The sequence below is a fragment of the Theropithecus gelada genome, chromosome 14 (assembly GCF_003255815.1).
Source record: "Theropithecus gelada isolate Dixy chromosome 14, Tgel_1.0, whole genome shotgun sequence".
NCBI classification, from domain to species: Eukaryota; Metazoa; Chordata; class Mammalia; order Primates; family Cercopithecidae; genus Theropithecus; species Theropithecus gelada.
In genome coordinates this window covers 81627473-81771651 of record NC_037682.1, presented here as the reverse complement: position 1 = coordinate 81771651, position 144179 = coordinate 81627473, and the positions used below count along the sequence as shown (strand labels likewise).

Below are 144179 nucleotides of genomic sequence, written 5' to 3'. Positions count from 1 at the left end.
AGGGCAGGGTGGGGGGAGACACAAAAACAAACAAAAAGAAAACCCAATAACATTATAGGAAAATTTAAAAATAACCTATCAGCACAAAAGTAATTACAAAAATTAGAGATGTCTAATCTTGGAAATAGGAGTCCGTAATGAACTCCAGTCCGGCCAATTTAGCTTCAAAACCCATCTTTTAAAGACCAGCTGTCCTAACTGTCCAAAAAAAAAAAAAAAAAAAAAACCCCAAAAAAACAAACAAACAAAAAAAGGGTTGCAAGATAGGAATAAGCAATCTTTTTTTCTTCTTCTTGGTGGCTCATTTAACGTGCACTTCATCAATAATTTATTAAGTAGGATGGGTAATAGTTTTTCTTGGTGCAGAGGAAAAAGGACATAAGGTTTTATGGATTCTGACAATTGACAAATAAGCCTGAAGTACAATGGATTTTTCTGTGATAAAGCAGGGAAGTATCAGTAAGATTCAATAATAGATGGATGAATGGGTTTACGTTCTGTCTAAGCCAATACCACAGCAGAATTATATGAATGTAAGGAGAAAAACAATCAGTGTTTAGTATTAGAAGATGCCTCTATTTCTCCATGAGGACAGACAACATAATTTAGAAAGACTGAAAATCGACGACAAGAATAACGTTTAGTAACTTCATACACACACATACACACACACACATATATGTGTGTATACATATGTGTATATGTATATGTTTATGTATACACACACACACACACATGCACACATAAGACCAGAATGGCTCATAAGAGGGTTTTTTTTGTTTTGTTTTGTTTTGAGGTGGAATCTAGCTCTGTCGCCCAGACTGGAGTGCAGTGGTGTGATCTTGGCTCACTGCAAGCTCCGCCTCCCGGGTTCTTGCCATTCTCCTACCTCAGCCTCCCCAGTAGCTGGGACTACAGGCACCCACCACCACGCCCGGCTAATTTTTTGTATTTTTAGTAGAGATGGGGTTTCACTATGTTAAATAGGATGGTCTCGATCTCCTGACCTCGTGATCCGCCCGCCTCGGCCTCCCAAAGTGCTGGGATTACAGACATGAGCCACCGCACCCGGCCAAGAGGGGGTATCTTAAAAAGGAAATGCTACACAAGCCAGACATGGAGTTGCTCCAGGTGAGAAAGGAGATTTAGGGTGTAAGGGTGCTGAACATTCACGTGCATGGAAATTATTTCTCTCAGATGAAATCCACATTCCCTCCAACTTTCATTATTTGTTTCCAAAAACATACTTCTATAACTGTGGCTGCTTTATTGTTTCCCCTCAAAAAATTCTCTAGAAATCGTGCAGCTTACTTATACTTTATCCATGAACAAATGAATTTTGCGAATTGATGAAGGTACAAGGCCAAAGGAAATCTGGCCATTTAAATGAATAAAAATTTATTTAGGTTTTTTAAAATCTATAAAATAATATTTAGGTTAATATTTTGGTCATAGAAATATGAGGAAAGCTTGAGATTCTAACTAACTACCTCCCTCCCTCCTCTATTTTCTCTTTAACTTTTATCACTAGATTTGTATCCCAGTCATCTTTGAGTCAGATATATTTAAGAATGAGAACTTGGAAATTGGTGGACAACTCATTCATGTTTATAACAGAGCACATTGACTTCTCAGATCTCCTTCCACCCCACTCACTCTGAGAAGATCCTTAGAAATGAGACTTCTTCAGAGGTTTCCCCTCTGTCAATCTGCTCAATTGGGAGTCTCTATTGTAAAGAAAATAGACAATGACTTCTTAAGTATGAGGAAACTGAGGAAAGACTATTTTTCAAAATTGTCTCAAGTTCTTAGACAGGACTTAGTGAAAGAGGTGTCCTGTGAAGACCACTAAGCCTCCTGTTTTTGCCTTCACTGGCTTTTGGAGACATAGTGCGCAGTTGAGTCTGTCCCTGATTCCAGCAGACGTGCTTTCAGAGTTTTCACAAGAGCTACTGAAATGAGCTCATACATTATTAAAATATTAACTCAATTTTTTATGAATCTATTTTTTCCCTTCCTCTGATGTAGAAATGTTTCCAGTATTCAGTAATTTTATTTGACATGGTTTAAAAGAAAAGTTGCAAAAAAAAAAAAAAAAAAGCAAAAGTAAAATTCTACTAATCTATTCCAGGTTAAATTTTTAGTTCTAAAAATCCTATGCATATGTGAAGGTGCTAAGTTTTTTAAGTGTAACAGAGGCAATTACTTTAGTGAATGTAGAAATAGTGGGTGCAGGAATAGAAAAGTAGAGAAGGAGTCTAGATGAAAGAGACCCTATAAGTGTGAGGACAATGTGGTCCCAAGGGCAGCTCTATAAACCAATTTCACAGTCTCTACTTTGGCAAACAAACAACATAAACAACTAGCCTTGAAAAAAATCCCATTGTTCCTCATGGGGAGCATTGCAGTGGAGTCTGGTAAAAACTGTATACTAAAATTTTATTGCTGAATATCCTCAAGACATATGAGAGTCAGGGTCTTTAAAAATTACTGGTTATTATAAGTAAAGAATAGACTCAATTCTGACTGAGAATTTTCATTTGATTTGAAAATGTAGGAGTCAGAAATAAGAACTAATCTGGGAAAAACAAAGTGATGATATTGTAGTTTTCAAATTGTGGAATGAAATAAGATTTAAGCATCTTAAATACATAATACCAGTGATTTTTTTGTAACTGGATAAATGTTAACTGCAAATTTTTCCTTGTAAAAGTGAGGCAGTATAGCTGCAAGTGCCCTAGGCTGTGAACTCAGAGCTCAGAGCAGGGCCGATTTCTAGACTTATTAAAAAGCTCAACTGCTTTCTATGTAAGGGGCGGGCCATTAGCAGTATGCTCATAATCTAGTATTTTTTTGTGAAATATGGACAACCTTTTTACTTTAATTATTGAATTTATTTTCAGAAATTAGTACATCATTTTGACCATGCAAACTCTTTATAACTGCATACATCCTTGTAATCATATTGGCAAGATGGAGAATGAATCAGTATGAAACTTAAATAGATCCAGGCTCACAATTGATGCCTTATATAATAGGCAAACAGAATGACAAAGTAAGGGAAAAATGAATAAATGGTGCAATATTTAGAGTTCAGGTAAATTATTCAATGTTACATATAAAATTGTATATTTATTCAGTGTATTGAATTTTCAACTGCTAAGGGTAGATTTTTGGGGGTGTCTGTTGTACTGGTGTGCTATTCTTTATATTACTTTTTACAATGGCCTATATTATTTGTATGATATAAAATTTGAATAAATATTAAAATTGTTTTTAAAAAACTAAAATAAAAACTAAGCAAGGAAGCAAAACATTTTAACTTATAGTATGAAGAGCAAATGTTAAATCAGAAAATTCAGGGTAGCCCGGTGTGAATTCAGAGAATCAGACAGACTAGAAGGTTAAGGAAATTATTTGTAAATAATACTTCTAAAATGTTCATATATATATATATATTCACTTCAAAAAATAACATAAGTGGACTTTCTTTTGTTTTCTAGGGAAGAACTTGAATAAATGGCAAATCCTCACATCCTTGGTAAATGATGTTGTTATTTGGAACTAAGAAATGTTTTTCTGGAAATTATTATTTAGAACTAACAAATGTTTTCAGCCATCTCTGATAGGTGAAGGGACTTAATGGCAGATAATTTATAGGGCATTTGGTTATGAAAATTGAACTCAAAGATATTAGTCTTATATTTGATTTTTATTATTTGAATTTTTAGAAAATGGTTAATGTCTGTGGTTAGAGATTTGTTTGTTCTGCAAATGTATTAGTAATCCTCTATTAAATAATTTAAACAGAATTGTCATTGGTCTCTTGATCTCATATTGCTCAGTTATATAATATCTTGAGAAGAAATACACTTTATACACTTTTCTGGGGAGATAAGATCCCATTATTCATGTATGTATATGTATGCATGTATCTTTTTTCTTTTTGCAATGAATGTTACTCTGTATCCTGACAAAGCTAATAGCCATATCCTCCTACTTGGAGATTTGCGAAGTGTGAATGTTGGACGTTATCCTCAAGATCTGCCACGTACAACTCCAAGATCTAAGTGTTTTCTTCAATGAGAATTCAGATGTTCTCAGTGTCTCACTTTTGGCAGACATTACCTGGAGATGAGAGACTCTTGAAATTGGGCTTTTGGTGTCTGTAATTATGACTAGAAAGGGAAGAATAGGAATAATGAGATAAATGATGTGGAGATATTCTCTTCTTAGATTGTTAAAGAGAACTTTCACTACAATCTATTTACCACTTCTTCACTTTTATTTCAATATGTGCCACAGTCTTTCAGTCAGAAGAATTTCTAGTTAATGGAAATGGAACTGTGAACTTTGTTAATATTGTTCAGTTCCCTTTTATATAGCACTCCTTCTCTTTGTCAGGCCTATCTTTTACTGCGGTCATTTCTGACAAGAAACAAATCAGGAAATTGTCCATCTACGGAGTAACAGAAGTACCTGAAAGAGCCCTCCTAGTGTGTGTATCTTCTCACATAAGATGCATGGCTTATATCTGATTAAGTTCCTTCCAGTTTAATGAAAGCACATTTACTATAATACTATTGGACATTTTTGGACATACTTATACTTTCATTTTATTTTATTGAAACAGAGTCTTGCTCTGTTGGAGGCTGGAGTGCAGTTGCACAATCTCGGCTTACTGGAACCTCTGCCTTCTGTATTCAAGTGATTTTCAGGCCTCAGCCTCCCCAGTAGCTGGGATTACAGGTGAGCATCACCATGTCTGACTAATTGCTTTTCGTACTTTTAGTAGAGACAGGATTTCAACATGTTGGCCAGGCTGGTCTCAAACTCCTGTCCTCGAGTGATCTGCCTACCTAGGCCTCCCAAAGTGTTGGGATTACAAGTGTGAGCCACTGTACCTGGCCTATTTATACTTTTCAAAATGTGCTTGTATATAGTACTTATTCATTTTATGAAAATCATCACTCATGATGCATATCGTATTGCTGTTCTATGTGAAAAAGTGCTTATTAATCATTAGATTAAGGCAAATTAAAATCACAAGATGAACCACTAATCATCCATAAGTGTGACCAGAATTTACCGAGAGATTTATTACCATGTGTTGACAAAGATGCTGAACGAATGAAATTTCAGTCATACAAGGGGGAATGTAAAGTTATACAACCACTCTGAAAACATTTAGGGAAATCTACATAAAGTATTCCTTATGACCACTCCTAAATATACATCCAACATATATACATTGTCTTTTTTTGTACAAATGGGGTCCCACTATGTTACCCAAGCTGGTCTCAAATCCCTGGGCTCAAGCAATCTGCCTGCCTTGACCTCTCAAAGTACTGGAATTACAGGCTACATTCATATTTTAATTAAAATATGTGTACAACAGTACAACATTCTTCATACCATTGCTGTTCATAGTATACTAAAATTTAAGTTAAAAAGTTTATCTCCAGTAGAATGCCTAAATAAATTGTGATATATTCATGCAAATAAATTTTATGAAGCAAAGAAAAAGAATGAACTCTCACTACTTGCAACAAAATTAAAGAATATCAAACATCACTTTAAGAAACGAATCTGGACAAAACTTATTCTTAAAGAATATTTAATATTGAAGAATATTAACAACAGACAAGTTCTATTCTATCTAATGATTTTTCTTCTTTTTCCCCACTTTTTTCTTTACCTCTTTTCAATGTATCTAAACATTATGTCATACACAAAGACCTGGAACTTCCCTGTCTCTTCTTCCCTATCTCCGCACTGTAACAGAAGTCTAAACCACTGCAGGAAGATCGAGAAACATAGCTTCCCTTAAGGTACTGGTAAAAATTTGTCCCAGCTCGTAGATGGGAACAAGGAACTAAAAGATGGGAAATAGCATAAATATGTGTTAGATTAAGACCTAGAACCGAAGGCGGAGCAAGATCACTGAGAAATCCCATTCGCAAGTCGCAGAGATACAGTATCTGCCTGTAACAGAGACTTAATCAGAACTGTTTCGTGTATTTGTGTGTATATTTGTGTAGTTATTTAACCTGATCATAGAAAATACAATTTTTAAATAATATAGAATGTTCTGTAAACCAAATAACCATAACCATAAATTAAAGGAAAATATTAGTAAATTCCACAGTGTTAAAATACACATAAGATCTATATTGATTATGATCTTAAGGTCTTTTATACAATAGATATATGTGTGTGTTTATGTGTGTGTGTGTGTATATATATGCATATAAATATTCCATATATATTAATGGCTTCTTTATCTATTTGATACTAAAATTCCTATATAAATGTTTTCTATATTGAGTGTGTTTTTACCTAAGGTTTCTAGCATCTGTTTTAACTTTTAACTTTACAACTTTGGTTCCTATACATTTGGTATATAGCTATTTATAATTTATAATTTTTTATTGCAAATTTTGATAGCATTAAATTGTCATATTGAAAGTTGTTGGTTTAAATTCTACTTACTTTCTTATTAGATTCTCAGATCCTTCTTTCTTAATGTCTCCATCTTTCTAGCATAATTTTTTCCTTCTCTTTACTTGCAGTCTTTCTGAATTATTTTGCTTTAGGTGTCTTTTTTTGTATATAGGACATAGCTGGGAATTTTATTTGAGCTTATAAAAGTATTTTTTATCTTTTAATAGGTGAGTTAAGACCTTTCACATTTATTTTATAAATGGTGCATGAATTGAACATGTCTAATATAACTAATAAGTACAAAAAAGATACTCAACATCATAGTCACTGAGAATATTTTAATTAAAATCACAATTACATGCCACTATAAGGTCAATACAACAGCTATAATAAAAAAACACAGACAATAATATTCGTTGTTAAGGTTATGAAAAAAAATGGGAATTTTAATGCATTCCAGGTAAGCATGTAAAATAACACAGCCACTTTGAAAAATAGTTTGCTTTCTTAAAAAATAAATAAATAAACATAAATGTACCAGAAAATCCAGGAATCCCTTTCCTCAGTATCTACCTAAAAGAAATAAAAATATGTTTATACAAAGACTTAAACTCATATATACATGATAGCATTATTTATGATAGCTAAAAAGGTAAAACAATCCAAATCTTGATCAACTCTTCAATGAATATCAGAATGTGAACTATTTGTACGTTGAAAAGCTAATCAGAAAAATAATAAATAATGAAATACTGATTTATAGTACAATATGGATAAATATTGGAAATATTATGCCAAATTTAAAAACATACTAAAAACTACATACTGTACAATTCATAGATATGGAACATTCAGAGGCAGAACGTTAGAAAGAGGTAATTGATTTCTTCAAACTAGGGTAGAAGGTGAAATTAATTGTAAACTAGCACAAGGCACCCTTTTGGAGTAAAGATAATATTCAAAAACTAAATTATGGTGACAGTTGCGGAACACAATAAATATACTAAAATTTATTGAATGTTACACATGGGAGAATGTTACATGGGAGAATTTTATGGTATACAGATTATATCTCAATGAAGTTGTTGAAAGTACTGAGGAATATAAAAGTTATAAAATTGCCAAAGTACTTTTCAAAAAAGAATAAAATGAGAAGATTTACATTATCTGTATCCAAATGTGCTATACGTATGTAGGGATCAAGAAGGTATATCGGTGTATGGTGAGATAAATAAATATCTACAACAATAAAACAGAATTAGAGTCTAGAGTAGATAACACATATATGATCAATTGATTTTTGACAAAGGTGCTAAGATCATTCAAAAGATTCAAAGATAATCTTTTCCACAAATAGTATTTAAATTTTTGGAATTCAGGTGCAAAAAATATGAACTTCAAACCCACATTACACTGTACATAAAAATTAACTCAAAATGGATCACTGACCTAAATGTAAGCTGAAATTATGAAACTTCTAGAAGTAGTCTTATAAAAAATTTAGTAACCTTGCATTAGACAAATATTTCTTACATGTGGCATCAAAAAAAGAAACATTAAAAATGACAAACTGGATTTATTAAAATTAAAAATGTTGTTCTTCCAAGGAGACAATCAAATTAAGATATAAGCCATAGACTGGCAGAAATTATATTTGCAAAACATATATGTGATAAAGGATTTGTATCAAAAAGAACTCTTACAACTCAGCAAGTAGACAAACTATCCAATGAAATCGTTGTACAACCTAAAAGACTTGAGCAGATGATTCACTAAAGAAGATACTTGGATGGAAACTAATGATAGTAAAAGATGCTCAAGACCAGGTGTGGTGGCTCATGTCTATAATTGTGGCACTTTGGGGGGCCAAGACAGGAGGATAACTTAGGGCCAGGGGTTCCAGACCAGCCTGGGCAACATGGAAAGACCACATCTCTGCAGACAATTTTAAAAATTAGCTGGACATAGTGATGTGTGCCTGTAGTCCCAGCTACTTGGAAGGCTGAGGTGGTAGGATACCTTGAACCCAGGAGTTTGAGGTGAGCTATGATGTTGCCACTGCACTCCAGCCTGGTTGACAGAGGGAGATCCTCTCTCAAAAAAAAAAAAAAAAAAAGATGCTCAACATCATTAATCACTAGTAATATATATGCAAATTAACCCACAATGAGCTATTACTACACACAAAAAAATAAAAAGGCCTATATAATAAAGGTTGAAAATACTAAGCGTCAGTGAGAATGTAGAGGAATTAGAACTCTTAGGAAGATGCTGGTGGAAATGGAAAATGGTATAGTCACTTTTAAAAGAAGTATTTTGACAAGTTCTTAAATGATTAAAAAATCCATTAAATAATTCAGTACTTTCACTCCAAGTAGCTACCCACAATAAATGAAAGATATGTGGGCTGATTTGCATAGAAATATAAATGATAGTTGCTAAAACTGGGAGCAATTCAGATGCACATCATCTGGTGTTTGGATAAATAAAATGTGGTGTATTCAAGGTATGAAAAGCCACTCAGCTGAAAAAGAACAGAAGATGGCCAAATAGATGCAACCAGAAAGCTCCATTCCCACTGAGAGAGACCAAAATATTGAGTAAACCGTATAGCTTACAGACACTATAAAGCAACTATACAATCAACTCTACAAAACAACCAGAAGACAAGATCAAACTCTCACATATCAAAACAAATCCTAAATGTAAATGATCTAAACTCCACAATTAAAAGGCACAGAGTGGCAAGCTGAATAAAAAGACAAGACCCAAGTGTATTTGTCTTGAGAGATCCGTCTCACATAAAATAACACCCACAGGCTCAAAGTAAAGGATGGAGAAAGATCTACCATGCAAATAAAAACAACAACAACAACAACAACAACAACAACAACAACAAAATGCGGGAGCATCTGTTCTTACATAAGATAAAAAAGACTTTAAACCAAAAACAATTAAGAAGATCATTACAAAATGATAAAGGTTCAGTTGAACAAGAAGGCTTAAGCACCATAGTACCACATCTATGTATCCTTTATGTAATGATATTTCTCAACCTGTTCTGTCTTGCTAATTATGGCTATATTGTAGTATATTTTTGTTGGTTCTATAGCTTTTGATTTTAATAACTTTTTACACATTTATTCATTTAATTATTTACCTATTTCTTGAATATCTCTCATATCATCAGACTGTTTCTTATTTCCTGTAATGAATGAGAAGAACTATCATTGACTTTCCCTTCTTGTAATTTACAAACTTGAAAAAAAGACCCAAATTCTATTAGGAGTTTTACAAAGGAAATGTATGAGCTGTTCTTGATATCTGAGACCTCATCTAGTTCAGAAAGCTGGGAACTGGTGAAGGGAAAGGGTTTATCCAGATGAAGGAAGGGAATAGAGAATTTTAGGCTGACACTGAGTTTTAAATAAGGGCTATCTGGAAGGCAACTTGTCTGTGCTTTAATTTGACTCAGTTAGCTGGGTTTTCATGCTCATGTATTCTTTCACCTCCAGTAAGCTTTGATAACAAGTTAAAAGAGCATGCATCCTATACAATATAATAAAAGAAATTACATCTATTCAAATAAAATAGAAATGACAAATGTATATACTGTACATTATTAACACTTTAAAAAATGATACAATAAATATATATCCCTGAGGTAAAATTAAGTAAAAGGTAATGACATATGCCTGATTTTCCCCATTAAGAAAGTAACCAGAATAGGAGCTTCCTCTGCTATTAGAATTACCAAGGCCTTGGTCAGGTTTGTGACCTGTCCTTGATTATTTAGATCCATGGCAAATGAAAGGTCTCAAAGGAAAATAGAAGATGCGAGAGAGGAAACTACAAATGAGGGAACTTTGGGCAACATTAACAAAGCTCACTATCCCACATTCATAATCTAGGAATACCCCTAGCCAGCCTTGGGGCCTTGGAATATAGTGAGGTAACAGTGGGGAAGTAGATAAGAGGCTGAAATGGTCATCCACTTTAAGACACAGGAGTAGAAAGATACCCTCAGAGTCAAGTCGCATGTCATTCCTCTTTGTCCAGGCTTCTCTGCAAAGTCCTATAACCCAATTACAAGAGTCTTTCACATCCACCTCCCAGTAATGTTTGCCAGAGGTGAGGATCTGAGCTCCCCATGAAGAAGTATACTGTGTACTTGTTGGAGTGCAGGACATGTCTGTATCATCAAGGCTGCATTGCAAATGCCTCAGGTCTTCGAAGAGAAGCTTGTGATTACTGCATATCTTATGATCCATGGTGATATACACTGTAGCAAAATAAAACAGTGAGTGCAAAAAAACAGTTTAAAAGTTTGGAGGTACAGGTGCAGAGGCAGTCCGGCAAATACTTAACAACCAATCCCTGAAAACAAACAAACAAAAGCAACTGGTTTGTTTTGTTTATTAGGAATATTTCCATCTCACTAAGGCCAGTTTCAAGCTACCAACAATTTAAAAATCAATCAAAAAATTCAAAACATTTAACAATTAGCTCTCATGAGTCAGTACTAACTGGCTCTGGCACACCGCTCTATCACAAGTGGCATATAGAGTATATCAGATGAATTATCGAGACAGTTCAGCAACAGCTTCTTGTCCATTTGCGGGGCAAATGAATCTTTAATCAAGCAACTAAGATGAAAGAAAATTTAGAGAAAACATAAAGACGTAAGATGTCAAGCTCTGATTTAATTTTTACTAGACCACTAAAAATTTGCCAGCTTATTCATAAGATGCCAAGAAAACATCAAAATGGCCCTTTATTTAAGCCTCCTTATTAACCAATTTTCACAAAATAAAATAAACATACTAAAAATAATAAACATATTAATTATACTTAAGATATGATATTATTATCGTTAGTTCTAAACCATGACCACTTTGCCTAAGATGGGAATGCTTCACATTTGATCTTAGCCAAAAGGCCAAGAAGTAATGAGGGCTTCACAACTTAAGCAAGCTAAAGTGAAATAAACTAAAAATCTATATGTGCCTTTTTAAAAAGGTAGTTTCTCTCCCAGAATTTCTGGTTTGGACATCATTAAATCAGAATTCTCTTCATCTCATCCCATGGCTGCCTCTCTTCTGTCTGCCAGACTCCCCCTCCATTTCCATTTGTTTGTGTAGCCCTCTACACAGTGAAGGGATTTTCCTTCAGACTGCTTTGTGGTTGTACCTATTGTTTACAAACTTGTTTTTATGCTTTTGATAATCCTGTGGTTTTTCAAATGTATTCCTTAAAACTTCAATCTTTAGGTAAATATTTGAATAACAACATTAAGATGTTTCTAAGAATCGGATCATGTAAATATAACCAGAGTTGAAATGCTTTGAAAGAATATGCAGTTTTATATGCTACACTGAAAAATTAATGCTTATTTATAGCATTCCTCCAGGCCTTTTATTTTTTTTTACTCACTTAAAATAATCATGTTATGCACTGTATTTCTTATTTGTTTATTTATTCCAGACTTCAGTTAGCTTTTCCTGAAAGTTTATTAACAGTTTTAAAGTTGGTTAAAAATGTTTCCATATTTGCCTGCTTGTTCACTGAAAATAACAATAGAGACAGAGAAGTGAATATAGACTGAAGTGAATATAGGTCACCCATATAAAAATACTTCTGTTGGAAACGTTAGTGCAGTTCACACTCTTACCTCTGAAGAAGTTAAGCCTTTCTGACATCCCAGTGATGGTCCATGCACTGAGCTGTGGGTTCACAGGCTGAGGCATGGCCAGCCTCAGAAACTCATTCCTGCAAAGGAAAATACCTACTTTTTACTACCAGTCCCAAAGGAATCATTAGCAATCCATAATAAGATGTTTGATCAGAATCCTCACAATTAGGTTGAAGAGTGTGACTTGAACTCAAGAACTAAGACATATTGCAATTGTAACTGTATTTTATGATGTGCTCTGCTGCTTTTAATATCTCTATGCCAGTAGAATATGTGATCTCAGTCATAATTATATCAGTTCTCACCTTTGCAGCTTCCCGAGGTGAGCCATGCAGAAATCCTCATTTAATTTCTGAAATCTGATAGGTGTCAAATTTTTGGAACATGCCACCGGCTACATATGGAGCCTCAGCTCTATACTACATTCCTTCTTGGTGATGTTCCCTTTCTCCTATTTTCACCATTTTTCCATCTGCTACCTCTCTGAGATTATTTGCCTTTCCCATTGACAACCTGGAATAACCTTCAAATAATTAGGATGTAGAAAATTAGAGGCTGGAAAAATAGTTGTCTTATTGAAACTTCTACATTAGGTCTGGCTATTAAAACTGCTCCCATCCTTCACTTTCATCTGAAGTAGTCAATATATAAAGCCTGGATGACCTTTGAAAAGAAAGGAATAAATACAGACAGAAATTCCTCACTAAAAGTATGGGTTGATCCAAGCAGAAACAGCCTGATTATTGTCACAATTACCAGGACTTGGATAAAGGGGTAAACTTACCTTTTCATTATATCTCCCAAATCCTATAAAGAGAGAGAAGATGGCTTAGTTTGCAGCACAATAGGGTTCTCTACTCCAGTGCAATCTGAGGATATGAACTGAATTGGAAAACTTAATGTCTTCCACTTTCCTTCTTTGGATAAAGGCATTTTTCATTTTCTTTTTTTTTATAAATATGAAACCCAGTCTGATATCTACATTTTATAGTCTATAAAATTATACTCTTGATGAAACATAGTCAGATGGACTGAGGTTGAACAAAGGGGAAGGGGAAGGGAAGACATGCTGCTATACAAACATCTGCAACAAGATTGATAGAGGTTTCCACAAAGTTCTTATAAGGATGTGTGGGGCCCAAATCTAGGACTTCAAAACTAAAAGAGTAAATAAATGTCATAAATCTCACACTTTCACTTATTGACACATCCTTATACAAAATTGAATCATGTATTCACGAGCTGCTCTGTTGCAACTACTAAGAATCAGTGGGTGTAGTAAGATAATTTTAGAAGAGAATTTTCTTGAATTTGTTACTAGAACCTTTCCAAATAGTTTTCCTTCTCCTCTATGGGACAAGAAAGAGTGAGACTGGGTCTACAGAGGAGCGAAACCTGCCACCATAAGGTCAGGAGAGGCAGAATCTGAATATTTAGAACCAGAAAAGTAATACAGATCAAAAAGCATATAGACTCTAGCAGATACGATTCCCAAGCAGGGTGGTGTTCAGCACCCTGATCTCCTTCAGTTTTTACCTGAGGCAGGTTCACATCTGCTTTACAGCTCATTTCCTTCAGTTTCTCAAACATTCCTCTCAGGAGTACACTCATCTTAGCCATTCTAGTTTGACTTATCTTGAGTTGCTCAAAAACTATCCTGCCTTCTCTTGCCAGGCCCTCTAAGTGCTTTTGCTCTTCTTCACGGAGGTATTGACACACCTTAGGATATTCAGCGCTGATCATCATGCTCCGCAAATGTATAAAAACCTGTAGTGACATTGGGTTGATTAAATCATGGGTCTAAGTGGTTTTATTCTTTCCTTATCAGCTATTCTGCTTTGTTTCATGTTTTGTGCTATTCTACTAAATCTAATTTAATGCCTTTCCTCTTCAAATACAGCATAAATCTTCCTTTCTTCCTCCTTCCCTTCCTCCCTTCCATTTCCCTGCATTGCTCTACCTACTTTCCCTCAAACCCCCATATTTTCATTTTAAAAATAAAGATAAATTAAGATCACATTGATATTATCTTATATAATGTTCTAACCTCTTCATCACTGTATCTAAATTGTGTTCTATTTTTCTCAATACTCCTACTCATAACAATTTACTTCGTTAGGAAAATAGAGAACATAAGACATTGCTGCATCTTTCTAAATTACCTCCATTTCCAAAACACTCGGTGTTTTTACCAGTGGTTGGCTATGCTTGCCTATTACCTAAGACTGCTCACCTCTAGCCACCCCTTCTCTAGACTACTCTCTTACAGTGTTCATTCTTTCCCTCTGCTTGCCTCTGTCTTCCTGTCTCTGTCCCGGTTGTTTGCCTATTCTCTCTTTCTGGCTCCATTTCTCTGTCTCATTCTTTCTCTGGCCTGTCTTTGATTTTCTCTGTCTCTGTCTTTCTGTCACTGTGTCTTTATTTCCCCCCTTTCTCTTTCACTCAATTATACTATTATTATTATTATTGAGACAAGGTTTCAGTCTGTCACCCAGGCTGGAGTATGGTGGTGCAGTCATGGCTCACTGCAGCCTTGAATTCCTGGGCTCAGGAGATCCTCCCACTTCAGCCTCTTGAGTAGCTGCGACTTCAGACACATGCCGCCATGCCAGGCTACTCAATTACTTTTTGTTTTTTAATTTTCATTTTATTTATTTGTTTGTTTGTTTGTTTATTTATTTGCAGACAGAGCCTTGCTCTGTCACCCAGGCTGGAGTGCAGTGGCATGATCTCAACTCACTGCATCCTCTGCCTCCCGGATTCAAGTGATTCTCCTGCCTCAGCGTCCCGAGTAGCTGGAACTACAGGTGCGCACCACCACGCCCAGCTAAGTTTTGTATTTTTAGTAGAGACAGGGTTTCACCATGTTGGCCAGGATGGTCTCAATCTCTTGACCTCGTGATCTGCCCACCTCGGCCTCCCAAAGTCCTGGGATTACAGGCATGAACCACCACGCCTGACCTCAATTAATTTTTCACAATTCCACACCACCTTTAAATGTGTTTAAACATGCAAATTTTGCAAATTACTTTGGAAAAAAAATTAAAATATTCTTGTCTCAATTATCTCATCTAGCTTCTCTTGCTAAAACATTTCTATCCCTATCAAAGCTAAATTTATTGATCAAATGTGATCAAACTTTCTGTGCTCGTGTGTGTGATTAATGACCCCTTTACCTCTATTCCCTACTCTTTCCTGGACCAAACATTACAACTTACCAAGAACTTCTTTTTTCTAAATTCAAGTATGATGCTTTAGTCCTAGAATTCCTCACCTTCATTCTGTATTTGACACTATTTTCTACTTATTCTTTTTAACCAAACCTTGTTTTTCCTGCCACAGAAAAATACATTCTTACAAAGCCACTGATTTGTTTCTTCTGTACCTTCTTATCCCTGAAAATGGGTTCTTCTTGGCCAACATAGATTCTACAAACCTGGATGCTTTGTACCCGTTCTCTGTTTTATTTTTCCCTGAAGCACTTCATGAACATTATTTATTATAAAGTCTACATTTTAATTTGTAGATTGAATTCCCCCACTAGATTATAGTCTCCTAGGGTAAGTAATCTATTTCTTCTTTTGTCCACATCTGTATCATTTTGTTGGGCTAGAGCAGTGAGCAACACATGATAGGCCCTCATGAGAATGCAGGACTCCTCAGAAAATCCATCTGAAATGATCAACATGATTTTGTTGTTCCCCTTTGGCATTCTCACAGTATCATGTATCAATTATTATTATTCTCTACTAGTCCCTGCTTATATGACCCCTTCGGAAGTGCTTGAGATCTTTGATAATAAAAATGTTGTTTAATTTACTTATTCAGTTTTAGGTACTTAATTAATATTTGTGAATGGATTATATAATCCTAAATTCTTAGCTAAGCATTCACATTCTAGACCTGGCCATAATTACATTTATAGCCATATCTCTCATCACTGCCTGACTCTTTTTCATGAACTAATCAAGAGGAGTTACTCAAATGTCCAAATAATTTTACCACTTTTCTAACTTTCAGCTTTCTTATTCCTAAAATCCTTCCAACATTATCATCGGTAAATTTCTGAATTTTACTGAAACATTAACATCAGATTGATTTTCACCTAGAAGCTTTTTTTTTTTTTTTTTTTAGCATTTCATGTCTGCTAAACTGCTGTAGAACCACATTTTTACCTTCATGCTAGTGATCTTACATGCCGTTTTTAGCACATTTCTTATCGCTGCTGATGTATTATTGGTAGATACTGCTTTATTCAGAAAAATCAGGATATTTTTAGTTATATATTGGATTCAACATGAAATCTCACTCTAAAGGTTAAGTTGTATGGTAGAGAAACACATGTAGGTCCTTTTTTTGATCATCCTATTCAAGGGATATATGGTTAACTCACCCACAAGTCACATTTTCTATTCCAAACTGGTTCTGAGAGAAATGAGCTTACTGCTTACTTTCCATGTTCTGATTATGTTGGTCTCTCTGTTTAGATTTCTTTGATTTTTCTGCTTTTTTTTCCAGATGGACTTCATTTGAATCAGGAGTTTCTTCTGAAAAACAAAACTATAAATCTGAGCACTAGAAAAGAAAATATAGCATATCTCAGATACTTTCAAAAGAGGTATAGACATGGGACAAATAAAGAGTGCAGAATGCAGACATGCAGGGGCTTTTCTTGAGGGCACTGATTGTCAAGTCTGAGAGGCCAATGAAATCAAAGGTAGAATTCCCAAATTTGGAAAACAATACCCATTATCTTAGAAGTCTGGCACTGAAACTGATACAACCTCGTCAATTTTCAGAAGTAATTATTATTTTATATTTAATTTTAAAATGCTAGCCCTCAACTTCTCTACAGTACTGTTGGAGCATACTGACCAATATTTATTAGAATTTTCTATAATAGATTCATTGCAATCATGACTGTGTTAGCCAATGACTATCATCGAAACTAGTGATTAATATAGAGCTCCTTACACTGAAATACCAGAACCCTAATGCTCATCAACTTTATCATCATTCTCCCTCAGCTCAAGAAAATTTAAATTTCAGGCGAGCAGGGATGTTTGGTTTCTTCACTGCTTTATCTTAGTGTCTAGAACAGTGTCTAATTTATGCTCATCAGCAATTCTGTTTATTGCATAAAATTATTATTATTAATAATAATGATAAGCATATCTTTCCTTATTACCCGTAGGATTCAGGGTTCTTCACATTTCAAAGTGCAATCAGTAGCATTTACTTACCCTATAGTATTCATCAGCCTCCTTTATCATATAGTGTTTGTGAGTGGCATGCCTTGGGGATTGAGAGCAGAGAAAACACAGCAGGCTCCTGTCAATTTCACAGATGAGGTTCTTGATTTCCTGGTGTCTCCCACAGATCAGCATGGCAGAGCTTGATAACTGGCGGGAGACTGATTCTCTTGTAGGAATAGCTTGTTTCTCAGCAAAAATAATGCGTTTGAAGTACATTTGCTGTGATATTTCCCTGCACACAGGGCAGCAATTAGGAGTCAGTGCATCTTCCCACAAGAGGCAGAGACAGGGATTACAAAATCTGTGCCCACAGCAAATGGTGACAGGGTCTGTCAAATAGTCTGTGCAGATCGAGCAGGTGAGCTCACTGGTAGAACACTGCGTGATAGCAGAAGCCATGTTTCTGAGGAAATAAAAGGAAAGTGTCATTCTTTCCCCCAAGGCATACGAAATGAGCTTAAGACCTTTTCTTACTAATTTGTGTATGCAGTGTAGCAGGACAGGCCATGTTTTCTGAATGACTAAAATAGGATGGAGAGGCACAAACAGTGCAACAGATTGATCACATGCCCTCTTTCTTGACAACCTTGGCCTATAGCACAATTTTCCAGTTCCCTAATAGAAATCCAATATTTTTCCTGTCTGTTATCTCTTCTACAAAAACATAAAAATCACAGATCCTGGGCTCATCTGTAGCCACAGGCAGTGGGTCATTATTTTGTCCAACGCTATCAAGATTTCCCCCTTTTTTTCCTCTCTCTCTGGTTGGTCATCATAAAACATGTACTCCAATTCTGGCCAAGAGAACAAGAAAGTAGACTTCGTAGGAGAATTCTGTAAAAGGTATTCTTGCTACAGAAGAGACACATGGAAGAAACAATTGCTTTTACTGTCTCTGGACATTACTTGGATGCAATATTTGCTTGTGTAACCATTTTGTGGACTCACAGTAAACTAATCTAAGACAAAAGTCAATACTCTAAGGAAAACAGAAAGGCGGAAAGAACCTGCATCTTTAATAATACAATAGAACACTAATTACATAATTCTGGAGAGGCCAGCTAATGCAATAGAAGGAATGGTGGATAATCATCCTTTTACAGATGCCATAAAAATAACAGAATCAGGCAAGAATCATTAGTGGATAATAAAATAACTAAATCACAGATTTTGTGAAAGAGCCTATTTACATATCATCAAAGTTCTACCCCACATGCCAGCTCTATCCACAGTGTTACTGAGGCATAATAGATAAGTGAAAGTGTATAATTTAATGTATACAAACAGAGGTAGATGACTAAGGACACAAAACACATCTGTAGTATTTTTGCCAAAAACATTTTACCAGCATGTAACTGTGGGAGGAAATTAGATAAATGCATTTGAAAAACACTATGCAGAAAATATGGCTGGCCTATTAAAATAATTTTAATTTCTAAGGAGAAAATGTTTGGAAACAGCTATATAGCAAAGATAACTAAAAGAAATATAAAAATTAACTATGATGCAATTATAATATCATTGAATTGTACCTGGTTTGAAAAAAGTAACAGCCAATTAGGACATTATGAGGATATCCAGGGATATCATAAAACCTAATAGGGTCTTATGGTTGCAGCTCAGAAATGGAGAAGGATGAAAATACTATTGCTGCCTCCCTGCAAGAAAAAAAGTGCAAGGGAAACTAAAGATTAATGAGGTTTAGTTAGTTTGTTTGTTTTGTAAACCATTAGAGAACAGAGGTAACAAGACGACTTAATCAGTTCTGGATAGAGACAGGTACAGCACTGAGAAAAACAGGACCCATGCATATGTTTATCTGGGGCAGATTCTACCAAAAGGCCATGAAAACAGAAGATAAACCAAATGGTTTAAATTTACTGCTAAAACCCAAAGCTGGGCTAGAGTGAGTGTGCAAAGACCCTTAGGGTCACAGACATAGAAGAATCCTCACCCAAGGGGCAGGCCTTTCCAACAGAAATGCCAAGAGGCTCTCACAGGGAAAACCAGGAAGAATCAAGAGAAATTTTCCCTTCTTGTGGTACTGACTGGGAGAGAAAAATGGCAGCAAACACATGAAATCAACCTAAATATCCATCAATGATAGACTGGATCAAGAAAACATGGTACGTATACACCGTGGAGTACTATGCAGCCATGAAAAGGAACGAGACAATGTCCTTCACAGGGACATGGGTGAAGTTGAAAGTCATTATCCTCAGCAAACTGCGGGATACAGAAAACCAAACACCACATGTTCTCACTTGTAAGTGGAAGCTGAGTGATGAAAGCACATGAACACATGGTGGGGGACCACACACACTGAGGTCTGTCAAGGGTAGGGGGTGGAAGGAGGAAGAGCATCAGGAAGAATAGCTAATAAATGCTGGGCTTAATGACTAGGTGATGGTAATCTGTGCAGCAAACCACCATGGCACATGTATACCTATGTAACAAACCTGCACATCCTGCATATGTACTCCTGAACTTAAATGTTGAATAAGAAAAACTACATTTTAAAACATCTTTTAATTCCTAGAAGCTTTGCTCACCATGCATTTTCCCCAAGCACTATATTAAAAGTGAAAGTGATTTCATACCAGATCTCTTTCTTTCAGTCTCTGCCTCTCTCAATACACATAAAAGCCCGCCTTGCAGTGAATTTGATGATATTTTGTTTAATTTTCTTAATGTTTCTCCCACTGAAACACAACATTTAAAATAATTTATACCAATTATGTTAATGAATATTAACATAATAGTGACAAAGACTAGTTATGTATCATGGATTAAAATAATTTAATGTAATTTTTTATGCTATTTTTCATTTTGAAAGTTTTTTACAAGTAGCAAAAGTATATGTGCACAGTTGAACTGGGAGAATAAAAGTAAACAGGTATCGGTACAATATCTAGAGGCTCTTGAATTAGCAATAACAAAACTTTTTAACATAAAAAGTCCAGAACGTGTTAAGGCACTCAGGAGGGGTGGTTCCAGGTGCAGAGAATGGTTCTCATTCCAGTTCTATTCCTTTAAAAGCTTTCTGGATAACCACTGCCACCATCAAGGTGACCACAAATGAGGCTTTTCAACATTAATATCCTTGTTGAATTCAGCTTCAATTTATTCTGAAACATAGGGAAGAGATGAGACTGGACCTTTGGTTAAAGGCTTTATTAAAGCCTCCTTGAAAACTACGGAGAAAGAAAAGCAAATAGTAACCAGAAGCCAGGTAGCCTAGTTCATGCAGCTCACTTTTCTCACCTTCCAGTTGTTGCTTCTCCTCAAGGAACCTCCGTTGTCTTATCCTGCCTGCCCCACCACTCAGAACTGATGCTTTGTAGCTGCCCGCACTGTCCAGATCCAGGAAGAGGAGGAGATGGAAGAGGGCTAAAGTCTTCATTACCAGCTGTGCTTTGTTTCCTCTCTGAGAAGGGATCCTTCTTAGATTAACAGCCAGGCTGATGAGTTAGCCTAGTTGGTGCATCAGTATCACCTGAAAAGCTTCTGAGGCCACAGATTGCTGGGGCTTACACATGGGTGTTCTTCATTTAGTAGGTCTGGGCTGGGGCCAGAGAGTTCGAGTATTAGGCAACTTGTAAGAGGTTGCTGCTGGTCCCTGAACCATACTTCGAGAATCTCTGATTTAGCCCAATATTTATAAAAGATGATATGTTTAGGTCGTACAAGGATGGACAATTTTTAAAAATCTATTTGGAAAGCACAAAAATAGAAGTCCAGGATGTAAACTTGCCACTGTAGCTTCTTGTGGTTTGTGGTGGGTGAAAAGAATGGTAGGAAATGCATCCGCTTTTGCCCATACAACCACAGCACTGTGGGAAGGCTACAGCGCAGGACTCTTGCTTCTCAGGGTCTAGGAGCTCAAGGAACAAGATATAGACCCAATGTCCAGGGTCCCAGGCAGCCCTAGTTTTCTACAGTTCCCTTCCTTACCCCAACCTTACAACTAGTACATGATCAGGAAATGTGCCCTTACTACAGGGGTTCACAATGTGTGACTGTGAATACTTTTAGGGTGCATGAAGAATTGCCCTTTGAAATTTTATTATCACGTGAGTATACAGGAGATTTTCCCAGGGGCTACATGACATGTAATATCACAAAAGATTGAATGGAGAAGCAGATGTGAGAATCCAGATGACTTCTATTAAGCCAGACATTAAAGGGATTTGTAAACATGTAATCAAAGCCACTCTTCTCTTTTATTTGATGTTTATGGTTTTGGAAAGTATACTTTTTTTTTACAGAAATATTATGTTACCAATTATGGTTTTATAATTGTTACTTTAAATTATTAATAAATAGATATTTATTGTTTACAGCTTTAATTTCTAATATGGCATATCTTGACATTAAAAAACTCACATCAACAAAACCTTGTGGAGACTCTCAATTATTTTATCAGCTTAACTGAGGTATAATTTCTGTACCATAAAATTTAGTTAATGTATACAGTTTAATGACGTTAATAAATTGCTATTAAATTCATTTTATGCACGATCACCATATCCACTTTTAGAACACTTTTGATCTTCCAAAAACATCTCTTCTCCCCTTTTATAGTCAATCTCTACTCACATCCCTGTCTTCAAGGCACCACTGCTCTGCTTCTTGTCTGTAAGATTTTTGTTTTTGTTGTTGTTATTTTTGTCATTGCTTTCTAAAGAAGAGTCTCGCTATGTTGCCCATGCTGGTGTGCAGTGGCACTATCACAGCTCACTGTAGCCTCAACCTCCTGGGTTCAAGCAATCTTCCCTCCTCATCTTTCTGCATAGCTTGTACTTCAAGCAAACACTACCACATCCAGCTAGTTTTTAATTTTTTGTAGAGACAGGGACTCACTCTGTATCCCAAGCTGGTCTCACACTCTTGGGCTTAAGTGATCCTCCTGCCTTGGCCTGCCAAACTGCTGGGATTACAGGTGTGAGGCACCCCACCTGACCTGTCTATAGGGTTTCGACTTTTAATAAATATTATGCATGTAATCATTCAATATATAATCCTTGGTGTCATTTAATATATTTTAGAGATTCATCATGATTTTCTGTATATATGATTTGTTCTTTTTTTAATTTTTATTTTTTATAATTCCAACTTTTATTTAAGATTCAAGGAGTAAATGTGCAGGTTCTTTACGTGGGTATATTGCATGATGCTGAGATTTGGGGTACGAATGATTCCACCACACAGATAGTGATCAATTTATGTATGTCTGAATCAGTGCCTGTAATTTTAAATAAACTCTTATAAATGTCTGTGGATTATATTATTTAAAATGAGCAGCCCTTAAAAATCTACTTTTACTAAAAACAGTTCATGAAATAGCCCCTTTGATAAAATATTTCTAAATTAACCCTTAAATTTTCTTACCTTTCCTTCTACAACCAACTCTACAGCCTTACATCATGTCTACTCCATTTGATTGTTTAAGTCACCATCCACTTCAACATTGTTACGTACAATACCCTATCTCTAACCTCCTTTTAATCACTCTCTTTTCAATAATACTGTTGGTTACTTATTTCTTCTTGATTTCATTTTATTCTTATAACTTCATATTCTGAAAACACTCATTTTTATTAGATTCTCAGACAAAATTTACATTCATCTGACTTCCCTCCTACCTCAGAGAACAGCCTTTAGCAGACTTTTTGGAAGCCTCCTTCTTCTCTGTTTCATATCCAACTATTAGACTGTCCAAGTGCTCAGTTTTGCTACCTTTCCCTTCTTGATTATGCTCAAAATTAGTGTCATATAGTCTGGTGCTTTAATTAATACCTGATAACATTACCCAAAGTTATACTTCACTGATGTATTCATATATTCAATATTTACTCACTAAATGTGAGTGCAAGGCATTGTTCTAGATTCTAAACTGTTCAATAAAAATTACAGGGGTCCTTGTTTTGGACTAAACTCCTGTGCTAGGCCCCAACAGAGCAGCCTAAAAACCAGAATGAAGTTTCCCATAGTGAAGTTCTACATCATCAAACCAAAACTAAATTTTGGTTGTTGGGTTGATTTCTGACTGTCCTATTAATATAAATCAGAAGATAGAGATGATGAGAAGTAAATTCCCAAACAGGGTAGTTTCAGTCAGCATGGTATTGAGGTTCTCTCTGTTTTAATGTTTACTAAAAAGGTAACCTGAAGTATTCCGATATTAACCAATCAGTTATTTTTCTATACTCTTTCTCCCTGTCCCTGCCTTACAAGCAACATAACTTTGAAGTGACCAGCCTGTTTTCTGTTCATTGTTTCTGCTTTCTTCAGCTCTGTATATAAAACCAAGCTCTTCTTAGCTCACAAGAACACTTACTCTATTTTATGAAATAAAGTGTTGCCAACTTCTGGAATCACAGATAAAGCCAATTAGTATCTTTAAGTTAATGGTTATCATTTTGGTTTTTTAACAGAACCAAACAAATGTAATACATATTATGGAGTAGTAAACTATTATTTGGGCTCCAGATTCTTATATGCACTGGGATAGGTAATGGGCATTTCAAAAATCAGAACTCCCAACTTCCCTGACAAAACCTGCTTACCTTTTTCTAAATGTCAAAAAACCTAGGAACCATCTGGATTTCTCTTGTAGTTTTACTTTCCATTTCAGGAAATTATCTTGCTAAAGGAGCATGTTCTAACCTAATGCAAGGAAGCTAAGAACCTTGATAAAAGGTTAGAGGAACTGCTAACTAGAATAACCAGTTTAGAGAAGGACATAAATGACCTGATGGAGCTGAATACACAGCATGAGAACTTTGTGAAGCATACGGAAGTATCAATAGCTGAATCAGTCAAGCATATCAGAGACTGAAGATCAACATAATGAAATAAAGTGTGAAGATAAGATTAGAGAAAAAAGAATAAAAGGAAATGAACAAAGCCTCCAATAAATATGAGACTATGTGAAAAGACCAAACCTATGTTTGATTGGTGTACCTGAAAGTAATGGGGAGAATATAACCAATTTGGAAAACACACTTCAGGATATTATTCAGGAGAACTTCCCCCACCTAGCAAGACAGGCCAACATTCAAATTCAGGAAATACAGAGAATACCACAAAGATATTCCTCGAGAAGAGCAGACCCAAGACACATAATCATCAGATACACCAAGGTTGAAATGAAGGAAAAAATGTTAAGGGCAGCAGAGAGAAAGATCGGGTTACCCACAAAGGAAGCCCATCAGACTAACAGTGGATCTCTCTGCAGAAACCCTGCAAGCCAGAAGAGAGTGGGGGCCAATATTCAACATTCTTAAAGAAAAGAATTTTCAACCCAGAATTTCATATCCAGCCAAACTAAGCTTCATAAGTGAAGGAGAAATAAAATCCCATACAGACAAGCAAATGCTGAGGGATTTTTTGACCACCAGGTCTGCCTTTCAAAGAGTTCCTGAAGGAAGCACTAAATATGGAAAGGAAAAACCAGTGTCAGCCACTACAAAACATGCCAACTTGTAAAGACCATCAACAATATGAAGAAACTGCATCAACTAATGGGCAAAATAACTAGCTAGCATCATAATGACAGGATCAAATTTACATGTAACAATATTAACTTTAAATGTAAATGGCCTAAATACCTCCATTAAAAGACACAGACTGGCAAACTGGATAAAGAGTCAAGACCCATTGGTGTGCTGTATTCAGGAAACCCATCTCAGGTGCAAAGACACATATAGGCTCCAAATAAAGGGATGGAGAAAGATTTACCAAGCAAATGGAAAGCAAAAAATAGCAAGGGTTGCAATCTTAGTCTCTGATGAAACAGAGTTTAAGCTAACAAGATCAAAAAAGACAAAGAAGGGCATTATATAATGGTAAAGGGATCGATGCAACACGAAAAGCTAACTACCCTAAATATATATACACCCCATATAGGAGAACCCAGATTCATAAAGCAAGTTCTTAGAGACCTAAAAAGAGACTTAGACTCCTCCACAAAAATAATCGAAGACTGTAACACCCCACTGTCAATATTAGACAGATTAATGAGACAGAAAATTAACAAGGATATTCAGGACTTGAACTCTGTTCTGGACCAAGTGGACCTAAAAGACATCTACAGAACTCTCCACCCCAAATCAACAGAATATACATTCTTCTCAGTACTACATCACACTTATTCCAAATTGACCACATAATTGGAAGTAAAACACTCCTCAGCAAATGCAGAAGAATGGAAATCATGACAAACTGTGTCTCAGACCACAGTGCAATCAAATTAGAACTCAGGATTAAGAAACTCACTCAAAACTGCACAACTACATGGAAACTGAAAGACTTGCTCCTGAATGACTACTGGGTAAATAACAAAATTAAGACAGAAATAAATAAGTTCTTTGAAACCAGGGAGAAAAAAGGCACAAAGTACCAGAATCTCTGGGACACAGCTAAAGCAGTGTTTAGAGGGAAATTTATAGCACTAATTGGCCATATGAGAAAGTGGAAAAGATCCAAAATTGATCAATACCCTAACATCACAATTAAAAGACCTAGAGAAGCAAGAGCAAACAAATTCAAAAGCTAGCAGAAGACAAAATAACTAAGATCAGAGCAGAACTAAAGGAGATCGAGACATGAAAAACGCTTCAGAAAAATCAATGAATCCAAGAGCTGTTTTTTGAAAAGATTAACAAAGTAGATAGACTGCTAGCCAGACTAATAAAGAGGAAAAGAGAGAAGAATCAAATAGACACAATAAAAAATGATAAAGGGGATATCACCACTGATCCCACAGAAATACAAACTACCATCAGAGAATACTGTAAACACCTCTACGCAAATAAACTAGAAAATCTAGAAGAAATTTATAAATTCCTGGACACATACACCCTCCCAAGACTAAATCAGGAAGAAGTGGAATCCCTGAATAGACCCATAAAAAGTTCTGAAATTGAGGCAGTAGTTAATAGCCTACCAACCAAAAAAAAAAAAAAAGCCCAGGACCAGATAGATTCACGTCTGAATTCTACCAGAGGTACAAAGAGGAGTTGTTACCATTCCTTCTAAAACTATTCCAAACAATAGAAAAAGGGGGACTCTTCCCTAACTCATTTTATGAGGTCAACATCATCCTGATACCAAAACCTGGCAGACACACACACACACACACACACACAAAAAGAAAATTTCAGGCCAAACATGAACGTGAACATCAGTGTGAAAATCCTCAATAAAATACTGGCAAACCAAATCCAGCAGCACATTAAAAGGCTTATCCACCATGATCAAGTTGGTTTCATCCCTGGGATCCAAGTCTGGTTCAATACACACAAATCAATAAACATAATACATCACATATACAGAACCAATGACAAAAATTACATGATTATCTCAATAGATGCAGAAAAGGCTTTTGATAAAATTCAACACTTCTTCATGCTAAAAACACCCAATAAACTAGGTATTGATGGAAGATATCTCAAAATAATAAGAGCTATTTATGACAAACCCGCAGACAATATCTTACTGAATGGGCAAAACTTGAAGCATTCCCTTTGAAAACTGGCACAAGGATGCCCTCTCTCATTCCTCTAATTCATCATAGTATTAGAAATTCTGGCCAGGGCAATCAGACAAAAGAAAGAAATAAAAGGACATTCAAATAGGAAAACAGGAAGTAAAATTGTCCCTGTTTGCAGATGAAGTGATTATACAGTTAGAAAACCCCATCGTCTCAGCCCAAAATCTCCTTAAGCTGATAAGCAACTTCAGCAAAGTCTCAGGATACAAAATCAATGTGCAAAAATCACTAACATTCCTATACACCAAAAATAGACAAACAGAGAGCCAAATCATGAGTAAACTCCCATTCACAATTGCTACAAAGAGAAAAAAATACCTGGGAATGCAACTTACAAGGGATGTGAAGGAACTCTTCGAGGAAAACTACAAACCACTGCTCAAGGAAATAAGAGAGGACACAAACAAATGGAAAAACATCCCATGTTCATCGATAGGAAGACTCAATATTGTGAAAAAGGTCATACTGCCCAAAGTAATGTATAGATTCAATGCTATCTCCATCAAGCTACCATTGACTTTCTTAATAACAGAAAGCTTTAATAATTTGCCCATAGCCATACTGTAAGTAAGTGGGAGAACTAGGGTTGGACCCCAGGCAGTCTGTCTCTAAAAACTCTATTCCTGGTCAGGCGAGGTGACTCCCACCTGTAATCCCAGCACTTTGGGACGTGGACGCAGTTGGATCACCTGAGATCAGGAGTTCGAGATCAGCCTGGCCAATCTAGTGAAAACCTGTCTCTATTAAAAATACAAAAAAATTATCTGGGCATGGCTGTGGGTGCCTATAATTCCAGTTACTCAGGAGGCTGAGGGAGAAGAATCACTTGAACCCAGGAGGCAGAGGTTGCAGTGAGCCTAGATCGCGCCAATGCACTCCAGCCTAGGTGACAGAGAGACCCTGTCTCAAAACAAAAACAAAAACAAAAACAATTGTGTTCCTATCATTGCAATACCTCTTATGAATGACAGTGACATTAAATATGTTGCCAAAGTATGTTCCTAAGCCACCGAATTACATATAATAATTTGGGGGGATGCTTATTGCATGCTTGCAGAATCGATTGAAAGTTGACAAAGCTTTCAAGTATTATGTAGGTTTCGGTCCATTTTTTAGAATAGTTTTATTCACCTTATCCTACATCTACAATATTGTCCAACTCTCTAACAATGACATGACAAAAAGCCTGTTAGCATGCTCAGCCAAACCCTGTAACTAAGGCATTGTGGAAATCTTAGTCTGCAGTGTAGCTTTTATTTTCAAAGCACAGAATGTCTCAGAAAGTCTCATATGCACGCTACTCTGATTACTCACAGAATGAGTGCCATCTATGGACTCTCCATACTGATAGAGATTGAAGCCAAAATAAAAAACGAGACTCAGTCTCTGAGGAGCTTATGGTCTAGTAAGGAATATAAGGGAAGGGGCAGTCACTCTGGAAGTATTCCTAGAAGAGATGACATGTAAGCTGAGACCTGAAGGACGAGGGTAGTCTTATCTTTTCTGGGGATAAAGTCTACACGGCAACTGTTGTCATAAGAAAATATTTTGGGACCTGGCATGGTGACTCCTGCCTGTAATCCCACCACTTTGGGAGGCCAAGGAAGGTTGATACTTTGAGCCAGGGAGTTCTTGACCAGCCTGGGATACTTGGCAAAACCCCATCTCTACAAAAAAATACAAAAATTAGCCAGGCATGGTGGTGTACACCTGTAATCTCAGCTATTTGGGAGTCTGAGGCTGAAGGATCGCCTGAGCTGAGGAAGAAGAGGTTACACCGAGCTGGGATTGTGCCATTGACTCCAGCCTGGGTGACAGAGTGAGACCCTGTATTAAAAATAAACAAACAACAACAACAAAAAACCAAAAAACAAAGTTCTTATCTTTTGCTGGGTTGATGCCCTTCTAATCCATCTAGGCCAGAATGCTTTCTGAAATGCAAATATGCCCGTATCCCTATCCTGCTTAACCTTATTATGGGCTTTTGATAAACTACAGGAAAGTAGTTACACTCCTCTGAATGTCTTCTAAGCCTTATGTGTTGTATTTGGTGCCCAATGTATGGATTGTTCTTCCCACAAATCCCTTGGATTCTAGTAACACTGAGTAGTTGTATTTCTTTAACATGCCACAATCTTCCGTACTTGTTTTTTATCTTGAATAACATGATTACTTTGCCAGTGGGAATATAAATAAATAAAATCACTTTGAAACAGCTTGGCATTGTAAAATTGAAGATGCACAAACTTTACAACACAGACATTCAACCTATCGGTAGATACTGTCAGGAAAGAGAATCTCTTGAATATTTGCATTAGGATACATGCTCACAGAAGCAAAACACATAAAACATTCCAAATATATACCAGCAGAAAATGAATAAATACATTTTATTATTCACCAGTTATCCAAATTTGGGTTACCCACTCCAAACTCACTCTTGATTGTCTTCATAAATAGATCTGGGCCCATTAAATAGTTGTTCTTTGTCATGTGTTATGATGTTAAACTTCGTGAGTAGAAGGCATTGGAGAGACGTTCCAAGAAGGTGGTTTCCAATCTGCTTTCTGTGTGCACCCCTGGCAAACTCTGGCAACGTAAATGACATCTCCAGCGTCTGACATGGAGGGCATACAGGGCGACACCAGTGCCCAGATTCTGTGGCTGCTGCTCTGGCGCCCACTTCCTGAAGTTCATGGTGGCCAGGAGAACCCAGCGGCCAAGAGCTTCTCCTGAAACTGCCCTTTGCCAAATTTGTAGTAAAGCCCCTCTGGCTTGACATTTCTTCATAAACAGCTTTACACAGTGGCCCAGAAGACACTTCTGGGGAGTTCTGAAGTATCAATTTGAAGCAGGTTCAAGGCAACACCGCAGCAACTTCTTAACATTGAGTGACGCCACAGTGTGAGGGGACTCTTCATTGGCTGCTCCAAATTCACCATGGAGATAACAGCAATTCCTTATATCTACTCATCACATATTCTTGAGACCTCTCTTTACATATTACTAGACAATATTTCATTGCTCCAATGCTGTAACAATTAATAATTCTTTACATTAACTTTCCCTATTCACATTACTGTATGTTTTCTCATCTTGATGGACCCTGAATCTTACTCTCATGTGAATGAATGTTCTATATCAGCAAAATACTGCAAACTACAGCCACAGTGATAATATATTTGAACCCTTAAAAGCCAGTGAAAAAAATCAAGTACCTGAGAAATATACATGGTATGACTGTCTTTATAAAAAGTTCAAAAATACATAATGCCAAAACATGTAAAGCATACAGCCATGTGTGATACAATTATAAATAATAACAGAGGAAAGATAAACATAAAATTCAAGAAAATGGAAAAGCATAACTGTCATTAGTACATGGGGCATCCTAAGACATTGGAAATGTTATTTTCTTCATATGGCTGTTAGGTTCACAAATGTTCATTTAATTACTATACATATGTGTTATACTATAGCCTTTTATATAAATTTTAAAAAATAATTATTTCTTATACTATAGAGTGATTACATTTACTAAAAGTGTAATTTGATCCATTTCCCAACTAGTGTGCTGAGATAGTGATCCTCTCAGCCTTGGGTGACCAGGCAGGCCGTGAGGCCTCTGGCTTGGAAAAGTCTTGTGCATATTCCCCAGTGTGCTCTATGACATACTGATGTTTTCTTATGTGTGAAGTGACATGAATAGATTAGACTTGATTCCCTGATAATGCCAGATGAGAGTTTTACTGTATTATGCCATTCTCCTTAGATTTAATACTGAGTTAAATTTTTCCACTTCAGAATAACCTCTTATAATTATGAAATTCAATTTTTAATTTTTAATCCATAGGGACAAGATAAAAGAAACAATATAAACACATACATATATAAACACCCACATAACTATATATAATATTCAACTTTATTTCAAATATACCAATTTTAAAATTTATCAATATACCCATTCTGATTCTTTCTGAATGACATACCACACAAATTCAATATGGATTCTCTAAAGAATCCTCTTAGGCCACTTCTCTCAAAGTCTCTGCAGCTGCTTGCACTGTGAAGGCTGCAATAGAAATTTGTCTCTTCACTTCTCCCCAGGCCTGGGAAGGGTCCACTTTGCTTTCAATATCAAACAGAGCATCATAAATTCCTGGGAATGACTCCCCTGCATACTTGTTGTGGCTGCTTGGAGCATAGATGACATGCCTGTTGATAAAATTGTTTGCTGTTTATCAGGTGCCCAAATGACATACAAGAGAAACACAAGAGCACTCTGCAATTCCTGGATTGCATATTCCTATAACAATTTGAACAAGCCACTTGTCAACTGAACTTCCAAGTTCAATCATCTCTGAAGACTATTATGTGAAATCTATAGTAATTAATTATATTTTTATTTCAAACAAATAAAGTGGTTCAGTGCTACAAAAGTAACAATGATGATAGAAACCACAGCAATCATGCTTGGTATTGGTATTTAATGTTTACTTACAATTTTTCTAATGTTTAGAAATAAACTCTACACAGTTGATATTAGTATTTCACAGAGGAGGAAACTGAGGTCTGGGAGATCAAGTAACTAAATGATTTGTCTTAAAACACATGACAAGTGCTGATTTTTTAATATATCATGCTACCTCCTACATTATAGCACAATTGTGATCATTACAGTCTTGTTTGTGATCAGCCAACCCTATATTGTGTTTGTCATTTTTTAAAAATCCACACTATCATGTTAGAATACTTAACATAGAGTTTGAAGAATCATCAAAAACAATTTTGTAATGTTCCACATGACCAAGGCAGAAAATGTTTTATAGAATGGGCTAAGACCGTTCATGTAATAGCCCATAGAAGAGAAGGACAAACTCCAAAGTAAAGAGGTAGATGAGGCCAGAAGCAGTAGCTCATGTCTGTAATCCCATATATTAGGGAGGCCGAGGTGGGAGGATTGCTTGAGGCCAGGAGTTCTAGACAAGCCTGTGCAACATAGGGACACCCTGTCTTTACAAACCAAAGTACACATATTAGCTGGACATGGTGGCATGTGTCTGTTGTCCTAGCTTCCTGGGAAGCTGCTGTGGGAAGATTGCTTGAGCCCAAAAGTCTGAGGCTGCGGTGAGCTACAACTGCACAACTGAACTCTAGCCTGGGAGACAGAGTGAGACCCTGTCTCTTAGGGAAAAAAAAGGGAGCGGGGGATGGATAAAAATATACTGCCATTGGTGATCCAGTCAACCTGTTTAAAGATGCTCTTACTACCAAACCAGAACCTTTTATAATCCCTAGAAAGAAAGTTAGGGCCATTTCTGGCTGTCCAATGATCTATCTCATTCTGCAATATTTAGAAAATCAACCTGGGGACAGTCAATGTTTGGCAGGAAAAAATTCAACTGTCAGGATTTAGGAGGAAATAAAATTTCTAAATATCAACATTAGGGAAAAGAATAAATAAATATAAACTTATTGTATATATTATATATAGAGAGATGTTTGGGTTGTGTGTATACATAAGCAAAAATGTATTTAAAATAGGAAAGGAACTAAAATTATACACACAAGAATATAACCATGATTTTATATTTTTCTGATAAAATTGCGGAGATTTTTATTTTCTGCCGTGGCTTTCTGAATCTTCTATATTTTCTAAAATAAACATATATTCTGTTATAATCAGAACAAAGATACTCAAAATAAAGATATGCAAAAATCATATTACATTATATGAAGAAACAATACCACTATAACTTCCTACATATATTTTGAAATTTTCCATTTGCTTGCAAGAAATCAACTACAATATTTTTCCACAATGAAAAAAATAAAAATAATTACTAGAAACAGTGATATTATAGAAAGGAGTCATATTTTCTTTTCTTACCTATAAAAAGGTCTGTTTGGTAACCCTAATGGATCAATAAATGCTCTTTCCAGAAACATGAGTTGATCATTCATCATTCTTAATAATATTGGGCTGAGAAAGAAAATGAATATAATTATAACTTCATGAAAATATATTTCTATGCAGAAAATAAAAATTTCAGAACAAAACTGAATTTAGTTATCTCCAGGAATTGCTTCTAGGACCACCCCCTACACCAAAATTTGTGCATACTCAAGTCCTGCAAGGAAGACACATGTATATGAAAAGTGGGCCCTCCTCCTCTGTGGAATTAACAGGGTGAGAATGAACAAACTATCAGACAAATTAAATTGATCTCTTGGTAGAATGATCCAGATTTAAGTCTAAAAGTTACTTAAAATTGTATCATTTCAAGTGATTTTCAGAATGGTTTAAGTACAGCATTCTTGGAGTCTGATATGACTTTCTGGATTAACTTGTTCTGCCTCAATGAGGAAATGTAGCTGTGTATGTGGAATCTGAAGCCACATCTGATCTCCCTTGGGTTAGTTGCCCCCAGTAGAACTCTTACCACATGCTTAATCCCTCTTTGACATCTTAGTCTTCATATTGTTAAGACAATGAGATAGGCAATTATATAAAATAGAAAATGTTTATGGAGCACATGGCTAGTAGTCCAAACGGAATGTAACAGTTGTTTTTTAAGTTTCTATAATTATCTTACTTTATGTTTTTCCTTAGTTTCTCATTAGCTACATCTGAGGTTCTCAGATTCAAGCTTGCAGAGTAAGCATCATTTGGTGATAAAAGTTCTAATATATCAAAGCTAGAAGAAAGATGATTGTTGAGATTTTTTTCCATATAAATGAATTTACTTACTTAAAATACTTTTGTTCTAGATTCATGTCCATCCTACTTTTAGATATTTAACAAAATCATTTTCTGTATGCAATGCTAATATTTTCAAATGTAAGTTTGAAAATAAAAGATTTAATTTGGCAAAATACAAAGTTTTCCATATTTAAAAATAACAAGAATAGTCAGCCCTCCATATATGTGGGTTTTAATCCATCAATACTGTATTTTATTTTGTTTCCTTAAGAGATGGAGTCTTGTTCTGTTGCCCAGGCTGGAGTGCAGTGGCTTGATCATAGCTCACTATAGTCTCAAACTCCTGGGCTCAAGCAATCCCCCTGCCTCAGCTTCCTGAGTACCTGGGATTACAGTGAATAATACTGAATTTTCCATCTGCGTTTGCTTGCTAATATGAAATCTATGGATAGAGAGGGCTCACTGTATTAATGGAAAAAAGAATTCATGTATAAGTGGACCTGTGCAGTTCAAATCACTGTTGTTCAAATGTAAATTGCAAATTTTAACATTCTGTAATATGCAAATTAAGAAAAATAAAATACATAGCTATCACATTTTTAAAATCCTATAAAATACTATACTGCTCAGGCTTATAAAAGCACAGAAACAGCTGCATGTGCCAATGGAAAAAATAATAGTGATTTTTATTTACATTGGTATAACAAGGCAAGATTTTCTTCACCTTAGGTATCCTAGTAATCTACTCACTGAAGTAATATCAATATTAAAATAAGATGACCTGCTAATGTTTAGTAAGATGCCTGGCAAATTAGAATTATTTACCAAGTGATAATTAACAATATTCCTTTCATTTTTAAAGCTAAACCTATTATGAACACAAGAGATGATGATTACTTCAGTCTTTTAACAATATTTGGATACCTCCTATGTATCAAACACTCCCTGCTTTTACAGAACTTACATTCCAAAATGAGTATTGAGGTTGTTATTGTAGCAAGAATGATTCAATATAATTGAAAGCTTATCAGCAAGCCCTGAATACATCAACAATGAGTTACTGAATTTAATATACCAATTCTTTCACAATTTAATTAACTAATGAGAAAAAAATCATTACAATAAGAAAGCATAAATCATCTTATTCATTAATTTATCTTTTGCTTTTTATAATTTTGTTTTACTAACAGTTAGCATTTAGTGATCATTTCCTATGTGCCAATTACTGTTCTGAATGTCTATACAAAATGTGATTTTTAATTTTCAGAGCGATTCTGCAAGGTGGGCAGGGTAATAGCCCCATTTTGTAGATGAGATAACAAAGGATCATGAGTTAAATAACTTGCCTAAATTCACACTAGAAAGTTTTAGAGTGAAATAGGAGGTCGGTATTGTTCTTTCAACTGCACCTTGCTGACAAAAGGAAAACAGGAACAACTTAAATCCCCATAATTTGGATTTGAGCTATTTTTAATATTTATGTATTTAGCATCATGAATTCAGATTCTGTGATAGTATAAAGGTAAATTAAACACAGAGTACCTATTAGCAGCTCCCATAAACAGTTGAGACAATCGAATGAAGGATAATTTCAATAAGATGCTATGGGTTTCGGAATCAAATTCACAAAGCATTACTACAAGTACAAAAACTCATGTGGCTACACACATGTAAATGCACACATGTGCGTGCGCACACACACACACACACTTCTCTTTCTCTGTATCCTGTGTCAACATCTTATATTCTTTGATGGGGCAAGAAGTAATACAAGAAAAGCAGGATGAAGACATGTCTCTTCCTTAGATTTCAAAGTTTTGGTTGAGAAATTCAACATTCAGTTTAATTTACTTAGTTAGAATTTACTATTATTATGTGCAATGCACTGTGCAGGTGTTTCAGAGTTTGTAAATATATAGGGAACAGAATGGATCTTTACTATCATTTAGAGAAAATAAAACAACTGTAGAAATACTAAAGGAAGGGGAAGCTGAGTGTGCTAAACAATAAGTGTCCTAAACAAACCAGAATTCAAACCATAAGGCATTTTGCCAGAGGGAGAAAATATTTTTTCTTTTAAATACAAAAAGAAAACCAATTTTATAGAATACATGGTGTTTGGGATCTCCTTAAAATGTATTTCTCATTGTTGACTTTTTTACCCACATATAAAAATTATAAAGAATTGAAAATAATAGGAAAACAATTCTTCCAATATTCCTTGAGGATAACACAATTATTAAAATAATTCATTAATTCCCTTTAAGTTTTTCCTATATTTGTTAAATAAAAATTAATCAAACTCTATTTACAATTTTATAAACTTTTTGCTTACTTCATATTTTATTCTAAGTATCTTCTATTATATTGTATTTCTAATAATCCATTTTAAGGATTATAAAATGTTCACATTGGTGAATATCAATTTTTTTAGTAATTTCTCTTCTCTTAGGCATTGGGTTATTTTGAATTACTTGCTATTATAATTTTATACTTCAAATCTTTCTCCGGGCATCTTTCTTTTCCAAAACAGAGACTTTTTCCTAAGAAATAATTCAAGAAATGGAATACCTATGTCAAAGCACAGGACTCTGTGACAGTTCTTGAACGCATTACCAGTATGTATCTATCTTTTTCAAAAAAGCTAAAATAATTCATAATGCTATCAGAAAAGCATGGAGACCATATGCTTCAGTATACCAGCAGTGGGCACAACCAAGGTTTAAATTGTTATTACTGTGTTATAAAAATAATGTCACATTACTTTCATTTGTATTTCTGAATTATGCATTAGTGAACTGCAATATTTTGCTATGTTTCTTTACAGGTGTATCTTGACAACATTTTTATAATTATTTGTCTTGTTTCTTACTGATATTTTCAGTTTGTTCTTTTGGACTATTTAAATTAATTTTCAAAAAATATTTTTATAATGTATATATTACTCTCCATTTGTGCTAGAAAATAAGTTTTCAACTTTCTTAACTTTTCTTTTGAATATTAATTTTCATATTCTGAACCATTTTAATGGTCTCAAATATGATTGCATCATTTCCCCACTGCTTCTAAACTTGGCATCTGTCTTTCAAGAAATTTTCATTTTTACTAAAAAATTCTTTACAGCTGTTGTTTATGTGAGCACACAATGTGAAGTGTGATTCTGAATTTAATTTTATAGCAGGTACTAACATAGTTTTTACAATGTTATGATTGACTAATCTTTCCCAATTGATTTTTGCTGTATCGTTTATTACTAATACTTCCTTATATATCACTGAGCCTATTTCTACATCATCTACTCTGATCTTTTTATATGTCCTTACATCAGCTCCTAGGGATTTGATACTTACATCATGATACTATATTTAATACACATATCTGTGCCCTCAAAATTCTATTTTAAAAAAATTACCTTAGTATTCTCACCAAGTATTTTTCCTTCCATCTTAAAATTTTGTTCAAATTGTGTTGTACTTGTGTAATCTTACACAGAATTAATCCTAAATGTTTAACATTTCCAAAATTAATGACTTCACAATATTTGCTATTCTGGATAAATAGAATTTTGCCGGATGGAAGTGGAAATAAGGAGCTCTATGTGGAGGTAATGAAATAAAAAAAAGAGGCAGAAAGAAATCACGCTTTGAAAATTAAATAGTCTGGCTGAGTTATGATGTACAGATACTGAAAAAACAAGAAATAAAACTGGAAACAGCTGGGGTCACACAGTGAAGGCCCTTCATTGTTAAGCAGAGTATATTGTAACTGATCAAATGGCAGGAGGGAGGGACCGACATTTCGCAGCAGCACAATTGCCACTCCAAATGTCGAAAGCAAGTCTTTTGAGATAGGGCAGCCCTACATAGGATGTGCTAGAGTGGAAAGACAGAAAGCAGCAGGAAATGGCACTTGTCTACCTATGTAACAAGCTGCACGTTCTGCACATGTATCCCAGAACTTAAAGTAAAACAAATTTAAAAAGAAGAAAACAGCAAGAAATTCCCAAAGCTAGTTCAGCAACAGCGATGTTACTTTCCTTTTAAATATATATATGTGTGTGTAGATATAGACACAGATATAGATAGATATAGATATAGAACGTACTTGCTTTTGTCAAAGTCCTGGAGTCTCTCACTGAACTTGGAAGCAATTTCTGTAAAATTCTTTACTGCAGAAAAAAGTGAATCTGAAATAGAAATTGGGATCATCAAATGCTTAAAGAACGTAATTTCTAATGGCATTGGTCCAAAGTTCAAGAAAAGGAACAATATAGAAGCCATCATCTTTTGTGTTTTACAAGGTATTTATATTTTTATATTATAAGATATGAGCATCCATAAAATGAAAAATACGTTTATAGACATAAACAGAATACTGGATCACTTGAAACAGCAATCAATTATAAATGACCTAAGATAGCCCATTATATTTTGGAGATTAATAGAACCATACAGATGAGGAATTTGAAAAAGGAAGGGTAACATACCAAATGATACACTGTATGTCTTCATTTCCTGTGGATGTTTCATAGAAATATTGTAGATTTTGTCAGCATACTTTCTTAAAACTATAGCATAATCTCGACAATCAAAAGGGAGCACTACGGAATTGGCTAGTTCAAACACCATCCCTCCTCGAACCTGGGCCACAGTGAGGTGATATTTAAACATTGGATCATAAAACTTTTCCACCAACTCAAATGTTTCATAGACACTGTGATACAGTGGATAGCTGCTGAATTTGTTTGTTTCCTACGGAAAAAATAACAAAACATATCACTTATAGGATAGCTTACAATAAAATGATTAGCACCAATATTTACTATTAGTATTAGTAAGATTGGTCAGTGATGGATCAAGGAAAGTACTTAAGCATCTCAATAAGTTACTTCCTAAACAGCTAATATTATGATACGTAAACACACTCCAAGTTTGTACCAACTAAAATATGTGTATATGATATAACAAATATTATTTTAAAAATATTTCAAAGGGACCAAACAGGTTTGTCTCTAAGAATGCAGAAGATTGCATTCTTAGATTCATGTTTTAAGAATCTGAAAAAACAAGACAAGACAATCTTGCATTTGGGTAAAAATAAGACAGAATTGTTAAAGGCAAGTAAATAAGTATTACACAATATTATATAGGAGAAGACACTAAATTGTTTAATCACTAAAATTCCTTGGATAAATGATTGTCTGACAAACAGTGTGCTGAAGGCTGGAGAGTCTGAGTGGTGAGGGGTGCAGTAGTGGATCTAAAGTCTCACTAAGGAGAGAGAAGGGAGGCCCAGACAGGTGTCAGGAAAACCAAAAGTATAAGTAGAAGGAAGGACTTTTCAAACTGTGAATTGCTAGTTTATCACTTTTGACCATTAAGATGCTTATTTTTTATTATTAACATAAAAGGACATTTTATGTACTGATGTGTTGAAGAGACTGGGATTCTGGAATTTCCCTGCCAGGGTTTGAATCTAGGCTTCAGGACTTACTACCAAAAACTTTAGGTGGTCATTTGATTTTATTTGTTGTAATTTTTTTCATAGTAAAATGTAGACAATATTAATATTTATCCTCACTATCAGCTCCCATATAACTCTGCCTAACTTCCTACCTCACAGACAGGAGATTGAAGATTTTCCATCTGGGAAGAATAGCCTGTGAGGAAACACTTACAGAAACTTAATGTCAACTCTAAATCGCCAAATGTCTTTTCTGTATTTGGAATTGAGCTAAATCTCTTATTATTGCAATATTCTTATTGGAACAGTTTTGAATGAACTCTTCCTTACCATTTTTATAAGTGTGAGAATGATTTTTCTTTATAGCATAAAATTTAAAAATGAAGATGTATCAGGATTAAAATATTACTTATAAACATGGATGTATCATAAAAGCTGACAAAGGTTTCATCTGATGAACAGAAATCAGAGATGGTATGAATATGAAATGGAAATAAGAAACAACTGTTTTTAATTATAAACCAGTGTTCTTATAAAACTACTTGACATTTTATAAACTATGTACCCATTTTACTTTGAAGAAAATGAAAACCATATGTGTGTATGTGTGTGTGTGTGTATATATATATATATATATATATATAAAATCTACAACAGAAGAAAAGGAATCATGACTTTTACACGTTCAAAGTGTATTATACTGATATGGTTTGGCTCTGTGTCCCTACCCAAATCTCACCTTGAATTATGATAATCCCCACGTGTCATGGGAGAGACCTGGTGGGAGGTAACTGAATCATGCGGGACACGTTTTCCTGCCCTGCTCTCCTGACAGTGAATAAGTCTCATGCGATCTAATGGTTTTATAAAGGGAAGTTCCCCTGCACCTGCTCTCTTGTGTGCTGCCATGTAACATGTAACTTTGCTCCTCATTCGCCTTCAGCCAAGATTGTGAGGCCTCCCCAGCCATATGAAACTGTGAGTCAATTAAACATATTTCCCTTGTAAATGACCCAGTCTTGGGTATGTCTTTATTAGGAGCAGGAGAACAGACTAATATATATAGTCTGTTCTTTATTAAACAAATTTTTCATTTGTTTAATGATGTTGTTTGTTTAATAATTAGAGATATAGTAAGAGATGGAAATTCAAATACAGTGATTAATTTTGAATGATAATGGGGAGATACTGATTAATTTTGAATAAGGAGGAGGGTGAAATCAAAGACAATTCCTACATTTTCAACTTAAATGACTGAGTGAATGCAGTGCCACCAAATGAAACAGAAAATATGTTTAAGGGAGTAAATGGAAGTTCACATTTGCAGACATGAGTACTGATACCAACTGACACTTGAATTTAGGGTAGGAATACCAGATACAGGAGTTACCCTATGTAGTAGCGATACTGTCAACCATTGAGACTTCTCTCTGCTTTCAACTAACGTTTGAGTCACTTTTTGGAGTCAGAATTATTTGTTTAGTTAAAATATATTCATAAATAATCTTGAATAATTTAGATTCACTTACCCAATTTTTAGTATACCGTGCTCTGCCTGAGGCAATTCCAAGTCGTTGGAAGAACACCTCAAAATCATTTCCAGATCCCAATTTGCTTATCCTTTTAGAGATAAAACACCAGAATTATTTCAAAGTAATTTGTTCATTAAGTACAGATTACATGTTCATTAAACTAAACTCCATTCTATTATAAATGTAATTTTAAACATACAGATTTAGACATGCAGCAAAAACATGAAAAGAATGTTAATTTTCATCAAAAAATATCTCCTTCTATGAGACTATTTTGTGTAGGAATGACTATTTTATGTCACATTTTGTTAAAGGTTTCTGAAGCTGGAAAATGTTTTCCTTAAGATTATTTCATTCCATTTATCATCTTTATCTGTTGTACATAATAGAGTGAAAAGCAAATACTTTTCAGATAATTTGGACATAAATTTTGTCCTTTATAATATAAATGATTTGTGCTGTTGACATCGATAAACTCAGAGTACTGAGATATTTATTCTTCTTCCCTTGCTTATGAAGATACAACCAATGTTGAAGTGATGCTTGCATTTTTATTACAGTAAGAAAAATATTTGTTAACTATACGATATTCAGAAAAAGAATAATTACAAGGTGATGAGGTGACAGAAAAAAATGAGAATTACTTTTCACCATTATCTCTATCAGGGGTTGAGCATCCCTTATCCAAAAATCCAAAATCTGTATCAAAATACCTCATGCACCCCAAAAATAAATACACCTACTACATACTCACAAAAATTAAAGATAAGAAAATTTTTTAAAATGCTGCAAAATCCAAAAGTTTTTAAGCACCTACATGACACTGAAAGGAAATGCTAACTGAAGCATTTCAGATTACGAATTTTCAGATTAGGGATGTTCAACCAGTAGGTATAATGCAAATATTCCAAAATCTTTAAAAAAATCCAAAGTCCAAAATACTTCTCATCCCACACATTTCATATAAAAAATGACCAAACTATATAATCTGTTGAAATGTTCCATATGTATATATTACATATTCTAAAGAGAAATCACGTTTTGATGTCCTGCACATTTAACTACAAAACACACAGTAATATTTTATTCGTGAACCAAAGGAATGCTTTTCCTTTATCAGATTTTAGACCATTTTTAAAGTTAATTTTTTCACTTAATAATTGAAAGAAAATACGCTTTCATTTTCAAAACAATCCCACACTGAATTCAGTGGAAATTTCATTCATTTGTTTACCTGGGCATGCCACTTATCTCGGGGGAAGGACTTTTTTTAGTCCAACTTTCATAAAGAGATTTGCCTTCAAAGCCTTCATCAGGGCTTTCCAGCTACACAAATTAAAAGAAAAAAGGGAATACTTATAAATCAGATATTTTAAAAACTAGATGTCCATTAACCAGAAGTGAATAAGCCAGAATTCAGCAAAAACAAGGGATGCTATCCATACATTAGCAGTCATCAAGAATTGTAAGTTTCTGAGAAATGGGAAAATACTCATGTTATTATATATAGGTGAACTATATTATAAAAATAAATGTATGAAGTGCATAACATAAACATGCTACACCAAAGTCATACCAAGCCACTGTCTTTAGACGAATGGCATAGTGTATGATCTTTTTGTCTATTTCTTTGAATCAAAAGATACTACAATCAAAACAATTTATCCTCTCACAACAAAGAAAATAAAAAGAAGCAAGCTGGTTAAGGGAAAGTATTCAATTTAATATTGTTTCCTGCCAGTAGAGTTGCCAAAGTTATTCAACAATATATAATAAACTGCAATGTCTGTTCTTGTACCAGTGCCATAGTGTTTTGGTTACTGTAGCCTCATAGTATAGTTTGATTGAGTTTATTGAGATAATCATGTGGTTTTTGTTTCTAGTTCTGCCTATGTGATTAATCACATTTATTGATTTGCATATGTTGAATCAACCTTGCATCCCTGGGATGAAACCTACTTGATTGTGGTGGATAAGCTTTTTAATGTGCTGCTGGATTCAGTTTGCCAGTATTTTGTTGAGGATTTTTGCATCAGTGTTCATCAAAGATATTGGCCTCAATTTTTTTTGTTGTTTTTGTATGTGCCAAGTTTTGGTTTTGGGATGATGCTGGTCTCATAGAATTAGTTAGGGAGGAGTCTCTCCTCCTAATTATTTTGAAATAGTTTCAATAGAAATAGTACCAGCCGTTCTTTGTACCTCTGGTAGAATTCAGCTGTGAATCCATTTGGTCCTCGGCTTTTTTTGGTTGGAAGGCTATTTATTACTGCCTCAGTTTCAGAACTCACGATTGGTTTGTTGAGGGATTCAATTTCTTTCTGGTTCAGCCTTGGGAAGGTGTATGTGTCCAGAAATTTATCCCTTTTTTTCTTTTTCTTCTTCTTTTTTTTGTTTTTGAGACGGAGTCTTGCACTGTCGCCTGGGCTATAGTGCAATGGCGCCATCTTGGCTCATTGAAACCTCTGCCTCCCGGGTTCACCCAAGTCTCCTGCCTCAGCCTCCCTACCAGCTGGGATTACAGGTACCTACCACCACACTCAGCTAATTTCTATTTCTTCTAGATTTTTTAGTTTATGTGCATAGAGGTGTTTATAACATTCTCTGATGTTTGTATTTCTGTGGGGTCAGTGGGAATATTCCCCCTTATCATTTCTGAGTGTGTTTATTTGAATCTTATCTCTTTTCTTCTTTATTAGTCTAGCTATCACTCTATTTTATTAATTTTTTCTCAAAAAATCAGCTCCTGGATTCATTAATATTTTGAAGGGTTTTTCATGTCTTTACTACCTTCAGTTCAGCTGTGATCTTGGTTATTTCTTGTCTTCTGCTAGCTTTGGGGTTTGTTTGCTTTTGTTCTCTAGTACACTTAGTTTTGATATTAGGTTGTTAACTTGAGATCTTTCTAACTTTTTTTTTTTTTTTTTGAGACGGAGTCTTGCTCTGTTGCCCAGGCTGGAGTGCAGTGGCATGATCTTAGCTCACTGCAACCTCCACCTCCCAGGTTCAAATGATTCTCCTGCCTTAGCCTCCCGAGTAGCTGGGACTACAGGCACGTGCCACCACACCACATTTGGCTAGTTTTTTGTATTTTTAGTAGAGAGGAGGTTTCACCATGTTAGTCGGGATGATCTTGATCTCCTGACCTTGTGATCCGCCCTCCTCGGTCTCCCAAAGTGCTGGGATTACAGGCATGAGCCACCGCGCCTGACCAGATACTTCTAACTTTTAATGTGGTCATCTAGTGCTATACATTTCCCTTTTAATTCTGCCTTAGCTGTGTCCCAGAAATTCTGGTATGTCATATCTTTGTTCTCATTAGTTTCAAAGAACTTCTTGATTCCTGCTTTTATCTCATTATATACCCACAAGTCATTCAGGAGCAGGTTATCCAATTTCCATAGAATTGCATAGTTTTGAATGAATTTCTTACTCTTGATTTTGAATTTGCATGGCGGTACAAGAGATGTTTTTAATTTCCATTCTTTTGCTTTTGCTGAGGAGTGTTTTACTTCCAATTATGTGATCAATTTTAGAGTAAGTGCCATGGGCTGATGAGAAGAATGTATATTCTGTTGTTTCTGGGTGGAGAACTTTGTAGATATCTATCAGGTCCATTTGATCAAGTACTCAGTTCTGGTCCTGAATATCTTTGTTAATTTTATGTCTTGAAAATTAATTACTATTTTCAGTAGGCCATTAATGTCTACCACTATTATCGTGTGGGAGTCTAAGTTTCTTTGAAGGTCTCTAAGAACTTGCCTTATGAATCTAGGTGCTCCTGTGTTATGTGCATATATATTTAGGACAGTTAGCTCTTCTTGTTGAATTGAAGCCTTTACCATTATGTAATGCCCTTCTTTGTCCTTTTTCATCTTTGTTGGTTTAAAGTCTGTTTTGTCGGAAACTAAAATTGCAACCCCTGCATTTTTCTGTTTTCTATTTGCTTGGTAGATTTTCCTTCATCTATTTATTTTGATCTATGTGTGTCATTGCATGTGAGATGGGTCTCTTGAAGACAGGATACCAATAGGTCCTGGTTCTTTATCCAGCTTGCCACTCTGTGCCTTTTAACTGGTGTATTTAGCCCATTTACATATAAGATTAGCATTGATATGTTTGGATTCGAACCTGTCATCATGATGTTAGCTGGTTATTTTGCAGACTTATGTGATTGCTTTATAGTCTCACTGGTCTGTGTACTTCGGTGTGTTTTTGTTGTGACTGGCAACAGTCTTTCCTTTCCATATTTAGTGCTTCTGTCAAGAACTCCTGTAAGACAGGTCTGGTGGTAACAAATCCCCTCAGCATTTGCTTTTCTTAAAAGAATCTTATTTCTCCTCTACTTATAAAGCTTAATGTGGTCGGATATGAATTTTTGGATTGGAATTTCTTTTTTCTAAGAATGTTGAACATTGGCCCCCAATCTCTTCTGGCTTGTAGGGTTTCAGCTGAGAGGTCCACTGTTAGTCTGATGGGCTTCCCTTTGTAGGTGACCTGACCTTTCCCTCCGGCTGCCTTTAACATTTTTTCTTTCATTTTGTCCTTGGAGAATCTGATGATTGTGTGTCTTGGGGATGATCTTCTCAAGGAGTATCTTACTGACGTTCTCTGCATTTCCTGAATTTGAGTGTTGGCCTGTCTAGCTATGTTGGGAAAGTTCTCATGGATTATGTCCTGAAATATGTTTTCCAAGCTGGTTCCATTCTTCCCATCTCTTTCATTTACACCAATCAGTCACAGATTCGGTCTCTTTACATAATCATACATTCCTTGGAAGTTTTGTTCATTGCTTTTTCTCTATTCTTGCCTGCCTGTATTATTTCAGAAAAACAGTCTTCAAGCTCTAAGATTCTTTCCTTCACTTGGTCTACACTGCTATTAATACTTGTGATTGCATTGTGAAGTTGCTGTAGTGTGTTTTTCAGCTCTATTCTTTTCTATACTGGCTTTTTTTTTACTGTCAGTTCCTGCAATATTTTAACATGAATTTTAACTTCCTCGAATTGGGTTATAACACACTCCTTTAGCTCAGTAAACTTTGTTCCTATCCATATTCTGAATTCTATTTCTGTCATTTCAGGCACCTCAACCTGGTTCTGAACCCTTGCTGGAGAAGTGATGCAGTCATTTGTAGGAAAGAGGGCACTCTGGCCTTTTGAGTTTTCAGTGTTCTTGGACTGATGATCCTTTCTCATCTCTGTGGGCTCATCTGCCTTCAATCTTTGAGGCTGGTGACCTTTGGATGGAGCTTTTTCTTTTCTTTTCTCTTTTAAACAGTCTAGCCACTTTTCTGCAGGGCTGCTGTGTTGTGCTGGGGGTTTGACTCCAATCCCTAGTTGCCTTAGATTTTACAGTACCTGAAGAATCATCAGTGAAGGCTGTGAAACAGCAAAGAATGCAGCCTGCTTCTTACTCTGGGACCTCCATCCCAGGGAGTCATAGACATGTTGCTGGCCTGAACAGACCTGTAGGAGGCTGCTGGAGACCCCATTGGGAGGTCTTACCCAGACAGGAGGAAAAGGATCAGGGACCCAGTTAAAAAAGTAGTCTAGCCACGTTTTTGTAGAGCAACTATGCTGTGGTGGGGGTCCACTTCAGCCCTTGGTTGTCTTGGACACTCTGAAGTCTGAAACCTGGAATGGCTAAGTCACCCAAATAGCAAAGATGGTGGTCTGCTCCTCCTGGGAGCTCCATCCCAGGCTGTCCTAAAACCTCTCTCAGCCAGAGAACACCAGCAGCGGTAGCCAGAAACCCTGGTTGGGAGGCTCCACCCGTTGATGAGGAATGCAGTTGGGGACCTGCTTTATAAAGCAGTCTGGCCACATTTTTGTGGGGCCTCTGTGCTGTGCTGGGGTACTGCTTCCACCCCTAGTCATCTTGGGCTCTCCAAACCCTAATAGTTGGAATGGTTAAGCCACCCAAACAGCAAAGATGGCAGCCCACCCCTCTATCCCTACTCCCCGCTCCCCCTACCACCCAAGAGCTCTTTCCCAGGTAGACACAACACTGCTACCAGTGGCTGGCTGGAAATCCAAGCCCATGGGTCTTATGTTGTGAGATGCTGTAGAAGTGGGGCCTGCAGACCACTGTGGCTCAGGCCCCTGAATTCAGCCTCTTTTTTATGGGTATGTATGAGTGTCTAACCTCCTGCTTTGCTGGAGTTGCAGCTACTTTTGCCATGAAGCCTGGAAAGCTGGAGTATCTAAAGCTCCTGTGTCTCCATGCATGCCTGAGTGGCTGTTCTGCTAAGACTCCATGCAGCTGTGTGTCAGACTGAAGGCCCTGGTCGGGTGGGTTCACAAGGGTATCTGCTGACCTAAGGGCTGCAAAGATCCATGGAAAAAGCATGGTTTCTTGGGGTTGCACATTCACTCATCATTTTCCTGGATGGGGGAGGTTCCCTTGACTCTGTGTCATTTCCAGGTGGGCTGTTGTCCTGCCTTGCTTTTCTCCATTCTCCTTTGGTTGGGTTGTTTCCTTGATTAGTCCCAGTGAGAGTACCTGTTCGTTTCAGTAGAAGGTGCTGTATTTACTTGCCCCTTCCCTTTCTCTTTGTGAGAGCCACACACCATAGCTGCTTCTAGTCAGTCATCTTGGTCACTCCTCCATTCCATTCTTTTGAAACCAAAGCTTAATGGCATTTAAATTTTATTTATAATGTCTATCTGAAAAAAATGTAATTGTGGTCTCATCTAGCCTCTGTTCCTGGAAGCCAGCACCTGGTATTCTTATGATTATTCTTTCTCAATCAATTAGAACATTTAATGATTCCTGTGTCCTGAATTAATTGGTATCACTATACTGAAGAGTATGAACAAGTTTTTAAATTAAGGAGTTGAGCCATAGGACCAAGTCTTGGTTCGGCTACTGTACAAGTTATGTGTGACTTTGGTGGCCAGTGTTCTTTGAGCTCAGTTTCACTGTTTTAAGAATGGAGATGGTAGACATGATGCTACTCATGGGCTACCTCACAGTGGTGTGGTGAGAAATGAAGCAATCTGTATAAACAGTTTACTAGATGTGATGGTCTGTGGAGATGGGATGTCATATTTGTTATATGAAAAGAAGACAAGAAGTTATAAAACAACACCAATGTTTAACAGAATAATACCTCAAGAAAACATCACTCGTAGAACTTATATACCTCTTTTGTTAGGTTGTATACCAAGCTGTACATCAGTGGTGTACAATCAACTCTCAGAGTGTAGTTTCCTGAAAAATAAGAAAAGAATAGATTTTAAAATTTAATTTCTTTCTGTTATTATTTTCTTCAAAGACCACTGCTAACTTCCTAGCAAGAATGTTGTTTTAAAACCCGATTTCAACTATAACTCTCCAATGGCTTCCCATCTAACTCTGTAAATTCCATCATCCTCACCAAAGCCCACAGTGCCATACATGAAACCCCAGGTCACCTCTCGAAATCTGCATTTTACATTCTGCCCAAGAATACTCCCTCAGCATCTTTGCACACACTGTCCTTTCAGCCTGGAACAGTATTCTGCATTATATCTGCATGACTTACTCCTCCTCTGGTCTAATGTCATGTTTTTCTGAGAGATTTCCCCTATCACCCTACCTAAAATAGCACTCTCTTACCCCCTAATTTTAGCCACTCTCTCTTTTAACCTTGGCTCATGCTTCTCCATATTACTCATCTATTTAACATAAAACATATTAAGTACTTGTCTTTTTTTTATTGGCCCTCCAACTAGACGATAAGTCCCCTGGGAGAAGGTACACTCTTTTGTTTGCTGCCATACTCCAGTGCTTAGAACAATCCTAGAATTTAGCATTTGTCCAATCAATATTTGTTGGGACAATGAATTTGTGAACCAGGTGCTCTTCTTAGAGTTTCAGTCCCCATTCCTCAGGAGGTCAAGGGCTGGTGGTTGTGACAATCAAGTGAAGCACCCAGGAGAGGTGTTCTTGGGAAGCCAAGATAGCACAGGGACGGGGTGCAACTCAGGAGGAGTTTTGGGGGAGGGAAGTCAAGACAACTTCACAAACTTGGAGAGGGGACTCTTGAACTAGGTTTTCTAGAACCGGGACACAGTTGGGGGTGGGGGCGGGGGGAATGGTATTTGCAGCTAAGGGCATAGCCTGTGCAAATGCCCAGAAATGTAAAAGCACATGAAACACTCAGAGGATGGCAACTCGCTTTTATCCCAAAGCCTAAGATCCATGCTTGAGAACAGTAAAAGTTGAGGCTTTTAAAATAGTGACACCTCAGCAGACTTGTTTATGGAACTTAAAAATTTGATATTAGAATTCTAAAATTCATCTGGAAGAATAAATATCTACAAACAGCCAATGTAATTTTTAAAACAGAAGTGCTTATAAGAGTGGAAATGGGGAGGAGAATAGTTTGGCAACATTTATAACAATTTAAATGCACATATCCTAGAACCAAATAAATATACTTGTAGCTCTCTACCCTCTCCTCACATCATACAGAAAAAACATGCAAATAAAAGAATATTAACTACAACAAACTGAAACAATCTGTCCAGCAGCTAGAGAATTGATACAGAATTTGTCCTATTGAATACAATGTAGATTTTTCTTGTCTGGTGGTAGTGTTTGTTTTTTAAGCAAAACAGAGATATGTGCTGATATGGAAAGCTTTTCATAATGTGTTGCTGAATGAAAAAGGCAAGTTGTAGAACCATTTAGCTGTAATATGATACCAAATACCTGTATAAGGTGGTGAGAGACAAAAGAGTGTAGTGGTTAGAAGGGTAAAGTTGGAACAGACCAGTCTGATTTGAGTCTAAGCTCAACCCTTCACTAGCTGTGTGACTTTGGGAAAGTTACTTAACCTCTCTGACTGTCAGTTTCTTCTTTTATACAAAAGAGATAATAAAAGCATTTACCTACTTATCTCAGAGGGTTATGGTGAGTACTGAATAATTTTTTTACATGTAAAGCACCTGAGATAGCACCCACTACACTCTTGGTGCTTTGTGGAGCTAAATTCTATATATTAATGCCAACATGATGGAAATGCCCAAAACTGAGTACAGTAGTACCTTTGGAGAGAGGACTAAGTTTGAGAGTAGTTTGCATTGGGGAGTTTTGCTTTATTTGTAAATTTTACATTTTAACATTAGAAATTTCAGAATATATGATTATTGGTATTATTTGAGAAAGAAACATTAATACAATGTAAAAATATAAAACAAACTGAGATGAATGGTGTCCCAATCATATAGTACCTGCTGTCCTTTGTTCTCGATTTTGAAAATTATAGAGACACAATGAAGTAATTTCAAGCCAGGGATGACATAAGTAGCAAAGCTTAATGAGTTTTTAAAATACATTAAAATATCAAATCTTAAAAAGCTATGGCCAAGTATGGTGCCACACACCTGTTGTCCCAGCTACTTGGGAGGCGGGAGGATCAATTGAGTTCAGGAGTTTGAAACCACTCTGGGCAATACTACAAGATCTCACTTCAAAACAAGAACAAAAAAGAAAAAAAAAAAAAAACCAGAAAAAACTATCAATAAAGAGAATGTTATTCTACATTTCAAGAAAATATATTTGGAGTATTAATTCTTGGTGGGCAAATATATATGTATATTTGACCTTATTATGTGTTTTAAGTAGGTATAATGATATTAATCAAAGTTAACATTTTTTGATGTTTACTCTGTGCAAGACACAGGTCTGGGAGATTTGCAAATGAATTTTTTTTTTTTTTTGCCCTTACAGGAGCCTTTGAGATTGGGGCTCTTAGAAGTTATATTTAGAAGTGAGAAAACTGAGGCACAAAAAGTAAGTAGCTTGGTTCACACAAATAGGAAGTTGCATGGCCAGGAATGAATCCAGGCATCTGACGCCAAAGGTCAGGCTCTTAGCCACTACCCTAAGAGAAGGAGAAAAGAATAACTATATGCACTGTGTAAGCTAACTTTCAGAACAATGTAGCTCAGAGACATTGACAAAGAAGAAAATGAAGGTTGGGAGCTGTGTCTCAGACCCGTAATCCTAGCATTTTGGGAGACCAACATGGTTAGATAGCTTGAGCCCAGGAGTTTGAGGCCAACCTGGATAATATGGTGAAACCTCATCTCCAATAAAAATACAAAGATTACCTGTTGTTTCCTGACTTTTTAATGATTGCCATTCTAACAGGTGTGAGATGGTATCTCACTGTGGTTTTGATTTGCATTTCTCTGATGGCCAGTGATGATGAGCATTTTTTCATGTGCTGTTGGCTGTATGCATGTCTTCTTTTGAGAAATGTCTGTTCATATCCTTTGCCCACTTTCTGATGGGGTTGCTTGTTTTTTTCTTGTAAATTTGATTGAGTTCTTTATAGATTCTGGATATTAGCCCTTTGTCAGATGAGTAGATTGCAAACATTTTCTCCCATTCTGTAGGTTGCCTGTTCACTCTGATGGTAGTTTCTTTTTCTGTGCAGAAGCTCTTTAGTTTAATTAGATCCCATTTGTCAATTTTGGCTTTTGTTGCCATTGCTTTTGGTGTTTTAGACGTGAAGTCCTTGCCCATGCCTATGTCCTGAATGGTATTAGCTAGGTTTTCTTCTAGGGTTTTTAATGGTGTTAGGTGCTGGAGAGGATGTGGAGAAATAGGAACACTTTAAACTGTTGGTGGGATTGCAAACTAGTTCAACCATTATGGAAAACAGTATGGCGATTCCTCAAGGATCTAGAACTAGAAGTACCATATGACCCAGCTATCCCATTACTGGGTATATACCCAAAGGATTATAAATCACGCTGCTATAAAGACACATGCACACGTATGTTCATTGCGGCACTATTCACAATAGCAAAGACCTGGAATCAACCCAAATGTCCATCAGTGACAGACTGGATTAAGAATGTGGCACATATACACCATGGAATACTATGCAGCCATAAAAAAGGATGAGTTTGTGTCCTTTGTAGGGACATGGATGCAGCTGGAAACCATCATTCTCAGCAAACTATCACAAGAACAGAAAACCAAACACCACATGTTCTCACTCATAGGTGGGAACTGAACAATGAAATCACTTGGACTCGGGAAAGGGAACATCATACACCGGGGCCTATTATGGGGGGGAGGGGGCAGGAGGGAGGGATTGCATTGGGAGTTATACCTGATGTAAATGATGAGTTGATGGGTGCTGACGAGTTGATGGGTGCAGCACACCAACATGGCACAAATATACATATGTAACAAATCTGCACGTTGTGCACATGTACCCTAGAACTTAAAGTATAATAATAAAAATTTTAAAAAAATACAAAGATTAGCTGGACATTTGGCACTTGCCTGTAGTCCCAGCTACTAAGGAGACTGAGGTTGAAGGATCACTTGAGACTGGGAGGTCAAGACTAGTGAGCCATGATTGCTCCAGGCACTCCACCCTGGACTGCAGAGTGAGACCCTGACTCAAAACAAGCCAGCAAACAAAGAAAAAAACAAAAAAAGAGAAAGAAAATGTAAATGCCAATGTAACTCTATCAAGGTCTCATGTTCTAACTGTTGACATGGCAAATTTACTAATACACTAAAGAAAATTTCTAAAAAATCCCCCCTTCATTCATTTAGTCCTTTATTTTTTGCAACCGTGCCACAAATATTTATTTAATAAGACGTTAGGGATCCAGGAGTGAATAAGCAAGATACTGTCTATTCCTTGTTAAAGAATACAGTCTATTACTTGTAAAACAAATAATTAATAATGACAGTGATGAGTGCCACAAAGAAATGTCTTCCCTGAAAAAGTAACATTTCAAAGGAAGGTCTAAGGATAAGGATTAAACAGATAAAGAGGTGTTGAAGAGCAATCTGAGTGTAGAGAATAGGAGTGCAATGGCTGGGATGTTGCATATGGTCAAGATACAGACATATTAGTGGAGCTGGATTGTAGTGACAATGGACTCTTTCATTTTCATGGAAATCAATCTGAGATTTCCTTTAGTTTGGTCCTTCGCTTATTAAAAGTATTTCCATTCTTCAAAGTCAGCCTCAAATGCCTATCCCATTTTTTCAAGCCTTTCCTGAAGTTTCCATTATTCTCTCCTCTGAACTCCCAGAGTGGTTTGATCCTACCCTTTCTAAAGTACCTGCATATAATTATAATTCAAGATTGATTTTGTATATTATCTATACTGAGTGTGCCACCACGCCCAGCTAATTTTTGCATTTGTAATAGCTATAGGGTTTTACCATGTTGGCCAGGCTGGTTTTGATATCCTGACCTGAAGTGATCCACCCACTTCAGCCTCCCAAAGTACTGCGATTACAGGTGTGAGCCACCGCACCCCACAAATGATACTTTTTTCCTACATCATTCTAAATTATAGAACCTTTAGGTCCCTGACTTAATCATTCAACAGATACTTACTAAATTCCTGCCATATATAAAAAGAAATCTGCCAGATGAAGCTAATCAAAGAATGCTGCTTTTCTGAATTAGTACTCTATACTTCAAAGCAAAAAAAAAAAAAAGTAAGAAAAGAAAACAAAAAGACAAGGAAAGGAAAGAAGAAAAGAAAAACTTGCTCACCTAGGCCTCACCCAACTCTCAACTAGGGTTCACACACTGCTTTCTGTCAGAGGTTGCAGTAGACTCCCCAACCACACGTTAATACATAGCCTTCCTTGTTAGTACATAATTTATTAACTAGACTGCTGCTCCTAGTTTAATCACATCTTTTCTTATGAGACCAACAATATTCACCTTCTATAGACGAATCAGCATTAATATAAGCCACGCCACGCTCTTGAAGGAGTCTTGAATTCTCCTATAATAAAAAGGAAAACCATAAATATAAAGTTATAACCCACTCCCCCTCCCCCACAAAATGCACATCTACATTTAACGATTTAATGTATGTAGACCTCTAATTGAGCTGATCCATATTAATGACAAATTTGACATAAGAAATTCTCATAAAAGAGCTGCTTTGAAAGAATTTGAATAAAGATTACTGGTAGGAAACAACAAGCAAAACTTGTTAAAAGCTAGTATTTAAGATGAAACTGTCCATATACTTACGGTAAGTAGAAAAGGAGTTAATTTCTTAACCATACTGTAGTTTATCCTTTAAAAAATTTTCTTAGCAAACATGAATGACCTGAGACTTTTCAGTGAAGATCTTCCTATAAACATCTCATTATTTAAGCAGAAAATCTTGTCTGGTTCATATGGAATGAAGGTATTTTAAGTTTATGAAATTTCTTTTTTTTTTTTTTTTTGAGATGGAGTCTCGCTCTGTCGCCCAGGCTGGAGTGCAGTGGCACGATCTCGGCTCACTGCAAGCTCCGCCTCCCGGGTTCATGCCATTCTCCTGCCTCAGCCTCCCAAGTAGCTGGGACTACAGGCGCCCGCCACCTCGCCCGGCTAGTTTTTTGTATTTTTTAGTAGAGACGGGGTTTCACCATGTTAATCAGGATGGTCTCGATCTCTTGACCTCGTGATCCGCCCGTCTCGGCCTCCCAAAGTGCTGGGATTACAGGCTTGAGCCACCGCGCCCGGCCAAGTTTATGAAATTTCAAATTAAATTTCATATTATGAAAAATTAGTGAACTTAAGTCATCGCCTGACCATGAAGTCAGGTTCTCCTGTAGGATGGCACCATCTCCTGGTCAATATTGATAATTGCACATTTTTAGAATAACACATAGTAAAGTTTTTTTGAGATATCAATGTGGATTCTGAGTCTCTAAAATATGTAATTTCCTAAGCATTCTAACTACAAGATAAAAAATGAAAAAAAATGCACTGTAAGTGAAAAAAAAATTTGAAAGACAGAAATCACACTATCAAAATATTTAGGTTCTTCCAGATATTGGCGTAATTCTTTCTTATAAAACTTTGACTAGGTCTACAAGAGCATCATTTACTTTTTAAAGAAAATTAAAGTTTACTGGGCTTCACATAGTATCTGGAGCATGAGAGGAGCCAATAAGTATTTACAGCATGACTGGAAATTAATGGAATAAATACTGACTTTGCATATATTTACCTTATAGCTAATGTTTCGGTTATATAAAGCCAACAATACATGCAGTTAAAATTACTTTTCAAAGGGCTTAGTAAATATTCGGTGGTGGAAATTTCTGCCTTACTTTTAACATAATTTAATATAGAGAGGGTCATTATGAATTAAGAAAGATAAATGAAAAGGATACCTTACAGCCAGGCGTGGTGGCACACGCCTGTAATTCTAGCACTTTCGGAGGCCGAGGCAGGCAGATCACTTAAGCTCAGGAGTTCAAGGCCAGCCTGGCCAACATGGCAAAACCCTGTCTTACTAAACATACAAAATTTAGCCAGGTGTGGTGGTCTGTAATCCCAGCTACTCGGGAGGCTGGGGCAGGAGAATCGCTTGAACCAGGGATGCTGAGGTTGCAGTGAACAGAAATCACGTCACTGTACTCCAGCCTGGGCAAGAGTGAGACTCCATCTCAAAAAAAGAAAAAAATGTATTTAGCTTTAGGAGATATTTTGGAAAGCGTAATAGAATCATTACAGAAATCAAACATGATACAGGAGAATTTGACTTCATGGTCAGGAAATGGAGACAATTTAACCTCATATTTTTCATAAATTTGAAATAGCTTCATTCCCTTCAAATCAGAGAAGAATCTCCATTTAAATGTCATGTTTATGGGAAGATATTCACGGAAAAGTCTGTTAGGTCGTTCATGTTTGCTAAGACAATAATTTGAAGAATAAACTGCAGTATTGTTAAGAAACTGACTCGTTTTGATGTTTGGTTTCTAGCATATCTGCTTATTTACTCTCATACTCCCAGGAAATAAAGATAATTTTGACAATTGACATTAAGTGGCTCTTAAAAGTTCAAACAAAACTTAGTTCTTTAGCAACAGAGATTTTTATTGCTGATTTTTGAACAAGAATATGTTGCTTCAGGTTTTGGGGAAAAAAAATCTTTGAATATTTTCTTATTATATTCATTTCATAGTTTTACGTGCTTGGCAAATAAGTCTTGGCTAATTTATTTTATAAAAATTTATATTATAGCAAATTATCAACTAACCTCTGCCCATTCAGTAGAACCAAGAAGACCAAATTCTTCTGCATCCCAGCTTGCAAACAAAATTGTTCTTCTAGGTCTCCACCCTAAAATATATGTGTATATATATATGCTAGAAAAAAATTCATAATGTACCCAGGATACTACCAAGCCCAGATGGAAAAAAACAAAACAAAACAAAACAAAACAAAAAAGCAGTCGTTGATTATTTGGGAAGGGCAAATTGTGGTAAAAATCTTTACTTACGTAGTTTTCTTTTGTAAGATTTTAAAATGTTGTCAATACAAAATAGTACAATTACATAGAAAAGGGGGGAAATGTGACAGTAAAGATCTTGCAAGATCATAAAACAATCTAATAGGTTTATAATAATTGGCTATGCATAGGAAGTCATTGGTGGTCTGCAACTGCCTAGAACAAAGAAAGAAATTTCTAGATGTGTTCGGTCTTCTGAAAGCAGATATAACTGAAAGAAAATCCTTTGAAACTCTTTCCTATTGTTCTGACATCAAATAAACAATTGTTCAATATCAGCTGGTCGTATGATTTCACTCCATTCTCTGCCAGAATTAATCAATAAGGGCTCAGTTAGCAACAGCAATGTTTGCTGTTGCTGAAAACCACATAATTCAATAGAGGGGTGATGTGTCTTGGAGGTTATAAACACTGACCTTGGAGTTAAGGCAAGATCTTGTTTCAAACCCTGGTTCTCTCACTAGCAGCACGACTAAGGGAAAGTTATTCAAACCTATTAAACTTCCACTTCTTCATCTGTATACCAGGAACAAGAGAGTAAAGATGAAGACACCACTTGATTGTGGGAGGATTAAATGGAATAATGTTTAGAAAGCACTCAGTAGGTGCCCCAAAAATTATGAGTACTCATCATCTTAGTAAATATTCATGTGTGCTTAAGAATGTATATACTATAGCTGTTGACTCCAGTCTTTTGTTTTTGTCAATAGTATTATTCAAATTTCCTATTATTATTCATCAGCATTCCATTTCTTTCGCATATTTTATAATTGTCACAGTGATGTTTTGTATAGTTACCACAGGGATTTCCTAGCAAAATCATGAAACATTTTTGTAACAAAATTAAACACTACCTACTTCGTGAATTATGTAAATTTAGGTCTCCATTGTTTTGTTTTTTTCAAATATAAGATAGGTGTGTAGAAAAAAGAACCGAGCACCTTTACATTTTATTTTAAATAGAGACATCATGGTTTTGTGGACTGGTAGTCAGAAATTTGAGTTTAAACCCTGATTCTCTTATTCTGCCACATGCTAGCTACATAATCCTGGGGAAACTATCGAATTCTCTAAACCTTGGTTAACTTATCTGTTACATGAGAAGATAAATAAATATGTCTTCTCCCTAGTTGCTATGACTTCAAAGTACATAGGACATATAAAAACAGTTTCTCAAAAAAAGTAAATACTATGCAAACAACATATATTATTGTTTTTATTGTTGCTACAAATATATAGGTTATATTTTACAGCCCCCAGATACCTTGTTTGCAGGGTCAATAAAGAGAATGAACTTCTTGCTCTCAATGTGCAATTATTATGTTAAAGAGCAAACATTTGAACTAAATTTTACTTTGACTATCATATGAAGATTCTAAAATGGCTAAAGTGATGATGTTACGAGTATAAACCTAATTTTTGTGAGAGCACACCAGTGCTCAGGGTATGAGAATACAGATTCCAAACTTTTGACAGAATCCCATTAGACCTAAGACCAGTATTTCTCTGAACAGAACATCTATCTCCTTAATTACTCCATACATTTAACCTGAGGTCTGGGGTTAGAAGAGACTGAGGAACGTCTGCTTACAGTCTCTAACTAGGAAGCTTTGGCTTATAATCTAATTTCAGTGTGTTTTCTCTAGTGATGTAACCCATCTGCATCTTCTTAGTTGCAAAGAACAACCATTAACAGTATAATTCCTTTATTTCAGATTATCACTTAATACATAAATATCAATAATGTAAATGTTATATAAATAAAGGCAAAAATAAATAATATAATTGGCCGGTGGCTCAAGCCTGTAATCCCAGCACTTTGGGAGGCTGAGATGGGCGGATCACAAGGTCAGGAGATCGAGACCATCCTGGCTAACACGGTGAAACCCCGTCTCTACTAAAAAATACAAAAACACTAGCCGGGTGAGGTGGCGGGCGCGTGTAGTCCCAGCTACTCGGGAGGCTGAGGCAGGAGAATGGCGTAAACCCGGGAGGCGGAACTTGCAGTGAGCCGAGATCCAGCCACTGCACTCCAGCCTGGGTGACAGAGCGAGACTCCGTCTCAAAAAAAATAAATAAAAAATAAAATAAAAAATAAAATAAAATAAATAATATAATTAACCAACCAATATTAAAAATTGTATCGGTATTTTTACCAAACACATGTAATGGCTGAAGTAGTATTTTTATACTCCCTTTACCGAAGACTAAACTGAGACTCAGATAGGTTGGCTTTTTTGCTGTTGGTTTGTATTACCTTCCTTTTTCAGCGTTCCAAAGCCCCTCACAATTTCATGAACAACAGCTGCTCCACTCTGAGGGTCAATACCGCCAAACACCCATGAGTCCCGGTGACCTCCCAGAATGACGTATCTGTCTAGAAAGCATCGATACAAGACTATTTGTCATTTTGGGTCAATAAAAGAGAAAATTGCAAACAACTCAATAGCATCTAAATACAAAGCACTCATTACTCAAAAAAAAAAAAAAAAAAAAAAAAAAAAGGCTAGGTTCCCTAAGATTTGTGAAAATATGTTATTTCTGATTTTAATATGTGTTTCTGCTGAGAAATCATAAATGTGATAAAGCAAATATATATTTCAATGTATTACTATAAGTACTACATATAAGTAATTAAGAAAGCTTAATGTTATCCTTATTCACATTTTTTGTAATTCTCTATTACTACTCTCTTACCTAACTTACCACTTTCTAATATATTCAAAATAAGAGAACATAGTGGCCACATAGGAAGTTCTCCAATTCCTATTCTTTCTATTCAGTTTTTAAGGTACAGCTCAAATATTTTCTCCCTCTATGAACCTTTTTTATTTTCTATAGAAAAGGGAATTTCTCTGCCTACCCAGTTCTCGGGAGTAATAAAGCATTGATCACCCTTAAGTATATGGCTCCCTTCACAAACTGTGAGTTCTTTGTCTTGGGTCTGTGTCTTCTTTTATCTCCCCATCTCCAATGCTTATCACAGAGCTGGCACAAAATAGGTACTCAGTATTATTCAATAATAGCCACTTATATATTGCTTAGTGCTCATTAGAATATGCAAACAACAAGAATATCAATATTCTTGATCTAAAATAAATCACTGCTTATAAGAAACATACAATTAATATGTTTAATATACATTTAATAGTACCTGTTTTGGTAAGAAATATAGAACCAAATAGTTCAAAAGAAACTGAGGCTTCATGAACTAAGACTACATATAAAATGTATTAATTAGTAGATCATCTGAACTTCTATGGAAATCATATGTCCATATATTTTATCAGTGGCTTTAGTTGTGGAAAATAAAACTATGCAAAGGATTCATTAATACAAGATTACCTTAATTTTCTAAGAGTGTGATATTTTTATAGATGTTTATAGTTATCATGAAGATATTTCCCTATGAAAATATATTGTAAAAAAAAAAATTCAGAAAACTCAGAAAAAAACGCATCTTTCCCTACCCTGCTTCCCTTGATCCTTTAATTAAGGCCTGCACAATTTATCATTCGCCTTGGTCATCTGCCCAGTCTAGCACCAAACATTCACTTTTCTTCACCACCTGTACCACAATACAAAATTATTTCATATTTATTTATTTTGTTTTTAGGTGAGTTCCACTGGTTTTCTTTGTTCGTTTGTTGGTTTGTTTTGATTCACTTTGCACTCCCAGAGGTTGGCAGTATCCAGCACATAACAGTTACTTGATCAATATTTGCTAAGCAAATGATTCCTTTACCTGGTTCCACTGCTCCTCTGAGAGTACCTATCACATTGTAAATTCTTGTCACTTCACTGGTAGAGTGGATGTGCATCTTGACTTTTCTAATGCAAAGATAAAAGACATTCTTTAAAAAAAAACAAAACTAAACTGGTTAACAGATTAACACTATAAGGGTTAAGGGAATTTTCTCCTCTGCCTTTGAAGGTTCAAATCTGGTCAAATAAACTGAAAATCGATTAACAGGAGAAAAAGATACAAACTGATTAACACATCAGTGTATACAGGAGCCAAACAAAATGTGAGACTCAAACAAAGGCCAAATGGCTGAAGTTTAACTGGCACCCTCTTCACAGGGGAGGGGGAGGTGGGGGACTGCAGGTGGTTTTGAGGGATGGTAAACGGTTTTCAAGAGAGTTAAATGGACCCGAAGAGCAGGCAATAGTTTGTAAATAATTCTCTTTGGAACTTGAATGGAACTAGAGAACAGTCAACAGCTTGTGACAAGGCCTGTGTAAAGTGATATGCCTCAGTCTTCCTTCCTATTATATGAGTTCAATCTTCCCTGGTCAATAAAATTTCAGGGAGGGGAAAGAAAGTCATTGTCTTCCTTCTACAGGAGCTTCAGATAAGGGAACTTCAGAGAGAAACTTCCACTCTGCTCTTGTAGGGTGAAGTAGGAGGTCAGAACTATTGATTCTGAAGCTGCATCTAAGGACTTTTATCCTTTAGTTCAAAGTGCTCAGCATGCCAGAACACCATACTTTGGGTTATCCATTTTCTGAGTTCCAACAACACCCATAATTTTTAAATCTTCAATCTTGTTTAAAGATGTCTAATTGTTCACAGGCAAAAATTACACTGGTTCTAACTTGCAGTTTTGTTTCCTGCTGGTATTACATAAATTTTACTTTTTCTGTCATCCTCTATAGTATTTTTTCTTTTCTTTTTTTTTTTTTCTTGAGATGGAGTCTGGCTCTGTCACCCGGGCTGGAGTGCAGTGGCGCGATCTCAGCTCACTGCAAGCTCCGCCTCCCGGGTTAGCGCCATTCTCCTGCCTTAGCCTCCCGAGTAGCTGGGACTACAGGCGCCCGCCACCACGCCCGGCTATTTTTTTCTACTTTTAGTAGAGAAGGGGTTTCACCGTGTTAGCCAGGATGGTCTCAATCTCCTGACCTTGTGATCCACCCACCTCGGCCTCCCAAAGTGCTCATATTACAGGCGTAAGCCACCGCGCCCGGCCTAGTATTTTTTTTCTTTAAGGCTCCCCCTTAAAAGAGTTAAAATTAAAATAGTCTCTTAACTGTGTAGAAAAGTTTCCAGTAAAGCCAGGTCCAACATTGTAGGGCACTTTGAGACTTCCTCTCCAGCTGCTATCTGGTGATGCTGAGCCACCCATTTTTCTGTTGGACACAAAAAAACATGATTAGCCACAAAAAAAAAAAAAAAAAAAAACCCTGAAGTAACACATTAAAATGTTAATGGATTCACTTTATTGAGAATCTGCTCATAATATCTTTAATGAGTACAAAGTGCTTTGAATATAATATGTCATTTAAACCTTACCACAATTCTGAGGAATTGCTTCCTCCACTTCACAGATGGGGCACAGGAGGCTTAGAGATTAGATAACATGCCCAAAGTCATGCAACTAGTAAATGGTATAATTAAGATTCAAATTATTGATAAGAATTTGATCTGTGTTACCAGTATCTAGTAGTAAATCTAAAAGTGCTTTCCAGAGCATGTGCTGAAGAAAGAGCTTGATGTCTAACTCTCTGAATTTTTCCATTGTTATTTGTCTCACTGGTATATAGTTATTTTTTTTTTTTTTTTTTTTTTTTTTTTTTTTGAGACAGAGTCTCGCTCTGTCGCCCAGGCTGGAGTGCAGTGGCCGGATCTCGGCTCACTACAAGCTCCGCCTCCCGGGTTTACGCCATTCTCCTGCCTCAGCCTCCCGAGTAGCTGGGACTACAGGCGCCTGCCACCTCGCCCGGCTAGTTTTTTGTATTTTTTTTTTTTTTTTTTTTTAGTAGAGACGGGGTTTCACCGTGTTAGCCAGGATGGTCTCGATCTCCTGACCTCGTGATCCGCCCATCTCGGCCTCCCAAAGTGCTGGGATTACAGGCTATATAGTTATTTTTTACAAAGTACTTTCATACACGTCTACTAAGAAGACAGGAGGATCCTTTCTTTTGAAAGGATTTCATTTCAGAAGCCCCTAAAAACTTCAACGCTATTTTTTAAAATTCACAAATAAAGATTCAGGCAGACCACTCAGTACATGCCATGGTCCCTGGTTATCTTTCAGCAGGTGACTGAGAAAGAAAACATGGTAATGTTTATGAAATGGTGGGGTTCTTGTAGTTTCACTTCAGCATATCTGCCTCTACTGTATTAAGATGATGGATTAACTTATTCTTGATTGGGGCATGTAAAACAATATACTTTTACTAAATAGCTACTGAGAGACGAATGTGTTTCCAGACAAACTTAAAAGACTGTTCAAACTGAATAACCTCTACCTTAATTGTAACTACATTTTTATAAAAATTCAGCTGTAAGGCAAAAACAGACTTCTTTGGGCCTACCACGGGCATTTTGTTCCCGTTAAATGAATATTCCAGACAATGGGGGCAACAGAGTCCTTGGCAGAGCTTCCCTTCTAACAAAAAGTAGCCCAAGAAATTATTACTATTTTTTCTAACAAAAAGCAGCCTGAAAAATGTAGCTGCAAACATAGATTAGCGAGCTGAAAAGTGCAGGGGAATGCCGGCAGCTGTGCCAATAGAAAAGGGCTACCTGCGGTCAGGCGCGGTGGCTCACGCTTGTAATCCCAGCACTTTGGGAGGCCGAGGAGGGCGGATCACCTGAGGTCGGGAGTTCGAGATCAGCCTCACCAACATGGAGAAACCCCGTCTCTACTAAAAAAAAAAAAAAAAAAAAAAATAGCTGGGTGTGGTGGCGGCACATGCCTGTAATCCCAACTACTCAGGAGGCTGAGGCAGGAGAATCACTTGAATCCGGGAAGCAGAGACTGCGGTGAGGCGAGATGATGTCATTGCACTCCAGCCTGGGCAACAAGAGCAAAATTCTATCTAAAAAAAAAAAAAAAAGGCTATTACCTGGGGGCCAGGCATGTACATATGGAGGGTCCATCTTCCCTGTTTTTGTTACCACATGCACAGTAACAGAGAAATGAGCAACATGGCGCAGCTCAGGCAGAAAGCTTACCTGAATAATAAAAGATTAGGGTGGGGCTACCAGAAATTCACACCCTATGCAAATGGCACACCTGGTCTAACCAGTTTTTCCATGACTTATATAAATCAGACATCACCTCTTCACCATCTCATCTATAAAACCTTCTGCATTTTGCAGTGGACCAGCAACACACTTTTTTCCAGGACCTCTCTCTGCAGCAGAGAGCTATGCTAATATACTATAAGCTAATAACATCAGTTGCTTTGGGGGTGTAAATGGATGAGAGGAAAACTTTACTATAAATCCCTTTGAATTGTGAACTTTGTAAATGTATTTCCTTTTCAAAATAAAAATTAATAGTCCATATTCCCATAAAACAATATAATATAAAGCCATGATTGTAGTGTCCGCACAAGGAGAGGTAAACAAATGACTAGAAGAGAACATAATAATAGTTATATATAAGAATCTAATATACCAATGGAAAAAATGATACACATATGTGGAGAATAGACGTTTCAGTTGAAAAATGTTACTGAGGTATAAATCCCTTTAGGTCCTTTTCTCACTTTATCAATAAAAAATAAATTCCACAAATATTTGAAAGTTGAATATTAAAATTTCAAACCACAAAAATATTAGAAAGTACAAATAAACGTTGGAAAATGTCTCTGAACATATTTGGTAGACTGTAGATGCCCAGTAATTAATGTATAGACGGTATTGAGTTTATAATTCTGTATCTTATAGTATATCAATTTTGACCATTTGGAGAAGATTTGTTGTCTACTATATTTAAGGCACTGTGTTTTATTCACTAAAAAATATAAATATATAGAAGACTCAGTCTTTCCACCAAAGAGTTTATAAATCACTCAGAAGAAAATACATATAAAACCAATCATAATATAAAACAGAACATGACAGATCAAAGGTAAAGTTCTAAAAAATGTGGACAAAAGAAAGCTTGATTCAGCTTGTGAGATCAGGAATTACTTTCTAAAGAAGGTTTCACTTGATCTGGATTTTAAAGGATGAATAAGGGCTGGGCATGGAAAAATGAGGGTGAAGAGCATTCCAGGCACAGAGGCGGGCAAGCAAAGGGCAAGTGTAAGGCGTGATGACTATTCTGGCTGGGATATAAAATGGCTAACTTTCCTTGAGAAAGAAATTGAAAAACAGTGTAACTCAAGTGCACATGGAGCACTTTTCATAATAAATCATGGCTGTAAAATGAGTCTGGATAAATTAAAAAGGTTGAAATTATACAATCATTTTATTACTCATATACTTCTTTTACTAATCCAACCACAATAAAAGGAATTTAGCAATCAATAACAAAAGTAAATTTAGGAAATTCACAAATACATGGAAATTAAACAACTAACTCCTAAATAACCAATGGATCAAAGAAAAATTCTCTGAAATACAATTTAAAAATGCTTTGAGATGAATGAAAATGAAGACACAATGTACCAATACTTATGAGATGCAGCAAAAGCAGTGCTTAAAGGAAAATGCATAGCTGTAAACACCTATATAGAACGATCTCAAATCAGTAAGCTAAGCTTTCACCTTAATAAACTGGACAAAGAAAACTAAACTAAACTCAGAAAGCATAAGAAAGAAAATTACAAAGATTGAAAGAGAAATAATAAAATAGAGAATAGAGAAAATCAATGAAACAAAGGGTGATTCTTTAAAAAGATGGATTAGAGACTTAAATGTTAGACCTAAAACCATAAAAACCCTAGAAGAAAACCTAGGTATTCAGGACATAGGCATGGGCAAGGACTTCATGTCTAAAACACCAAAGCAATGGCAAAAAAGCCAAAATTGACAAATGGGATCTAATTAAACCAAAGAGCTTCTGCATAGCAAAAGAAACTACCATCAAAGTGAACAGGCAACCTACTGAATGGGAGAAAATTTTTGCAATCTACTCATCTGACAAAAGGCTAATATCCAGAACCTACAAAGAACTCAAACAAATTTACAAGAAAAAAACAACCCCATCAAAAAGTGGGCAAAGGATATGAACAGACACTTCTCAAAAGAAGACATTCATACAGCCAACAGACACATGACAAAATGCTCATCATCACTGGCCATCAGAGAAATGCAAATCAAAACCACAATGAGATACCATCTCACACCAGTTAGAATGGCAGTCATTAAAAAATCAGGAAACAACAGGTGCTGGAGAGGATGTGGAGAAATAGGAACACTTTTACACTGTTGGTGGGACTGTAAACTTGTTCAACCATTGTGCAAAACAGTGTGGCGATTCCTCAAGGATCTAGAACTAGAAATACCATTTGACCCAGCCATACCATAACTGGGGATATACCCAAAGGATTATAAGTCATGCTGCTATAAAGACACATGCACACGTAGGTTTATTGTGGCACTATTCACAATAGCAAAGACTTGGAATCAACCCAAATGTCCATCAGTGACAGACTGGATTAAGAAAATGTGGCACATATACACCATGGAATACTATGCAGCCATAAAAAAGGATGAGTTTGTGTCCTTTGTAGGGACATGGATGCAGCTGGAAACCATCATTCTCAGCAAACTATCGCAAGAACAGAAAACCAAATACCGTATGTTCTCACTCATAGGTGGGAATTGAACAATGAGATCACTTGGACACAGGAAGGGGAACATCACACACTAGGGCCTATTGTGAGGAGGGGGGTGGGGGGAGGGATAGCATTAGGAGATATACCTAATGTAAATGATGAGTTAATGGGTGCAGTACACCAACATGGCACATGTATACATATGTAACAAACCTGCACATTGTGCACATGTACCCTAGAACTTAAAGTATAATAATAAAAAATTAAAAACAGATCAACAAAATTAGCAAACCATTAGTTAGACTGACCAAGTTAAAAAGGGAAGACTGTAATTACTAAAATCAAGAATACAGGAGAGTATATTACTACTATCTTTACCTAATTCTTACCTTTACTGCAGTGGCTGAAATATAAAAGTCATTCTATAAATGTTCCTTGAGTGAGTGGGCTGTGAGAAGACATTAAAGGTCTCCTGAGCAGAGACATAAGAATGAGACAACACTACAATCAATAGAGGTGGCTACTAAATGCTTGTTTAGTTGAGTAGGGAGTAAATAGTGTTTACCAAAGTATCTTTTGCATCAGACATGAATTTGGGTCCCGGCTCTCTCACTTACTCTCTGAACATTGGTTAAAATGAGTGTCACAATACTAACTCATATGGTTGTTTTATAGGTTAATTAAGGAGATGTATGTAAAGCATTTAGTACAACAGTAAGTGCTAAAGCATAATTAGCATTCCATGCAGGATACCTGCTATTACTGTTACTGTTGGCACTATAATTATCATCCTAGAAGTTACTCTAGAAGACAAATTAAAACTGCATAATCACACTGTGTTCAGTATATATGTAAAGAAAAATAGGAAAAAACATACATGGTGTCTCCTTTCTCTCCCATTCAAGTCAACATAAAGTTTTTACCATCACTCACATTTCATCAATTTTTTATTTAAGTTCTCAGCATTCTTGGACCGTTATATAACTTTATATCTCTCCTCGTTTTCTCACATGTGTATTAATAAACTTTTATTTCATGATATATTCCATTTGTAAAACACTGTCTTTTCTATTTAATGCACAATGCTAAACTGCTACCCACTTGAGAGAACCTGAGAATTGAGTAGCTTGGCACACTCCCAAGGCACATGTGCAAAGAGAGTAAATTTTCACAGTGAAATTCATAAGCAAACCATATGTTCTTTTAAACAATTTTTAAAAACTAAATTACACTTATATGGACTATTTCATTATGGCTTAGAAAGTGGATAAATAGAAATGCCTATTTTTAATTATGAAATTTTGAATGTAAAATGCACTTTTCCATGAAAGTTATGTTATTAACGGTGATTGTATTTGTAAAATGGCTTACAGAGGCTGACACAGTAATGTCAGATGAATTACATTTGTAATTTTTCAATCAGGTAATTCCATTACACAATCAGAGCACAGCTGATATTGACCTAGTAAACCAGACCAAATTGAAAACATTTAAATAAATCTCACATCTAATTCCATGATATTATGCATGCTTTTTTCCTAATTACAAAGATAATACAGGTTCATGTTTTATTTTTTTGTTTTTTTTGAGACTGAGTCTCACTCTGTTGCCCAGGCTGGAGTGCAGTGGTGTGATCTCGGCTCACTGCAACCTCTGCCTCCGAGGTTCAAGCGATTCTCCTGCCTCAGACTCCCGAGTAGCTCGGGCTACAGGCAATCACCACCATGCCCAGCTAAGTTTTGTATTTTTAGTACAGACGGGGTTTCACCATGTTGGCCAGGATGGTCTCCATCTCTTCACCTCATGATCCACTCGCCTCAGCCTCCCAAAGTGCTGGGATTACAAGCATGAGCCACAGCGCCCAGCCCCATGTTTTAAATTTTTATATAACTGAGATAATACTATATATATATATATATATATATAGTTTTGAAATTTGCTTTTCTTCACTCAATAGTATATCATAAGCATTTTTCTATATTATTAATTATTCTGGTACAACATATAATATCTTTTAATCACTTCATTTACTATCATAGTCATTAATATTTGAGTACATATCAATTGTTGAAGATCTGTGTTGTCTACAGTTTTCCACTATTACAAGTAATGCTAAAATGAGTTTTATCTTTTAAATACCATGAATACTTAGTCTTTATTTATACATATTTTTAGGCAAATGCATAGTCTATAGTGCTATCAAAAGTTGTGCCTGTGTCCTGAATCTTAAACAATGTAGTAAAGTTTATAGCCCCAAGGAAGAAAGACCAGGGTACTTTCTCAATCTGCCCTTAAATTGAACAGATGCATCCTACTCCCCAGATGTCTGGCTCCTCACCTCTGAAACTGAGTGCCTTGTCCTAGGTCAAAAAGTGCTTCCTCATAAATATTGGAATAAAATGATTAAGAAATGCTTGAACTCAAAGAAGAAAAGGGACTAACTGGCCAGATGCTTTGGTATCTATCAATTTCACTTTTAGGAAAGCCAGTGTTCTCTCACCTCTAAAGAATAATGCTGGCTGGGCACGGTGACTCACGCCTGTAATCCCAGCACTTTGGGAGGCTGAGGCGGGCAGATCACCTGAGATCAGGAGTTCAAGACCAGCCTGACTAGCATGGTGAAACCCCATCTCTACTAAAAATACAAAAATCAGTCGGGCATAGTGGTGGGCACCTGTAATCCCAGCTACTCAGGGGCTGAGGCAAGAGAATTGCTTGAACCCGGGAGGTGGGGGTTGCAGTGAGCCAATATCGTACCACTGCACTCCAGCCTGGGCAACAGAGTGAGACTCTGTCTCAAAAAAAAAAAAAAAAAAAAAAAAAAGGACATGGCAATGGGAGAAAGAAGCACAGGAAAGAGCAAACAGTTCCAATGCCAGGTTAAGTGGAACAAATCTGGGAAAGTTTTGATAATGAAAGCAGAAAATTTCGATAATGAAAGCAGAAGGAGAAGAAGAATAGAGATATAAACAAAATGGAAGTGGCTCTCATAGTGTGTAATTCTGGGTCCTCTCAGACTTAGTCAGAGGAACACATGAGTAAGAGATTTACTAGGGAAAAGCATGTGTGGAAAATGAGGAGAGAGCTAGGAAACCCTGAGAAAATCCTTAGACTGCAAGGTAGGTCTAATATTGAATAAAGGAAAAAGGGAGGAGGAAAAGAAAGAGGAGTGTTGGGTGCAGCATCTATTTGAGCCAGGCTATCAGGGAGTTCCTGGGTTAAACTTTTGCATCAGAGGAGTCCCATGCCTTCCAGAAGCAGGCCTGTAGTAGTATCCTTGCCACACTCAGTCATTGCCTGAGAAGAACTACAGGAAGCATGGTCTTGACACAAATAGAGTGGGGTTTTAAAGCACAGCATCTGGAGCAATTGATCAATTAGGCTCCCTGCAGTTACATATCTGAAAGGCTCATTTTCATGGCTGTCATACACTAGATACTCACGTACATACTAAATTCCAGAACAGAACCACTACTCTATTTTATAGTGATAAAATTACAAGGGGCACCTATGTTGGAAAATTTAAGTACTAAAAAATGGAGATAAAAGGCTAACATTTGAAAACTATCAATAATGAAAATTACCCAAACAGCCATCCATTGTTTCTTACGAACTTACTCTAGGAGCTTCTGTGCATCATAGTATCCAATTGGATGAACGGGAATACTTGGAAGACCAACAGCCTCTACAATTCCACGCCTATAAGCATATTCTGAGAAAAAAAAAATTGCCATATTTCCAGTAAAAACTCAGTTTCATTCAAATGGTTCTCTGTAAATCACATTAAATACATTCTAATGTCACATTTGCTAGAATTGTTAAAGTAAAACAGATTAAAAGTTCAAATATTAGCGAGAATGCGGAGCAACTGAAATCCCCATACATTACTTGTATGAGTCTAGTCTAAAATTATACAATCACTTAAGATAACTCTTTTGAAAAGCAATGTCAAGCAGAAATGTACACTACGGCACAGCAATTCCACTCCTGAGTATTTACTCTAGAAAGATGAGCACATGCCCACAAGAAGATGTGTACAAAATTGTTCATAACAGTCACATTTATATTAGCCAAATATTAGACAAAGTCCAGGTTTCTAACAGAAGAATGAATAAACAATCCATAGTATAATCCCACAATGGAATGCTAATCAATCATCGAAAGAAAAAAACTAATACATACAATGTGATGGAAAATCTCAAATTACTACACTGAAATAAACAAAGCTTTAAAAAAAAATCTACTGTTTGATTCCATTTACTTGAAGTTCAAACCCAGGCAAACTAATACACGATGCTAGATATTAGAAAGTGATTGGTTCTAGGGGACACAGAGAAAATTGACCAGAAAGGGGTACAAAAGAACTTTCCAGAGTGATGGAAATGCCCTTATATCCTATTTTTAGTGACATAAACACACGCAATTTGCAAAATTTATTGAACTGAACTCTTAAGATCTGTGTATTTCATTGCATGTAAACTCTACCTCAAAATAAGCACACACATTCTATCATTTCTTCAGATTTAAGAAAAATTAGAGCTGTTTTTCCTTTTTTTTTTCTGTGTTTTTAAAACAATCTGATAAGAAACTTAGGTAACTGCAAATCCGTATTCTTTCTGTGCATAAAATGACATAATAATATGTTGTGTGGGATTTGTTTTCAAATTCTCTAGAATAATAGCAAAAAATTGGAATGATAAATAAAACAAGATTGACAACATGTTGATAACTGTCTCTACTTTCATATATGTTAGAATTATGCCATAATAAAAAGTAAAATTAGAAGGAAAATAAAAATGTATAGGGCACAAAAAAATAATTCAATAAACATTAGTCTCATAGAAATAACATAATTTTCCCCCTAAAATACCATCATTCAAATCTGAAGAAAATCAACAGAAACATTCCAGTTAATCTCATTTTATTTTCATTATTTTGACTTTGCATAACTAATAAAGCTTAGGCTAAGCTGCATTTTTTAAAACTTCGAAATAAAAAGGTGGAGTAAATAAAGTTCAGGTATATTTATGTAATTTTGCTATAAGGTAATATGTATCATTTTTTAAAAAAGAAAAAATATTCTGACAATATATTACATTCTAAGATTTACAAAACCAAAAAAAAAAAAAAAGTATATAATCTTTACAGGAGTCTATGATTTAAGAGTAAAACCAGATGAAGACGTAAACGTCACAGATAACTTGGCAAAGTATTTCACACAAGTTTTAAAAATTTAGTTAGCTTTAAACCACACAAACTTAATGATCACAGATTTTTGTAAACATCATCAAATAGTTGAGCACATTCAAAATAAATCAGCTCCCTTTGTTAATGTTTTACAGGGGAGCCTTTCAGCATAGGACTAGTATGTGGACTCTGTGAGCCAGACTGTCTGAATTTGAATCCAACTGCTCATTTAGAGGAGGGGTGATCTTGGGCTGACTTCTAGTCTCACTTTCCTCCCCTGTCAAATAAGAGATAATAACATCCCCTAGCTTTAGGGTTGTTAATGCAAGTAAAATGCTGCCATTTAGGAAATACTCTTTTAAAGTTATCTCTGTTATCTTATAGCAATGAAGCAATATGCATTTCCTGGGCTCTATATCCTAAATTGGCCATTTAACAAGTTTATGGAACTTCTGCTCTCCTGTCCCTTACCCACAACTGTGAAATCCAAAAACACTGTGAAATTTGTAAATCTGGGGGGAATTTATTTAACAGCAAAACCTGATCTGAGCTGAACTCATTTGAAAGCAAAATTCAACTTGAGCAGACACAAGCCTGTTTATATTCCTTATTCCCCGCCCCCCACTTACTACTTAGTGTAAGTATTCATACACTCTGCAGCAAAAATATTTATATGCTTTTTCCTCATATTCTGTCCCAGGCCCCTACATCACTGTTATGCAAGTTATGGTATATGTGTAACACCATAATGTTTTTTAAATATCTGAAAAAGTCTGAATTCGAAAACCCACCAGGCCCAAGTTTCCAAATAACGGGGTAAGGGACCTGAACCAATCATTTTAGAGCTCAAAATTCTTTCATTCTTAAATGCAAAGAGAATAAAAAAAGACATGCTTAGTCCATTGTGCCAAAGGAAATTCTATAATAAAGTCTCTTTCAAATGTTAAGTTTCCTGTTATATTCAAGGATTGATCACTCACCATTTGCTGGGTAACCTGGTGTGAGAGGGTCTCCTGCACCATTCAGATTTAGGATATTTCCACGCTGGACACCACCTCCAGGAAGATTCCAACCATCTGGATAAGACTTTACCCCAGGAGCAAAGTAGTCAGCAGGGTCTGAGTAGAGAATGACTCCTTTGGCCCCTGCCAGCTGGGCATTTTTAACCTAGAAAACACAGTGTCTTTCTTTCCTTATTTTAAACTGGTTGTTCCAGATTCGGTAACATCAGTTTTCAATATTACACTTAAATAAGTAGTAGAACTTTATCTCCAAACTTTTGTCATTAGGCCTACAACAAAGGATATCTCAGAGAGAATTTCCCTTTTCTTTTTGCTACTATAAGCTCCAGAAATCCTCAGAGCGTCAGATTTGGTAATGTTCTTATTAGTGGTAGTGAGTATTTGCTTTTTCCTTCCTCTAGCTTAGAAGTATAATAAGCAAGTAGATCCCACAGGCCAAATTCCTATTTGTTCTACAGTCAAAAGGGAATTTTTTAAAAGTTAATTTCCCACTAAAAAGAAAAATATATTTATTAACTAATAAAATGAGAGTAATATTTAAATTTGCTATGTGTAAACTGTTTTCCCTCATTATTTATAACAATTCATACTACAATTTAATTTAGTAAATATTTTTGTAGAAAATATTTAAAACAAAAATACTGAAACTTAATAATAAACTCAGTGCATGTTTCTTTGTAGGCCACAGGCATAACCTGTAAGCACAGAAAAATTTGTTCTGTTCACCCTAACCATCTGCACTGGCCAAATTCCAATGATCAAATTTAACCCTGGGATATAACCTAGTAAATGTAAGCTTTATGCCAACCTTTCTGTAACATGGGCACATCACAGAATACAAGAAAATCATCGTATTCATAAAGTTTTAAGAAAATGATTCTACACATGTAAAACCCACTATGAGGGAGAGGAAAAAAAGATGATTTTTTACCTTATTTCCTCTGAAAACTTTCCCATATCTGGCAATTACAATTTTCCCAGAGCAATTGATTTTCATGTCCCGTTCCAATTTAAAGAAGTCTTCAGTTCGTGCATAGTTAACATACACTAGATCGCCCTGTTGAGATCAGGAATGACTTCATGTAAGTCAGATGTAAAACAAGGAGGTTTTTCTGCATGGGGACTGCTGGACATTTTTGAAAGAAGGAGGAGGTTAGAGCACACAAGAGGGTCAGAAATGTATGAGCTCCGAAGAAGAGATTCAAGGGAAAAGTGAATTTAAATTGAGAATGGAATTAGATGGGCTAGAAGTATATGAATTAAGTAATATTTGTTTGTATTTGTCCCACATTTAGTGGCTATGAAGCTGAAGCTACAGAAGCACTCTCCCACAGAAAAGTATTATACATATACACATTGTGGCACGCAACATGAAGGGGTCCAGATACCCTAGGCTCAGAAGCCCTTAATGAGATCTTTCCTTTCTTCAGAGTGTGTTCACAGGGAGCAGTTTAATGGTTCTTAACAACTACCAAGTAAAGAAAAATAGGTAACATCACTGGTTTATAGGTCTAATTTCAATCATTAATGTGATGATGTGCAAATCTTATATCATATTTGAGTCTCAATATTCTCATTTGCTAAATGACCTGCTAGATTAAATCAGTGACCTTCCAAGCTTTTTTTGCTCACCTGTTCCCTAAATTAATGTTGGCAATGTACCCCTTCATCTGAAATTTTAAATGTTTTATCATACCTTTAAGTAGCTGCAAAGCATGCAATATCTGGCTTACTATAAATATTAACATTTTTAGATGAAATTGTATATAACTTTTATATCAATCCAAAGGAATTTAAAAACTATGTTTATTTACTATTCAACATCATCAATTTTAAAAAATACATGAACATGCTCTTCTTTACACTCAAAATTTTGTCATCTCTTTTTTTCTCTTGAACTTGTATATTGTCCACCTCCCTCCACAGAATTTTACTGTAAAGTAAAATATATTTGTACTGGGCACTAGGATGAGCTGTCCAGGTTCATGGTCAATGAGGGACTTTTTGCTCCAGCTGCAGGGAAGGCTCTCTGCAGACAACCTTCATCTGTCAGCCCCTTCAAGGATTGCCTCAGCTATAGACAGCCCCCTTGCTCAAGGTCATGTCCTTTCCTAGAATGCCACACATTCAGTGACTGATTGATGTGAGGGTATAGAGACCTGGACATCTCAGTCTAACATAGGACAATTCTGAGAAACTATTCCAGACCTCCTTATAGGCTTAGCCAAGGCTATCCTTGAGCTGGCATTGCAGGGTGACTTCTCCCTCTGCCTAATCCAGCTCTCCTTCTCACAGATGTTGATCCCAAGAGAACACTCCATAATTATCAACTAGCATTCTAAATTTCATTCCAGAATCTATTACCTTAAATATGGGTATGCTTGAAAGTCTTTTATTAATCACTGTCAAATCTCCTTGAATCAGTATATCTATATAAGTCAATTTTTTAAAAGAAGTATTTATATTTGTGACAGATTGTGTTAAGAAACAGCTTCAGGAGTAAGTTATAATTATAGGCCAGATATGGTGGCTCATGCCTGTAATCCCAGCACTTTAGGAGGCTGGGGCGGGTAGATCACTTGAGGTTGGGAGTTCAAGACCAGCCTGGCGAACATAGTGAAAACCCATCTCTACTAAAAACATAAAAAGCAGCTGGGCGTGGTGGCAAGCGCCTGTAATCCCAGCTACTTGGGGGCTGAGTCACGAGAATTGCTTGAACACGGGAGGTGGAGGTTGCAGTTAGCTGAGATCATACTAATGCACTCTAGCCTGGGTGACAGAGAAAGACTTGGTCTCAAAAAAAAAAAAAAAAGATAAAGTTATAATTGTAATTACTAGTAGTATCAAATTAAATCTAACAACATCATTGCAATTCTTATAAATAATGCATAACCATCATACTTGATTAGAAATATATCTTAATGCAATGAGTGGGACAGTGAAGCATTATCTTAACACATTTGTTCAGTAAGTGAACAAATTATTGCTAGAATGAGATGGATCAGCAACAACAGTTCAATTTACATTTATTGTTTTTACAGTAAGTTCTGAGAAAACTTGGATAGGAATGAAAGATTTGTTATGGAATTGTCACTAACTTATTTAAACTTCTTTCAAGTTATAATCTGAAAATCACAAATTGATCTTTCATACAAGTGTATTTTAATGATATTAGCTGGAAACTCAATTGAGTTTACCTTTAATTTTGCTCAATTGTAAACTTTGAATTGCTAAGAATTTGTTACCCAGCTGTTAGAATCATTCGTTATCTTAACATTGAAAACAATATTTCTAATTGTCTCTTTTTTTTGAGCCCCAGAGATTTTTACAACACAGAGAAATGCTTCATATTGACTTAGAATGGGTGGGAGATGTTTTTCATTTGTAAAATAAGATGAAAATGCTTGTAAATAGGGAGCAGGACCACATGACAGGCTAGCTTTCGATACCATGAAAAAGTACACAGGGTAATTGATGATCTGGAAACTGATCTCTTTAAAACCTTGTCATGCTTGCCTTTGGAAAGTCTTTACACAGCCCAATTTGAAAGCCCTGTCCCAGATGATTTCCAAAATCCTATCATTTTATTTTGGGTATTGTTTCCCTTTTTGACTACCTTTTTCATAGCATGTACACAACAAATATATATGAGATATTAAAATAGAATTGTCTCCAAGCTGATTCTAGGATTCATTTCACAAATTGGTGAAGATCTATCATGTGTTAGGCAGTGCCCTATGTAATGCAACAAATCTCTGCCCTTGAAGGAACTTACACTGCAAGTCGTCCTTCAGTCACAATGGGATTAAGTCTTATTAAACTCACCTAAGTTGAAAATAATTATATGTCTAAAGTGTGTTTTTGACTTAGGATACCTTCAATTTATAATGGGTTTATCCAGACATAACCTCATGGTAAGTTGAGAAGTGGATTGAATGAGTATGGCTATTGCACCATCATAAAGTCAAAAAATTTTAAGTAGCCATCTTAAGTTGGGGATTTCCTGTAACGTGGATGGGACAATACAATAATGAGCATTAAATTTAATAACTAAGCAAAGCATACATTATATTAAAAGGTGATAAGTAGTATAGAAAAAAATAAAAAGCATTTAAATAGAGTATACAAATGGTGAACTGGAGCTTAAGTGGGTGTAATATTAAATAAAATGTGAATCTAATTGGGAAACTGACATTTGAATCTTTGCCTAAATGTAAAAGGATTACATTTAGCTCTTGTATTTCTTCCTAAGACCAATGTAACATAATGCACTATTAATCACAACACTATATTTCTGATTTATCATTGTTAGCCCTCTCTGGAGCACACTCTTATTCTATTTTAACTGTGGCTACAAAGTCATTAACCAATTTGATTTCAGCAAAATAATTTTTTTAGTGTAAGTATCCTACATGAAATTTATCCTTAATATAACTTTGAGGAGACTATACCTTTACATGTCTCTAAATATGGCTGTCCTTTGATATATCAGCAATCCTCACAAAACAAATTGTGAGGGAGAGAAAGCTGAAAAAGATATTAGCTTAAAAATGAGAGTAAACTTTGAAAATGAAAACAAGTGTGACAGATATTCCCTCTCAGCACTTCTCAAATGCAAGTTGTCACTGTGAGTTAGAAAAGAGCTTTGTTTTTAGACAAAGACCTTCTTGTACAATTTACACTGTACCATCCATTGTTCTGTGACTGTGAATAAATAGAATCTTGCACTCTTAGCCTGGAATTTTCTTTGTTTCCTTAAGCTTCCATCTCCCTAACTCTTATTTATAGAGATAGAATTGGGAGGCAAAACCAGTGATTCTCAAAGATGGTCCCTGAACCCTCAGAAACAATATCACACTTGTTACAAGCACAAACTCTAAGGCTCCACCCCATTAAAATTAGGAAGTGGAAACCAAAATCTGTGTTTTACAAGCCATCCAGATTATTGTGACAGACACTAAAGCTTGAGAACGACTAGAATAGGCTATATTTTATCAACACTGCAAATTGCTAATTTTAAACATCATAAAGCAGAGTCCCATATTTCCTATTCCACAGGATTCAGACGTAAATTCAAAGATTACTGATCGTGAAATCGTGAATTTTTTTTTTTTTTTTTGAAACGGAGTCTAGCTCTGTTGCCCAGGCTGAAGTGCATAAATTTAAATAATAATTTAAAATAGCTAAAAAATATGAAATGTACTTTAAAAATCTTAAATGACTGTTATCTATTGAAAAACTTGAAGTGTGAAGTGTGAAACTGAAGAACACTGAAATGTATTGAGCAGTGAAAAGATTATGTATAAAAAACAGGTGGGCCTGATGTGGAGGCAGGCGGATCACCTGAGGTCAGGAGTTGCGATCTCGGCCCACTGCAAGCTCCACCTCCCGAGTTCACGCCATTCTCCTGCCTCAGCCTCCCGAGTAGCTGGGACTACAGGCGCCCGCCACCACGCCTGGCTAACTTTTTTGTATTTTTAGTAGAGACAGGGTTTCACCGTGTTAGCCAGAATGGTCTCCATCTACTGACCTCGTGATCCACCCGCCTCAGCCTCCCAGAGCGCTGGGATTGCAGGTGTGAGCCACCGCCGCCCGGCCCGTGAAATGTTTTAAACACACATATGGACACACATAGTTTTGAAAGAATTAACACTCCACTGGGTTACAGATGATCCAGTGAGGAACACCGATCAGCAAACTCATCTGATATTTGAACATAAACAGCAAACCCATACAACATGTGTGCTCTTTCTATTTAGCCATTGATCTGGAAGATTTTAAGTCTATTTGAAGGAAATAAGAGACAATGATCTTTATAACTCTTTCTTATGATTAATAGTAATGTCAAAGTCCAAAAATTATTTGGAAGATTTTAATTGGGTATGTAGTAAACCTACCCACTAATTTAGGTGTAATCTTCTCCCTATAACATGATGTTTTCTCATCCAGAAACATAAACGGTTTAACTGTTTTTTGTTTTGTTTTGTTTTTCTGAGATGGAGTCTCCCTCTGTCGCCCAGGCTGGAATCCAGTGGCGCCATCTCGGCTCACTGCAAACTCCGCCTCCCGGGTTCACGCCATTCTCCTGTCTCAGCCTCCGGAGTAGCTGGGACTACAGGTGTGTGCCACCGCATCTGGCTAATTTTTTTTTGTATCTTTCATAGAGATGGGGTTTCACCATGTTGGCCAGGCTGATCTCAAACTCCTGACCTCAGGTGATCCGCCTGCCTCCGCACCCGGTCAACCTGTTTTTTTATACATAATCTTTTCACTGCTCAATACATTTTAGTGTTCTTCAATTTCACACTTCACACTTCAACTTCTTCAAGAGATCACATTCATTTAAGATTTTTAAAGTATAATTTATATTTTTTAGCTATTTTAAATTAAATTGATTCATTATACTTTCTGCTATCATATACTATTTGGTCATTTCTGTTTAGCTTCAATCTGGTAATATTAATACTATTTTTAAATAAAAAATTATTGTTAATTTTTGGTATATATAAGTGATGCAGTTATATCACTGTAAATAATAAAGAAGGAGAATATTAATAAAGAAAGCCCAAAGTGCAAAAACATAAGGAAAATAATTTCACAATATCAAAATTAAGAATCTTGTTTCAACAAAGGAAAACACAGATAGACTGAACAAAAAAATGAAAAATTAGATGGGCAAAACTAATTTATGGTGGCAAAAATGTCAAAGAAAGATATCCTCTGGGGTGTGTAGAGCTGATTAAGAAGAAGCATAAGGGAATTTTCTGATGTAAAAGTAATATTCTGTACATTGATGGGGTGTGGATCATCCAGATGTAGGCATTTGTCAAAAATCAATAAATGTGCATTTGGGATTTGTGCATCTCATTGCAGTAAATTGTATCTTTTTTGGGATTTGTGCATCTCATTGCAGTAAATTGTATCTTTAAAAATACTATGAATAAAATATAATCAATATTCCTCCTTCTTACTAAGACATTCTCATTACTTAAATGTGGAAAAAATTAATTGGATTACATCAAAAGTCCCTTTATGACCCTTTAATTATTGGCTGAATGTATGAAGTGAAGGAAGGCTTGTTTTTGTCATTTTTATTTTGTTGCACTGTGTTTTTACCTCTGGCATTCCTTGAGGAGAGAAAGCACTGAAAGGTGGTACAATATCTGAAACATTTTCATATCCTGCAGGAGGTGGTTCAAATAATGATGTGTTGAAAATCTAAAGAAACAAAATATTATAATCAAAAGTAAATCAGTTAAAGTTTGATTACTATAATCAAACATAAACAAATGCATATTATCTTTTATGTCAGTAGAGGGTGAATGAATCCTTCAGGATTTTGATGATAATATCAGATACCCAGCACTGTGCTAGAAGTTGTGAGGAATTCATGAGATGAATAAATCACAGACTTTGTCCTCAAAATGGTAAGATCTATTCAAGGAAACAAAGCTAAAAACCCCCACCAATAACTAAAAATCAACCAAACAAAAAACAACAATCATAAAATAAGTAAGTACTATAGAAAGAAAAGCTCAGAAGAGGTAAAAAGATACTCTTCCGAAAGGAATATTGTGTACTATAACCTGTATACTGATAGAAGGAAGAATTAGAAATTGATTTTTTGTAAGTGGCATACATACCAAGCTAGTGTAAATAAAAGCCTAAATATGTAGTTGCTTCACAGAAGGTTAGAAGTAAATTAACCTCATGAATTTCTTGAGAGAACTTGTAAGGACTAGCTTTTGATTTTGGAGAAAAATTTTAATCCCCAAATACAAAGTAACTTTGTTTGGTAATCTCAATCATTATAATAGTGCTTAATTACCTAGGAACAGAGTAAATATTAAATTTACTTTAAAAAAGTACATGATTGGGGAATCCACAATTGGCCATATCTAGATTCTCTGAACAGCATATGCACTGAAAAGAATGAAAAACACTGAACCAAATACATGTCTTTTTAAGTTTATAATTAAATTTGAAAAAATAGTAAGGAATATTCAGAAGCAAAAAATACAATGAAAGCAAGAATCCTCAGAGGCAGCATGGAAGTTGGCTTTGCCTTAGGTGGATCTATCAAAGCCTATGGCCCCATGAAAAGGATTCAGGAGTTAGTCTAAAACTGGTTCACATAATGGAATCTAGCAGAAGACTGTGCATAAAGCTGGTCTAAGTACAACAATATCCTGGCCAGGCGCGGTGGCTCACGCCTGTAATTCCAGCACTTTGGGAGACTGGGAGCCCAAGGTGGGTGGATCACAAGGTCAGGAGCTTGAGACCAGCCTGACCAACATGGTGAAACCCCATCTCTACTAAAAATACAAAATTAGCCGGGCGTGGCGGCATGTGCCTGTAATCCCAGCTACTCAGGAGGCTGAGACAGGAGAATCACTTGAACCTGCGAGGCAAGTTTGCAGTGAGCGGAGATTGCTGCCACTGCACTCCAGCCTGGGTGACAAAATAATAATAATAATAATAATAATAATAATAATAATAATAATAATAAAATCCTTCAGGGTTAAGGATAAATTCAAAATAAACTTGCTCCATGGAAAGTAATGGCTTAAGGTAAAGCAGGAAAAAAGGGTTCCAGATAATTCATAACCCTGCAAATTTCCATTCACTATTTATACAGTATGCCTCAAGCTAAAATATTTATTTTAAAGCAGTGCCAGGTTTGTAGTGCTCCCTGGGGCCTAAGAGAAATGATCAGGAGGAATCAGTCTTCAACTTAGCTTTAAATAATTCCCAAATTCTAAGGGAGAAGAACTCAGAGCCACAAAATCACCAAACACCTCCAAAGTACTATGGAAAAGAGCCAACAGAAAGAACAGAGTAAAATTACAGCTGCAAAGACTGTATTTATGGTATGTATCATACACATGATATTGAACTAAAATTTAAATAAAAATTAAAGCCAGGCTGGGCACAGTGGCTCATGCCTGTAACATTGGCACTTTGGGAGGCCAAGGCAGGTGAATCTCCTGAGGTCGGGAGTTCAAGACCAGCCTGGCCAACCTGGGGAAACCCTGTCTCTACTAAAATTGCAAAATTAGCGGGACATGGTGCACCTGTAGTCCCAGATACTTGGGTGGCTGAGGCAGGAGAATCACTTGAACCTGGGAGGTGGAGGTTGCAGTGAGCCAAGATCGTGCCACTGCAGTCCAGCCTGGGCAACAAGAGCGAAACTTCGTCTCAAAAAAAAAAAAAAAAAAGTTAAGGCCAGGTGCGGTAGCTCATGCTTGTAATGCCAACACTTTTTGGAGGCCGACGCAGGTAGATCACTTGAGGTCAGGAGTTCCAGAGCAAAACTTCCTCTCTACCAAAACCTCCTCTCCAAAAATACAAAAATTAGCCAGGTGTGGTGGCACACACCTTTAGTCCCAGCTACTTGGGAAGCTGAGGCAGGAGAATCGCTTGAACCTGGAAGGCAGAGGTTGCAGTTAGCCGAGATTACACCACTTCATTCCAGCTTGGGCGACAGAGAGAGACTCCGTCTCAAAAAGAAAAACAAAAAAAAAACAAAAAAACAAAACAAAAAAAACAGTAGCAATGGAATCCATAATTCAGTAGAATATTGTCTCCCTGGTTTTGAGCAACAATTACTGTCAAACTGCAAATTTGTGTCCTACAAAATCATTCTTCCTTTGAGAATGAATATGAAAAACACATTTTTCCACCAAATTTTAACAGTTTTGGGTCGACAGGTGTTCACTTAAAACAAAGAACATTTGTAAACAATATTGTTCAATAAACAAAACAATACCATACAACAAATGAAGCCGCTAAAAGAATCTCTAAAATGATGCAAGAGAATCAGAAAGGAAAGATATTGCAAATGTGTGGTAAAAATTAAATGAGGACTGTATATGATAATAATAATGTATTACTATCATAATAACAAACACATTTTTCAAGTTTATGAAACAAGATTGAATTAAAATTATGCATATAAATTGGTAATATATGACGAAAGTGAAAGTATTCTAAGGTTTATATATTGTAGAAACATTGATTGAATTATGACACCAAAGCTTTAGGGGAAAAAAGGAAGAGTAAAATTCATACTAGAGGAAGGTAAAAGTGACCTAAATATTGTATATCAGAATTATAAAAAATGAAAATGGAAAAAAGAATAATTAAAAAGCATAGTATGTCAGACTAAATAAAATTAGCTGTGTACCAGTTGACAAGGAGTGAAATAAACCTAGGCAAGTTTAAAAGTAACAAAACTGAAAAAGAAATACCAAACAAATATTAGCTTTAAAAAAAATTTTAGGGCAAAGTCAAATAACATTACAAAGAGATAAGGAAGGCTACTACATAAGTGTAAGTCTGTCATTTCATCAACAATTCTAATTTTGTTTACATACGACAATAGGTCCCCAAATTATAGATAACATAAATTTATGAAATTATAAATTATATATATAATATAACATAGACACCACTATAGTGAGGTGAGATAATTTAACATTTATTTCTAATTAATAAAGGAAGCAGACAAAATGAGAGCACGTTAAGGATAATGGAGATTTCAGCCAAATAATAAACAAACTCAAACTAATGTACAAATATAAAATGTTACCCCAAACAACCATCAAATTACATGTTTTTCCCAAAGAAACACAGAACATTTATAAAAATTGAGCACATGTTAGGCTCCAAAGGAAGCCTCAACAATTGTCAAAGGATTAGTGTCCTACAAACCACATTATTTGATCTCAATATATTCAATTTAGAGATCAGATCAAACAAACAACAAGAACAATGTTTACATTCAGAATTTAAAAAAAGACTTGTAAATAGTTCCAGGATCAAAGAAGAAAATACAGAAATTAAAAAATATTTAGATGCTAATCATAACTAAACTACTCCTAATCCAAATTTATGAGATGTAGTTGAAGTGGAAAGGGAAGATAAAGGGAAAATTTATGGCTCTACATACTCATATTAGAAATGAAGAGACTCAACATCAGTAAATTAAGCATTCTATTGAGGATTTTACAAAGAACAGCAACGTAAACACAAAGAAGATAAAAGAGGTAATTATAAAACAAGAACAGAATTAATAAAATATAAAGCAAAGATAGATGAGAAAAGATTGCCAAAGCCAAATTTTATTCTTTGGATACACTAGTAAATTCGACATATCCCTCTCAGGAGCAATAAGAAAATAATATAGCAAAAGTACAAATAAATAATATCAATTATCAAAAAGAGGCACATCTACAGATGCCGAACAGATTAAAAAAGATAAGAAAATACCAGGAACAACTATACTATAAATGTGAAAGCTTACATGAAATGGAAAATGCATTTTAAATAAAACTTACAAAAACTGAAATAAGAATACATTTTTTAGAAAATCGGCCAGGCACGGTGGCTCACGCCTGTAATCCCAGAACTTTGGGAGGCCGAGGCAGGTGGATTATGAGGTCAGGAGTTCAAGACCAGCCTGGCCAACATAGTGAACTCATGTCTCGACTAATAATATAAAAATTTGCCTGGTGTGGTGGCACGTGCCTGTAGTCCCAGCTACTCGGGAGGCTGAGGCAGGAGAATCGCTTGAATTGGGGAGGCAGAGATTGCAGTGAGCCGAGACCATGCCATTATACTCCAGCCTGGGTGACAGAGTGAGATTCAGTCAAAAATTTAAAAAAAAAGTATAGTTGTCTAGCCATATAACAATAAAGTCATATATCAAACAATAAAAATTGTTATATGACATAAAATTATCATATGACAAACAATAAAGCCATTTAACAAACAATAAAAATTATTATATAACATAAAATAGTCATATAACAACCAATAAAGAAATTAAACCAGTAGTTTAAATTTTTCCACAATAGAGTCAAGGCCAACTGGTTTTCCTTGAGTTGGAAAGGTTAAAGGAAGAGATAATTTAATTACAACAAAACCTATTTCAGAAAATATTAAAAGCCCAACTCATTTTAGAAGGCAAGCATAATATTGAAATTATAGCTCAACAAACAGATTGCAAACACACAGACTAAACATGCTCTGAGTATAAACAGAATATATATCAATATATGGATTTAAAACTCTAATGCTAATATTACAAGTTCAAAAAATGTAAGATTATTCTAACATTAGAATATCACTGAATGTGATCTTCAGATCCAGAAAGAAAAATTGCATGCTGATCTCAAAGAAAAATGTGTTTAATATAAATCCATATAGCAAAAAATTTTAGAATATGTGGAAAGGATGTACATTAAGATAACCAGAAAAATAAAACAGTAAATATCATAATTAATGGTGAAAAAGAATTAAAAGTATTTCCTTCAAGACCAGAAGAAAGTTAAGGATATCTGGTATCAAAACTTCTTTTCAACATTATACTGTATAGGTCTTGCTCAGTGCAGTAATACAAATGGGAGGGATTTGGAGATGAGGAATGGATCTGGGCAGATTTTACATTGTACTAACTAGAGCAGTAGTTATTTCCCTTTTCTGCGACTGATAGAAGCTAAAATGAAACCATATCAACTACTACTTGCCAAATCCCCACATCTTCTGAATTTCCCATGTTTTTTCTGTGATTCACATATGAACTCATCTGAATCACTAGGTAAGATTAAAAGAAAAATTATGCTGAGGTGCAATAAAAATCAATAAAGGAACAAAGTCGTTATATAAGCAGGTCTTTCAGGCAAGGGAATATTCAAACTTGTCTCACTTGATTTGCCTTTATGGTAATCAATTTTGCAGCACCGCTATGCCACACTGAATTTTAAAGCAAGTTTATGAGCTATTCTAACAAGAAAAGTTTTTTAATGTCAAGGAAATGACTTTTTGGCTGACTTTATCAAAGATAGATTATATTTCAGTCTTAGAGTATTTTTTACTTTTCAAAAGGCACTAGTAGCCTCAAATTATATATTCTGAGTATAACTAAAACAATATTAGTTTACGATTTCTGTTTACATTTTGTGACATAAAGTCATTACATAGTTCAATCTTTATGGTATGTTATTTCTGCATAATCAAAGGTGAAACAATGTCTCTGTATACATTAAAAATATTTCTGGGGAGGCCGAGGCGGGCAGATCACGAGGTCAGGAGATCAAGACCATCCTGGCTAACACGGTGAAGCCCCCTCTCTACGAAAAATACAAAAAAATTAGCCGGGCGCGGTGGCGGGCGCCTATAGTCCCAGCTACTGGGGAGGCTGAGGCAGGAGAATGGCGTGAACCCGGGAAGTGGAGCTTACAGTGAGCCGAGATCGCGCCACTGCACTCCAGCCTGGACGACAAAGCGAGACAGCGTCTCAATAAATAAATAAATAAATAAATAAATAAATAAATAAATAAAATAAAATAAAAAATAAAAAATTCTGATAGGATCCACAAAATACTAATCATATTTGGCTGGGAGCAGTGGCTCACACCTGTAATCCCAGCACTTCGGGAGGCCAAGGCGGGCAAATCACGAGGTCAGGAGATCGAGACCACCCTGGCTAACACGGTGAAACCCCGTTTCTATTAAAAATACAAAAAATTAGGCGGGCGTGGCGGTGTGCGCCTGTAGTCCCAGCTGCTGGGGAGGCTGAAGCAGGAGAATGGCGTGAGCCTGGGAGGCGAAGCTTGCAGTGAACCGAGATCGCACCACTGCACTCCAGCCTGGGAGACAGAGCGAGACTCCGTCTCAAAAAAAATACTAATCATATTTGTTGCCTATAGGATGGAGAACTTGTCTGTTTTGTGTAGGGGTATAAAAGGAATCACAGTTTACCACATAGCTCAGCTGTGAATTTTTATTCATACCAATTAAATTATACTGGGAGATGGAAGATAGTAAGAGAACATGGTGGTTGGGGCCAAGGGATGAACAGGGAGTTGACTTGTCACAATGTCAATAGATAATGCCTGCATCTGAAATAAAAGCATATAAGCATGTAGTTTACAGAAATAGATGTAAATATCAAAAGAATGAACTTATAGTTGAATAATGATTGCCTCTGGAAAGAGGAAAACAGAGAAAAAGCAAGGCACTCAGAAGAATTGTGTACATATATGAGTGTGTATATATATATATGTACATTGTGAGATTATGTACATATATAACTTGGATAAAAATAAAAAAGAACTAACGGTGTAATTTTAAAAAATTAAGAAACTAGGTATCTAACACTATCGGAAAATTTCCCAAATGAAACTTTTACATGATTCATTTTGTATTCTCTAAAAGGCTTTGGTAACATTATGAATGCTCATAATACAAAAATAAGTAATGCAATAAAATAATCAATGATACAATCAAAACTGGAAAGTGAGGAGGAAGGAAAAAAGAAGAAAAAAACGACAACATTAGCAAGACTCCACCTTAAAAAAATAAACTAAAATATATTATATGTTTGTTCTTTTCCACATTGTACCTAGACAATTCCCAAATTTGACAGATCAAAACAGAGGTTTAAGCATATGTATACTTTTTAACATTGTCAATATTTTATATCTTTAAATAATTTTTCGGAACATATTTTAAAGATCCCTTGGTATTTAACAGTATAGATATGCCACCCCTTATTTAACAACCTGAGGCTCTATGATGTGTAATGGTATTCCATTTTAAATATAATATATTTTAGGGGTTTTTTGTTTGTTTTTCTTTTTTTTTTTTTTCTTTTCTTTTAAAGTGGAGTCTTGCTATGTTGTTCAAGCTGGTCTGCAACTCCTGGCTCAAGCTATTATCCTATCTCAGCCTCCCAAGTAGCTGAGATTAGGGGAACATGCCACCACGCCTGGCTTAATAATATTTTTTAAAGTTTTATTGTTAACTACTATAATTGAGAACAGCAGTTAATATGAAAAGCTCCAATCACATTAGGAAATTCGGTATGGAATTATATCACTGACTGTAAAACATAACAACATATTTATCATTAAGAAGAGACTGATTCATTAGTCAATAAAGGAGGTTATTGACCTATAATGAAAAAAAATTAAATATGTACTTACATCACATGACATTTTCAGTTCACTGATTAAACTGGACATATTTCAAGCTATAGTAATTAAGAATGCCCAGTAATAAAAGGACTAAAGGAAGTTACCTAAATTGAAATGGACTCTTCTACATACGGTAGCTCCAAAACTAAGGTATGTTAAGTAGGGATGAATGTATGTTATATTTTGTGATCTTTCATATTGAACATATCATCATAATAAATATATCAATTTATCTGCATTGTCTTCTGTTTCTTAAGTATATGCCCCAACTTGCAAACAAGATTGCAAATTCTTTAAATACCATGCTAAAGACCTTGCCTCCAAACTTGTCCTCTCCAAATGTCCACACACAAATTCTTCGCACAGAGCTCAACCTGATCAATTGAGACATAATCATTAAGTACCAATAAAAACTTGCTGGGTCAAACTGCATACTGGATCCCTGAATTTCCCAGCAACTCCAAATCTGTGCAGTGTCTTTATAAATTAAACATATCAAAAATGTATCTGTTGGCCAGGCGCGGTGGCTCATACCTGTAATTCCAGTACTTTGGGAGGCTGAGGCAGGTGGATACCTGAGGTCAGGAGTTCAAGACTACCCTGGCCAACATGGCAAAACCCCATCTCTACTAAAAATACAAAAATTAGCTGGGCATGGTGGTGCACACCTGTAATCCCAGCTACTCAGGAGGCTGAGGAAGGAGAATCACTTGAACATGGGAGGTGGAGGTTGCAGTAAGCCGAGATGGCACCACTGCACTCCAGCCTGCCCGACAGGAGTGAAACTCAATCTGAAAAAAAAAAAAAAAAAGAATCTCTTTTATAAAGTGTCTCTTTTTATGCTTGTAAGTTCACAAGTATATCATATTTGATATTAGTGTGTAGTACTAAAAACAAGAAAACAGCAACTCTTATCAAGCATTAATTTCTCAGAATCTTTCTAAAACACATAAAACTCAAACATCATAGGAAATTAGTTGACATGGATAATGAGATAGTAAAGGTATTCACAAGATCCAATAATACTGATTTCTATTAATATTTAGAGATGGGATAGAACATTATTTCATAGAAGTATTTGAAAAAGAATAAATGGGGGCAATGTTTCTTTTATTTATTTATTTGTTTATTTATTACCTCATTTCCATCTTCATTAATTATTGAGATGTAGTTGGGATGAGTCTTATTTGGGTAGGACAACAGGACATCATAATGAGTTAGCTCAACAGAATCCAGGCCAAATTCTTTCCACTGGGATTGAATTTGCTTTGCAAGTTGAAAGTTTTGTTCTGTTCCTGCTAAATGTGGTATCTGTGTAAAATTACTAGTGAACAAAAATTGAAACTGGTTAGATATTAATGTTTAATCAACTTTTATTCCAAATCAACAAAATAAAGCAGAGTTACACAAAAATACTTTGAAATGTGGTATGTTAAAACATTAAAGTGGTACTATTATTGCATGAAATAGATTTTCAAAGTCTGCTTTGAAATTTTTATGTTCTAATTTGTACTAAATCAAGAGAAAAATTGATCTTTGTATCATTATGTGTAATCCTATGACTATAGCATCATATGGTAGATTAATAAAGTGTCATATTCTTTCTTAAGACCTATACTTCTTGGAACTTACATGGAATTATCTGTCTATATCACTGTGTAAATTATTGAAACAGACAAAAATATTTTATCCCAAAGACCAAGGTGTGACATGGCAAGAATTACTAATAATTACACTTATTTAAATAGTGAGAATTATACACAAGCGATAAACTGTTTGACTAGCAACCATTTATAAAGTATCTTCATCAAAGAATAATCTGAACATACTGACACAAGTTCAGAATGAATCTCTTGCACTTCATCTATAATACAGAGTAACACACTTAAAATCAATGACAGTAATTAGTCTGAAGAATAATATCTTTAACAAAGAAATTATGTGGCCAAAATTTGGCTACCAGGAATATTTTCAGTAGACTAATTTCTCATTTAATATATTTAGATTCTGGTGCTTTTGATTGTTTTAAATTTCTCCCTCCTGGGAAATTTCTTGTTTCCCTGAAGAGCTCATTGGTTAGTATTTTTAACTTAAGCCCTTAAATATAAGACAAGATATTATGTAGTATGAAAATATGTATATATATATATAGTTCATAAACTTTTGGAACTTCATAAATTTCTAGTTTTAAATATGTAGTTTTATAAAATCAACATAATTCCATCCTTATGATGACTTTAAAAAAGAAAAAAACTAATAACCAACACGGCTATGATAATCCCAGTTTCAAGTTTCATTCTACCATGTGTTTTAATTTTTTTCATTTGGTGAATCAACAATGAATTAAAGTAACTCAATTTTTTAAAACTGGAATTTCCTGTAACTTGTTTACTTTTAATAATTATATTAAAGTTATTTAAATTGTATTTATAAAAATAGTATTAAAATCCTCATTTGGTAAATGTTTAGGGGCAAACTATCTTACACAGAATTTCTAATATGGAAAATATTGTAACAAAAAGAGCACAAACATAAGAGCAGCTAAGGAGTCTCTATCCCTTATCAGTGAGCACCTGCAGGGAAAACAGAAAAACAGCCAACATGTCACTATTTTCTTGAATATTACAAAGATCACAAACTGCAATGTAACTAATGTAGGATGCAGATTTCCCCAAGTGCCAGCTATACCTCTGTCCCTACAAGCAAAAGGAATTACTATGGAGAATCTTGAACCTACTCACAAAAAAGCAGGAGAAAATCATTATAAGGCTCTGCTACTATAAGTGAATTTTCCTGTAACAGTCTTGTCACTACCAACTAGGAAACAACATTTTGCTGTTATCAGGGTTGGCACTCACTCATTTGAACAAAACACGTCCTGGAAAAGATTAGTACGAAAAAAAGATCCAATGCAAATACTAAATAAAATAATTAGCATAAATCCTGTAAGTGGTATAATACAGGTGTTATCATTAACTCAGTATGTAACCCCAGCTGTGTCTTGAATTTCTCATCTGTACATGGGGAGAACATCACTATCTCGTTACTTCACAAAGACTTGAGGCTCAATTAGATTGTGTATTAAATAGCACTTCTCAATGATTTTAATCACTTGAGATGTTGTGTCACAAGTGATTGAACCTACTAGAATATCAAATTTTGCAAAAAATAAATAAATAAGAATAATAATAAAAAAATGCGAATTTACAAATTTTCCCAAATAGCCAAATTCTGTTTATAGATCACTGTAGGGCTGAGTTTAAATGTGTTTCTAGTATTGTCACATTATCTCAATTTTTTTTTTGCTTTTTTTTTTGTAAGAGGCAGAGTCTCATTCTGTTGCCAGGCTGGAATACAGTGGTGGAATCATAGCTCACTAAAACCTGGAACTCCAGCCTCCTGAGTAGATAGGACTACAGGCACATGCCATCATGCCCAGATAATTTTAAGAAATATTTTGTAGCGACAGAGTCTCGCTATGTTGCCCAGGCTGGTCTCAAACTCCTGAACTTAAGGAATCTGCCTGCCTTGTCCTCCCAAAGGGCTGGGATTACATGGGTGAGCCATTATGCCCGACTACATTTCTCAGTTCTTAAAGAGAGCTATTGTTATTTCTGTTTTAGTACATTTCATCTTGTTTACAAATAATTTGGCAATGTTTCCAAGAGTTAAAGATGACTTGAACGCATTTAGTAAAAGGTGGAATTAGCTGAGCATGGTGGCATGTGCCTGTAGTGCTACCTGCTAGGGAGGCTAGAGCTCCAAGCTTCAGTGAGCTATGATTGTGCCACTGTACTCCAGCCTGGCAACAGAGTGAGACCCTGTCTGAAAAATGAAACAATAATAATAATAATAATTGAGATAATGTGACAATACTTGGAACATATTTAAACTAGTCTGACAGAGATCTACCAGTTGATTTTTGCTATTCTGAAAAATGTGTAAATTTTTATTCTTACCTTTTTTTTAAACACAATTTGATATTCTAGTATCAATAAATGATTTGTGACACACATCTCAAGTGATGAAAAAATTGAGAAGTATAGTTTAATATGTGATTTCACTGGGCCTATATATCTGTATTCAAATACAGACCAGTAAAATTCTGAGACCAAAAGTCTAAAACACCTTTTAAAACAATCTTATCTTGCAAAACAAGGTGGAAAAGGAAAAATCCCTCTAGAGATGCAAAATGGTAAACAGATCTGTGAATTCAACTGGATGTTTTCAAAGAAGGGAAAACACATACAACCCTGTACCTCAAGGCAGAATGAAAAAAAAAAAAATGCTCCTAATTAATCCTCCCATTCACTACTGAGGCAGATATTTCAGAAACAGTGGGGGCTTTTACGAGCAGAACAAAGGATTATAAAGAGGGACAAGATGGAAGGTCAGAGGCTTTAATAGTCCCTGACCCATGGGTATATTTTAATTAAAAGCTCTCTGAGGGACAAATGGCAAATTGGAAATCTAGAGAGTTTAGGAGGCTTCTGGAGATTCTGTCGTCCTTGGAGGAATGAGAGGGAATTCTTTCAATTTCTTTATTTTGTGTGTTTATGCTGAATATCATCCGGGTAGAGGAGCTTGGTTAGGGACATGGAGAATAAACAAGAAGCTGAGTGCTTAATCTTGCTTGACGGTCCAAAAAGAGAAATAAAGAAAGGCATTTATTTTTCTTCTTTGTTGGTCAATCTATGTCACAAGTTAGTGTTACAGGTAGTTAGACAGGAGCAAGGCAGGAGAGGTCTCTCCCCCGGACCCACTAGAATGTCAGGTGATTGTTTGGTTCAGCAATTATCGCATTGTGTTGTTCGGTTCAGTAATTATCGCATTGTCTCTAAAAATGATTCGGCAGTGTCAGGGAGAGGCCAGTTCTTGATGGTCCCCACCTGCTAACACCAAACTGTTAACTGAATGCAGACTCCAGGGAGAAGCAACTTCCTGGGCATGCGTGTTAGAGACAAAAATGGTACAGTATAATCTTCCGGGTACACTCCACCAGAAAAAGGAAGAGCACCTCAGATGGGCCTGTGTATACTTTCCTACACACATTGCGGGCGCTCACTTCCCAAGGGTTAGCAGGGCTCTGCACATGAGGGCAGCCCAACCTAAGGGAAGAATCATGGGAAAGAGGCAAGCTTAAAAAAGTCCTAGGATCACAGTTAAGTGGGGCACTTGGCCTCTCACCTTCATGTGCCTGCTTGGCTCTCTTCCAAGCGTACCTTCCTTTCTTTCCTGTTATAAGGCCTTTCAAAATAAACTTCCATTCCTGCTCTGGAACTTGCCTCGGTCTCTTTTTCTGCTTTTGCCCCGAGTTGAATTCCTTCTTCTGAAGAAGCAAGGACTGAAGTTGCTACTGACTTTACAGATAGGCTACCAGTAAATTGGAGTAACTTGCATCTCTTCCACCACTAACATTAGGAAAGGAAGAAAGCTGGAACGGCAGCTCTGTCCAGGAGTAAAGACCATACCTTGCCAGACCTCCACTTTTATTATACCTACTATATATTATTATAGTAGAAAAAGCGCAGAGGAGGAGTTTCCACAAAGATAAAGAAGTTCGAGCTTCAGAGTCTCACATTTAAAAGGTCCTTTCAAAGACCTCAAAGTTATCCTATCAATTTTTATTTATACTTTTAATTCTGCTGTAATTAATACAAATATATATGTGTTTGTATGATTATATGTGTGCACATCTATGCACACCTATGTGTGTGTGTGTAAAATGGTCTTTTAGAATTACAACCTTTATTCACCAGGGAATCCTGCAATCATTAGAAGGACTTCAAGTATTTTTTGACACATGAGCTAAGTCAATTTGTAAAAATTCACAAAAGGATCTCATGCTTTGAAAAAAACAAGTATTCTGGGCTGGGTGCAGAGACTCACGCTGGTAATCCCAGCACTTTGGGAAGCCGACGCGGGCAGATCACCTGAGGTCGAGAGTTTGAGACCAGCTTGACCAACATGGAGAAACCCCGTCTCTACTAAAAATACAAAATTAGCTGGGTGTGGTGGGACATGCCTGTAATCCCAACTACTCAGGAGGCTGAGGCAGGAGAATTGCTTGAATCTGGGAGACAGAGGTTGCAGTTTGCTGAGATCACGCCATTGCACTCCAGCCTGGGCAACAAGTGCAAAACTCCATCAAGAAAGAAAGAAGAGAGAAAGAGAGAGAGAAAGAAAGAGAGAAAGAGAAACAAAAGAAAGAAAGAAAGAAAGAAAGAAAGAAAGAAAGAAAGAAAGAAAGAAAGAAAGAAAGAAAGAAAGAAAGAAAGAAAGAAAAGTATTCTAATCAATTATATATAGTAATTCTACATAAGTATTTTCTTTTCAGTTGCTTTTTCAATTTACTTATTTATCTCTTTTGTTCTACACTGAAAACAGCTATTTCAGGAAGTAGGGAACTAGTTTTTAAAATATGCCAAATATATGCTCTTTGACTTCATTCATATCATAATAAGATCATTATTCCCATTTTACAGATGTGGAAAAGAGAGCTCAGAAAGTTTAAGTATTCATCTAAAGTATTAATAGACAAAGATAGAATTCAAACTCAATTCTAACTCAAAGTCTTTTTTTTAAAGGATGAATCTTTCTCTAAAGGATGAATCAGCAAACTAGGTTCCACTGGCCAAATCTGGCCCACTAACTGTTTCTGTATAGTCCACAAGCTAAGAATAGTTTTTATATTTTAAATCGGTTTTAAAAATAATAATGTTTTTGACACATCAATTATATGAAATCCAAATTTCAGTGCCCATAAGAAAAGTTTTATCAGAACTGACAGACTGTTTATGTATTTTCTATGACTTCTTTTGTGCTGCAATAGTAGAGCTGACTAGCTGTGACACAGATCAGCTGGCCTACAAAGGATGGCCCTTTTACAGAAAAAGTTTGCTGACTCCTGCTCTAAACCTCTGTAATGACAAACTTTAGCTGAAAGTATAGTCCTCCTCAGATGAAATGTGATACAAGATCTTTAATAAATAAAACTTTAAGGAAAAAAGGCCAGTTCCTATATATAAAATATTGGACCAAAACAGAATGATAAATTTTTCTAACAACTTGTCCGTATAAACTTTTGAGAAAGTGCTTACTGTAAGAACTTCTTGATGTTCTCAGCTTTCAGTTCATCCAAAAATGCTTTCATATTATGCTTTGGAGTAATGTTAGTAGCTTCACTGGAGGATTTTATAAACCATCCTGAAAAATACATCCAAAAATAGGCATGAGATATGAGCCTATAGATAGGATTTATTATTCATTATTGTTGTATGTATCATTTGTAAAACACAAATTATCAACATTACTTCTGACATTGAGATTTTCCTGAAGTTTAATTTCTCTTGCTTACTTTCACTGAAAAAAAAATCATGCAAACAGATTTTTAAGTTACAAACCAAATGAAAAATATCTTTTATCTAACATCAATGATAGGTATTGCTGTTATTCTAAGAAATGTTTTATGAGATAATGAGTACCAAAATAAAATGCCATTAATGTTTCAACTAATGGGTATGAACAAGATCTTCTGAAAATGAAGGCAAAAAGGAGATCCACCTTCTACCTTCATAAAGCTTCTATCTTCCTCTGCTGACTCAGAATAAGCATTTAATACATTTTTATGATGAATTAACCATGAATATATTTCAAACATATAAATTATTTCCAAGTGTTGAAGGCAATTCAGACTTCTAATTTTCTCTGTTTCTGAAACTACAACAAACTGCTGTGAGAATTTGTGTTTCCAGTGAAGTAGGCTTGAGAAATCCAAGTTCAGACAGCTACAATGAAACTGCAATTTACCCAACCTCTCTGCCAGACATCCAGTGCATGCATAAGCAGCCAGAAGCAATGGATAGCTAGATCCTGCAATCATTAGACCTTACAGTTGGCTTTTAACCTGAAGGAGATAAGGCAATATTCCAGGGTTTATTTAGAGAAATTACAGGATCTGGGAATAAAATAGTTACAAAATTAGCACCCAACCAGCTTTCATGGAGCTTTCCAATTATAATTATGCTAGTTCTTAATCGCATGCATACAAATGGACATACATATATATATGCATATGAAAATACATGATTGGACGCAAACGGAAATAAGATTCCACCTGTGCATAAAACAAAAAGACTTGGATTAGAGTGAGGGATCAAGAAACAACACACTGAGGATGAGATGCTTGAACTGAGATCTGAAAAATGAACACAATAAAGAGGATGGAGGCCTGTAGCGGGAGGGGAGAGCAGAGAATCCTAGGGGGTGCGGGGCGGGCATCAATAAAGAACTCTTCTGTGTCAGCCACTGAGCAGGGAATACAGGGACGGAAGTGAGGGCAATACCAGGAAGACTAAAATCCTTTTAAGAGATGAAGAATGTTATGAGCACAGTGTGTGGTTCAAAAATCTTTTAGCAACCCCAAGGTGAAGCTAGTGGAAGAGACTGAATTTGTTTAAACCTATCTGGTCCATGCTCTGTTCTTCTAAATCCCAAAAGAGGGTCAAGAATTCTGAGCAGGAGTGAACTACCTGGTGATACCTCAGACTAGTCCTGTGCATTAAAGTCCAATGAGGAGCATCTTGGTAAAAGAAGAAATAAAGTGGCGAAAATCCCAGTACTGTGCTAGGAGATTTACATGCTATATTCTTTACTATTTCAATAATTTGCAGATAATATTATCCTCATCATAAAATAGGGAAACTAACGCTGAGAGGGACTCGGTAATTTGTTCAAGGCCACTAAAAAGTGGCAAAGTCAAAATTGGAATTTAATAAAAGAGTCTGAGCTCGCCTGTGCTGTTCTGCTTTTTTTTTTTAGAAAGTAGGATTAAGTCTGCAAATCAGTACACAGGAAAAACCGCAAAAGACCTGCTGGTAGAGATCTGTCCGGATCGCTGACCTGGTTCACACAGTTCCCAAACTTGCCTCTGTTACTTCCAAGGAAGAAAGAATGCACTGAGAGAAAAAAAAAAAAAAAAACTTCCTTTGCAGCAATGTCCTGAATTCTACCGTACACCTGAAACAGTACGACCCGATAAAAACCTTAAACAAGTCTTGGTGCGCAGCTCCCTGGGCGGCCTGGTTCAACAGCGCTCAGAGGTTGGCGCTCGTCCTAAACCCTTAAAAGTGCCTTGTCTTGCAGGGCCTCCAGCACGTGGAACCTTCCTACGCCTAGTTTCAGGTTCTCTCTGTCCTACCCTCAACCTGAGTGACTGTCCTCCAAGCAGCTTGTGGAGAACTCAGCCCTGCACCGTTCCCAGCTACCCTCCTCCTAACTCGAGGGGTGCTCACCCCACATTACCCCGACCTTAATCGCCGCCCCTGGGGAAGACCAGCAACGGGACCCCACTCCGCAGCCGACCCGCGAGTCCCAGCGCCGCAGCACCACAGGGAAGACTCTGAGGTTTGCTCGGCGAGGCGCGCCCCTACCGAAGAGGAAGCCGAGGAGAAAGAAGCCACTCGCCAGCACCAGTGCCCCAGCGCACAGCCAGCGCGGGCGGCGCGCGGTGGCCACAGCCGAGTCGGTTTCGTGCAGGAGATTCCACATCTTAGCGCGAGCAGAGTCGGCCTCCCGGGACCCGCGCCTGTGCTGCTGCTCCACTGCGCGCCGTCCGCCCACCACGGCGGGGTAAAGTCTCTCTCACACCAACGCCTCGCTTATCAGCCCTGGAGGCTGGAATTCGCTCCCGACCCTGGGGTCCAGTTTCTCCCCGGTAGCAGTGTTTCTAGAGTGAACTGAACCAATCGGAGCGCGCGAGAGGCAACATCTGCCTTCAGGAGAAGGAAACCCGGCCCCTTTCGAGAGGCGCCTTAAAAAAAAAAAAAAAAGTTTCTTGGAAAATGTACAGCTCTTGCTCAAAAATGAGAGGAAGAGAGACTCTCCTCTCTCCACTCCTATAATTATGAGGAACTTTTATCCAGCTCTGACATTCTGTAAAATCTTTACAATACTCTACTGAATTAAAGTAGAGCAGAGAAAGCCTCGCTTTTTTCCATAGTGAGGAATGGTTGTCATCAGCGTAAATCACCACCAGGCCCTTTCCCAGTGAATATTATTGTTATTAATAAACATGCAGGGTATTATCCTCCACTTACATTACAAAACAATTTTTTAAAGAAACAGGCTGGGCGTGGTGGCTCACCTGTAATCCCAGCACTTTGGGAGGCCGAGACGGGCAGATCACGAGGTCAAGAGATCGAGACCATCCTGGTCAACATGGTGAAACCCCGTCTCTACTAAAAATACGAAAATTAGCTGGACGTGGTGGCGGGCGCCTGTAGTCCCAGCTGCTCAGGATGCTGAGGCAGAAGAATCGCTTGAACTCGGGAGGCGGAGGTTGCAGTGAGCCGAGATCGCGCCACTGCACTCCAGCCTGGCGACAGAGTGAGACTCTGTTAAAAAAAAAAAAAAAAAAAAGAAAGAAAGAAAGAGAGAGAGAGAGGAAGGGAGGGAGGGAGGGAGGAAGGAAGGAAGGAAGGAAGGAAGGAAGGAAGGAAGGAAGGAAGGAACAAACGAACTTTATTTTCATATCCCAGTTATGTCTGGCTACTGTCTTACGTAATAGACATAAAATCAATCTTGGTTGAATAAACCAGATGAATCAATCATACAAAATTCTATACCTGCTATAAATTCTTAATAATAATAATAGTGATATTTCGAGGGAGAGAATAACTACATGCTTTTTAAAATAAACTGTGTTCTTATAATCCGTGAGAGAATCCGTGAATTGACTAAGAGTACTTTATGGAAGCACTGCTTTTAACAGAACCATGAGATACAGGTAAAATTTGACCCAGTGGAGATGAGAAGAAACACTAGGGGTGAGGGACCAGCTGAGTGGGCAAAGGAAGAAAACTCAAGGTATATTCAAGGAATAGCAAACAGTTTGCTTTGAGAAAGGGAAAGCACAGTATGAGTTAAGTGGAGAAAGATGGGATAGATTGTACAGTCTTGGGTCCTTCGATGAAGACTTTCTGAGCAAAGTGAAAAATTTGGGAAAATTAATTTGTCAACAATGAACCATGACAACTCCTAGATGACCTAGAGCAGGAAAGAAGGGAATTTCTTCATCTCTTTCTAACAAAATCCTGAATGTACTATATCTTTCCTAATGTTCCTATTGTCAAATCTCATCAGAGATAGCTAATAAGAGTGACTAATATTTAAAGAGCACTTATTATGAGTGATGCATGCTATGTATGTCACCTCATTTAGTCACCATTGGTACCCTGCAAGGTTTGTTAATTGATTAACTTTTGTGGAGTGCTAAGGAGTTAAAATGAAAAATGGGTTTAGCTGCCAGGAACAGAAACAGGGGTAGACGTAGATGGGAATGAATGTTCCAAGAATAGGGTCAACTGCAAATGGCTCACTTAGCACCCAAGCATCCTGTTACAAGCACCCAGCTCACAGCCCATCTGTACCCAAGCATCCTGTCTGCAAGCATTCAGCCTAAGGAGCACCCTTATAAAACTCCACTCCAGTCCCTGCCTCTTTGCAGACAGCCTTCCTCTGCTGTCTGGCCAGTTGCTCCCTTGCAATGTGTCTCCCCTTTTCTCTAAAAAAATATGCCTTTCTAAACTCATTACTGTCTTGGTATTAAGATAAAATTCTTTTACTATCTGCATGCCAGCCTCACACAGTTGTTGACCATGACAACTTTCTCAAGAAAACAATTGGCAGATGTTTGTTTTCTGAATCCCCCCGATAAACATTAGGCCATACTATACTTCCTTCTTTAACTATTGGAAAAAGATTGAAGATGACTCTTCATGTCAGAATTTGTAGAAACAAACATGAATTAAATCAAAGTATTATATTAATCTATGAGGTGTGTTCTAGAAAAAAATTAAAAAATTTTTAATTCCTCTTATTTCCAGCCTTTTACGCATATTTGCCTTTGAAAAATACTTAGTCAAGAAAAATCACTGGCTACTTTATTTATTAAATAAATTATTAAATAATAAATTTTAAAAATTTATTATTTAATAAATAAATTATTAGTCAAAATCTGGCTTTGTAACCTCAAACTCCTGGGCTCAAGCAATCCTCCCACCTCAGCCTGCCAAGTAGCAGAAGCTACAAACACCAGCCACCATGCCTTACTCATTTAAAAGATTTTTTTGTGGAGACAGGGTCTTGCCGTGTTGCCCAGGCTGATCGTGAACTGGTCACAAGCAATCCTCTTGTCTCAGCCTCCCTAAGCCCTGGGAATAAATACATGAGCCACTATGCCCAGCCTCCTTGGCTACTTTGTAATCTGTAAACATAGCATTCTTGAACTCTAAACTGCATGCTAAATAACACAACTCTAGAAGATAAAAATTCTAACTTATTTCTCCAAGTAATTTGATTTTTTAAAAATTTCAATCTTTTTAAATTGGGAGTGATTACATAGCATAGGCATTTATATTTGTTGAATTATTTTTGTCATACGTTAAAAATATGTTTACTTTATTGTATATAAAGTATAAATTTAAAAATTGATTTAAACAAAAAGATAGGGCCATAGATAAATAAGAATGTTCCCTAATGGTTCATCTGAATTCCATTGTTCCAAGTAATTAATTATCATTCTCCTTATGCTAACTTTACCTAAAGTAGGGGAATATTTGCAGAGGGAACTCTGTAGACAAATTTCTTTGCTTTGGAATTTTGAAAAATAGAAAATGTAGTAATACTGTTTCCAATTTAATGATGAAATGGAGTAATAACTGAACATATTTTAGGAAAAAATGCTTGTAATATTTAAATAAAATATATTTTTTTCTTCTGTTAATTTTTATTACTAAAATAAAATGCTTTTTTTTCTTTTTTTTTTTTTTTTTTTGAGACGGAGTCTCACTCTGTCGCCCAGGCTGGAGTGCAGTGGCCAGATCTCAGTTCACTGCAAGCTCCGCCTCCCAGGTCTATGCCATTCTCCTGCCTCAGCCTCCCGAGTAGCTGAGACTACAGGCGCCCGCCACCATGCCCGGCTAGTTTTTTTGTATTTTTTTTTTTTTTTTAGTAGAGACGGGGTTTCACCGTGTTAGCCAGAATGGTCCCGATCTCCTGACCTCATGATCCACCTGTCTCAGCCTCCCAAAGTGCTGGGATTACAGGCTTGCGCCACCGCACCCGGCCTTTTTTTTTTTTTTTTTTTTTGAGATGGAGTCTTGCTCTGTTGCCCAGGGTGGAGTGCAGTGGCATGATCTCAGCTCACTGCAACCTCCGCCTCCCTGGTTCAAGCGATTCTCCTGCTTTAGCCTCCTGAGTAGCTGGGACTACAGGTGTGTGCCACCACACACAGCTAATTTTTGTATTTTTAGTAGAGGCAGGGTTTCACCATGTTAGCCAGGATGGTCTTGATACCCTTGACCTCGTGATCTGCCTGTCTCGGCCTCAGAAAGTGCTGGGATTATAGGCGTGAGCCACCTTGCCTGGCCAAAACACTTATTTTTTGATGTATACGGAAGTATAAAAATTAAGAAGCTCAAGTACTGTTGCGGGAAGTCAGGGACCCCCAACGGAGGGACCAGCTGAAACCACGGCAGAAGAACATAAATTGTGAAGATTTCATGGGCATTTATTAGTTCGCCAAATTAATACTTTTATAATTTCTTACACCTGTCTTTACTGTAATCTATGAACATAAATTGTGAAGATTTCATGGACACTTATCACTGCCCCAATGAATATCCTTGTGATTTCCTATGTCTGTCTCTACTTTAATCTCTTAATCCCGTCACCTTCTTTGTAAGCTGAGGAGGATGAATGTCGCCTCAGGACCCTGTGACTGTGTCAACTGCACAAATTGTAGAGCATGTGTGTTTGAATATGAAATCTGGGCGTCTTTAAAAAAGAACAGGATAACAGCCATGTTCAGGGAACAAGGGAGGTAACTTTGAACTGGCCTCCGGTGAGCCGAACAGAACAGAGCTATATTCCTCCTCTTTCATAAGCAAATAGGAGAAATATCGCTGAATTCTTTTTCTGAGCAAGGAACATCCCTGAGAAAGAGAATGCTCCCCGAAGGTAGGCCTATAGATGGCCCCTTTTCAGATGTCCCGTCTTTTATAGCCGAAGCCCATGGGATGAAGGGATGAAATAAGCCCCGGTCTCCTATAGTGCTCCCAGGCTTATCAGGTGGACAAAAATTCCCACCTAATAAATTTTGGTCAGACAGGTTATCTGCTCTCAAACCCTGTTTCCTGATAAGATGTTATCAACGACAATGCCTGCGGGAAACTTCATTAGCAATTTTAATTTCACCTCATCCGGTGGTCCTATTATCTCGCCCTGCCTCCATTTGCCTTGTGATATTTTATTACCTTGTGAAGTATGTGATCTCTGTGACTCACACCCTATTCGTGCACTCCCTCCCCTTTTGAAAATCGCTAATAAAAACTTGCTGGTTTTAGGGCTTGGGGAACATCACGCATGCTGCCGACATGTGATGTCTCCCCCAGACACCCAGCTTTAAATTTCTCTCTTGTGTTCTTTCCCTTTATTTCTCAATCCAGCCAAGACACTTAGGAAATAGAAAAGAACCCATGTGAAACATTGGGAGCGGGTTCTCCTGATAAAGTACCATTTTATACCCCTCTGTCCTTTCCCTTAACATGTCACCATCCAGATGTGAATACCATCAACATTTTGGTAGTAATTATTTGAGACATTTTTCTTCAAATACACACAATACTTCAAATGAAAAATGAAATCATGCTATGCCTTTATTTTTATTTTAAGAAAACTTTTAATTAACATATACATACATAAAATGTACAAGTTTTGAGTGTACAGCTTGATGAGTTTTTACAAAATGAACACACTGGTCATTCAGCATCAAGATCAAGAGATACAGTATCATCAGAACTTCACAAGCCCCAGTCACATCCCCTTTACATCACTATCTTTCATGCTGTTGAATACCCATTATTCTCCTATTCTAATTTCTAACACTAATGTTTAGTTTTGTCTGTTTTGAAATTTCTGTAATTGGAATCAGGCACTATTTATTTATTTATTTTGCCTGTACTTTATTTTTATTTATTCATATTTATTATTATTATACTTTAAATTCTAGGGTACATGTGCACAATGTGCAGGTTTGTTACATATGTATACATGTGCCATGTTGGTGTGCTGCACCTATTAACTCGTCATTTACATTAGGTATATCTGCTAATGCTATCCCTTCCCCCTCCCCCCAAACACATGACAGGTCTTGGTATGCGATATTCCCCATCCTGTGTCCAAATGTTCTCATTGTTCAATTCCCAACTATGAGTGAAAACATGTGGTGTTTGGTTTTCTGTCCTTGTGATAGTTTGCTCAGAATGATGGTTTTCAGCTTCATCCATGTCCCTACAAAGGACACGAACTCATCCTTTTTTATGGCTGCATAGTATTCCATGGTGTATATGGGCCACATTTTCTTAATCCACTCTATCATTGATGGACATTTGGGTTGGTTCCAAGTCTTTGCTGTTGTGAATAGTGCTGCAATAAACATATGTGTGCATGTGTCTTTAGAGCAGCATGATTTATAATCCTTGGTTATATACCCAATAATGGGATGGCTGGGTCAAATGATATTTCTAGTTCTAGATCGTTGAGGAATCGCCACACTGTCTTCCACAATAGTTGAACTAGTTTACAGTCCCACCAACAGTGCAGTGTAAAAGTGTTCCTATTTCTCCACATCCTCTCCAGCACCTGTTGTTTCCTGACTTTTTAATGATTGCCATTCTAACTGGTGTGAGATGGTATCTCATTGTGGTTTTGATTTGTATTTCTCTGATGGCCAGTGATGATGAGCATTTTTTCATGTGTCTGTTGGCTGTGAATTATACAGTATTTATATTTCTGTGTTTGGCTTGTTTCCCTAGGAATTATGCTTGTGAAATACATTAGTAGTGTGCTAGTAAATCAGCTCTAAAGAAAGGGAAAAGCCTTGTTTGCAGCATTTACTGATTTATGTGATGCAAATATTCCCACCATGGCGGATTTCAAGGAAACAACAAGAAGTTACTGAATGTGCAGTCTGAAAGGGATGGCCACAATTGCCTTTTGTAAGCTGGCAGAAGCAGGCTTCAGCACACCACTGGACACTCCATGTCTTTCCATGTAGCAATAGTTCACTCATTTTCAGTGCTGTGGATTTATCAATTGTATAAGTTTTGCAGTTTATTTATCTATTCTCTCCTTGATAGATTTTTAGATTTTCTCCACTTCTTGGCTATTAGAAATTATACTTCAGTGAACTTTCTTGTGCATATCTTTTGGAGGTCATATGTATTTATTTTTGTGGGTATTTTTCTAGAGGTATAGGTATGTATATGTTCAGCTTTAGCAGAAAATTTTAGAGTTTTCTAAGGTTTATATGTACTACTCATACCAGAGGAGTATGTGGAATTCCAGTTTCTCTCTGTTCTTGCCAACCAACTGGTATTTTACTGATGGCAACTAAAATGGAGCAGCTTTTTCTGTGGTTGCTGCTAATTTGTACTCTTCTTTTTTTGCACTGACCAGGTGTTTTGTCCCATTTTCTCTTGTGTGTTCTGCCTTTTTCTTTTTGATTTGTAGGAGTTTCTGTATATATTATGACTCTAATTTTGTAATTTATTTTATTCCATAAGGCAGAATTTTACATGAGTATATAAAAGATGTAGCTTTTCATTTTATCACTTTGTAATATTTATAGAATATTATATTTATAATATTTCAAAGAATAGACATAAAAATGGGGTATTTCATGTTATTCATATCAAAATTCTTATCAAATATGTGATTTGCAAACATTTCCTCTGATACTGTAGTTGTCTTTTCACTTTCTTGATAATATCACATGAGTACTTAAAACAATTTTTTTTTACATATACCTGATTCACATAAGAATTTAATAGATGCTCCCTGAGTTAGGATGATTTGACTTAGGATTTTCCAACTTTATAGTGGTGCATAAGTGATACACATTCAGCAAAAACCATACTTCAAGTACTCATACAATCATTTTGCTTTTTCACTTTTTGTATAGTATGCAATACATTACATGAGATATTCAACACTTTATTATAAAATAGGCTTTGTATTAGATGATTCTGTTCGACTGTAGGCTAATGTAAGTGTTCTGGGATGTTTACATTAGGTGAGGTTAAGTTATTATGTTCAATGGGTTAGGTATATGAAATCATACATACCTGATTTTAAATTTATGTCAGTAACTCATATATGCAAATATAGGCAAATTGCTCAATTTTACCTCATCTGTAATCTTTACCGTTCCCAGAAATGGCTCTTCTCAAAGTTACCAATTGTTAGGCAGGGATCTAGACCCCACATGGCAGCGCCACCCGGCGTAGCAGGCCCTTTGTTCGAGACTTCCCTTCCTCCTTGAACACACCCGCAGACTTGCATACGTCAGAGGTTCCAGCTGGGCAAGCACACTCCCCCGTGACCTGCAGCTCACCTGCATTCCACAAGTTCGTAAACAGCAGTTTCAGTTAACAGTTTCCAAAGACCCCTTCCTCATGACCCTTACACGACTCCTGCCCTCGTAGTTTCAAGATCCCCCAGGCCCTGTTTGTACAACCAGCTTCCCTACCTCTCGGGCTATAAAAAAGCCCCTACTCTCCTCCCTCAGTGCGACTTCCTCGGCCCACACCTTTGGACCAAGGAACCTCGCCCTCGAGTCCTAATAAAGGCTATTCTCACTGCCATTTGCCTTGTGTCTTCATTCCCGGTTTGGCTCCAGGCTCAGTTTACCTTCACACCAATGGTCTACGTCTTGTCAAAGGCAGTGATCAGTTCTCTTTGATTCTGTTTTTTTGTGTGTGTGTGTGTGTTTGTGTGTTTGTATGTTTGTGTGTCAGTGGAATGACTGAATCATGTGACATGGTATAGCCATAAGAATTATTTAGACCCATAAGAACATATATTCTTATCAAATAGGAAAAACATGACAAAGATGTAGGTTTCTATCAAGATCAGAGGTATTTTGACCTATGAAATAAGATATTTTAAATAATATAAAAGCCAAAGAAAATTAAATCCAGTAATGTAACCACTGGATGAGTTTGCAGAGTTCTGTGGGAAAAAATATTACAGGTAAAATCCAAACTGAAGCATGTAATGTACCTGGGCTATAAGATCTGCAAGACCATTGAGTGAGTTGATACGGTGACTACAGATAAGACTGAGTTTGTTGTATCACAATAACAGATACCAGAGTCCCTGGTCAGTATCTTAGGCAAATATGCATATTCCAACTATCTAAGGGAGTATCCTTAAAGACTCTGTGATAACACTGTTGTTTCCTTTGTGGGAAAGCCTAGTTTTACCATTAAAATATTTAAAGTAAACATAGAAATATTTGGGTAATTAAACCCATTAGTTAAAATAAGTTTAAGCATGTTTAATATTTCAAAAATATGATGTGTACTGTTCAAAAGAATATTGACTATTCAATGAAATTTGTTTCTAATGTAAGCTGTATAAATTGAGTAGTTGAGCTCACCTTTTGGGTTTTATTTATTTATTTTTTTTGAGACAGAGTCTCGCTCAGTGGCACAGGCTGGAATGCAGTGGCGTGATCTCGGCTCACTGCAAGCTCCGCCTCCCAGGTTCATGCCATTCTCCTGCCTCAGCCTCCCAAGTAGCTGGGACTACAGGTGCCCGCCGCCAAGACCAGCTAATTTTTTGCATTTTTAGTAGAGACGGGGTTTCACTGTGTTAGCCAGGATGGTCTCGATCTCCTGACCTCATGATCCACCCGCCTCAGCCTCCCACAGTGCTGGGATTACAGGTGTGAGCCACCGTGCCCGGCCACCTTTTGGGTTTTAAATTCAAAGTACTTTTTGAATTTAAATGCATTTAAGTGCATTTTATGCACTAAGTGTATTTATAAGCACTGCGACTGGAATATGGAAAAGAGGTTAAAATTGGGCCAGGCACAGTGGCTCAGTCCTACAATCCCAGCATTTTGAGAGGCTGAGGTCGGCAGATTGATTGAGCTCAGGAGTTCTAAACCAGCCTGGGCAACATGGAGAAACCCTGTCTCTACAAAAAATGGAAACATTATCTGGGTGTGGCGGCTTGCGCCTATAGTCCCAGCTACTGGGGAGGCTGAGATGAGAGGATAGCTCACACCTGGGAGGTTGGGGCTGCAGTAAGCCTGAGTGCAAGCTACTGCACTCCAGCCTGGGTGACAGAGTGTGACCCTGTTTCAAAAAAAAAAAAAAAAAAAAAACCAAAAAAAAAAAAAGAAAGAAAAGAAAAAATAAGTTAAGATTACTCATAATTATAAATTAAATATATTACACTTACAAGAATTAATTTTAAGTACTTAGAAATGTTTGCTGGACAGACCATTGAACTACCTACAAATTAATAGAATACATTTGTAAATGTTGCTTAAAATGCTTAACAGTATTTAATTAACTATGTAAAATAAGACGAAGACTATGAAATATCCTGTAAGTTATTGTTAAAATTTATTAGATTTCTAAATAGAGTAGACACGTATGTTGAACATAAAGAAGCTAAAGAACAGAGTTTTTTTTTAAATCTAGGTTCAATCAGTTAAATATTGATTATAAAAATTAAAGTAAAACTCTGAAGAGTTTTCTATATATAAATCTGTCCTCAAGGATGTAAAAAAAAGTCAGTGCAGACACTCAGAGACTTTAACAAAGTTAATTGATAATTCCCTCATTAATTCTTTCTCTTCCAAACTGTATGACACCGTTGTCCTCTGAAACTGACTGGCGTCCCTTTTCAGTCTCCTTTGCCAGCCCACCTTTTTTTTTTTTTTTTTTGCCAGACCTTTAAATGTTGGAGTGTCCCAGGGCTCTCTCTTTGGCCCTACTCTTTTCATTCTTTAGTGTCTCTTGAGGTGATTTCAAACTCATGACTAACTTCCTCTAAAGTTTTACATATTATGAAAGTACCATAGTCACAGTGCTGAGAAAAGGAGTAAATAAGACAATGTATATAAAAACACTTGGCTCAGTCCCTGGCTCTGTGGTTGATAAATATTAAGTTAGTATTAATTATTATTATAATAATGACTTAACTTCCAGCATACTTGCCTGTAATCTGTAACTATAGCATACTTGCCTATAATCATGACTTAGCTTCTAGAAAGTTAAGTACCATCTGTATCTGACTGCCACTGGCTAGAGGTACACCAACCACATTTCCCTGTTGTTCTGGGAATACAGCTAGGCTGAATGTCAGTCTCCCTTAAAAGTAGGGGTGTCCTCATTATTGTGTAAGAGCTAATAAAATATGAGAGGAAGTGATATATGCCCCTTCCAAGCTTATCCCCCCTCCAAAACCTCCTATACAATTTTTCCCTCTCTTTGTTTACCTTAATGGTTTCTGGAACAGAGGCTCCAGCAGAGGATTCAGAAGCCCTGGAGAATGACACAGCCACAGACAGAAATAGCCCAGATTACTGAATCATTGCTAGGCGCGATCAATAACACCCAAATAAACTTTATGGCTATAAAAGAATACATTTTTTTTTAATTGAATGGGTTGATTTGGTACAGAAGCTGGTGCACTAAACACTTCTGATCTTGATTGAGACCTGCATTTTTCATATTTGTTGTCAACTTAGACTTCTCCCTTGAGATTCAGCATTAAATATGTAATTGCTTAATTGAGGTCTCCAACTGGAAGTATATTAGACAGCTTAAACTTCACACAGTGAAAGATAAGTTGCTCTACAACCCACTGTCCAACAAATTTACTTTGTGTCTCCCCAATACCAACCCAGCCTATTGCCAGACTTCCCTCGCTGTCCTACCTGGATAAATGATGACACTACTCTTCACTGCAGTTCAGGCTAAAATCTCATCACTCTTGACTATTTTACTCATAACCAACAGCTACCTCTACTTAGTCCTAAAAGGGAAAAAAAAGTCATTTTCCTTGTAAACCTTTGCCTTTATTCTTTATTTTTCTCTGCAAAACAAAGTTTAAACTTTTCATCGAGACGTACAAATCTTTTCAGAATCTCATACAAATCTAGTCTTGTGATGAACTTTTACCTTGAAAACTTCATGCCCCTGGTCACAGTGAAATGGATGAAGAGTAGATATCTGATTCAGCTTTGGAGAATATTTGCACTAAGCTGTTGAATTAAAATTTAAAGTGACTGGAAGCATTACCTGAGTGGCTAGTCAGCTTTTACCTCCCATATGAATTGAATAACAAAGAAATCAGGATTAAGTAGAAAGCAGAATAAAGCAAGGGCCCAGAGAGTAGCAGAAACAATATTAGAAATGGAGCACTCCTTCAATTTATAATCTCCAAGACCTTAATTCCTGCGTTTTCTGAGACCCATTGTCATTTCTACCTTTGGCTTCCGTGAGACATTCTTGTGTCTTTATAATAAGCCCCTACCACCCTTAATCCCTCTCTTTTTTGCTTAAGACAACTGGAATTGGTTTATTTTACTTATTGTATAGAATCCTGAGTAATTAAGCTTTCCAGCCTCATCTCTAATTCACTAGTACTCCCCCATTCCCTCCTGCCATCACATATGAAAACTGGATACATCGAACTTCAAATGGTTTCTAGAATATTGTTGGCTATTTTGAGGAATTAGGATTTAAAAAAATCTGTCTCATTTGCCTGTGATGTTAACTGCCACTTAAGTTTCTGGAAATGTTTTAGGCATACTTTAGGGCTCATCTCAAATATCCCCTTTGCATTGGACTTATTTGGACCTTCTGCAGGAAGATATTTTTATTTTATCTTTTGTGCTGTCATAGTACTGTATCTACCCATCTGTAATGACATGAAGGACATGAAATCATTATTGAAAGATTTTCTTCCTCATTAGACTGACTCAAAGGCAGGAATGATGCCCAATTAATTCTGAATGACTCAAGTATACTACACGATTTGACACACAGTTGTATGTTTATTCTTCAAATGAAGGAAGAAATACATGAAAGAAGAAACTGTGCTAGCCCTGCCAGTTATTATTTTAGCAGATGATATCTTATTTTAATTGTTTAAATTTTAAATGATCTTTGTGGTATACTGGCCTATTTGTTTAGGTTATTTCTCAGCATATTCTTTGCATATTTTATTATCCATCAGCAATAAAAGTCAAGAAGGGAAAGAAGGAATTGTAATAATCAGCTCTTCACACCTCTTATTTCTCTTTGCTAACGTTTCCCGAAGTTTTTATTTTGTTCTCACAATTAAGTCTATACTACCTAGAAAATAAGATTAAATCTTCTATGTTCCTTTGGTTAGAAATGTTTGTGGGATGGATTTAAAGTTGAACATCTACTGCAACTTAAAATTTTTGTTAAAGTTGCTCTTTCTTCCTAATGGCAATTATGTTGGGCTAGAGGATAAATAGTTGGAGATAATGGACTTTTCTCTTAGTGTTATGGCTGCCTCCATTCTTCTGTATCTTGCAATGGACTCTTTGGATATTATAATAATAATTAATACTAACTTAATATTTATCAACCACAGAGCCAGGGACTGAGCCAAGTGTTTTTATATACATTATCTTATTTACTCCTTTTCTCAGCACTGTGACTATAGTACTTTCATAATATGCAAAACTTTAGAGGTATTTTGAGTTACTAAGAAATAACATGAAAACAAGCTCTTTGTGTCCTGTAAGATTACTAGCTAGGACGGCTTTCTAAGAGAAAGAGAAAGACCTCTTTACCCTTCAGGAGTAGCAGGAAAAGTATGCTATTCAACAGGATTGGCTTATCCACCTGACTCTGACATAATCATATATGAAATGATACTGACATCAGCTTTCTTTCTCCAATTGTTGATAACTCAGTTCCTTATTTCTTGTCCTTCCTCGTGAGTAATTTGATCTGTCCTGCTCTAGTTCTTCCCTTCCAGAGCAGGAAAGTCAAAGGAAAGGAGGAAGTTGTGTAGAAGAAAACAGTTTCAAAGGGCATTCTCCAGAAAGACTGAAACATTGTGCTAACCGGTCAAAACATATTTTGAGAAGTTAAATTTGGATTAGAAGTCTCTTTCTATAAATGTATGTTTTTCAATTTTTAAAAATTTTCATCTTTAATGTGTTTTTCAAATTTTTTCAAAAAGCTCCAGCTTTGTCCTAGCTGAATTCACAGGAAAAGGAATGTTTTCAAATCTCAGATCTGAATAAGTAGGGGAACAGCTTATCTCTGAGGGGGCAAGCTGGTAAAGAGGGCTCCATTTGAAAAACTCAGAAACAAGAAAGGATTTTAAGTGGGAACCGGGAGTTTCTCTTCGAAATAATCCTTTACACTTTACACTCTGTTCATTATACATATAAAAAGTAGTCCTTTCGGATGGTCTAAGGATTTCTCAACTGCTGATAATCACAAGGGAACAAACTGGGTCTCTAGCAAGGGAGAAAGTGAGAGTTGCAACATAGTTCCGGATTCCAGAAGAAAAGGGTTCATGTGCCACAGATTGCCAGGATATCCTGTGATAACTTAGCTTCTGCTTAGAGTGCTCAGGCCTGTATCTCCTATCTACCATTTTCTCTATTTCGTGGGAAAGCTGTCTGATTCCATCTGTGTTACTATCTGAGTATTTAGCACTTATCGCCGTTTTATTATATTACCATATATTATTCAACTGGATTTTGTGGTTTAATAGAATGTTGGGCTAGGAATCAGAGCAGTGGTTTAATGCACTGAAAAGACATAATAAAGTTATAATAACTAACAGTTATTGCTTATTTGCTCTGCATTGGGACTGTGCTTAATGCTTTACATGGGATGTTGAGAATTACTGAAGTGTTCAGTGAGCAACAAAGTATGAAGGTAGATCTATGTGATAAAAATTTAGTTTGGTAATAGAATAAAATACGTAAAATGAAGTTATCTGTGGTGTATGTGGGATCATTGGTATGCTTTGCCCTTAGACATAAGTGTAGGAGGGAGCATTTCAGATGAATGTTGCTATTTCTACAAGTCAAGCCAAGTAACTCAATAGAATAAAAATTTGTCTTTATTAATTATTATTATTATTAATTTTGTCAAACCTGGGCAGCTGTCTTACCTTTAGTAAAAAGGAATATCCATAGCCTAGACATTGAAACTAGTATATTTATTGTTGCAGATACTTAACACAGCTGAGTGATGCCCTTCATTCAGGAGCTTCTGGGGAACACGGTGCTATGTAATAGAGTGAAATGGGAATCAGTGAAAGAAGGAAAAATAACTTCATCAGGAATGTGAATCCAAGATTCTTAAAAGGGCAGAGTACTTTTCTCATTCATTGTTTCCCTTTTACCTCCATTCAGTTAAAGAGACTTCGGGTCATAAATGTTTCTTTTCTCTTCATTATTGACTTAATACATAAACGGAGTATGCTATTGACAGAGGGGCTCCCTTGTGGTCCAGCGTAAACTCGCTCATTCAGTCAAAACTCAGGACACCAAAAACTTGTGTGATTCACAAGCAAGTGCCATAGGTGTTTGCGCTAGGTCATATTTCAACAAGTAGCATAGCTCCAATTTATTTGTTTATTTTTGAGTTGCTTACTTTGTATTTGCATTTTCTGGGTACTAGATTCTTGGCAAGAATCAGGTAAGGCTATCATAGCCCAATATATGGAGTTTTATAACTCAGCACTTTAAAAAAAATACTCCTCAGGACTTTAAAAAAGTTTTTTTTAAAGTTTTCAAAAAGTTTTTAAAAGGCAAATTAAATAATTATTTGTTTTTTAAAAATAAAATCTTCGTACTTTTAAAATGCTATTAATTCAAACACGATAATGGACAAGAGATTGCTAGTGATAAATGATGGGGTGCTGGATGAGCCAGACATTGTACAGCTTCCCTTGGGGTGAGCATGGTGATCAATGTGGGTTTTGCATGCTGGGGTAATTCAACTTGGTGTCCTAGTCTGGTATATATATTTAATTTCATATTTAAAGTGTACAATTATATTATTTTGACTATAGTCACCGTGTTGTGTTTTTAAATACTAGGTATTATTTATTCTTTCTGACTATTTTTTGTACCCAATAACCATCCCCACCTCACCCTCATAGCCTACACTACCCTTTGCAGCCTTTGGCAACTATCCTTCTCTCTATCTCCATGCGTTCAATTGTTTTGATTTTTAGATCCCACAAATAAATGAGAACATGTAATATTTGTCTTTCTGTGCCTGGATTATTTCACCTAAAATAAAATGTTTGTCTTTCACCTGAAATAAAATAATGTTTGTCTTTCTGTGCCTGGATTATTTCACCTAAAATAATGATCTCCAATTCCATTCATGTTGTTGCAAATTTCTTCTATGTGTCTTTATCTTCTGTTCTGATACCATACCCATCTGTGTTCAAATTTGTTTTGTACTGAAAAGTATGTATATACACACATATATATGTGTACATATATATACATACATACATATATGTCTACATGTAGACATATATATACATATATGTCTCTTCAATTCCCTGTGATACCGAGGACAGACAGCATATATGTGTGTGTGTGTGTGTGTGTGTATATACATATATCTCCAATTCCCTGTGTATTTTTCAGTACAAAAAAAAAAATTGAACACAGATGGGTATGGTACCAGAACAGAAGATAAAGACACATGGAAGAAATTTGCAACAACATGAATGGAACTGGAGATAATTATTTTAGGTGAAATATATACACATGCACATGTATATATACGCACATATATGTATATGTGCGTATATATGTGTGTGTATATATATGCTGTCTTTCCTAGGTATCCTATATACACACACACACACATATATATAGGATAGCTACTGAATGACAAGTGGTATGGTATGATATCACCTGTCACTCAGTAGGTATCCATATATATATATATAAAAAACAAGGAATTGTTTCCAGGAACCCCAAAGATACCGAAATCTGTACAATGCTCAGCTCAAGTCCCTTATAGAAGTGGCATGGTTATATCGTTTCTCTGACTTTTGGCAAGATGAAGTTTAGTATCTGTTCTTATCAGTTTAAAGTGGCATAGTATTTACATATAGCCTATGCATCCTCTATTATACATTAAATTATCTCTAGATTACTTATACTACTTAATACAACATACATGCTAGGTAAATAGTTGTTATACTATATTTTTGATTTGTATTATTTTTTTATTGTTCCATTGTTATTTTTTAATGTTTGTTATTTCCAAATGTTTTAAATTCATGGTTGGTTGAATCTATGGATGCAAAAATCCATGGATACAGAGAGCCAAATGTACACACAGACACACTCATAATTTTCAAAGTCCACAGTAAGTATCAAGCAGTGTGTGTTTACCTGCACGTGTATGTGAATTAACTATGTTCCTGACACGTTTTTATTTCCCTCCATTGGATTCTACTTTATTTCTTAATGTCAAGAAATAGCTTATCTCTATGTGAGTACCTGTACTTCCTTTCTCTGTCTCTCTCTGCTGTCTCTGTCTCTGTCTCTCTCTGTCTCTCTTAGTGTTTGTGTGTGAGAGATCACCATTCTGCCTGCACCACTCAAAATGCAGCTCTCCTAACTAAAAGATTGTATTATTCATGGAGGTCCCAAACGAAAATGTTTCTCCCATTGGACAGAAATGAGGATGCCCTGGCACTTCTCATATAACACCACTTAATATATTCTTTCAATTGCAACAGTTTAGAATTATTATTAATTAATAATTCTAGTACCATTTAGTGTCCAATAACATATTAGGGAAACATGATAATTTACCACATCCTGTCTGTATTCTTGTTCATTTATTTTTCATTCTGTCATACTCTGTACCTTTTTATATGCCACTTCAATTTGTTTTTTACTAGAGCTGGAAACATGTCACCTCTCCTATCAATCAGCCAACTCTTTATGTGCTTATTAGTATATTCCTCTTCCCAATTCACAAGAAATGGCTCCTCTCTATCTGAGATAGAACAAGCTGAAGTCCTATCCCTCCAATACTCTACTTTACAATGTGAAGTTATTTAGACATAGGATCTTTACATAGATAATCAAGTTAAAATGAGGTCACTAGTATAGGCATTCATCCAATATGACTGGTGTCTTCATACAAAGGGGAAACTTTGGAGACATTTAGAATGAGGATAATGTAAAGAGATGTAAAGAGAAGATGGCCATCCACAAGTTAAGGAGCAAGGCCTGGGACAGATTCTCCTCCACAGCCCCAGAAAGGAACCAATCCTACTGACACCTTAATTTTATACTTCCAGCATCTATAACTGTAGGACAATAAATTTTTGTTGTTTTCAGCCACTAAGTTTGAGGTGATTTGTTCTGGCAGTCCTAGGAAACTAATACAGTGCCTTTATTAAAACAATTCACCTGTTTATTCCAGTTTTTTTTTTTTTTTTTTTGGCATATCTGTTTCAGACTGGACTATGTACTCATCAAGAGAAATGACCTTAGCTGTCAGATACTTCACTCTGTGGTATTTGTGTGAGGGACATAAAATGTAAGCTATGATATACTACGTAAGATATGATACCTGCCTTAAAATCCAGTGTTTATTCATCAATATTTATTGAGTGCCTGATGTAATTATGTAACAGCCACTCCTCAGGATACTGGTCATACAACGGTAAGCACAGAGATGATGGTCTCCTCTCTCATGGAGCAAACAGTCTGGAAAACGGTGGGGTGGGGGTACATTAAAACACAAGTAAAAAGAAAATAATTGCACAAAAATAATTGTCAAGAAGGAGAGAAACATCTGTATGTAAAGAAGAGGAAACAGTGATCATTCTTGGCCATGGGATAATCTGGAAAGGCTTCTAAGGGAGAGCACTTGAGCTCAGTCTAAAAGGGGCAGTAGATTTTAATAAAAGGCAACAGAGAGTGAATATTTCCTTGTGAAGAAGAGAGTGGGGAAGGAACCCTGGGTCATTAGTAGTCCATTTGTCTGGAGCATAGAGAAATAGAATAACTAGAGTAATCATGGCAATGATAGTTTTTTTGGGTTTTTTTAAATGCTTACTAAGTGTCAGCCTTACATTATCTCGTTTACCTTTACATTTTTTGAGGTAGGCTGTTGTCATCCCAATTTACACATAAGGTCGTTGAGCTTTGCTTAGCCATAGCTTTGTACTTGTTATTACACCATACCACCTGTCACTCAGATTTATTCCTAGGGATAACTATAATTTGAAATGAGGTCTCTAACTCCACAGGCTCTGTCGTTTTTTTACATTCCATAGCAGAGAATTATTCCCTAAATTGTAGAGTCAGAAAGAGAGGTTGCAGGCAGATTTTAGAATACTTCCATTACTAATCAAAGTGTATAAAAATATACTTTACAGTAAACAAAGGGGAAAATCAAATATCTACAGAGTAGTAACATAATATACATGCTAAAAAATTGAAATAGGAAAAAATATTGGGGGAAGTAGGATTCCTAAGCACTTACTGAAGGAAAAATACAGATAAGAAATGTAAATGTACCAGGCTTGGTGGCTCACACCTGTAATCCCTGCATTTTGGGAGGCCACGGCAGGCAGATCGCTTGAGGCCAGGAATTTGATACCAGCAGGGCCAACTTGGTGAAATCCCATCTGTACTACAAATATAAAAATTAGCCAGGTGTGGTGGCACGCACTTATAATCCCAGCTACTCAGGAGGCTGAGGCAGGAGAATCGTTTGAACTCTGGAGGTGGAGGTTGAAGTGAACTGAGATTGTGCCACTGAACTTCAGCCTGGGCGACAGAGTAAGACTCTGTCTCAAACACACACACACACAAAACAAAACAAGAAATGTAAATCTATCATCAGAATGACTTAGTGTGCACAAGAATCATCTCAGTTGTCTGTTAAAAATTCCTACTTCTTTGTAATAAGAATATTCAAAAATCTCTCTTCAAGGTTGTGCGTAAATTACTTCAATTTGATCATTACACAATGCACACATGTAAACACATATTGAAACATCAGGTTGTACCCCATAAATGTGCCCAATTATTGTGTGTCAATTATATTTTTGTTTAAATTCTGCTTCCAGTCACCACCCCAGAGGACTGCTGACGTGAGGAGGTTTTAGACAATATTCTGTTCTTGCCTAGCCAAGGGATTAGGAAGGCAATGTAAGCCAAGCTTCCTTCTTCACAGCAAGCTCTTGGACTGCAGGGATCAAATTTCATTCATCTTTTTATTCCCTTTTCCCCTAGGTCCCAGACCCTTGCTCATAAGAAGCATGTGGATGACTTGAATTGAATTGTAAGAGTGAAAGACTCTTGTCAAAGAAGAATCATTAGGACTGTGTGAATTTAAAAAGAGAACAAATTCAAGAAAACACGCTTTGTAAGTCTGGGAAAGGGAACATGCAGGCTACAAGGGCGGTAACATGTGACCAAGAAGAGAAGAGTAAAATGAACTCACTAGCCAATTATATTCGAGTGATCTGCTACTTAGAATGCATGATTTAACTCCTAGGTCTTATAGCCACTGGGAACTTTTTCTCTGCAGACTTTGAAAGCACTTTAAAGACAGGGTGTCACCTAAAGGTTGGTGATTTGTATTGGGTTCCCCCACCCTAGAACTGGTAGGCAACATTCTCACTGGTAAATACCGTAGGAAGAAATCAGAGAATTGTATTTTCCATTGAAATGGTTGGAAGATACACAAAGAAGCCTAATGTGATTTTCTGAGTTGGAAATTTGCTAGGACATAGGGATGTGAATGCCTGTCTTCTCAAAAGACATGCTGTAGATGCCAATAGATCTGAGCAGCAGGATGGAATTTATCAAAATAAATGGCAGGATTATCCAGTGCTGGAGTCCTTATTTAAGAAGCCCATATTAATTGAACTGAATACAGTTGGCATTCCAACAAATATGTGCTGAAAGAAAAATAGCAATAACAAACTTAGGGGATATGTTCTCTCAAGTGGTTGATAATTTGTTGCCTATCCCTCTTCTGTCACTCAACCTGGATGTGGAAAGGTTGTCCATTCTACTTTCATTCTACTTCAGCTACTCAGATCTTGGCTGTACCCTAGAACTTTTCATGATGGATGATTGTCCCCTTCTATACTTTCCATTTAAACTATGTCACTAACTGATAATCACCTAAATTTTCAGCTCATTGCCTTTAGTGCCTTGGCTCCAAACATTCTTTGACCCCACTGTATTTACACTTTTCCTCATTCCTTTATACTCCAAAATTCTCAGTCCTCTTCTTACTTAGCTAATGTGTTACAATCTCACTCTCCCACAACACCCTCAAATAGCCTTGCTCTTCTCTTCTTCATTGTGTTACTTTTGTAAAATCCAGGCCCTACTTAAATGCAATTTTCCATGTATTCTGTGCCTGATTCTATGCAGCTGATGTAGTTGAAGCAAAGCAGGGGTGTTGACTGGCCTCACCTTACATTCTTCATCCTTAATTGGAAATGTATTTTCACACTCCCTGGCAATTCTACTTTATGTATTTTTACACCCATTACTTTTCCTGAACCTCCAATACTGCCTCGCTCCTCTTCATTTTGGTTTATGAACCTGGCTTCCTATTTCACTGAGGAAATAGAACTAATCAGTAGATAACTCACATGCTTGTTCACCACCATATCGACCAGCCCATCCTATCTGTACATGTTTATTGTCTCTTCCTTCCTGTTCTTACTTGAGCTGTACATGATCCTACCTGATCACACTTATGCACAGGGTCTCATTCTCTTTCACTTAAGCAATTAGACTCTTCCTTAAAAAATAATTTTCTGTCTCAACTTGATTATTCCCACAATAGGGCAAACATGTTGTAATACCTTTTTTCTTTAAAATAACCCATTTTCTTCAAAATAATTTCCAACTATCACCTGATTCCTCTGTTTCTGTACACACAAAATTCCTTAAAAGAGATTTCTTATGTTGCTTCTCCCCCTTTTCTCTCTTCCCATTCTCATTTGAATCTACTTCAACAAGTTTACCACACTAAGAAAAAGAACTCTTCTCAAGATTACCTATGATTTCCATAGTGCTAAATTCAGTGATAAATTTAGTCTTTGTCTTAATCAGCCTCTCAGTATCTTTGATTCAGTAGGTAATTATCTCGTTCTTGAAATACTTTCTTCACTTGACTTCTGGGAGCTACTCTCAGTTTTCCAATTCACTTCAGATGTTCCCCAAGCTCTCTTAACTTGTTTATCTCATCCCTCCACTGGGTTCAGTCTTTAGATCCTTTCTCTATCAACACTCACTCACAAGGTGATACCACACAGCCTTTGAATAGTATCCGAATGTTGATGATGGTCAAATGTTATTTCCCCTGAACTCGAGAGTCTATTCAACTCCTACTAGGCATCCTTACCTGCACAATTAATAGACATATCAAATTTAATATATCCTAAGTTGGACTCTTGATGTCCTGCTCCTCCAAACCTGGTCCTCTTACACATTTGCTATCTCATTAAATGTCTATTTCTTCCCACCGCTTAAGCAATTCAGAGTCACTCTTGAAGTGACTTTTCTCATTTCCCCATGCATATTTGATCCATCAATCATGTTAATTATGCCTTTTAAATGTGTCAAGAATCTAATTACTCCTCTTCCACTGCTAACTTTTCTTCAAATGACCATCAGCTATCTCTTGGATAAATACAATGCTTTACTTTTGCTATTTCTGATTCAGCACTTGCTTCCATATTATCCATTCTGAACATAGCATCTGGGTCAGACTAGGTCATGTCACCTCTGAGTCCCAAAGTCTACAGTGATTCCCAGCACCCTCCTTATCAAGGCTAACAAGGCCCTACATGATCTGGTCCCCACTTCTTTTTAGACCTAATTTCTTCTACTTTTTTCAGGCCTCAATCATTAGCCACACTGTCCTCCTTGGTGTGCTTCCACTCTCAGCACATTCCCAGCACAGGGCTTTTGTTCTGACTGTCCTCCTGCTTGGAGATCTCTTCCTTAAATATCTGCAAAATATCTGCTTATCTTCTTCCATCACATCCTTCAGTCCTTTCCTCAAATGTAAATTTCTCAGGGAGGTTTTCCCTGGCAACCATATCTAAGATTACACTTTCCTTCCCCAATACTATCTAACCCCAACCCGGCACAGTTCTCTTCCTATTTATAGCCATCTGACTTACTACATATGTGACGTATCTACGTATTGACTGTTTTCCCCTCTAGAATATGTGTACAATGAAGGCATGGATTTTGTTTACTGTTTCATTTCCAGCACCATAAGGAGAACCTGATATATAGAAGACCTTATATAAGTAACAATTGAATACTTAAAGGCAGGCAACTCTAGGGTTTCTTCCCCAGATCTCTGTACCAGAAATTGAAATAGGAAATAGAAGAGATTGAGGATACTAAGTATTCTCTACCTGTGTTATTGACCAGAAACAGCAACATAAACTTTTTCTTTACAAGGACTAAGCTAACTAATAATGAAGCAATGTCACTGACAATCACACTGATGGAATGAATTTAAATAAAAATATTTTTTATTTTGGATGCTTTTTGTTATATTTGAGAGAATGAATTGAGAATTTTTGTTTTTTCAAATCAGGTGGACTCCTAATAACTTTTAAATGTGAAGTTAAAAAGGTCTCATTTTCTCTAAAGCATTTCTGACTTACCAGTCAGTCACTCTTTCCTCAGCATATTTTATGTATATCTTAACTCCAGCTCTTATCAAATTATTTCATAGTTCGCTGTATTGGGTTAATTCCACAGCTAGGCTTTGTGTCCCCAGGAGCTACAACTGCTTCTGTCACATAGTAGGTTCTCATAAATCTTTGTTGAATAGCTTATGTAGACTCAGATGCCACAAGATCGGCAATAATTCACTGTTATTACAAAAAGATAATCAATATAAAACATCACTTGTTTGTAGACATATTAAAGAAGAAGGAAACCATGAAATACAATCTTAAGGCATTACAATGTGTCCTCTAAGTTTTGGATTTAATCGTCCTACCTAAATCTTAACAAACAAAAGCACATTGATACTTTATTTTTCTTCTTCTTATGTTTTGTATTACCCTGACTTAGTCACCAGATGTCACTATGAGACTGTTGTCCAGGTAACTCTTTCTTTAAGAAAGAAACAAAGACCTGACATGAGGCATGGAGCAAAACCTATGTCCTTGTAGAAACACCTTATAAATGTTAAGGCTAGTAGCTTTAGGGTTTTATTTTAGAGTGGATTTTGGCATAGCTTAGTGTGTAAGAAAGAGCACTGAACTGGGAATCGGGAATCCTGGATTTTAGCTCCAATTCTCTCATTTAAAAATATTTGACCACCTGGTAGATTTCTTTACCTTTCTGGGCTGTGAAATATATCCTCATCTGAAAATAAAGGCGGCAAAAGAACCTCAAAACCTTCAAGCTCTAACATCTGGTGATTCTATTCCCTTCTTTTGCTAATTTCTTGGAAAGTAGCCAGAGGTCTTCACTCCCAGGGATGATTTAGAAAGTCAGCGTAAGTGAGAATAATGAGTACCTATTGCATATTCTATTTTATTCTAAACACAGTCTCTGCTAGGTTTTGACCTATCATGAAGTGGGGAAACCTTTATGGTCATTCTCACTTCTACACTGTCTCTGTATATTGGTGGTACATGTTGTGTGAAATACCTTTTCCATCTAGAGATTGCTTCTTTTTTTCATTATAAAAACATTACACAAAATTTGTTTAAGGTGTCATGTAAATATACTTTTAGTGACTGTCATTTTGGGGTTTCACTCTCAGAGGAAAATGAATTATTTATATTAGGTATTTCTGAATACCTAATCTGAATATTCTTGCTTTTTTTAAAACCAGTTCTCTGCAATGTTCACCCATCCACCTACCTAAAAGACGCACCACTTAATCTTTTATTCATGCTGCTCCACAGCGTCCTGCAATCATAACCCACTTGTGGTAGACTCAGACACTGTTGTTGTATGAATGCCTCATTTATCTCTTTCTGTGCATATTTATGTTTCAGTTAACTATTTTCATTGCATGTAGTTCCTTCTGTAGTGTGGGTTCTTGTATTCTCAGCCATTTTCTTTGTCATTATTTTACTCAGAGTCAAACCACAGAGTAAATATTTTTGAGAATAGTCTGAATTACATGGAGCCTTTAACACGTAGAGGCACTATCCTAACACCCAAATTATTATATAGAACAAGTTGATACATGCTTTTATGGAACTATTTAATCCTGAAACATATCTTGAGGTATTTACTAAATGCTCCACACTGTTGATGTTCTGGGATTGAGACAACAGATAACACAGTGTGGCACAGAGAGAGCAGGAACAAGCATTTACACAGCAAAGTGGTGACTGTTACAGTGGAGTTATGTGCAACACACAGCGGGAGGCTAGAGGAAGGCAGCCAGGCTTCACAGAGGATGGTATAGACTTACCCTTGAGCTGACCTTCAAAAATAGTCAGGAGGGTTTGCATGGGAGGTTGGGAGTCTGTTCCTGGCAGAGGGGGCAGCAGAGGCAAAGAAAAAGAGGTTTGAGACTACATATTAAACAGGAGAAGTGCATATGGTCTGTGCTTACTGCTTAGTAAGAGAGTGGAATGATTTGCTGGGAGGTGAGACTGAATATTAATCTATTTATTTCTCTTTGAAATTTACAAAATTTTCTTCTCTCCTCTTCCTTCTTTACGTATTTTGGTTCTACTCGAGTCAGTTCAGGTGTTTCTTAGGGAACAATTCTTTTTTTTTTTTTTTTGAGACAGAGTCTCGCTCTGTCGCCCAGGCTGGAGTGCAGTGGCCGAATCTCAGCTCACTGCAAACTCCGCCTCCCAGGTTTGCGCCATTCTCCTGCCTCAGCCTCCCGAGTAGCTGGGACTACAGGCGCCCGCTACCTCGCCTGGCTAGTTTTTTGTATTTTTTAGTAGAGACGGGGTTTCACCGTGTTAGCCAGGATGGTCTCTATCTCCTGACTTCATGATCCACCCGTCTCGACCTCCCAAAGTGCTGGGATTACAGGCTTGAGCCACCGCGCCCAGCCGGGAACACTTCTTTATGATCTCTGTGAGTTGACATAAAATATACATTATGTATGCTGTGTGACACATTGTTACTGTTATATGTTAGTTGTTTAACACCTGTATGGGCTCTTGCCTCAGCTAGACAGTGAGTTCTCAAAGGTCACATTCATGATTAGCAGCCACACTAAATTATTATTACATGGAAGAATGGAAGGCAGGAATGAAGAAAGGAATGGTAGGAGGGAGGAAAGAAGGTAGGAAGGAAAAAAGAAAGAAGGGGCAGAATAAGCGCTTGTAGTGGAAGATGGAATTAATGTTTTTCAAGAGTATCTTAGTTTCTTAGATGCTCAAATACAATGAAAAATATATTTGAGCATCCTGAATTATGTGAAAGTTTTAAAATAATATTTGTCAATGTCCAGGAGAAAAATTCTTCTAAGCATGTGAAACAAGAGGAAGACCCAAGGTAGATATGCATAGAACCCTAACCATAGTTACTGAGTATGTTTAGTAGGGTAGAAGTTGAGAAAAAACTGCCTTATAGGGAGCTTGGCTCCAAAATAATTGGCATGGTATTTAAACTAGGCATGTGTAGGTTACATAAAATAATATCACATTCAAATCTTAGATATCACAGACCCTAAAAGAGCAATAGTGCAAGGTCTTTCACTGCACTATCTTGATATTTCTAAGTCAAATTGCTTTTTTGTTTCAAGGAAACAAAACCCCTTGAGGAAGAAACTTCTGAGATGGCAGCTGCCAGAGACATACAAGCTGCCTAAGTGAGGGGTTAGGAAAAGCTGAAGCCAGGCAGACATGACTGTGGGTCCTGGCGCTACCTCTTGGTAGCTATGTGACCATCAGCAAGGTGCTGTGTTTCTTCTACCCAAGCTTCAGTTTCCTTGCCTATTAAATGCAAATAATGAGTTTTTTATTCTTTCTGACAGAGGGGGCAGCAAAGACAAAAAATTGATTACATGAAAGGGAGTATCTGAAAAACTTGGCATTATGCCTGACACGTAGTTAAGTGCTCGGAAAATAATAGCCATAATTATTGTTGACAAGTCTGGAGCAGGAAAACAAACAAGCATACAAAACACAAGATTAGACTGTAGGTTAAAAAATGCAAGGTCTAGTTCTGGCTCTATCATTTATTTGCTATGTAACCTCAGTCACATGTGTTTTTTTCCCCTCATCTCTACAACTGGAGAATTCTACCTATTGTACCTACTTGGCAGCATCACATGAGAATATATATATATAGCACTATACGGTCTAAGGGATCATTTTTATTACAGGCTTGATTTGAAAATACAGGGTTCCACTCCCTCAAGATTCAGCACCCATGCCTTGTTCTGCCTGACAGCCTAGGGCTGATGCTACTTGCAGAATTTTAGTGCTCTGGTTACTGAAAACAGTATCACATGGCACCGTGCAAAGTACAGTACCCATTTTATGGTCTTACGAAGCACACAAGCCAAAGTTGAGAGTCTAATTGAAAACCTAGCAGTTTTTCATGATGTCTCACGGTACTTTACATTTTTAAAGAAAGTCTTAATAAGTTAGCAACATGGTGTTTTGTTGTCATGGTTATCATAAACATTCAAGTCACTCTCAAGTGTTATCCATTTGCAGGTTATTTAGTCAATCAATCTACTCACTATTCTTAGAGATTGACATGATTTAAAGATACTATTCTTTTCAATTCTTGTTTCTGCAATTAAGGTACACTACAATGTTTTCTTATATTAATGCCAAATCTTTTTTAAAATGTCGGGTTTCTTCCAAATCATCTCCTCAGATCATATGTTAAGGACTTCCAGAAAACATAGGGACTACCAAACCAATACCCACTGTTTATAATTAAGGAAAACTGAGCTCCAGAGAGTTTTAGAGATTTATGCAAACTTTTATGGTGTTAGTTGAAGAATATTAGGTGTTCTTGCCTATATGTTTTCAAAGGCAGATCATGTCATCTTTGAAGTTAAAGTCATGTTTTGTTTTGCTTAATTCAGTTTACTTCATAGCATTTGCATTTAATATAAAGTTAATTAATTAAGTAAATGTCACTTGTTTCTTTATATTGTTACATTTTGTTTTATTTTATCCCTGGTAAGTGATTATAAACTTAGTTTTCAAAATAATTTCCACACTAACAATTTTGTTATATCTTAGCCATACCCCTTTGAAGAACATAGGATAGTTATCACTCTATTATAAATTTTACATCCCAAATGATGATATTGAGGTTCAAAGTATTTATGGCCTTGTTCAATGTCTCATGGCTAGCAAAAGAAGATGTCAGAATTTAAACACAGGTGTCTGACACCAACCTTACTCTAATCCACAAAAAGTATTATTTAAATGAAAATATTGATTGCTTAGAGAAAGTAAACTGAAGAAATAAGCAAGTCAGTTTTGCTTGTAATTAGAGGTGATAATTTTCATTGTCTTCAGAGCTTTGGTTGCACGTGAAACTAGACACTTTCTGTTCCTGGATTGAAATCCCATTATTTAATGTGAAGTATTGTTAGTCCTTAAGACACTAAACACTGACATGTTTAAGCATAATTTTGTAAGCTCCATTCAGAGTAAGATACAATGTAATTGTTTTCTAATTCCCCATACTAATGCCTTTCTCCACCATAGCAGACAATTGTGCCTTCTATATGTGCCTTATATGTGCACTTCCTCAAATTATCAACAAACCACTGAACTTGGCTTCTTTAGTTTGAAAATATCTTATTGCTTTCAAAACATTGCAATATTACAATTCCAGAAAAAAAATGTAATTTTGATCATATGCATTTTATTAAGAATGATTATTATTAAATTTTATTTTATTCTGTATTACAGTTAAATACCATATAGTAACTATTTATTCATATGCTGCTTCCTCTTAAACAGACTTTGAGATAGGCTCACATATGCAATAGATTAATAAAATATAAGAACACATGAAAAATTGACAATAGTTGAAGAATGATGCATAATGCTTGAATACAAGAGGAAAGAATGAATTATCTCTAAATTCAGCCATTATTTATGTATTTTACAATCATAGAATTGTAGAACAAGAAGGAATCTTAAAGTTTATATTATTGAATATCATTTTTTATAGCTGAAAAAATTATAGACCTAAGTGTTTTGCCAAATATCCCACAGTCAATTGGTACCAGCACCAGGGCCAGGACATAAGTTATTTTTTAACTTTGTGCCAGAACGTCCCCAACCTGACACATCTGACTTCCTTAATAACGCATTACTTAATAATTTAACTCTACTTTCACTTCTCCTTTGTAATTCCCAAAGTGAATTACATGACCAGAAACAGAAATTCAGAAAGAATATATATGTGATCAAACTTTGTCTTCCCTTTTCAAATATATTTTTCTTATTATTTGCTTAAGCAAGCACATTGAATGAAGAATAGCATCTAGCAGTTTGCTCATTCAATGTGCATTGCCGATAGCCACCATAAATATTGTAAACCACTGATACAACTTTTTCTTTTCTCATTCCAAAAAATGACATAGGTAGGGGAGCCATGTGAATATCTGATTATACCATGGCTGGATTATTGGCTAGTACAACTCTGAGTCCTTCTCTCTACTCCCAATCAATTCCAGTCACAATTTTCATGCTTGTTCAATCCATGAACAAGAACATCACCTTAAAATATTGATTTATCAGAACAAAATAATCAATGACTCATTTAAAAAGTATTAAATCTAAACTTCTTTAACAAAGCTCTACAAAATCAAACTCTATGAACTAGTATTCTAATGAGGGAGGGAAGGTATGCATAGGGCAAGTTTAAGATTTTAAATTGGAGGAGTAAGTGTTCTTTGAGGGAGATTCAGGAAAGGATCCAATCCCAATATTGAAGTCAGAGGCATACTGGATGATGACAAAGGGGGACAAGAAGCAATGGAGGCAGGATGCAGTCTTGTCCTCAGAAAAGAAGCTTGAACCTGTAGAACGACTCTCTTAGAAGAAAAAGTCACAGGTAGAACTTCCCAAGGACTCTCTTCTCTACATTGGCAGGCCACCTGGCAGTTTCTGGGGACTGAGACCCAGCTGCTTCAGCCAGATGGGGTTGCCTCAGGGAAAATGCACACTGAGCTGATCTTACTCTGCCTTCCTTTCTAATCTCCAGGGTTTCCTGAACAAGTTTCACTGAATTTTTGATCAGAAGCAGCTTTGGGCTGTTTCAAAAAGTTCTCTTGACCTGCATACTTCTTTATGCACCGTTAAGTAGAAAACAGCTCAGTTCAGTATTTTACCATAAAACCAAACATACCCCTTTTAGGTCCATGTTGGAATAGTTCTTTAACCAAATAAAAAAGAAAGGATTATATATCAGGTTATGAACAAAGAGCAAGTGTGATAGAGACAGATTTGTCAGAAAGTACAGACTGGCATTCAGAACTGGATTTAGGAAGACTGCTCATCCAAAATCACTTTAGAGACTATATAAGCAAAGCAATAAATTACAATGTAAAATACAAATATTAATATTAACATTTTTATATAAGAATAATCATTTAATGTAGTATAATATTTACTATAATAGATTAACACATATTCATTATTCATGTATCAGAAATACATTTTCCAAAATTTTCTCTGATGGGTGAAGCATCAAAGAAGTTTGGAGACTGCTGCTCTGGACCTTCTCTTCATATGCTCATGAACCTTGCAGAACTATTCACTTCAACATTTTACAGATTACAGATGAATCTGCTTAGCCTCCTGGAATAACTAGGGATATGGTTGTGAAGTCAATGTGAGTTTACAGTAACTAGTCAAACTGAAGGGCCAGAAAGAGGATATGAAAATGCCTTGCTTTTCTTCTAGAATATAGACATTTAATGGATAAGAAAAAGATAAAAAATAAAAACAGGAAAACTGAGACCCAGAGAGTTATATTTAAATGTTTAAGATAACAAACCTCATAACAAGTAGAGTGAGCATTTGAATTCAGTTCAATGTTTCATCAAGGCCCTGTGTCTTCCTGCTACAACTTGAAGCATTTGTTCTTTTGTTTATATTATTTGCATGACATAGTAGTCTCTTTTCTGTCCTTTCCTTTATCTGAGTCCTTTCCTTCCTTCAAGACTCAGCCCTTCTTTTCCATGAAGCCGTACAGATGACTCCAGCACTTATTATTCAATGTATTTTTCCAAACTCCAGACATGAATTTTGTTTATTGAGAGTTTACTCTATGCCAGCCACATAGGCATTTCACATCTCCTCACATAACTCTGGAAGTTGCTGTGGTTGGCAGAATAATGGCTCCCAAGATGTTCACACCCTAATCCCTGAAATCTGTAGATATGTAACATGACAAAAAAATGTACAAAGTAAGGTGATGTACATTAAAATACACAGCTTATCCTGGGTTATCTGAGTGAGTTCAGTCTATTCACATGAGCCCTTAAAAGTGGAAGAGAAAAGTAGACTGTTTATCTGAGACGTGACGGAAGAAGATGCAGGAGAGATCCAAAGCACGAGAAGGCCCGGACCCACTGTGACAGACTTTAAAGATGAATGAAAGGGCAATAAGCAAAGGAATGTAGGTGGCCTCTAGAAGCTAGGATTGGCCTTCAAATGACAGCCAGCAAAGAAATGGGGAGCTCAGCCCTACAACTGCAAGAAACTGAATTCTGCCAATATCCCAAATGAGCAAGGAAATGGATTCTCCTCTAGAGCCTCCAGATAGGAATACAGCCCTGATGACACCTTGATTTTAGCCTTGTGGGGCCCAAAGCAAACAAGCCAAGACTTTTGATCTATGGATCTAAACTGTGAGAAAATAAATTTGTGGGTTGTTTGTTTGTTTGTTTGTTTTGAGACAGTGTTTTGCTCTTGTTGCCCAAGCTGGAGTGCAATGGCACAATCTCAGCTCACTGCAACCTCTGCCTCCTGGGTTCAAGTGATTCTCCTGCCTCAGCCTCCCATGTAGCTGGGATTACAGGCGTGGACCACCACACCCAGCTAATTTTTGTGTTTTTAGTAGAAATGGGGTTTCATCATGTTAGCCAGGCTGGTCTCAATCTCCTGACCTCAGGTGATGTGCCCACCTCGGCCTACCAAAGTGCTGGGATTTCAGGTGTTAGCCAATGCACCCTGCCAAATTTGTGGTTTTTAAGCTGCTCAATTTGTAGTAACTTGTTATAGCAGCAATAGAAAACTAATACAGTTTTTATTTCTGGGATAAATCCCACTTGGTCATGATGAATGATCTCTTTAATGTGTTGTTGAATTCAATTTGCTAGTATTTCACTGAAGGTTTTTGCATCAATATTTATCAGAGATATTGTCCTGTAGTTTTCTTTTTTTATTTTTTTGATGTGTCTTTAACAAAAAACTGGCTATAGAAGGCACATACCTCAATATAATAGAAGACATATCCAACAGAACCTTAGGGAGTTGCATACTGAATGGGGAAAGATTGAAAAACTTTTCTCTGAGATCAGGAACATGACAAGGATGTCCACTTTCGCCACCGTTGTGAAACGTAGCACTAAAAGTCCTAGCTAAGGAATCAGAAAAGAGAAAGAAATAAAGGGCATCAAAATTGGAAAGGAAGAGGTCAAATTATCCTTGTTGGCAGATAATATGATCTTATAGTTGAAAAAACCTAAAGACTACACCAATAAGCTACTAGAACTGATAAGTAAATTTAGTAAAGTTATTATCTATAACTTCCAAACAAAAATTGGAGCCACACAAAAGTTAAGCTCACACAACTTGCAAGTGTCAGAATTGATGCTATTAAATATGCTCTTCTTCCTCTTGAATGTGTGTGACACATGGTTTCTCTTTCTCTTTCACTTGAGAGAGATAACTGTATCTTAGATACATTACTTATTTATCTTCTCCATATCATCTGGTGTAGTCCTGGGCACACAGACATCCCATGGGGTGGACACTTGATGTGCTTCCCAGATCCTCCAATAATGAAGGACTTGGTGCTCTAAGAGGTGAGAATGTTGTCAGCCCCTTCAGAGGTTGCCCCAGCTACACAGCTGCCATAACCAAGCACATACCCTCCAGAGGGGTGGCCTGCATTAAATGATGGCTCCATATCGAGGGCCTGGCCAAGTTGGCCCGAGTCTGGACAACACTGAAGTGCCCTGATAGCTTCAGAGCTCCCCATAGGGTTGGTGGAGGCTGTTGTTGAGATTACTTTGCCCATTACCTTCTCCCTGCTGCTTCCTGCTTCCTTCCCATTCCTTCAACAGATGTGGACTCCATGGGCACTCCTTAATAAACATCTTGCAAGCGAAACTGCTTCTCAGAATCTGCTTCCCAGCTAACTAATCCTGTAGCATCCCACTGATAGATTTGTTTGGTTACATATCTACATATTGAATAAAGTTTATTTTACCTAGTAATTTGGGTAAAATGTTAACTTCTTGTCACAAATTTCCAAAGTGTACAGAGGTACTATTTTAATTGTGCTTGCAACTTCTATCTCACATTGTAGGACTTTGAAAGTTGTAGACAGCATATTTTATAAATAATCTCACTTTGGGTAAGTGTTTTAGTAGTGTATGTGCAGTGCATAAATTAGGCAGCATTCTTATACAACACATATATAAGGTACTATAGGAACAGAGGAAGATCAGCATGTGTCAACAAAAACCACGCATTTTATGATTAACACAGAGGATTATATGGAAAGTTGATGTACACCCTCCCCTAATTTTTTCACTGACTCTACAACCTTGCTGTGATGGCCCTGGCTTTTTGTAAGTTAACTTACTTGGGAGTACCAGAACAGAAAGAGGCTTTTCAGCATAGGATTGTTTGTTTATTTGTTTAAGAGACAGGATCTCATTCTGTTGCTCAGGCTTGAGTGCAGTGATACAATCATAATTCACTGCAGCCTTGAACTCCTGGGCACAAGCAATCGAATTCTCTCATCTCAGCCTCCTGAGTAGCTGGAACTAAAAGCATGTGCCACCATGCCTGTCATGTTTTTTTCCTTGTTAGAACCACTGAAGTCATCTTCCTGGTACCCATGATGAGATCTCTCCTCTACTTGTCTTCTTGTTGCTTATTGTCTCATCTCTGCACCTCCTGCCTTCCAAGAATTCCCTGGCCACTAGATAGCCTTCTGCTATTTTCTGGTATCCTTATGTGCTCTCAAAACATGTGATACATAAGCAAAACGCTCTCGACCATCACAAGAGGTTAGATTAACAGCTTCTTTCTTTTTTGTAGTTGCAATCTTTCCTCTCTCCTTCTACCATTATTTGTTTTTAATGAAAAGAGGCTTCTAAGAATTTATTTTCACTACCACTTCAAGAGCCACAAAAATACAAAGTACTAAGAGTAATATTTTTAACTTTGGGAGCCCCAGGCAATCTTACAAATAGATGTCAAGCTTACAGTCAATAAAGACGAACTTTAACGACACATCTCATGGAAACAATGATGAACACTTTTCCCTTTTTACAGTCAGGAAGTAGAATCATCAGAACTCAAGTCAAAGTCCACGTTTAAATCCCAAACACTCAGCTTCCTATGATGCATGCAGACATCCTTGCCCTTTGAACATACTACATCCCATAATAGTTGTTTTGCAGTGAATACACATTTCCTGGAGAATTGAGGTTGCTCCTGGCCTTCCAATGTCCTGTGCTTCACTTCTGTAATAGGTACATCTTCATGGGCAAAGCTGTTGCCTTTGTGTTTTCACTGTTCAAGCTCAGGCAGGAACATAAGTTATCAAGATAGCATCCTAAAAGCACCTGTATTTCTTCCTGTTGGCAGTACATGCCAGAAAACTAAATTTTATGTTGTTTCATCTTATCTTTGGCAAGTTCATTCTGCAAAAGGTATATCTTAACAGTAGCCAAGCACAAGCAATCAAACTCAGACTTATTATTTTCTTAATCCCACATCACCCCTCGATATGACCATTTTGGCCAGATTTACCCTGTGATTGAATGTCTACTTGCATTCTGTTTGTTGGTTATTGTCTCAGTACATCTGCAATTTTAAGATTCATTACATTATCTTTTGCTCATCTCTCCTATTCACCTGTCCGCAGTCTGTGTTTCACCTTTGTCCTCACCTCCTGTCATCAGCCTGTCTCCCAATAAAGTCCCCACCATTGTTCTATTGCAAAATTGTATTTGGTCAACAGCCTCATTTCCTCTATTCAAGTCTTTTTCCTCTTCCCGTATGCCCCAGCTCTCTGTTCCTGGATATGCTGGGTATAACTGGCACTCACTACTGAGTACAGGTACCCCTTTTATGTGAGAGTCCTGGAGACACCCAACTGATCTCACTGTGGTCCTCAGTCAATGACTGAAATTGAGCTGCATTTCTTCATGGAGAAGTGGGAAAAATATCTCTCCCAATTTTACCTTGGCTGTATTCCCCACAAGCATAAGACTTGTGTTTTATGTTTGTGTCTCAATAATTTACAAAGTTTATAGTGAAGTAGCTCTTTTAGGTTATCACTTACACTGCTTACTTTCCCTACCACCTCTTAGCAAAAGAGTGAGCCCGTGGGACATTTGAATAGGAGACCCATCTAAGTGAAACTTATCTACAGGCAGATATGTAACAACCAAAATGTTTCTTGGTAAAGCCAAATTCTGATGGACAGTGGGCTAAACTCATTAGTTTAGCTCTCTTCCCCCCACCCAGCTTTAATGAGATATAATTGACAAGTAAAAATTATATATATTTAAGGTGTACAACATGATAATTTGACATATATATACATTGTGAAATGGTGACCACAATCAAGTTAATTAACATATCCATCACCTCACGTAGTTACCATTTTTTGCTTTGTGGTAAAACCACTTAAGATCTACTCTCTTAGCAAGTATAAAGTATATGATACAGTGTTAATAACTACAGTCTCTATGCTGTCCATTACATCCCCTGAACTTGTTCATCTTATAACTGAAAGTTTGTACCATATGACCTTAGCTCTTTCTTTTATGATAAGTCTCAGACTAGCCCCACTCCTGGGGGAGATCAGATGAAATTCCTAAGTGGAAAGTTGGAGTAGAGCAGGTAGATCTGGATAGAAACTTAGCATGGAAGAAGTCATAGGGGCTTAAGAAGAAGGAGCACAGGGGAAGGGGACATGGTATGAGGACAGAAGCAGAATTATCATCAAGAGACTGCAAAGCACCTATCAGTCATAACTGCCAGGAAGCCATATGGATGCCACAATAAGGCTTGTAGTCCTAGTGTGGCTATTTACATAGGCATTTCCACACATAACCTCTGTCAAGGGTACATGTTGGCTGTTCTCAGCACCATCGGATGGAACAAACCATCATCACTTGCCTCTCCATGTGTGAGGAACTTCCAGCAGAAATACTGCTTACCTGTGCCATGAGATTTGTTTAGTAGCCCTGCACTGTCTGAGTAGCTTCCTCTAAGCTTCCCAGGAAATTCCTAAGGTCTGGAAACACAGGATGGTGTTCTTGACCAGTAGTGGTTTCAAAGAGAATTTTCATTCCATTTCCAGCCTCTGCATTTGGGTAGAACAAGATCACAATAAAATGAATTCCATTACACAAATATTACTTATAAATTCTGATTTTTGGAATATTGTATTTATCTTTTGATTTGGAAAGAGTTGATATTTCTTCTCACCAACCTGCACTAAGTTGTTTGAATTGAGAATCTTAACATTGGCTTTTTGTTGTTGTTGTTCAAATCTGAAGTAGTGATTCTTTCAACCTTACCCTTACTGAAAGGAGAACAATATGATTATAAAAGTAAATTCAGCATCTCTAAGAAATCAAAGTGTTCAGCAAATCAAATACAACATAAGGCACATTAAGTTTTATTAAAATCTCATTTATTGGCAAGAGTTGCTTCTTTCTGAAGGGTTCTAGTCTGTCTCTCAAGGCTTAATCTGATGTTTTCCATTTGTTTTATAGTATGTTTTTTCCCTATTCCTCACACAGGTCTCATTCCTTTAGGAACCTTTTCCCTTATGATTCTGCTTCAGTGTCATCTTCCCAGAGAACCCAACCAGTGACATCCTGAAAGCATACACTGTGAGCTTTGTGAGAGCTGGGACTAACGGCGGCTTTGTTCAGGGCTCTGTTTCCAGTGTTGCGCTCTGCAGATGACATAAAGCAGGCACTGGATAGGAATGTTGAATGTTGAATGAATGAACAGCATCTATACTTATGGTCAACAAACCTAGTGGCCTCTGAGTGTCATGAAAAAGAGCACTTGCTCTGGAATCTGACCATATGAGTTCAGTTTGGCTCAGTTGCTTCCCAGTTTGTAACATTGGATGAGTTCATTAACTTTTCTACTCTTATTTTTTCATGTGTAAAATCAGAACCATAGTTGTATCCACAAGATAGTTTTCCTTAAATTTGTATTGTTTTATCTTGTTTTTGAAGATTAAATTAATTGTGAAGCACTTAGGAGAACACTGAGCAGATAGATGTTCTCGATTAATGTCAGTGATACTATAGAGTATGAATGTCTACGGTGGCAGAGTGCTCACTATCTGATTAGGTGATTCTTACTAGTTTTAGAAGTTTTCATTTCTAGAATGATCTTTCTGCCCTCTCCATCAATATACTTTATTATAAAAGTCTGTTTATTCTCTTTAAAACACTTAGTGGTCTCTGAAATAAACTTTCTTTAGTTTAAATGTTCAATTCTTTTTTTGAAAATACAAAATCTATATGGAGGGAACTTTTCCATCTTGTTTAGTGTTATATTCCCACTTCAGAAAGAATGGTTAACATGTAATAGTTGTTTAATAAATATTTATTTAAAGAACGCATTGAGTAAATTGTTTAAGGTTTTTTATTTTTTTATTTTTATGTTATGCCAAATTTGACTTCGAAATTGTATCTACCAGTTCTATCTCAGTTCTATGGAGCAAAAGATAGTGGCTTTAATGCCTTTTCTTTTCTTTTTAGCTATTCACATTTTTATTTGTTATTTTAAAAAAATTATTCTTAATTTTTTGGTGTACATAGTAGATGTATATATCCTTATGAGGTACATGAGATATTTTGATACAGGCTTTAATGCCTTTTCTATATGACAATTTATTGGATATTTGAAGAAATGATCTTTCCTTTATTTCTCTATTCTTTATGTTTTCCTTATGATGTGTGTGTGTGTGTGGGGGGGTAGGTAATGGAAGATAATATGAATATGGAAGAAGACATAGAGAATTCCTAAGACAGGGCGGACATGGTGGCTCACGCCTGTAATCCCAGAAATTTGGGAGGCTGAGGCGGGCAGATCACATGAGGCTAGGAGTTCAAGACTAGCCTGGCCAACATGGCGGAACCCTGTCTCCACTAAAAATACAAAAATTAGCTGGACATGGTGGCACACACTTGTAATTCCAGTTACTTGGGAGGCTGAGGCATGAGGATTGCCTGAGCCGGGAAAGCAGTAGTTGCCGCGAGCTGAGACTGCATCACTGCACTCCAGCCTGAGCAACAGAGTGAGACTCTGTTTAAAAGGCCGGGGGAGGGGGGGGGGAGTTGAGGGGGTGGGGAGGGGGAGAGAGAGAGAGAGAGAAAGAATTCCCAAGAGTGAATTTCCAACTCCAAGAGCTTTAAAGTGTCATGTGAAGTCACTGAAGGAAGACAACTTTGGAGAGTGGTGTTCCACACAAATATTATTCAACCTTCAAAGAAGGTTGATCCTGCTATTTATGACAACACGGATAAACCTGGAGGACATTATGCCAATTGAAATAAGCCAGATACAGAAAGAAAAATACTGCACCATCTCATGTACATGGGGAATCTAAAAAAATGAGTAAATAGAAGCAGGGTAAAATGGTTACTAGGGGAGAGGAGGTGGGGGAAATGGGAATATTCTGGTCAAAGAGTGAATAAGTCTAGAAATCTAATGTACAGCATGATGGCTGAAGTTAATAATACTGTATTGTATACTGGAAATTTGCTGAGAGTAGATTTCAGGTACTCTAACAACACAACACACAAAAAGGTAACTATGTGAAGACATTAATATATTCTTTACTTGACTGTAAAAATCATATATGTGTGTGTGTGTGTGTGTGTGTATTTTATATATATATATATATATACACCATGACTATATACAATTTTTATTAAAAAATAAAGTAGCAATATATGGGGGAGAAAGGCTCATATGCTATTAGAGAAGCCTTCCTTGCAAATATATAGGAAAATAAACAAAACAAGAGCTTAGCATATCTAGAAACTTTATGTTATGTATGCATGTAAGTATACGTGTATTTATTTATTTACTTGTATTTTTATTCCAAATAATCTGAGTTGGCACCAAATTTGAGAGTTTAACTTCATAAAACATTTTATTTAAAAAAAGCAGAGTCCATATTGACACAAATTATTTAAAAAACAAATTAATGATGGAGAGGAGACAATTCTCCCCTGCAGAAGAATTGTAAATAATTATGTAGATATTCCATCCTTAAAAAGATAGAGAATAACTGTCATCTTAAGTGTGGACTGTTCATAGTGACATTTTCTCAGGGAACACAGTATGGAAAGAAGTGGAAAAGATTAACTTTATAGTGGCGAATATGACAAACAGTATTTCAGTGAAGAGATTAAGGTAAATATGAATGGTTATTAGTCACCTTGGTCATGTGTATCCTTGATGTACTCTGATGAAAATGGCACTTCATGCCTTTGGTCATTCTTCCAAAAAAACCATAATTTTATTCTAATTATGGTTTTTAAAAAATCAGTAAAACCTGAGTTGAGGGACATTATACAAACACCTGACCAGTATACCTCCAAACAGTCAAGGTTATCAAAAATAAGAAAAAATAAGAAAAATAAGTTCTATTTATTTAACTTTTATTTTTAAGTTCAAGGGTATAAGTGCAGGTTTGTTACACAAGAAAAATAACTTTTAAAAAACAAGGTCATCAAAAATAAGAAAAATCTGAAAAAACTGTCATAACCTAAAGGAGCCTAAGGAGACATAGTGACTAAATATATGATATCCTAGATAAGATCCTCGTCACGGGGAACAGACAATGGTTAAAATATAAGGATATCCCAACAAACTATGGAATAGAAAGTTTAATAAAAAATAAGTTGAAGTCCCCAAGCATGTTTTTAAAAAGAACATTCTTGCATTTGTATTTTTGTCCTTGTTACTGTTTACAATTCCCCTTTCCATGATCTTTTGTTTATGGATACATAATAATTGCACATATTTATAGGGTGCATGTGCTATTTTGACACATGCATAGCATGTGTAATGCTCAAATCAGGGTAATTAGAATATTCATACCTCAAATATTTATTACTTCTTAGTGTTGGGAACATTTAAAATCTTCTTTTCTAGCTATTCTTAAATATACAATAAATGATTGTTAACTGTAGTTAGTTACCCTAGTGTGCTATCGAACACTAGAACTCATTCTTTCTGTTTTGCTTTAACCAACCTCTCTTTGTTTTCCCTCCCTCTCTCTCTCTCTCATTTAAAAATAATTTGTTTATGCGTTGATAGACACTTAGGCTGATTCCACATCTTTGCTATTATGAATAGTGCTCAATCAACATCAGCATGCAGATTTCTCCTCAATATACTAATTTCCTTTTGTTTGTATATATATATACAGCAGTGAGATTACTGGATCACATGGTAGATTTATTTTAGTTTTCTGAGGAACCTCCATACCATTTTCCATAGTGGCTGTACTAATTTACATTTCCATTGGTAGGATACTAGAGTTCCCCTTTCTCCACAGCCTCATCGGCATCTGTTATTTTTTTCTCCTTTTGGTAATAGCCATTTTAACTGGGGTAAATGATATCTTACTGTGTGTTTCATTTGCATTTTCCTAATGATTAGTGATGTTGAGTAATTTTTCATATGCCAGTTGGCCACATGTGTGTCTTCTTTTGAGATATGTCTACTCAGATTATTTACTAATTTTGTAACTGGATTTTTTTTTTTTTTTTGCTATTGAGTGTTAGAGTTCCTTATATATTTTTGTTATTAATCCCTTGTTGGATGGATCATTTGCAAGTATTTTCTTCCATTCTATAGATTGTTTCTTCACTCTGTTGATTGTTTTTTTTTTTCTTTCATAGAAACTTTTTAGCTTAATGTAATAGCATTTGTCTATTTGTCTATTTTTGTTTTTGTTGCCTGTGCTTTTGAAGTCTTTTCTTTTCTTTTCTTTTTTTGAGATGGAGTCTTGCTCTGTCTCCCAGGCTGGAGTGCAGTGGCACAATCTCGGCTCACTGCAAGCTCAGCCTCCCGGCTTCCCACCATTCTCTTGCCTCAGCCTCCCAAGTAGCTGGGATTACAGGCGCACACCGCCACACCTGGCTAATTTTTTTTTGTATTTTTAGTAGAGACAGGGTTTCACCATATTAGCCAGGATGGTCTCGAACTCCTGACCTCGTGATCCGCCCGCCTCGGCCTCCCAAAGTGCTGGGATTACAGACGTGAGCCACTGCGCCCAGCCCTGAAGTCTTTTCTAAAAATCTTTTGCCCAGATCAATGACATGAAGTGTTTCCCCAATATTTCCTTCTAGTAGTTTCAGAGTTTCAGGTCTTCACTGAAGTCAAGTCTTTAATGCCTCTTGATTTTATTTTTATATACAGTGAGACATAAGAAGTCTAGCTGATCATCTCAATAGATGCAAAAAAGCATTTGAAAAAATTCAACATCACTTCATGATAAAAACCATCAACAAACTAGGTATAGAAGGAGTGTGCCTCAATACAGTAAAAGCCACATATAGCAAACCAGCAGCTAGTATTATGCCAAATGGGGAAAAGCTGAAAGATTTTTACCTAAGAACTGGAACAAGACAAGAATGCCCACTCTAATCACTCTTATTCAACATAGTACTAGAAGTCCTCGCCAGAACAATTAGTCAAGAGAAATAAATAATGGACATCCAAATTGGAAAGGAGGAAGTCAGATTATCCCTTTTTGCAGATGACATAATACTTTTATATAGAAAATCCTAAAAGGCCCATCAAAAATCTTTTAGAACTAATAAACAAATTCAGTAAAGTTGCAGGACAGAAAATTAACATAAAAATTGGTAATATACCAACCACAGAGAAGCAGAAAAAGAAATCAAGAAAGGAATTCTATTTATAGAAGCTACAAAATAATAAAATACCTAGAAATAAATTTAACTAAGGCGGTGAAAGACCTTTACATGAAAAACCATAAAATGCTGATGAAAGAAATTGAAAAGGTCACAAAAATGGAAGATATCTTGTGGATTGAAAGAAATAATATTGTGAAAATGACCATACTGCCAAAATTGATCTACAGATTAAATGCAATTTCTATAAAAATACCAATGATATTCTTCAAAGAAACAGGAAAAAAAATCATAAAATGTAACTGGAACTAAGGAAGACATCAAATAACCAAAGCAATTTTGAGGGGGAACAAAGTTAATGAATGGTTTTTGTATGGTAGATGAGTATGTTTCCTTTCCTATTGACTTGCCTCATGACTAGTGTTGACTAATGGAATTGAGAAGAGTTTGCAAGCATGTTGTAGCTTAGCCCCACTAGAACCACCATTAAAACAGAGAATATATTTTAGGTCTCTATGCCTCTATGTCTTTCCTGCCTTATGGGGAGAAAACTAATCTAAAATGAAAGAACAGATTCAAGGGACCAAAATAATGCTGGCAGTATTTGAATCCCTAAGGCCAGGTCTTTCTAAAGACAGCTACACTCCTATCCACAAATCAATCAATCAGTAAAAAATAAGTAAATAAATAGCAAAAAACAACAATGAAAAAGGTATCTAGGGAGTGTGATGGATATGTCAATTTGCTTGACTGTAATAATAATTTCACTTTGTCTGTGCATATCCTAGATATTGGTTATTCCCCTTGCCTGCATTCCAGAATGAGGAAACAAGTGGAGCTGAACTGAGCCAAGCCTAGCCAAGCAGCATTGAACTCATTGGAGCTACAGCCATATCGCAGCCTTCATGTAATACGAGTAAGAAATAAATGTTGGCTCTTATAAAACACTGAGATAATAGAAACATTTATTATTGCAACAAAAGAAGATTAACACACTTGTTGATACCCTTTCAATAACATTTAGTTCTTGTACTGTCTCCTTCATAAAGCTTCCTCTAAGTGTTTCTGTGACTCATCTATAGTTTCCAGATTTAGCAAATAAAAATAGAGGACTCAATGCTGGCATTTAAAAAACATGTATAGCTCAACTTCCTAACTTGATTATAAGCTCTTCAAAGTAGGACCCAATCTTATTCACAACATCCAGCAATATATATTGGACGTCTACTGTTCCAAGCATTTTTATTAGGCATTGGAGATGTAACGGTGTGTGAAAATAAACAGAAACTTTATACTCTTTAAGCTTTTAAACTACTGGAGGAAAAATAAATTAAGCAAATAATCAACATAATAAATATCAAAGTGTAGTTCTAACCAATGCTATTTAAAGATACCAGGTGCATGGTCCTCTGAGAATCTATTTGTGTAGGGGAGACCTGATCAAATCAGGAAGGTAAGGAAAGGCTTCCCTGAAGGAGTGAGGTGATTTCTCAAGTTAAGAGGTAAAAAGGTCAGAAAGAATAGTCCAACCTCTGCAAATTCCATAGATAGAAGTTAGCAATGTGGCTGAAGAAGAAAGACTAAAGTTGCTATGAGATGAGATTGAAGAAGTAAATAAGGACAGCCATGGTATCTCCCTAATGATAAATGCAGTCCCATATGCTTAGTATGAACCCAACAAATAATGATGACCATATATGACTTGACTTAGGTATACTGAATGCCTGTGGCTAATTGATAGGATTACAGACAGAAAAAACACATAGTCCTTATCTTCAAGGACGCTCTCTCATACTCTATCTGCTAGAAACTATAAGAGTTCAGCAACCATCAGTCATAGTTGATTTCTAAGTGACAAAAAGCCAGCTCTCACTGATTTATTCAAAAGAAGAAAATCACTTTAGTGACTAATGGAATACAAATAAAAATTAAACAACCAAGTTAAAGGAAGGATAGGAGTGTAGCTGTCTTTAGAAAGAACCGACCTTAGGGATTCAAATACTGCCATGATTATTTTGGTCCCTTGTATCTGTTCTTTCATTTTAGATTAGTTTTCTCCCCATAAGGGAGGAAAGGCAAAGAGATATAGAAGTTAAAATTTATAGATAAGTATGAACACTCCAGTGGAAAAGAGGTAGAAAATCTGAAGACAAGTGACATTAAGGGATCTGAAAAGCCAAAATACATGTATTGTTTGAGGAGTATATTTAAGAGAGTACAATAAGTGAAGGTGAATTTAGAGAGAGATAATCTGGAGTTACATCATGATAAACATTATTACCTGACTAAAGGAGGTTAAATTTGATGCTAAAAGTATCTAGTCTTCATCATTAGTTTTCTTAATTTTTCTGGGCCGAAGTATTCTCATTTGCACAATGAAAGATGTATGGAACTTACTTTGCTCAGTATTGCTTTCCTTGAAGAATTAATCTTTCCTTATATCATGTGGTGATGGTGCAACTGTGAAATATCACCACTGCATCCCCCAACTACAGGTATAACCACATGGCTCAGGGTGGACAATCAAGGTGCTTCATCCCTTTAGCCATAGAAACTTTTCAGAAATAAGAAATTAATCTGAGCAAGGCCATTCAGAGACTTATTATGAGATTTGATATGAGCATGTTGGAGAAAAGTGATTTTCTAACTTTTTGAGGGAAGCTGTAACATAGGCTAATGGCTGCTTCAGTGGCCAATGAAGAACGAACATGAAGCCAAAACACAAAACAAAACACTGTAAAGGGAAGGAAAGAGAGTTTCATCTAAGTCCCTGGATTTGTCCATGCCCGTAGCAACTGCCACTGGCGGACTTCCTAGTTATATAAGCTAATTATTTTCCCTTTTTTCTTAAATAGTATGAGTTAAGTTTCTTGAAATTAAAATATTCTTGATTAAAATGGAAGTAATTATGTCTGCTCACAGGGTTATTGTAAAGATCAGATTTATAAGAATCTGGCAAGGCTGACGGTCCATACCTGTAGTCCCAGCTACTCTGAAGGCTGAGGCAAGAGGATCGTTTGAGCCCAGGAGTTTGAGGCTGCAGTGAGCTATGATCATCTCACTGTACTTCAGTCTGGGTGACACAGTGAGATCCTGTCACCAAATAAATAAATAAATAAATAAATAAATATATAATTCATTGTAAGCTCTAAAGAGCATCTGAGTCATTATTTGGCCACAGAGAAAAAAATAAAAACAATTATTTTCACGAAATAGTGGTAAGTTATATTCTTCATGAAATAAACTACAGTAATAGATTTTTGCTTACGCTGTGATTTGGAATCATAAATGATCCTAATTGCCTCTGTGTTGGGCTTTCTATAAATATTGTACTTTGTTTTTACTGGTATTTGAAGCCAGCAAGTAGTATGCTTATTCAAATACTTATGGCCAAATATGCTTAATTACTCTCTGAAACAACAGTTTCTGAGTAGGGAGACTGGTCAATTAGTTTTCTTTAATATGATTATTATAATAAAGCTATAGACATGTTTTTGTAGTCAAGCGTCCTCAGAGATGTTTATGATGATTCAATCACAAACTAAATCTCCGTGTTTCCTGCTTTTTTGTTGTTGTTATTGTTACGGAATTAGGGGATTCCCTGGTATTGTAGTGTCTTTGTTACATCCACTTCCTATCTTACCTCTTTTCTGAAATATTTCAAGTTCTCCCTGCCAGTGCACCAGGACTAAAAAGTTCTATTTATATTGTTCCTCAATGTGTATGTCATAGCTTCTATCATATTCTGGAATGCTTATGGTACCGTACTTAGATTCAGGATGGCCAGCATTTCCAGCCATTGATGACATTGTTAAGAAACAGAATGATAAACTATGGCTGAATCATTTACAATGCCAGGTGTTCCTGGCAATAAATCTCTTATGACAATGTATTAGAGGCTGGGCGCAGTGTCTCACACCTGTAATCTCAGCATTTTGGGAGGCTGAGGCAGGTGGATCACTTGAGGTCAGGAATTCGAGACCAGACAGACCAACATGGTGAAACCTCATCTCTACTGAAAATACAAATTAGCCGGTGTGGTGGCACATGACTGTAATCCTCTTTACTTGGTAGGCTAAGGTGGGAGAATCGCTTGAACCCGGGAGGCAGAGGTTGCAGTGAGCCGAGATCACGCCATTGCACTCCAGTCTGGGCAACAAGAGGGAAACTCTGTCTCAAAAAAAAAAAAAAATGAAAAGAAAAGAAAATATATCTGATATATTCCAGAAATGAAAACTACCCTCAACCTGTCTGTATCTGATATGTTTTTCCCAGTAAGCTGCCTGGATGGAATGAGTGAAGCAGTAACAGCATTGCTTTTTCACATAAAAGTTTGCATTTCTCCCTTCAAATACAAAAATATTTTTTCTCAGTCTCTTTTATTAGAAAGCCACCACTGCAGTGAGGCAAAAACATACATTCTGAGAAGTTAAAGTAGAAATGACAATGTACAAAACAAACTGTGCTATGATTTGCATAATGTATAAACTGTACTAAATCATGACATACAACACAAATTATTTAAGCCCAAAATGTTTTAACGTCATCTTATTCAGACCCACACGTTCCAAGATAAAAGCATAGATAAGTGGCTATACCCTCAGTCTGAACTCATGTGTTTCAAAGAAAAAACTATTGACTATTCTACTAATTTCCCTGTTGATAAAGTTTGAACAACACCTGCCCAGACCATGCTTACTAACTTTACTCTAAAACTACTTTGTTTACCTTCTCCCCGACCCAAAAACCTAGCAGTATCTTTCCCTAAATTTTCTATGAGAAATATGGGTACTCTGGTAAATGTTCTCTTTTTCCTTGTTCAGTCAACTTAATAAACTAAGTTTTGTGTGGTTAACAGATCCCTGATGATCTTTACATGGAAGCTTGTGTCATTCAGACATGATGACATTGCTTTCCTCATCATCCATCATGGTACCTACACTGTGTTCTTTGCTCCTAAAACTTAAAATACTTGGCCCTAGGGATATGATACTATTAGATGTTGAAGAGGTATCTGAGAAGAGATAAAGACTAGGGACTTATTCTTGTTCAAACTCAGTATTTACTGGCTGACTTTATATTTATCTAAGGACAGTCAAAACCAGGAGGTAGCCAATCATTTTACTTTTGAGTGATGACTCTGGTTCTGCAAAATCTATGAAACTGAATCATAAAAGACAGTGATGTGCTTATATTCTCAATCATTAGACTCTGGTTTTTCTTTTTCTTGCATCATGCTACCAATGCCAGAGGCTGAAACAAGGACAAATGTGCAGAGGCTACATATCGCCACACAGCTGGAGAATGACTTTGACAAGCACACAAAGTATTCTTGCTGTGGATAATTTCCTTTTCAACATAAGTAATATGTGTCCTCCATCATGACCTGTGTGAGGTTGGACTACATGATTGTCAGATCTCTTCAAACCCAAGACTACTTTATGTTATAAAAATTTCAAAGTAGGTAAACTTTGGCCTTAGTCATTATTCAGCCCATCTTTTTTCCCTGCTCTTCTGACATTGCCTCTGTTTGCTACCTTGCACTAGTGTTCATTGATGATTTTAGTGTATTCATGTTGTCCTCATTTGCCCAAGATCTTTATTTTAGGCCTGGTGCCAAGAGCCAAACTTCATTCTTACACATGTTATTTTATTTCCTGTGTTAGAACCAAAACAATCAGAATGAAGTTTTTAAAAGCTGAAGGTTACAACTCCAAAAGAAATTTGACTTCATCAGGACCTTCCTGAAAGAAATGATCACTGAACCAAAAAATGGATGTCCATGTATCATTTATATAACAGTTGCCTACCTTTCATATACAGTATATCAGGTTAGAGCTGTGCAATAGTTTTTATAATCTACATTATGAACATAGATCAGTAGTATAGTCAAAAATCCTGTCTTTCAATCTGTTGCCTAACAGGCATTTGTTGGACACATTTAAAAACTAGCTGGCTTATATTAAGCATAATTGTATGCTAAACGATGTATTTGGCCTTCTTATCTCATTGAATTGAATGAGATAAACCTAGAAAGAATGATTTTATAACTCCCATTTTGTAGGTTTTGAGAAGTTAAGTAACTTACTTAATATCACATATTTGGTCAATGTTAGACTTTGCTCTCAAGAAGCTTTCAATTTGGCTGAGTAAATAACAATACTCATGGAACAGTTATACAATAACATGAAAACAAAAGGTAAGTCACAAGCACTACTTTATTAATTGCACCCACCTAATTTGGGAAATCTATTTTCAATTTTCTGAATCAAAATCAAGGAGGTATTATTGCGAGATGGACTGTATTTAGAAAGCTTCCTAAAAGAGATAGATAATTACACTGGGTTGTGAAATATGTACAATGGCAGAATGTTTGTCGAAGGAAGGAATTTCAGGGAACACAGGAACAATACATTATTGGAAGGAGAAACTAGCAGGAGCAATGACAGATTATCAAATTACCAAGAAAATGTTCAATGGCTAGTGAGGCCTTGAATGAGGCATAGGGCAGGAGGAGGGAGAAGTAAAAA

The 144179-nt window shown here is 36.3% G+C and overlaps 2 protein-coding genes across 7 annotated transcripts; both read right to left on the bottom strand.

Annotated features, from left to right (window-relative positions):
* Window positions 1–10232: 10232 nt before the first annotated feature.
* TRIM77 (tripartite motif containing 77) lies at window positions 10233–17790 on the bottom strand. Of its 2 annotated transcripts, XM_025358125.1 has the most exons (6): window positions 17380–17790; window positions 16588–16683; window positions 13673–13903; window positions 12921–12943; window positions 12116–12213; window positions 10233–10726 (listed from the first exon to the last, which is right to left on the bottom strand). In XM_025358125.1, exons 1-6 carry the CDS (start codon window positions 17788–17790, stop codon window positions 10233–10235), a joined length of 1353 nt encoding a protein of 450 aa, XP_025213910.1. The 2 variants fall into 2 exon arrangements, with proteins under 2 accessions (XP_025213910.1, XP_025213911.1); XM_025358126.1 differs by lacking the exon at window positions 13673–13903.
* Window positions 17791–29311: 11521 nt separating this feature from the next.
* Window positions 29312–96443, bottom strand: FOLH1B (folate hydrolase 1B). 5 transcript variants are annotated; one of them, XM_025356042.1, is made up of 20 exons: window positions 96070–96443; window positions 94448–94544; window positions 93739–93844; window positions 87776–87962; window positions 78774–78875; window positions 72589–72714; window positions 71616–71802; window positions 69067–69160; window positions 60961–61059; window positions 59675–59760; window positions 58187–58306; window positions 55678–55760; window positions 53352–53415; window positions 47793–47860; window positions 41883–41974; window positions 40646–40736; window positions 38140–38404; window positions 37758–37839; window positions 32841–32933; window positions 29312–31165 (listed from the first exon to the last, which is right to left on the bottom strand). In XM_025356042.1, the coding sequence occupies exons 2-20, from the start codon at window positions 94518–94520 to the stop codon at window positions 30976–30978; spliced, it is 2208 nt and encodes a 735-aa protein (XP_025211827.1). In that variant the 5' UTR covers window positions 94521–94544; window positions 96070–96443; the 3' UTR covers window positions 29312–30975. The 5 variants fall into 5 exon arrangements, with proteins under 5 accessions (XP_025211827.1, XP_025211829.1, XP_025211828.1 ...); XM_025356044.1 differs by lacking the exon at window positions 32841–32933; XM_025356041.1 differs by lacking the exon at window positions 94448–94544 and having other exon boundaries at window positions 30855–31165.
* Between the last annotated feature and the right edge of the window lie 47736 nt (window positions 96444–144179).

Excerpts from the sequence above, each read along its gene's own strand:
- TRIM77 (XM_025358125.1), bottom strand. The coding sequence starts at position 17,790 with ATGGCTTCTGCTATCACGCAGTGTTCTACCAGTGAGCTCACCTGCTCG. Across the intron at positions 16,684-17,379 it reads AGGCTGATGAATACTATAGG|AAGAAACTCCTGATTCAAAT; the intron begins GTAAGTAAATGC and ends TTTGTTTTTCAG. Across the intron at positions 12,214-12,920 it reads TTGGGAGATATAATGAAAAG|GAATGAGTTTCTGAGGCTGG; the intron begins GTAAGTTTACCC and ends TTTCCTTTGCAG.
- FOLH1B (XM_025356041.1), bottom strand. The coding sequence starts at position 96,187 with ATGTGGAATCTCCTGCACGAAACCGACTCGGCTGTGGCCACCGCGCGC. Across the intron at positions 93,845-96,069 it reads TCTCCTCGGCTTCCTCTTCG|GATGGTTTATAAAATCCTCC; the intron begins GTAGGGGCGCGC and ends TGTATTTTTCAG. Across the intron at positions 72,715-78,773 it reads CTCCTCAAGGAATGCCAGAG|GGCGATCTAGTGTATGTTAA; the intron begins GTAAAAACACAG and ends TGATCTCAACAG.